We start from the raw sequence: 121,506 nt of genomic DNA, 5'->3' as shown, positions 1-121,506 counted from the left end.
TACAGAGAGGATTTACTTTCCCAAATTTAAGGGTTTAAAAAAAGTTCTTAATCAAATTGTACTTTAAAAAAGTAACCCTATTCTTGTAATAATAAATAAATTGAAGAAAAAAATTGCAATTGTTAGAATTTATTGCAATGAACAAGCATATTCTGTATTCTTGTCATTTCAATTATTATTTTGAAAGGAACACATCATAAAAACAATCTAACTTTATTGTTAACAAATTGGATAAATTAATTTGCTTTGGGACAACCCTAGATGACCAAAGTAAGAGAACCAAGTGAATGGACAAATCCAAACTTTGACCACGAAGCTTTCAAAGGAAAATAATCCAAACCTCTCAATTAAACTGAGAGCAAGTTGGCCGAAAAAAAATTCTTCCCACTTCTCAACCATTGCAATTAGAGCACAAAATATTAAATGAATTGAATAAATCAATAACAGATAGTGAAATCATAATTATACAACGTTCCCAATTATTTCTAATTTTGAATATAGTATTGCTCGAGCCTCCTGAACTTCTGCTTCTTTGTTCGCCATCAATTATTTTTTCTCCTCGGTGTTTTCAATCTTTTCACTTGCATCCTCATCTGCCTATTTATATGGAAAAGAACCAGAAAACCCACAAAATCAAACCACAAAAAAGGGCCATTTTTTAAAGAGAAAAATCATCAAGCAAAGAACTCTTCTACATTCAGTTCTGAAAAACATCAAGTTCAAACATAATGAATTAAACTTGAAAAACACTTGCCTATTCAATGAATTATATAGAAATCATCAAGAGCCTCTCTAAGCTCCGTATCCTTAACTTGAGTTTTTGGATAAATGGACAAGCGCCCACCCGTTACAGTTAGTATTAAAGACAGACCCAATCTTTGATCCAGTGTCACACCAAGCACCTTGCTAGGAGGGCATCTGGTTTTGCAGCTCGGATAGGCAGGGTGGCTCGAGCTGCAATGAGGGCGTTGCGAGTTTGGGTGAGGGAGAATGTAAAAAAGGTCATTTGTCACACATCGGATCCGGATGAAAAAGTGACTGGGCATAAATGAGTAGGTATGCATATTCCCCAACAATTTAAATTTTTAAATAAATAGACAAGTGCCACTCGTTACACTTAGTCAATTACACAAACATCATTTGTGATAATAAATTAAGAAATTAATAAATAGAATTTTATTTTTATTAATATTATTTTTTTAAAACCAGTCCACCTCCCTAGTTTCTTTATTTATTACTTTTAAAATTTTATAAATAAAGACAATGTATACATGAGTGATTGGACCACACCAATAATCAATATGATTGAAAAAAATATATATATATCAATATGGATTACCTACTTATCCGCGAGTTGGTAAATATTATCCTTCAAAAAATGCAAAAAACATTAAGTTAAATTAAATCCATGCTTTTAAATTTGTAATCTGTTATGATATACATAACCTTAAATAAGCATGTCAACGAAGAAATAAACATATGTTACTTTGGAGGGATGTGAAAAAAAAGAACATTCCATTTTTTTCATGCTATCTGAACTGATAAAGTTTGGCCATTATGCCCGAGATTTGTTAGCAAATCAAACACGGATCTAAATGTATTAGCAAATCAAATTTAGACTTCATTATTTAATTTCAATCAAGTTCTAAGTACATATTTGCGAATTCCCACTTGTGCCCTTTTGACTGACATATTTACTTATTCAAATATCCAATTTTTTTGGAGAGAATTTTACAAGTGATATAGACTTGAGTTGATCCTCCCCGTTTCTTTTTGCTTCTTCTTGTAACTGCCTTTACCATTTATTGTTTATATTAATATACCTTTTTCCCAAAACCAAAAAAAAATTAAAATAATAATAATAAATTGTCTTATTCCTGAATTAACTGCCAGCCCTGAGAACAAGTTTCTAAAATCAAATTTGCTGCCTGGAAAAAACAAACAAATATATATATATATATATATATATATATTAATCCTCAGATGAGGCGGGCCAAAATGAGGAAAATCCTTAGAAAATTCCATTGAGCTTTCGCTAGCCTAAGCTAGGGTGGCCAACTTCTTCAGTGAAGTGTGGTCCTTTCGGCCATTTAAATTGGATTCTGAGACATAAAATGTCCCAAAAGTTTGCAATGAACTAGAGGAGGGTCAATCCAAAAGAAAGAACACTCCAAACTCAGCTGGGACTAGAATCGGTCCAGAGGAAGAGCATTCTGGGTAAAGAGGAAGCTAACCCAATAGACAACTTGTTTCCTGACCTCTAACAAACAGAAACCTGATTCACAGAATGCATCCAATCCGGATTCATTAATAATCCATGTTTGCAGCCAGCGTCTGTTTATGATACATTGATACCGATATTTTGAGCACCACATATTAATCATAATTTACATAATATCATTAATCAACAATAGAAGGAAAAATGAAATTTGAGCTAATGTTCAGTATACAAAACTGTAGTATCCCAGCAAAGGACAGGATCGCATGAGGAGATTGGTTTCATACCTTTGTGGAGAACACGACGTGAGAATCTTCTCAGTTACTTATGCACAAGTTCTTGAAGAGTTGAAGGACACACTAGAAAAGACTAAAGTCGGGATCAGGCTCTACACATGCATGGAGTCAGAGGGTTCTCCCAGATGTCGTAGTTAGGAAATGTTGCTTCAGGCAATCCGGTCCGTGTCTGGTGGGTGACAACCACGTCTTCCACAAAGGTGGCCCAACCCATGTACGGGTCCCCTAAGGATTTTGACATGAGCCCCTTGTCTGGTTTTATGGATTTTTGGCGGTGACCCATGTACCTGCGAGCCCCAATTATCAGTTTCGCAAAGTTGCCTCCATGAGTCATCACAAACACGTCAGACTTCAAGCAGACCAAGAAGTCGAGGGCTGCCAAGCTCGTCACATGCTTCCTGAACCCATCCAACTCCTCCTTGCTTGCTAACTCCTCCTTTGTAACCTGTTAAAAACCTTAAAATGATTAAATATAATCAGAGATGACTGAGCAGGCAATGTCCTACTTGCAGTTTCATCACAACAGATTGCAAATAGTTGGACACCAAGTTAAAAATGCCTTAAATCATGAGAAAACTTCAATACAACTCTTTTGACAGTCATACTGACCACTCTAGCACATTCTGCATGTCACATACAAAAACATACGCAAAAAAATGCAAAAATGTGCGCTTGCATTTAATTCCATGTAATCATATACTTTATTAAGTGGACTCCATGTGTTTGCATGACAAGATTTTATTGGTAGGTGATACTTTGCACTGAAGATGTAATCATCAACGGAAAAATAAACAACTAAAAAGGAATCTACGATTCAGACTTGATCTGGTTAATAAGGCCTTCTCCGAACTAATTTCAGACCTTATTTGATTTGAACAAAACCGAATTACTTTACACCAACAGCTGGTAAAACTATGTAAGATTAAAATGCATAGTATTTTAAAAATCATCAAGTCATTTAAGCTGACATTTTGAAATAGGGAACACGATTTTATTTAACAAGATCCTTTAGCATATATAAATTTGACACCAACAGCCAAACTTTCTTATACTCAGCTGGCAAAAGGAATTTGAGAAGCATTTAGCAAATAGCCTTACTAGATTTGGGAACATGTTCCTGAGAGGGGCCATGCGGTTCTGTCCACCATAAACCTGCCCAGAAGCAACATAAATTTGAGTTTCTTTAGGATAACCCATTGCCCGAAGCATCACTGCAACTTCCCCAGGCTCAAGAGGACACCGTCCTTCCTTCCGCTTCTGCAGAGCCAGTGGCCATAAATGGGAACCATCCTGCCAGCCAAACACCACAGAGGAAAACCATGTAAGACTCCCATGCTTATTTTTCAGTTTTAATCCCAGAAAAGCCAATTAAAGTCTAGGTCACCTTGTAGCGTCGAGGCCATTCTTTCAATCTGTATGCAGCCATCAGTGCTTTCTCCACCCTTGTTCCCACAAAATCACAGAATGATAAGCCTACCATCCCTTTCTCAAACCTAAGATGAAGGGCCCTGTTTAAGAAGAACTTTTAAGACCATGATAACAAATCAAAGAAGAGAGTTAAGCTAAATTTCACAAAATAACATACCCAGATCACTTACATGTATGGATTTGAAAGGCCTGTACGGTTTCTCATTCTTGATGCCAGTTGATCAGCCATCTGCTCAATTTTAGGAAGAAATTTCAGAGCGTGATAGTTTACTTTGCACCGTAGCCTGTTGATTTCTGGAGGAACATTATCATACCTGAAGAAAACACTCTCGATTACAAATCAAGGTTACTTTTTATTGATGAAAGGAAAATTTGTGACAGATCTGAATAAAATGCAAAATTTACCCTAGTCGGTCAACAAAAGGTTTTAAGGCCATTATCCTCTTCTCTTTAATCCGAGGCAAAACATTGTCGATGTAGAATTGTGCTGGAGCATACTTTGGGATGTTTTTCACTGTCCGTCTATCATACAAAACACAAGAGTTTTAAGAGAAATACATGTCATTTGCTATACATACATATTCATAAGAATAATAATACAATATGCAATCAAAAGTTCCCATATCAGATAAACTGTTCAGAGTTTGAACAGGTCTATAACAGACATCACCAACTAAGTAAAAATTTTGCCACAGGTTCTAGAAGTTCCATGAAAGACTTTATAAAGTAGTAAAACATATAGTTTAAAGAAGAGACTCAGCTTGGGATCATCAGAACTCAAAGATAGGAGCCTATCTATCCTCCGATCTGTGTTCGTGTGCACCCCTTACATCATCCACAATCTTTCACAAACATTTATATATAATAATAAGCCTAACCCCCATCAGTCAAGTATGTCTGTTGCATAACCGCTTATTCCACTTCTTTTTTCTATTTTGACATTAGAATTTTTGCAAGTAACCCATTCCTTCTGTTAATTCAGTTCATAATTGGGCCTCGACAACAAGAAGTTACCTTTTCCTATTTTTTAACATATGCAGATCAGTACTCAGTTGTGGAATGTAAAGGTATCGGTGTTATCAAAGGCCCAAGGCGCACGAAAGCGCTAGAGGTCCTTTGGAGCCTAGGCGCAAGGCAAGGCACGTGCCTGAGTGAAGCGAGGTGCACAATTGAAAAATTAAATTACCATTAAAACATATTCAAATTCCATATTAAAGGCGCAGATGTTTTCAAAGTAACACCTGGGCACACAACAGGCGCAAGTGTTGCCCCTGTATGAGCCTGGAGCCTTGGCGCGCCTTAACAACACTAAAAGGTATAATTCAGGTCTGGCCTCTTCAGTGTGGATTTCATATCTAAAGATGATTATACCAGTAAACAATACTAAAGGAGAGGAAAACAAAGCCATCAAACCTTATACTTGTGAACAGTTCTGATTTATCAGTAAACCACTCCGGGATATCACGAACAATTTGCACATCATCCTTCAAGTAGTCAATAAAATGATCCACATCAAATATGTCTTCAAATTTCCTGCATACATTCTTATAAAGTAAGTGTATGTAAAAGCAGGCATTAAAATTCCTAAAATAATTCCTACAGCAGGTCCCTTCTTCTACATAGATCCAAAATATTTCTATTTGTCCCTTCCATCTTTTTTTTTCTCTTGTTTTGATTTTTTTTTTTACACTTCCATCATATTTTGTAATTTACCCTAACCCTAAGGTAACATCAGCCATATATTTGATCACAAGAAATTCATACAAAATTTCAGTAAAACAAGGAATACATAAACAACACATTAGAAGATATTAAATGGACAGAAAAGTGACAAAAAGGACAAAACATACAGCTTCTCTCTCTCCCACATAAATAATTACGGCCGTTCCAGGGCCTTGAATTTTGGGGTTGTCATGACTCATGAAGACACTCCATGTCGACACTCAATTTTGTGTCTGTGTCCTATTTCCCAGGCCAAAAGCCAAAAAATCAATTCGATATGGGGAACAAATATACCAAGTTCACTCACAATTCTTATATTTAACAATTAATATCTCAAAAGAATAAATGGAAGTGGAACCTGTCACCATCAACATGACACACTCTATTCATATTTACTCATGCATGTGTGTGATTGTTTGTTAACTAACCAAAATAGTGCGTATTAAAATAAATAAATAAATAAAAAACCATGTGTGATTGTTTGTTAACTAACTAAAACAGTGCTGCTTTATTTATTTATTTATTTTTTTTGAGAAGCAGTGCTTTAAAAAGTACATCAAGACAACTCACGTTTGGTCTTTCCAGATCTGATCTTGCTTCAACACTGGCAAAATAAGAGTGGCATTCATTATTTTGGCCACAGCAACAGCATTGCATATCTGCATGCAAACACATCCAATATGGTAATTATTTCAACGTTTGTTGTTAGCCAATTAAAATATGATGATTAAGCAAAAGTTCCATAGATATTTCGGTGGAATTGCAATTTCATACAAAATAAGAAACTGCAAGGAACCGAATATGGAATTAGCACTGTGACTAATGTTGGAGAAAGTCGGGGCATACATTCAAGCACAGAAAATAAAAAATTGCTTCAGGGGCAATAAATTAGCTTAAACCACCAAGCTTCTAGCCTGGATGGTATGATATCTCCTCCCCAAAGGGGAGGTTCAGAGTTCAAGCCCCAATAGGGCCATGTTGTGGGTAATGGGTGTTAGAGTTTGCTTTAACGTTCATTGAAAAAAAAAAAAAAAAAAAAAGGAACCTTGAAGGATCTATTTTTATGTGGCAGCACTTGACACACAAATATTGGATGGTTCATCATTGATCATTCGGGAAGGAATTTTATGTTTTCACCACCATATGAGAGGCATATGCATATTCAGTATGTCTCCGTACGCAACATTGCATTCAAAATATAATAATAACTTTAATAAGCCCACCTTACTAAAGGTTTGGCAGAATTCAATTAACTACTTCATGGATGGGATAACACATGCTCATCACTCCTACTGAAAGATCTTTTTTCCCTCTAGACATTCTTGTTCTCCTTTCTCACCCTCTCTCCATTCATTCCTTCTCCTTTCTATTTCTCTCTTCTTACTTTGAAGGAAACTAATGAAGATTCCACTAATTTGGGTATAGGAAAACTCGTTCATAGAGGTTCAAATACCCGCCAAAGCTAGTTCAGATCTTTGGGAAAGAACTTGACACCATGTTGGCTAAGTGGAGGAGCAATTCTCAAGCAGAAGAAATGAAGAAGTTTAAATTTTAGTTGAAGTTCAAGAACGTGAAGAAGAACAAATTGTTAACTGGGAATATACACAGATTTTTTATAAATACGCGTTTGATGTATATTTAATCATACTAACTGATACTCCGTATTTAATTAGGTATAAAGACAGGGAGAATATAGTTGTATACATTTAAATTTGCTAAACTAAATAAGGGGAAATCTAATAAATTTCAAACTTAAAAAGTGATAAATGGTGAGAGCCAAGTGTCGTGATGAAGGATCACAAAACCATCACACCTGTTGTTTGGATTAATAAACCACAGATGAAACTTTTGAAAAAAATTGGTCAGCCTCCCTACCGTTAACGCTATCCTTATAGGACCATTAACTCTGTTAATAATTTTTTACAGAATATTGTGCCCTTCATTTTGATAAAAAGACGTTAATAATCCTATTTGTGCTTGTGAAATTGTCCTTTATACCAAAATGTAAGACTACAAATTACCCCCAATTTACATGTCTTCTCTCCCTCTCAACCACCATCATCCCTCCACCACAATGTGGTGTCAATTATTTGTCACAAATATTTGCAGATGGGAGCACCTTATACTTAGAAATTGAAGTGATGACTAGCATTTCAAAACCGATACAATTGAAGGTGTTAGGTGGTGGACTAGTAGTGCAAGAAGGATTGTTGCTTGAAAAGAGTTTACACAGAGAGAGATATGTTGTTGATAGTGGTGGAGTGATAGAGGCACAGATTGAATTTCATCTAATGTGATTAGGTTGATGCGGGTAAAATTGTCAATCACGTGGCAATTTAACACCATTTCCCTGACAAACTCTGCCAAGGAGTGTTATAGTTATTTACACAAATGTTTCATTTATTTGCTTAAATCTCAAGGGAGGTTAGCATAATTTACCCAGGAAAAAAAAATGAAAACGTTACTTTAAAATTTGTTGAATGAAAATCATGTAGGAAGCTTAGGTTTAGAGCAAATCGGTAACTTAGGCTGAACAGGGAAAATAAAACTTTAGCAGCATTAAGGTGACTGGTAAAAAATAAGAAAAAGAAAAACTGAAACAAAGAATTCTAAGACTAGATGGTATTCATTGTTGAGGCTTGAAAATGTTTAGGAACGACTGAATAGCTTGACTAACAAGTAACAAAATTGTTTTAAAAGATCATAACAAAACAACCATATTTTCCTGACTTAAAAACTTATTCCAGAATAAACAAATAATTGGATCTAGTTAAACTATCAAAACAAGAAAAGCAAAGGGAGTACCTTTTTAGTTCAGAAGAAAAAGAGAAAAAAAATGGATCTAGTAGTTATACTATCAAAACAAGAAAATCAAAGGGATCTCTAATTCAGTGCAATTTAAAAGAACAGAAACATACAGCAATTCTTTGTTGGTTTAGACCACCCTCTGCGTGTATAAATATATATCCATTTGTTTCATTCTCAGGTGGAAGATCTGCAGAGAGTCAATAAGAATTACTGGGCCGTAATGAAGCAATAACTTAAAGATAAATATCAATCTAACATTCTTTTTATCAGAAGAAAACAGGTTGATTGACAGATGAATCTTTACAGACATTTACAGCCTACAGTTACAAATGACTGACTGTTTCATTCTCAGGTGGAAGATCTGCAGAGAGTCAATAAGAATTACTGGGCTGTAAGGAAGCAATAACTTAAAGATAACTATCAACCTAACATTCTTTTTATCAGAAGAAGACAGGTTGGTTGACAGATGAATCTTTACAGACATATACAGCCTACAGTTACAAAGCCAGACTGCTTCAAAAATATACACATGTACAAAACCATGAGACAGTTAATTTAATAACAGAACTTGAACTACATCATTTCAACCAATAATCCAACATGTGTAGAGAACAAGCCCGTGTTAAAATTTACGTCTTCATCAAACCTTCTTAAAATCCATGCAAGTTCACAGCACAAATCAAGATATGAATTTATAGCGTTTTGACAATAATTTAGTATACCAAATACTATTATATATATATATATATTCAACTATGAGGAAATAAAACCTTTGCCTTCAGGTCCCAATCAAAAACCTCTTGGAGGCATATAGCATATTGAGAAGGAGAAAACCAACTTTTTCATTTCATAGATTAAGAGAGGAAGGTGATGAAAATATTGAGTTGGATGTTAAAGGTCATTACAAAAAATAAATATAAACAGATGGGATCTATCCATTCACCCCAAAAACACAATATATGCATACAGCGTGTCAGTACATGAATCACTCCCAGCGTTTCCACCTAAAATTCAAAGACATTATCTTGAGAGCAATCTAATTGTGATTGAGAAAAATCCGACACGGAACTGTGTTGCAATGTGATATTAATAGCTCGTGTATTTCACTAAAGCATTCTACACAACAAAAGGTATGGAAATTTTGCTTAACATTAAGGTTTACTTTTCTTTGGCTTCTCTTTGGACTTTCATTATCATACGTGATATAACTTACCTTTTTTCTCCTACTCAATGAAATTATTCTCACCCATGAGGCTAACACCCTCAAATTATTTATCATACGCCAAGTGTTACCTGAAATTGCACCAATTTGTCGCTCAGCACAAGGTTTCCATGAAGTGGTGGCCGAATAAGGATTCTCCCAGAGTGAGTTACGCTCCTTGACCTAATAATATTACAGATGAAACGTGAAAATGAGTTGCAAAAAGGGTAAGACCAAACAGATTAGAATAACCAAAAGAATTATCTTAAGAGCTTACTCGTGGGCAGTGAAGAACGATGCCATCTTTTCTGCACACGTATGGGGCATTCTGCATTAATTGAAAGAAATAAGAACCACTTTTTTATTTTTTATTTTTGGTAAGTAAGGTTAATGTTAAAAGAACAACCATTGTAGTGGTGACATACATTGAAAGAACAAGCATATTTCCACATATATCAAAAGAAAAAAACATTGTAGGTTAATATTGAAAGAAATAAGTACTACTATTGTAGTGCTGAATCTGGTGACGATACATATGAGGGTGTAAAAACTAAATAATTCAGAAGCTAGTAATCTCATAATTCTCAAATTTGCAAGCATAAATTTATTTACAATCATGCCTATATCAAGAAATAAACTGAGAATATTAATGTATAATGACAAGAAGAATAAGCTTGGCAATTTCCAAAAATATATATATACTGTGTGTGTGTGCGCGCGCGCGCGAAATGTGCGGGGCAAATGAACTGGATCTGCAACAAACCAGAACAGTCAATCGCATTAGACAATTCCCCTCGTGGTGCAAAGATGCACTTAAAAAGAAAAAAACTATGTAACCAAATAACCTAGTATTGCCCATTTGCATCATAGAGAAGCCTACTCTATTGCTCAGATATATCATGTAAAAAAAGTAAATAAACAAATAAACTCAAGATAACTCAACCAGACCAAGTAATTGTGGTAGGCTCAGTCAAGCTACAATCCTGTTCTCTAAGGTTGCAAATCGGAAACCAGACGTAGAGCAGGAATCCACACATCAACACAAAAACTAAATTTTGATATATCAAACTCACTTATTTGACCAAGATCGTCAAAATTTCCACATTTTTGCAGCCAACACTGCAATTGTTTGATCCGGATCACAAAACACAATCTTTAAAAATAGAAAATAATACAAAGAAACATGCACCCTTGTATGAAAAACATAAATATAAATACAGGCAAAAGTTGCAACATCTCCCGAAAATCATTCACCACTAAATAGCATTACAAAGTATATGTAGCTGATAAGAACCAATGTGTGGAACTATGTTTCAATATTCAATAAATCTAATAGAAAGCTCCAAAAAAAAAAAAAAAAAGGTCATACACAACCATATATAACGGATCAAAAGAACAAATATACACTTATATACGCACAACATTTCAATGTTAAAATGACAACTGAAAGGACTCACCAATCGATTCAGGATTGAAGAAATTGAAATCAATACGACGAGGAGGACGATAACCATCAAGAGAACCGAGATCTTGGAATTGTGTGGGAAAACCCTAGTTTCGTCGCCGAAGTAAGGGCGCAACGGTTGGAAATTGGACAAGAACGAGCGGACTCGATCTCTGGAGTGGCGAAAGCGGCCGCCGTCGTCGGGGTGGTTCTCGGGTACAAATGGTGAGGCGACGTCGTCTCGGTTCATCGGAGACGACGTGGATCGGCTGCCGGTGGAGCTAGAGTGGCGGAGCTCCGCCATTGCTCGTTTCGGACTGTACGCCGCCAGCTTTGGTTGCAGCGTCTCTCTCACTCCTCTCCTGTGTGTGCGCGCTTTTTCACTGGTACGGTTGTTTTCAGTCCACTTGACTACCGATCAACTTTGCATTTGTGTTCAAAGTTTCTGAAAGGTATAAATATGCTTACAAAGAAAGAAACAAACAAAAAAAAAAACCGACAGTGGCTTCGCTAATTGGTTTGACAGGGGAAGACAGATGGAGGAAATAAAAGAAGGAAAATGATTTACTGTTTTTAATTGATTATTTATTTAAAAAGTTAAATTAAATTTGAGTTTTTTAAAATAATACAGTAAACGGACTTTGGTCAAGAATCCAGTCATATCAAGCGGGGATGGGAGAATTAAATTTTTAAATTATAAATAGTAAGAATTTAAAACACGAAAATAATAAAAACGTACTTGTAACGTGGGAATGATATTTATTAAAAAAAATTGTGTAAGTCAAAAATAAAAAAACATAATAACAAACATAAGCTAGCTTTTTGAGTTCATATTTTCAAAAAGGAAATGAAGCTGAACTCATGAAATGAGTGGGTCTAAACATAATAAACTCATATCGGCTGAGTTCAATTACAATTATGTTATGCACTTTTTGAGTGGCATGGGCACGAGGATACCATGTGTAATTTTGTGAATAAACGGAGACTTGTTTGTAATTATCTACTATTATATTTTAAACCGAATGTTTTGGTTCTCACGACATTTTTTAGAAAGAAAAAAAAAAAAAAGATTTCAATGAACAAAATAAAATATAATAGTTTTAAAGTGATAGTAAAGTTTAAAAAAGACAATAGGCTCCCGTGTAATTTTTTTTTGTCTTTTTATTGTCATAAAATATTTACGAAAAAAATATATATTAAAATTTAATTAAAATAACTTATTCATTCATTTTTGACAAGTTATTTTACGTGTTTCACCCAATGAACTCAACCTCAATTTCGACTTAAATTTTTACCAAATACCAACAAAATAAAAATAAAAAAAAATATTTTATCCGAAAAAAAAAAAATCCGAAAATAATATTTTAAATTGAAACAAATAGAACCTTAGTCATAGTGACCATTTGGGACTAAATTCCATTAATACCCTTTTATAATCGAACACCATGTGGTAGCTATATCCTCTTATTTAGGGAGGGAGTCATAGAGGGCAGAATGCAATAAAAAAAAAAAAAAATTCTTCTATATTCAATGACAGTGTTTGAATTTCCTATTTCAATTTCTTCTTCACCATTTTCAACTTAGAAGAACAAAAATAATTATATAGTATTTTCTCAGTCTAAAAAAGATATTTTATCTTTAAAAATGTGACACTTTCTAAAAAAGAGACATTATATTTTGAATGGAGGAAGTGTAAAATTATTTGAATAAATAACCTCAAATAATCCTAAAGAGCAATATAATTTAGAATTGGCAAGTATTTATTTATATTTTGGTAATTTTATGATCACTTTATAGGTTATTATATTTGATTTTGGTCGCTAAACAATAATTTTCCTTTTTATTAATATATCCATTCATCCCCATACTGTCACTGTATCAGTTTCGTCTGCAAAACCACTTAGATAAAACCCTAACCGAAAAAGGGGAAGGGAAAAACCCCAGAAATGAACCCAATTGCGAGGCAAATGTGGACGGTCTTCCGACGCCCAAGCGTCGGGTTCAACTCACTGAGTTCGGAGCTTCAACAATGGCGGGGGATTCGAGTGCAGGTTCGAAACAACAACCTGGAGCAAGCCCTAGCGTTCATGCAGAGGAAGATGCAATCGAGCGGGATCGAATGGATGATCAAGCGCCATCAGTCTCATCACCTCAAGAACTCGGAGAAGCGCGTCTTGGCTCGCAAGAACCTCGAGCGCAGGATTCGATCCCAAGAAATTGCTCGGAAACTCAAGTCCGTACTCATCCGGAAAGTCAAGTAAATATCGACCTTTGTCTAAATTCTCTAATTGAATTAAACCCTTTTTTTTTTATTCTTTAATTTTCGAAATTCCTCAAAATTTATTCCTCACAAATGCAAGTAAAACAGTTTCTGTGATTAATTATTCAGTTGCTTTAGATGGAGAAGCACATACATAATCTAAATTGTCTATTTTTTTAAACCCAATTTATTATTCTTTTATTTTTAAAAACCTCAAAATTTGTTGTTGACAAATGCAATTAGGGCACTTTCTGTGATGAGTTTTTCAGTTGCTTTAGATGGAAAAGCATAACATATATTTTTTTTGATAAGTATAAAAAGCATAACATATATGATCTAAATTGTCTATTTGAACTCAACCCTCCTTTTTTTAAATTCCTCAAAATTTATTATTGTTGACAAATGAAATTAAGGCATTTTGTGTGATGAACCAATTCAGTTGCTTTAGATGGAAAATCAGAACATACATGATCTAAGTTGTCTATTTGAATTAGACCATGTTTATTATTTTTAAAATTCCTCAAAATTTATTGTTGACAAATGAAATTAAGACATTTTCTGTGATGAACTTTTCAGTTGCTTTAGATGGAAGAGCAGAACATACATGATCTAAATTGTCTATTTGAATTAAACTCATTTTAAATTTTTTATTTTATTTTTAAAATCCATCAAAATTTATTGTTGACAAATGCAATTAAGGCACTTTCTCTGATGAAATTTTCAGTTGGTTTAGATGAAAAGGCAGAACATGGGTGATAGAGAAACTTTCAATGATTTATTTTCATTTACAATAATCAAAGAAAATAAATATTTTTGAAAAAACAAATATAAATAAGCTTTGAAATTAACCAAATATGTTGTAAGCTATGAAATATTGTAAGCTAATTCATGATATTTAATTGTGAACTAATCTCATTACGCTGTGATAGTCTTTTGCATATATACCACGACATGCACACAGACACACATATATATTCTGGCATGAATGGCAGTAGTTCAGTCTTGCCTAAGTGAAAAAAATTATCATAGTGACTAGTGAGAAATCGCATTCTGAAATTGGGGCAGAAAATTCTGCAATTTTACAAAGAGCATTTCAGGAAACATGAAAGTACTTAGATTTGTTCTGGAAATTTTTTTTAAAAAAAAAAAAAAAAAAAAAAAACTATTATCAATTCCAAAATTCATGCAGTATGCTTTTCCTCAAGTGGCTAATTCTTACACTGATGCTTTTATTGTTTCACATAATAATTCACGAACATCTCTTACAAGTTTTTTCAAATACATGGTGAAAGTTCCATTTTGGGTTTACATAGGTATGTTCATGTTCTTACTATTGTTTTGCTATACTTCTCGTCAATTCTCCTATTCATTGAATATGAAACCATTTCCTGCTCTTGTGACCTTTGTATTCTTTTGGACTGTGTTTCTAACCTCAGTTTCCTTTTTTTTTTTTCCCCATTCCCGGATTATTTGTAACTGCATCCATTGGTTTTCAGTCCTGCTGTTTTGTTGATACTCGTGAAAGATCTAAAATGCATCACTGTCTAGAATTCATTATATAGCCAACAGAAGTGTAATAACTGCTAGTGGCCCTGAGAGTTAGAACTTAAGACACTCTTTGTAGTCGTCTCACAAATCTCTCAAACAAAATTGGTAAAAATAAATGTATATTACAAAGTAAAGCAAAGATGTGACTGCAATGAAGTTTTTTGCTGGACTTGCAAAATAATAACTTCTACATGTGCCATTGCAGGAACTATCCTATGTAATTGTTTATGCTTCATTAAGAATCACCTTGGACAACTGATATTTGAACTTGATTTTAGGTTGGAAATCAGAGGCAACATGTAAAGCTAACTCTTATCACGTCTTTTAGCAGGCGGAAAAGAGCCTAGCTTATTGCCCCTCTAAGGTTCAATTTCCTCCTAGTTCACAGGAATTTACCTTCCACATATTACTTATAGGTTTCTTTTCCTTGGGGCTTATGGAATTATGGATACCTAGGATTCTTGCTAGTTGCTACTTAGACTCTTTATCTGGAGTTGAACTTTTTTGGGTTTTCCTTTAAATACGAGTCACTTATCAAAAAAAAAAATACGAGTCACATAGGGCTTACCAAAAAAAAATATGCTATATGGGTATTAATAAAATTTGTAGAGTTTATGATGTGATTAATTTGTCTCTTTTGAATTGACCACACAAAGCAACTCCTCTCATGCTGTCTTGCGTATATGAGGATGGGTCTCAAGGACTATGATCATATTCACTCTTGTTGTGTTTCTTTATAGGATTACATTGGGACTTGTGTGGTCCCTTGGGTGGTATGTTTTATGTACGTTTCATTTTCTTTTTCTCTTTCCTTTCTTCTGGTTTCTTTTTTTCTGTTTGGCTCTCAGGTGTTGTTGGTTTTAGACCTTTCAATAAATTCCTTTAAAATCTAATTTTACTGGGATTTTGAAAATTGATTTCTTGTGTGTGCTGATGCACTTGACTGTTATATGTGCAGGGGTATGTGAGAGTAGTTCTGGAGGAGGTATTTTCTTGATTGTTGCTGCATGCAAAGGGGCTCTGTATGTTGCTGTTGATTTGCCAGTTTGTTTTTTAGAACTTCCATTCAGTACTTCCTTATTTGTAATAGTTGAACCAAATACAATTCCGCTGGTTTCCCAAAGAATATGAGTCATTTTGGCATTGGCATGCTAACACTGTGGACCCGTCCACTTGGGAAGAGTATGTATTATGTACTTGCTTGCATGTTCCGTATTTAGCAAGGAATTGCGCCAATGTTAATAAAGTTTTTTTCATTTGTACTAGGCTTTTTTATGAGTAAATCAACATTTTGCACAAAACCTGGTCTGTATACATTGTGATTGAAGGAAATTTTTCATTTATTTAACATTTTCTTGTTGCTGTTCAATGATAGTGACTAGGGAGTCGAATTTGCTTATGGTCCTCTGCTTGAAACAGGTTTCCTGTGCCATATAGAAGTGTGTATCTGAAACAAGCATTTGTCCAATATTTTGTTTTTCTAGTGGTATTAATATTACAAGTGACTTGTTTCTCTGGAATAGCACCTAACTTCTTCCTAAGCACATTCAACTTTTGTGGAGAACCAAGAAGCATGTGTAGGCAATTGTGGATGGATATATGATTTCATAGTTGCGTTGCAGAGCATTGAATTGGCATTTTTCATTTGTCTGATAAATAAGTTTATGGGAAAATAAACTTATTAGTTGTTGATATTAATTCTTGTGAGAATATTTTTTCATCACTTCTATGACCTGATCTTGAGATGATTATGCTTGGCAGTCATTCAATACTAATTATGCAATTCTTTTTTTCTTTTTTTCGTTTTTTTTTCTTTCTTGTGCTCGATATTATAACTTGAATGTGCTGCTTTGACTTGTGGGACTATATTGCATTTGGGATCAGGATCTTGATCATTAGTTCTGGCCTTTTTTCCTCATGATATGAGAAGAAAATAAGTATGGAGAGCATAGCTGAAACTTTTTGAGAATATTGCTGAGATTGGTTTTCCTCAATTTAGATGGAAATGTCGAGAAAACCCATGATCCACTTGATTTTTATCACAAGATTGGAGTTTTTTTTTTATGTAATTTTTGGTCTGGTTAATTGTTATATCTTCTTGGATTCCTCTGTTCAATTGTCAAGGGTTTGCTTAGCTATAAGGTTATATGATTAAAGTCTGAGTTTTCTTTGTTGAAGATAATTGGGGGAAGATAAAGTACCCAAAACATTGTTGTGTCACAAAGTCTTACCCTGCGGAGGTCACATGAGATCATATGTGATGATTCAATTGAAGATGATGAAAAGCTCGAGGCCTGATCTGTCAACAATGGTGGAAGAAATGCATATGCCTACTAGGGTATTAAAGACAATCAGATTATTATTTTCTTAATAGGCATATTATTATGCCTGAGCAAACTCTGTTTCTTCATTTTGGTTTATGAACCTTTTTGTCATGAGGACTATTGTTAGAGGTGTCCCACGGCGGAGTCGGATCGGGATGGGAAATGAAATGAGTATATATGGGTGAGTATGTAGCACTTTTCAATAATTTAAGTTTGGACCAGGATAGAAAGTGAAATATGCATATATGGGTAGATATGCAATACACAAAATTGGGATCTTGTATTTAAAATTAGGGAAATTTTAGAGTTATTCTATTACATTCTAGTTGAAATGAAAAGTTAAAAAGATAAAAGAATCAATATGATATTTTGTGAATTTGTGTTTGTCAATATAAATAAAATCGTCCCCTTTGTTGAGCATTAGAGAAAATTTATTTCACTAAATTAGCATTTTGTATTTAAAATTTAGAAAAACTAGTTAATCAATTCAGTACTTCACACAGCAGTCGATCACTAAGTGTAATTTTTCGAATTACTATTTGACACATAAATAAAATAATAATAATAAAAAAAACATAAAATCTACTGATTTATAAGGAATAGCCCATGCAGCTCAATTAGCCAGTTGGTGCTGTGTGAGGTTACCCACACTTGGGCCTCGCACGCCTGCCGGCCACACGGTTAGCTACATATAGCAATCATTCGGTTCGGCTAGTCACATGTAAAAAAAAAGGTTGTACAATTAATATATAAAAAATTAATAAAATTAATAAAATTAAAAGTGACTAATTCAGCCAATTATATATTGCAGGTGACCTGATAGGCCACAATTTGATATAACCATTGCTATTTTGGTTATTCTTACACATTTTTTTACCTGTCAAATCATAAAATAAAAAATAAAAAATAAAAAAAAATCATAATTGATTTAGGAACAATGAAAATGATGGGGACTATGTAATATTGTAATTTATAGGAAAAATAGAAAAATAAAGCATACTCCGTAGTGCGTACAACCTCCTGTAAGGTTTATGTTCGGGACTCGGGGTTTAAGAGGCCGAGACTGAGCCCTTTGTTGCCAAGCACCTCTCTCTCTCTCTCTCTCTCTCTGCATGTGTAATGGATTCCGTAAGGCTTCGTTTGGCATTCGAAGATCGTCACATTCTGAGCAAGTCGCAGAAATCAAATGGACTCAAGCGAAGCTGGCTTCTTCTCAAACCCCAACTCGAGACTATCTCTGACCTCTCCTCCCATCTAATCGACGTTTTCGACCTCGATCGCTCTTGTCCTAATGGCATTCTCCTCTCTGTAAGTTTCCATCTCTGTAGCCCTAATTTTCAACTCGATCAACTTAACATTCAATCGGTTCAATATAGCATATCACAGCAACAACTTTGGTTTTTAGACTCTTGTTGATGTATTTTCTTTCACATTCTATTATTGATTTGGGATTAATGGATGGGTTCGTACTGATACTGTTGTATGGTGAAGGACATGCAAATATGACTATATTGGTGTTTTGGGAATTTTTGTTACACAAGTGCTCAATAAGCTTAAAACAACCCGCTAGGGTTGTGATCAAGCTGTCACTACTCTGTTCAGATTTCTACTCGTTTAATTTTATGATTTATCTGTATTTATTAAACCAATTGGTCCTTGAGATATATAACAACTGGAATGCTTTTGGGTTTTAGCAATTAAGTCAATTTGTGCATTGTTATTTTTTATTTTCTCTTGCATCTACGTTGTTGAATACAGGACCAAACACATTTTTGTTATATTCTTGCAGATGGATGGCTTTGTGTTGCCACTTTTTGAGTCGACTTCTATTTTGAAGGATAAAGATATAATCAGGTCAGTTAAAACTCGAATTTTGTAATTTTTATACTGGTTACACTTTTTTGACAACTTTTGTTGAAAGTAGAGTATGTTGTTGTATTTTATGTGTTGCGTCAGTGTGAAAAAGAAAGGAGCTCTGTTGTTGTCGGATATTACAAAGTTAGATGATGAGGTGAAATTGATCGAGGAAGAAGAAATTGTGGAAAAGCAACCTGTACATACTGGTTTGCTACTTTTAGCAAATGAAGAGTTTGAACAGGAGTCTGGTGGCTACCAGAGTGAAACAGAAGAGGATGAAGACAACCAATCAAAGGATATATTGCTTGAGGAAAATTCATCGGGCAGAAACGTAGCTTCCAAGAAAAGAAAAGCATCACCAAAACTTGAGAGCTCAACGTATGTCTTGCATTCCATATATGGACCTTATTCTCTTGATATATATGATATTTGCACTGTTATATCTATCTCATTATCTGCAGATTCTCTTATTTATGTTTGCAAACAAACATGCGCACACACACACATACATCCTTGATTGCTGCATGCATCATTTAAATAGTTCTATTAGGTAGTAGAGCTGAGTTGGATGAGTAATGTAATATCATTATCCTATTTATAAAATTTACAGAAGAGTAATGAAAAGAAATATTTGTGGTGCAAAATATCAAGCCATTTGGTTCCATTATGAAGTCAACCTCAAGAGGTAGTTTATTCAAAATTTTCTTATCTGGTTCTAGGATTGGGAAGGAAGAAAAATCCATATGAGTAAAGCTCCTTTTGGAATAATTTGATGGAAAATTTCAATTAGAGATAATTACTAAAATCCCTATGGTTCCTTCAATAATGTGTATTGTTTTGAAGTGACAATGTGTGATGGACGCGTTACCCAAAACAAACTAGAGATCCCAGGTGGACTGGGTTTGGTGGAACTTGGAAGCTAAGGTTGGCTTGTTAGAGAGAATGAAGCTAGTAGTGAAAAGGTCACCACTTACTCTGTGAGGCCGAAATCCCATCCATTGTTTTCATTTGAATATCGAGAACTATTATTTAAGTACCATGGACACATACATGCTTGACACAGATATGTTTGACTGCAGAATCCTAAAAAATAGTACACAAATACGTTGCCGTGGACACGGCTATATATAAATATGAATTTTTATTCATATTCATTTATTAATTAAGAGTATTATAGAACTTTAATTTCGATACTAAGAGTTACTTTGACATAATTTAGAAATGAAGTTATGCAAATATTGTAATGATTGTTATATCATATGTGCTACTATTCCACTACTTGTAATCATAATAATGTTATAGTCTTATATGAAAATGTTCACGGTCTGCTTGATTTGTGACCATGTCTATAATGACAGTTTCTCTTAAATAAAAAATAAGTTGGATACTTTGAAACATGTTCATATAATTTTCAAGGTTACTGAGCATGACTACTTTAGATATGTTTCTATTATACACGACTTGTGTTATAGATTTTCTGGGAAGTGTAGGCCAAGTATTTGAGAAGAAAGACAAGGAGCAGTAGTAGAGGGGTTGTTAGACATCCCATAAATGGGGGTCTTGTGCCCTTTGTATAGTGTTAGAAGAGTCCATAACTTTTGGGTAATAACCAAGGTATAATACTAAGGACCAAATACATGTGGGACCATTGATTGCGATTGGACAATTTCTAGATAGTTAAACTCTGGAGAGGAGTATGTCTGTTGGGAGTCAAAGTGGTCTATCTCTCTCTTTAAGTTAGGTTGAGGAGGACCACCCTGTGGAGGACCTCAAGAGTAACCTCAAGGAGAGGCCATCCCATGGAGAACCTTGAGGAGGACCTTAAAGGGCCACCTCACTGTGTACCTCAAGGAGCCACCTTGCACAAGACCTCGAAAGGGATTTCAAGGAAGGATCACCCTGCCGAGGATCCCCTGTGAGAGGCAGCAAGGAGTACCTTAAGGAGGGATCATCTCAACAAACCCTGTACTTCAGCCACCAGGCCAATTACCTCTAGGATCCCAGAAATTTCCGAGTTCTACTCCTAGCTCAAGTCTTCAAGTAGTTGATGTTCTTTTTGAGGTTTATCTGTGAGGAAGAAACTCCTCGAGAATTTTCAAGTGAGCCTTCTATGATAAGAGGTCCTCGAGAAGAGGTCCCTAGAGCAAGGCTTATTTGGTGAGAAGAGGTCCTTGTTATGTGTTTATATCCACAATGAGGCTTATTTGAGGGACTGAGGTCCTTATAATGGTAATTGGTAAGTGCCTAAAGAAGGCTGGGGCTCCATTGGAGTTCATAAAAGTCAGCTTGATGAGGGGTAACATGGAGATCTAAGTCAACATGACGACTAAATAGTTCTCTCTCTTTCAAGACGCATATGTGGCAATGCGTGAATACTAGATACCTACAGTCTGAACAGTATGTTCATCGAGGATTACTAAATCTCGTTTTAGGGTTGGAGTGTTGGAAAGTAAAATGATGCATTTGAATAAAGCTCCTTTCAGAATGATGTGATGGAAAATTTCAACTACAGATATTAATACAATCTTGCCGAGTCACTCATGAACTAACTGATCTTTCTTTCCCCTCCAAAAGAAAACCTTAATTGCCTAACCTTTTATTATTTGTTAAAATTACATGTCACACCTTACTGAAAAATGAAAGTACTCAAACACATGTATCATTTTAAGTCACTCATAACTCGTCACCAACGTGAAGCATTTGGTTTTAAGATGGTTGATTGTTTAAACTTTCTGTCATGCTCAAAAAATTATGGGGTGGTAGCAAAAGTGCAATGCATAGTATATTTTGCACAAATTGACCAGAGACAGAACTATGAGGTGATAAAATTAGCTGTCATGCTCGTTAGTATATTGTGCGTGATATTATGGGGTGATAAAAAGACCAGAGAGAGAATTAATCTTAGGCAAAATTTACCTGTGTCATATTTTGCACCAATTGGCTACTCAGTGAACTTTATTTTCCAATTTCCAGATCTACATCGTAAGCTGAATAATTTCTTACTGTATAAATTTACTGGAAATGAAGGAAAAAATGTACATTTATTTCGAATCATAATATGTATCTAATACCCATTACCTTTATTAATCCAATATAAAATTTTATATTCATCGGGTTCATAGATGTCTCTTATTTTGGAAGTTCTTGGTGTATCCCCAATCAAATTGTTTTGACAATTCTTAGAATTCTATTTCCACTTTCTAAGTATGTCATTCTTTTTTATTTTCCAAATCATTGTTTTTTTTTTTTTTTTTCTGTTGTTGTTTATCAAATCTAAAATTAGCATAATTATGCCTCCTCTCGGTCCTTTAAGAATTTTCTATGAGCATTGATGGGCCTTCTAATCACTTGTTCATTTTTATAAATTACAGGAGGAAGAAAAAACGTCCTAAGGTTCCTGAAGCTGTTGAAAGTGATGTTCAGACAGAGGAGATTGAAAACTTTCACCATCACACAGTACGCCCTGGGAAGATTCATCACAAGAAGAAGAAAGAATCTGATGCAAACAGTAAACCTGACATAGCAAGTACCCCTAAAATTATTGAAAGAAGCGATAGCGACTGTATGCTCAGTGCAAAGAGGTAGTTTGTAGCTTCATTGGCCTCCCTGCATGCAGTACTTCGTTATTTATATACTTTTATTATTTATGAATTTATATATTTATCTATTGTTTTCATGTGGTAGATTTGGACAATGCTGGGCTATGGTTGGACAGTAATTGACTCTGTCAATTCAATGTACTCTTATTTGCTATTCCTGTACGTTCTTTGTGCATAGTTAGTGGGATCTACACTGCGGAGTTAGCCAAGAGTTGTATGAAATTCTTTTATGTAGCCAATGGGCTTCCCTATTTATTCATGTATTTTTCTAGTTATATTACATCTCAATTCATATTAGAAACACGTATATGCACACATTGTCTTGTGAGTGGAAGAGAAAGGGAGATGGAGCTTGTCTACATTGGTTTCTATATTTTCCGTAAGAACAGTTGAGATTTACTCTCAGAAAGTGTAATCCCTAGTTCATATTGGAAACACGTACCTGCACACACATTATCTTGGGGGTGGGTTATAGAGGGAGAGGGGAAGAGAGCTTGTTTACAATGATTTTTTTTTCCCCCCCTGAATTTGTTTACAATGATTTGTTTTTGTGTATGAATGATGCACGTATGTAGAAGATACAATTGTCGTGCATTCTTCTTCTCCTCCTCTTTTTATCCTCTTCCCCGCTTTCCCTCTAGCATAATAATATTCTTATGCATCTCTTGTTTGCAGGTGTGGTCAGCTTCAAGAAAATGGCACAGGGAATGTGGAAGTCCCCCACAAGCCTGATGCAAGTAAAAAGGTTTGTAAGACCGATATAATTAGATTTAATATTTTTCCATCAATATGATTTTTTACATATGAAAATGGGATATTCTTTCATAAAGCATATCATTATTTGAACATAAGGATTTTCTAATGGCTAAAGCAGTGGTAAAGTAAGTTGTTCAATATGCAGTATATGGTATTCGCGAATAGGTTTACAATATGCAGTATGGTGTAAGTGGTTTAGTATTGATTGTGTATGTATACTGTATACTGTAACTTGATACTAGATTACTTGTTCTCCTGCAACTATACCTTCATACCTTGTGTTGGGAGATCCATTTTCTTCATAGCCATCTTGTCCCAATCTTGATTCACTAATCTTTGCTCTTGTCTCATATTTCATTCCATTGAAGGTTTATAGATGTCTCTACAGGTCTGATTTTCATGTCTTATATTACCTCGGGGTTTTATCTGAGATTGTATGTTGATGGACCATCCTAAAGCCAAAGGTGGCTGCTTCTATGTTACATGGACTTGGGTACATGTGTCGGGTGCGAATATGTATCAAAATATCAGACGTATCAACTCACACTGCTAAATATTCATATTATTTATTAGATATTTTTTATTCTAGAGTTACATAATGCCTTTTGATAACAGTGCTCAATATAGACATTTCACTGATTTTTAAGCAATAATATAATAAAATTAAATTATAGGATATGATTTTTAGGTGCATGTCCAACCAACAGTGTCGGACACATATCCTGTACCCACGTTCGAGTATTGTGTGTTTGACACTGGTACTTCACCTACTTTGAAGAGTCCATGTATCATAGGCTGCTTCCTACTCTGCAGTGTGAATGTGGGATATTTCCTGTAAACTTTAACCACATCATGGTAGCACTATTTTCTAAAAGGCTTGTTTCAATTGAACAAGAAAAATAATTTTATTTTTTTCCTTCTAGCAGTAGGGATGTCCTGTAATTATTTCCTGAGGTTAGGCAGTTTGAGCCGGGTGACAAATTTAAATTCTCAATGTCAGTTTGAGCAGTTTTATATTGCCTAAAGGATTTGCATAATCAATTTCTCCTTTCTCAAATAATTTTCATTGCAATCTCACTTGATGAATCATTTTTCTGGTTCGTTTTTGCAATGGTCAACTTACAGATAATTACTGCATACCTCATCCTTTATGTCAGGCCTCTAGTAGAAGTGCTCGGCGGAAAAAGGCCAAGAGGCAATGGCTGCGGGAATTAACTAAAGCTGAAAAGGAAGAGGTAGTTTGTTGTTTAGAAATTGTGATAGTTTTTCCTCCATTATATGAAGATTTGTCTTACACAGCATGACAGAACCAACACACCGCCCCACCCCCCCCCCCCCCCCCCCCCCCCCCCCAAAACCAACACAAAAAAAAAAAAAAAAAAAAAAAGGAAGAGATAAAATGATATATATATTTATGGACTTGTACTCTCAATTTCACAGCTAAGGCGGAAGAAGCCTGCTAAGAAAGACATGCATAAAAGTTCTACGGGAGGAAAAGGTCTGAGGACGTTGTTCCCAAATCAAAATAGTGATGTGGAGGATGAGATTGTTCCTGCTAAGAAAGAAATGCATAAAAGTTCTACAGGAGGAAAAGGTCTGAGGACGTTGTTCCCAAATCAAAATAGTGATGTGGAGGATGAGATTGTTCCTGCTAAGATAGAAATGCATAAAAGTTCTACAGGAGGAAAAGGTCTGAGGACGTTGTTCCCAAATCAAAATAGTGATGTGGAGGATGAGATTGTTCCCGTCGTGATTAGGCCTGGACATATACGCTTCGAGCCTCTGGGAGAAGGTCTGATACCCCCCACCCCCTTATATATATATGTTTGTAAATATGCATATCTATCTATCCCTTTATGTTTTCATGTATATGTCTGATTAACCAAGTTTTATCTGATTGATGAGAAAATGAGGAATCAGGAAGGATTGGCTATCTTGATTTATTTGGTGCAATCTGCAGTAGTGTAAGGCGTTTTATTGCTGCTTTGACACTGCTTCATTAGCCTGTCTTGTAACTCCACTCCATTATGCTTTTCTGGAAGCTTTATCTACTAACAGACCCGTTATTGTGAGTTGAAGCCTTCACTACAGGCATGGAGAGAGTTAAGTTGCACTAGAACTTACTGGGTTGAGTTACTTCAGAGAAAGCTAACCCTCAGATTTTCTCTTCATTATACCATGTCATTTTCTTTTGCTTTATTAATGTACTTTGAAGTCTAAACTAGAGTAGACAAGAAACTATTTTCCCCGTGTATGCATTAAGCCATTAGATCAGAATTGCATTTCAAATGATACTTTCTTTATCTTCTTGCTTTCTTGAGGAATTCTCTTAAAAGATGTACGAGTAGGGTAGCTGATATTAGAAACTTGGTAATTGGTTTTCTAGTGCATAATAGAAAGTGCTCTGCTTGGGAAGCCTAAAACTGATTTCAAGTGAGGACAAGGTTGATTAATTTTATTTTGGCTTAAGGTTGACGAAGTCACTAATTTCTGGATTGGTTCAAGTTTGCAATAGAAATGAGGTAGAAAACAAGCATTTATTTGTAACCGAGTGTTGATTTTCATTGGAACCAGATAAGAAAATAAGTTTGGGATCTGGCTTGAATCACTTCTAGATATTCCCAAACATCCCCTACATATGATTTGTATATACAAAGACAATGATGCACGCAAGGTGGTTCGAATACAGAATGCATAAATGAAATAAATGTGATTGAAAAAAAAGGCATATTTCAGAACTGCAGTCCTAAGGCAGTATAGTTATGCTTCACGACATTAATCTTCTCAAAGTTTTGGCTGCCTTCCTTTTGATTGTTTTTTCTGTCTCTTTCTTTCTTTCCTTTTTTTTATCTTTGGTGGGTTGTTGGGTTTTAGTTGTGAAATTTGTGCAATTATATGCATGGCAAATTACTGTGAAGTTTGTGATATGTCGAAATTGTTGTAGTGGATGCAGAGAAGACAGTCCAGCAAAATCAACAAAATCAAGTATCAGTGGTATGTTTCATATTTGTTTTATCTTTTAAATTGACCACCTCTGTGGATGCTGTGTTCTCTGTGCACTTATCTTGAATCATAACTTTTTCCTTTTTACGATACTGTTGTTGGTTCTCCAGCATGCTTGTTTGTTCTTTAGAGCTGCCTTGTTCTCTACCTCCTATCCCCCTTCAACCAAAAGTTTATCCAAGTTATTAACAGCTCCATTATGAAAGTAGTTCACCAAATGGCTATATGTGGCTACTATTTTTTCTCTCTTTCAATTTCTTGTATTTTTTCATTGTCATTGATATATATATTTATAAGAAAGAACAATGATGTAATAATAGACAGTGTCATTGATATTGATTGAAGAATCTGAAAAAGAAAACTATTGGATGATGTTTTGGCTTAAGTAGACTGATTCAATCAGATGGTTCATGGCTTGTATTTTTCTCGGTGTTTGTGCAAACTGTTGAATTGTAAGAAGTTAACTTACTAAAAGAGTTTTTAATTATTTACTTAATGTTTGTTTTAGGGTTTCTCATTGTTACTAACTTTTTCGCATACTCTAAAGACGTATGTGCACTCAATAAGACAATTTATTGTACTCCCTCCCGCGCAAAAGAAAAAATAAAAATAAAATGATGATCCTTCTATGAGGGTCAGCCACCTTCATGGGGTACTTCTGGTGTTAGCCAATGCAAAAAGGGCAGAGGCCCTACCTGTATTGTGGGATTTGTCGGACCAGTGGTCCAGATACCTTATCAGGAAAAACGGACATTAGATCTTCAAAATCATGCCTATTTTGACTTGTTTAAGCTGTGTATTGTCAATCGATTGTCTAAATGAATAGATCTGTCCATCAGTTGGCATATAAAGAACCCGGACCCCATCAACACTGATGATGTCCGATTTTTTGTTAGCTGTTATAATAATCTGATTCATTTATCTTAATGTTATATCGTTTTTATTCTGAATATGTTATATTTTGAAATTGATTGAATATCTATGGAAGTGTAACAATTCCTCTTCTTGAGTCTTGCTTAGGGAACATCTCAGTGGAATGGAATCACCAGTAAGAAAAAGGGTCAAAAATGGGGTAAAGAAAAAAATTCTTCCTCTTGGAGTGACTACAAAGATTTCAACAAAGAATGTTCTGAACCGCAGACTATTGTGAAGGAGGTGGCTGTAAATGGTCCCACAGACTTTGATAAGCTTCCTCCCTTTTCTGGCTTACCTAAGGTTTGTTGTTTCATGTCTTCAATGTTTTTCCTTCTCTTAGTTAAGACTCGTGCAGGCAAATGTTTTAGAAGATTGACTTGTTTGGTTTGAATAAAATTTTATTGCTCCAGATAGCAGTCGAGTTCTCCTCTCCTTTATGTTTTGTTTTATTTGCAGGAAGGTGATGTGATTGCATATCGATTGCTGGAGTTATCATCAACCTGGACCCCTGAACTTTCCTCCTTCCGAGTACGAATTCTATCATCCCTTTGGTGATCTACTCAAAATTTAGGCACATACAGTATCAGTGTGTTGTTTTAACATGTTCTTTCTGCTGTAGGTTGGGAAAACATCGTTGTATGATTCTGAATCCAATAGGATTGTACTAACACCAGTCCCAGAATATCCAGTTGTTCTTGAAAAGCAGGTGGATGAGGAAGCATCTGCACAACAACCAGATGTCTCTCCTTATAAGGAAGATGGATCTTTAGAGGTACTTCAGCTATCTTCATGAACTCTTCCTTCCCTCTCTCTCTCTCTCTCTCTCACACACACACACACACACACACTCACGGTTGGAAAGTGTAATAACTTTGATCTTCCTAGCAAAGCCAAGCTTCTGCTTTAATTTGCTTACAATTGAGCCTCATTCACAGATAGATTTTTCATCACTTGTTGATGTCCGTATCGTGGAGCATGGGAACTCAGATCCTGCAAAAGCAGTCACTAGCAGAGTTGATAAAGTTCCTATGTGCAATACAGATTCTGTATCGAGCACGGTACCTAAAAATAATGATAAACAAACAGTTGCCCCAACCCCAGGTATTTATCAATCAATGTTCTCCTCAATGCTCGAATGTTAGGTTGTTCATGAGGTGAAAAGTATGCAAGTTCACTTGTATGACGGGTTTTGACTATTTTCTCTGTAGAAAAAGAAGTAAATACGTGGGACGAAATCAGCGAGGCTCTGAACAAGAAGAAGGCACAACTATCTCAGGAGAACGGCTGGAACAAGGAGACTTCTGGCAGGAGCCCGTGGTCATACAGAGCCTTGAGAAAAAGTGCGCTTGGCCCAACCATGGCTCTTCTAAGATCGCGAAAGGACATTTAAGAATGTTCACCACTGTGAGGATGTATGAATGTGTGTTTAAGTGAAATTATGTCAATAGTATGTTTATGGACCTTTTAACAAAAGAGTAGGATTTGAGCTTGTGATGGCTGATCTTTGGAACCCTTCCCCTCTCGTAGAAGGTTTTTTAAGCTCAAACTAGGTCTCTGGAAATGTTGCTTCTGTTTGTCAATTTCCTGAGAAAACTTATCGAGCTTATCACCTGGTAAATGCATTTAAATTCAATTTGTTTGTTGTGTTGGTCCAAGTCTGATTTCTTCTTAATATGCATTCAAATTGGATAGCCACTTCCATTTAAAATTGAGTTAAAAAGTAAATTTATTTATAGCCCATTCTCTTAGAATTCCCTCAAATTTTTTGCCTCCGGTGTTTTTGAAAATTATTTTGGTGTTGTAACTTTACGAAAACATAAACATCGCATTAAAATATAAGGCGGAATGTTGTATGCTTTTTGGGTACATAATTCGTATGGATAAAATATAATTTTCTTTTCAAAAATATTATTGAACAAGCAAATGCCCATAGACCTAATTTTTTAATTAGTCAATTATGTAACAAATAAGAAAGTAAAACTGTCCACTTAATTATATTTAATATAAATAACCAATTAAAAATCATTCCGTTAAACAATTATTCGGAACGAGTATCACTGCTCAAAAATTAATTAACAATATTGAAAAATTCCCTGAAAATTCATTTCATGTTAACTTTCAAACAAATTAATAATTTACTACTCAAGCGTCATGCACATGTCCTGCACTCACGGCTTACTTGGTCGTTTTTTTTAACCCACCACTTTCATTTTTTTCGGTTGATTTATTCATTCGTGTGTGTGTGTGTGTATAAATACACACACACACACATATATACACACTAAAATAATCTTTCAAGCCAAAAAGAATTTATTCACATCAGCTTGCAAATCCTGAGCCCGGTTAAAATTCTTACCAACATCGATCCATTACAAGTCGTAACACATTTTAATAGTTTTCTGCTGAGTATAGGTCACCCGTACTCGTAATTCCAGCTCATTACCATAAACTTGTCTTTACACACCACCATTCTCTTTACCTTTTTTCCAATCAGTCCACCTAAAAAAAAACAAAAGAAGTGAATAATTTCTTTCAATACCAAAAATTCTGCCACCTATGATCAGAAAAGGAATATAGAAGTCCATAAAAAACAATAAGAATAAACAAGTGGCAAAAGCTAAAACCATCATCTATAAAGCAACACAGCATATCAATTACAAGAAGGGCACAGTACATCTTCATTTATATCAGATTCAAGTACATCTCTCTCTCTATCTGTCACACACACACACACAACACATAATAATAGGGGGGAAATTATGACTTGTCTATATAGTGTTTCCTAAAAAGAAAAAGAAAAAGGTTGATCTTGAAAAGATTGTAAATGGGTTGAAGCTGCTCTGAAAGTAAATGGGTTGGTTTCTCCAGCATCTAGAGGATGAGAAAAATGCAGAATTCTCGTTTATGGCTTATCTCGCCATACATGCTGCCGGGCCATGTTTGAGGCCACCAGGGATACTTGTGGTAATTATAAGAGGAAAATGAGGAGGTTGATGTTGAAAAGATTTGTCTTTAACATGCATCTAGGAAGAAAGATTCCGGTGTACATCTTGGTTAAATATAACCGCGTTTGTTAAAAGGCGGCCATAATGGAGGAACAAGTACTGAAACTTGTCCCAACAACTAGATCTCTCGCTGGAAAGGATGAATGGTGGAAGTAAGGACATGGAAACAGCTATCGAGATGAACTAGGAGTTTCGACCAGAGTTTCAGAAGGGTGGGAAGCACCAAGAGGCAGGTGAAGGCAGGGAGGGGATGCACTCGTTTCAGACCCGAGAAGGAAGAGTAAAGATTGTACGCCCCCAATATCCACCAGAGAACAAACAGTAAAATGAGATGGAGGACAGCTAATGAGGATCGTGGCAAACAAGGATTGGATTGGCCCAAAATTGCGGTAGAAAACGTACTAGTTCTCTCTTTTCATTTTTCTTTTTAATAAGATTTCAGTAAAGGCTTTCAGGAGGGGAGCGTTCCCAAGAGAGAGCACCAAAAAGCCCAGTACGGCCGACAATAATTTCAAATCATCAACAAATGCGCAAAATCCAGTACAGATTTACAATTCCTCCCATTTACCAAAAAGAATAAAGAACTCAAAATAATGTATTTGAGAGACTGAAGAGGACACTCCTCACTGTCAAAGGATCTTCCGTTTGTCTCTTGCCACAAGCCCCATCATAAACCTATGGGAGTCGATTTCCAAGCATATATTTGGCTCTAGTATCCAATGTACACCCGTACATCCGGAAACACCCAATGCATACCAAAAACTGTCACATAGGTCAAATATCCCTCGCCACAAAACAATTCCCTCCTGATGATATAATCTTCCTTAGTGCTGCTTAATATTCGATAAAAACCAACTTCGTGTGGCCCGCCACCCGGGGGAGGGGGGTTGTGAAAGAGCTTTTTAATCTCTAAATTGCCTTAAAAGTGAAGGAACGACCTGTAATCTGCATGACACTATCAAAATGATCAACTCCGAAAACCCCCATGGGAAGGCATTGCGTACCATCTCATCGTTCCTTTCCCCTCCACCACCTGACTGTACAACAAGACCATAAACTTTGCCAGTTTTGTAAGCTCCTAATCGTGAAAATCCCTCGAAACTGCACATCCCAAAGTCGTCCTCCCGCTATCAAGATGATGACAGTCTACAACCAATATCAATGGGCATGGTTCGACCGATCCAATTGTAGATAAAATGATTGGGGTTGATCAACTTGATGTTGGGATCGGCCGTGACAATTTAATTGGCAATGGGCTTGGTTAGGCTGAGCCATCTGAAGGGGGCTAACCAACACGACGTTGGGTGTGGTGGTGTAGATGGGCATCACAGCCAGTGTCTGATTTTCAACCACCAAGCAAATTTTAATCTGCCACTCGGGAGCCACAGCATGCTTGGGCCTCTTCAGGGAAATCTAGACAAATACCAACATGACTGTGTTGGCAAGGTTAAGCCACGCCCAATTCCAGCATCATACTTCTAAAAGGAATCTGAGAAGGTGGACTTGGGCCGAGAAAGATAAGTTGTACCTCAAAGGCAATCCAAGAGATGCTGGAAAAAAAATCTCAAAATTTCCAATTAGCCCAATCCACTGGTACAACACATTCAATCCAATAGAACTAATCTTCGTACTTGTTCTTCTTCGGGGATTTTTGGTTAGCTGGGTGTGATAGGGTTGCCAGAGTAATCACTACAGAGAGACCAGGCAAGGCCAACACATGGTGATAGGTTGGGTGATGACAAGTATCCCTGTCCAAAAGCCAAGAAAGAGTGGGGATCAATCTGAAAGCATGTTTGTAGCTTCTATAGAGATTAGTAAGGAGGAAAGGGGGATCATCCTTTGGGTTGGGAAAGGAATTCAGTTGGGTTGTGTGATGATTCAAAAGCTTCTTTGTTGCATGTACAAAAATTGAACATACTTTCGTCTTTGAAGGTTGAAGAAGACTTTGTGTTTGTGCATATAAGCTGTCTTTGTGCAGTTTTATGTGCCTAACTAAACGTGGTTTCTCATGTTTGCTCAACTTTTGACCACGCTTTTAATACACCACCTTTAATGGTCAAGATGATCCCACCTGTCTGTTGTGATGTGAAAAGCATTTGGCCACTTAACAAAAGTGAAAACTCTAATGGATTACAATTGTAAACCATTATCTACAACTGTATAAATGCTTTCAGTTGTACCGTTCTTTGCTTTTGGTAATATATATCATCTGTATATACAATATTGAGCTGTTGGTTGTTTGTTCTCCTTCTCTAACTTAACAAATGAGACAAACAAAGCCCGTAATAAAATAGAATTCCGCATCAAAAAGTAAAGCTCATATATCTACTTATCTACTTTTTACTAGAAAACTGATGTCTCAAAACTAAACAAACTTATAAATTTTCTTTTCTTTAAAGTGTACAACCACCCATGTCGAAATATTGGAGACTTTTTAGCTGAGTCCCCATACCTACACGGGTTGCATACAAGCCCAAGCAACCAATCCAAGCAGAAAATGGGAGGACTTGCACAAGTCCATCGGGTTGGGGCAGCTAGGACACAAAGGCCCAAAAGGGGTGAGTGTGACGTCCCACATTGCTTCGGGGGAGAAGTTGAACTGGCATTTATATGTGTGGACACCCCTTAACCATGTTTGCAAACGAGTTTTCAGCAAAACCGCGAGCGCTAAGAAGAGTGTGTGCAAAGTGAACAATATGTACACAAGCTGGCGGGTCGTGACGACAAATATGTAGGCCTATTCAGCTTTGTGGCTTAGGTGTTTGGAGGTTGAAGGACTTCAACAAAGCATTGTTAGACAAGTCCCATTGGAGATGTGTAGAGGAGCACAACTTGAGACGGAGGGTGACTTCATGCAAATATGGTGATTCTAGGTGCATATGGTACTCCATAGAGTTGAGAAGGTTTGGCTGGCGTGGGCATTTGGATACTCATGGAAAAAGTTCCGGATAGATTTCCAAAGCATATTTCATTCAAGATGTGCAATGGGAGACGGTAGATTGTAGCTGGATATCTGGTGTTTGGATAGACCACTCGCCTGTGCGTTCCAAAAGGCTATTCAGAATCGCAATGGCAATATTACTTCTAGAGAGTGCCACCAACCTAACTGGCTTATTTGCATAGTGAAATTTGGGTCCTGGTGTTGATTTCATGCAAGGGGGGACACATGAACCAAAATGGTCGAGTAGGCACATGTATAATAGATTCAAAATATTAAAATGACTAATAAATTCAAACTATCATGCAAAAAAGTATAAAGCTTAAATTACATACTTGAATCACCAAGGGCCAAAATAGAATGAAAAGCAAAGAAAACTATAACTCAAGTTTCAAGTCAACACTAACCTCTTTTCGATCCTTTCCTCAATCCTATCCTGTAGTCGAGACAACCTGTTATGAAAACAATTTAAGGACTTAAAGATATATTCTACTAAATTTTATATTGTTCAAAATTCATGCTAAGATACGTTAATATAGAGATTAATAGTGTCCAAATAACAGAAACTCTCAATAACAAAGATAAAAATTTCACATGCAAATCAAAAAGGCATAAACATTGCACGAGAACACCAAATGTCTCGAGCGTGTACTTATAGATGTACTGAAATATTTAAACATCTAGGCATTAAATGGACCCAAAGGGAGTTCGCTAAGCATTTTTCAACGGAATTAATAACGTCAATCAAATTTCAGGCACTAGTCATAATTGTGCTTTCTAAATGTATTTTAATTCATACAAATAATATTATAAAATTGATTGGTTGTTAAACCATATTTCTAAACAATGAAGTCACGGATTGTGCTAGTTCTTCAACATTATCATCCTTGCATTTATCCCATATGAATAAGGTCGGCCACATTTATTGTTTTTTCCATTCTTTTCTATCACAAGCCAACTACCCTAGGTTTTTTTACGGATCCTTATGATATCTAACCATTGAAGTCTTTTCTAATTATTACATATGTTAATTCTGGTTGCTCACCTTGTCTCATACCTTCATTGCAAAATGCAAATTAAACTCCCTCTTCGTACCCGTCCCTCTATGGGTCGCCTTTGCACATCTTCATGCCACCCAAGTTAACTCTCTCAAATCTTCTCACTAGAAGGCGCCAAACATAACTTTCCCTCACCTTATCATTTGTAATCCTATTGCTTCTGTAAGAATATATTTATTTATGTGTTTGGGCTAGTATTGTAATTCTTTATAATCTGTAGGCCATTGTGTAAATAGGCCATTCTTCTTATGTATATAGGCTTATGTTTGCTAGGGTTAATATATACATATATAACAGAGGGAATAGCACATTACGACACCCCATTATTTTTCCTCAATCTCTTTCTCCTCTCTCCTCACAACTTCTATTGACCCCTATCATCCACGTTAACATCCTTATTCCCCTACATCAATTCATTGTTCCTATTTCATTTTTTAGCGCCTTGGCCTTGAAACTGTCTCATGAAGATTTTCTTTTAGTTTTCAAGGCATTCGTTCATCACACACAATGCAACTAGCTTGTCACAATTTAGTATACCCTGCACCAATTTTACTAATTATGTCACCATCCGTCTAAGCATCCTTTTTTATATGACCCTAACTATAACAAATAGTCAGCTTGGACAATCCTTTGGTTTTGAAGTGCGATCTTACGTCATTACTATCCTCATTTTTTAAAAACTAAATTTAAATTCCATACATTCAAGTCTAATCAGACCAACTCTTAACCCATTGATTCTAAAGTATTTCTCCACCTTTCTGGTTTTACAGAAAAACTTTCTTTAAAAGTGTTCAGATTGCTTTTCAACCACTTAAACGCACTTTCATTTTGTGAAAAAAAAATGGTTTAGAAGTGTTTGGTAACCATTAAAAGTTTCAAATTTTAGCCCACTAGAGCTTTCTAAATTATAAACTGTGTTTCGAGTATAACTTTTATATTTTAGGTAATTGATTTTCATTAGACAATTTTACCCCTTCATATTTTTTATAAATAAAATTCAATCCCATTTTTTTATAAAGTCCAACTTTTATCAAATATTATAAAGCTCTATAGAAGGTCATTATTGTAAAATTAGTAATAGAAGTGCTTAAAACAATATTGTTACCAAACAAGCTCAAAAGTACTTTAACTGTGAAAAGTACTTTTATATAATGTATAACCAAAAACATAACATGCTTTTTACCAGCAGAAATTTTATGTCAGCTCTATTAATTAAGGCGTTTTTAATTCTAACAGCAACATCAAACGAGCCCCATGTCGCTGGCAAACAGCATGCACCATGGAATGTCCAATTGCAAGTCTTTTGTAACCTCATCTAGAATTATTGTGAATAAATATGTACCTTAGTATCTTACATTTATAGAAAAATCCCTAGTAGTGCGAACTCTAATATTCAGTTTAGATACATTTCTTTAAGAACTATATCATTTCTAAAGAAATTTGTTTTCCTTGTATAGCCCACTAAATTATCTTTCGCCACTCTTATCATATTCATTTTAAAGATATAAATAAAAACCAAAAGTGAATCTTTTTGCTTACCCCAACATTCTTCAACTAATTGTCTTCTTAATGGATATGGTACATTGCGGATTCCAACCTTATGTGCTTGTGATGTTTGGATAGCTGTCCTTTTGTGCTTGTGATCGGCCCTTTCGAGGAAAGGGAATAGGAAATCCTTCAAGGGAAGGAGACTTCTATAGAGGAGTTGAAATTCAATGTGCTTAGTTCCTTATTTTTATGTGCTCGAGGGAGGAATTGTAAATCTATGGAACTCCTATTGTCTTCTGTGGATAGCTTGATCCTTATTTTTATGGGCTCGAGGGAGGAATTGTAATTCTGCAGAACTCCTATTGTCTATTGTGGATAGTTTGTGGATAGTTTGCATATGTGATGCACTCCCCTTTCGAGTGGCTTTTCATTTAAACTTTACTTATAAAAATAATACTGAGATTTAGCAAAACTATTTTATGACAAGTAAACATAATCAATAGATACACAGAAACTTGTATAAGAAAGCATGCTAAAAAAAATAGAAAATATAAACTAAATAAATTAGGGTTAAGGAGTGCAAGTTTATAACGCTAGACGAAATCATGAAGGGCTTTAGGACTAGATGACATCCTTATTGAGGTTTGGAAGTATTTAGAGGATGATGGTATGTGTTAGCTAACAAAGTTGTTTAATAACACAATAACTAAGAGAGAGCCAAAGTAACCCAAAAATATTTTTATATTAGGCAATAACATATTCTATCTACCGATTAGCAAAACCCTAGTCACGAGATTATGAAGCCAGAACATTTGAGCTAAAATTTAAGCTCATTCTTATAAACAAGCTCTAAATAAGCAAAAATGAACAAATATGCTTCAACTCAACCCCAAACTTTTCATTACTTTGCAACCCACCCTCAAGATAAGAACAAATATGCTTCAACTCCTTGAGAAATTAAACTAAGAATATCTCCACATGGCAATTTAGCTCTGCAGTCAAGCTCTCCATTCCTCTCAGTATACTTCCCAACCTCCAAGCCGCTTTGCTTGCTTTAATGAAATTTGTTAATTGAGTAGGAACAGTAGAGGGCCTAGAGGCAGATTCTTTTAACTGATATTGTAGGGTCAATTGCAACAAACCTAGTCGAACTATTGATAATTAACAAAAAAAAAAAAAAAAAAAAAAAAAAAAAAAACCTAAACAAGAACATATCTACTTATGGCCAAAAATTATATGACGCCATGTAGTTTGTGATCCACTTAAGTTTATGGAGTCAAATTAACAATGGAAAAGGTGGGAACAACAAGGGCTAGAAGGTTTGAAACAAACAGCAGCCAAAAGGTTGACAAGGCCAAAACATGCAGCAAGAGCTTCAACAGATGAAAGGGTTTCAAGCTCCTAAGCTGCCCCAAATTCATAATAAGTGTTGTTTTGGCAGGTTTAAATCTTTTCTTTTTTTTTATTATTATTTTTTTTTTTGGATATAATCCAGGCAGGCAAGGGGGAATAAATATCACATCATTCCCGAGTGTTGTTTGACCCCGATTAAGACCATAAATCAGAGAAGAACAAAACTAATATGCACAAGAAGCAGGAAATCAAAAGAAACAAGTGCACAAAAAAAAATATATATATATATATATATGAATATTTGAAAGAGCTAACAGAAGCTGTGCAGCATTAACATGCTAGTAATTGAACTTTGAAAACAGAATCTTTAGTGCATAGAGAAACCGTGTAAAACATACCCGAGACCAAGTTTTTCACCAACAACACATCCAATCGCAATGTAATCCCTGCAAAAACTGTTGAGGAACATGGAGGCAAGAACGCATATGATACTAAATTTAAAATGAATTTAATAAAATATGAGGCACTACAAAGACACAAGCTTCTTACCGTAACCCAGTCTTTACTGCTACAGTCTCACACATCTTGTTGGTACTCTGCAAGCAATCAATTTTTTTCCCGGGAATTAAAAGTAAAATCAATCATTGCATAAATCATTTTTTTCGGGTCAAGCAATCATTCCATAAAAAGAAATTTTCAAACAAAGAAAAAAGCATCTAAATATGAAATTATTCACAAAATGGAGCTATGAAGCTCATATTGGATTCCGAAAAAAATTAAAGAACAAAATACTTAATTGTATGACATATGAAGGAATAAAATTAGGGTTTCCTCAAATAAACAAGAAACCTAAATACATAAGTAGCGAATAATCTTCTTCTCTTAGCAAAGCAATCAATCATTGCATAAATCATTTTTTTCGGGTCAAGCAATCATTCCATAATAAGAAATTTTCAAACAAAGAAAAAAGCATCTAAATATGAAATTATTCACAAAATGGAGCTATGAAGCTCATATTGGATTCCGAAAAAAATTAAAGAACAAAATACTTAATTGTATGACATATGAAGGAATAAAATTAGGGTTTCCTCAAATAAACAAGAAACCTAAATACATAAGTAGCGAATAATCTTCTTCTCTTAGCAAAGCAATCAATCATTGCATAAATCATTTTTTTCGGGTCAAGCAATCATTCCATAATAAGAAATTTTCAAACAAAGAAAAAAGCATCTAAATATGAAATTATTCACAAAATGGAGCTATGAAGCTCCTGATGGATTCCGAAAAAAATTAAAGGACAAAATACTTAATTGTATGACATATGAATTAATAAAATTAGGGTTTCCTCAAATAAACAAGAAACCTAAATACATAATTAGCGAACAATCTTCTTCTCTTAGCAAAGCAGGTATGAAAGAAGATGATGCAAGAACGAAGGAACACAAACACACACAAAAAAGGCAACGTACTTTGAGGACTGCCTTTCAGTTCTGCATTGCAAATCGGTAAAACCCTCAAACAGCGCAGTAGGCAGAGTTAGAAAATCCTAAACCATCCACAAATATGTAAAATTGATGCTATCAGAGAGTGAGTTTCTGTATCATTACCTTACACGAACGAAACCCACCGCTGCTTCTCTTGCGCTTTTGAGCTGACCGCGGGAAATGTATATATAATTACATTTAGGGTGAATTGCAAAAAATCCCCCTTGACTATTAGCTAATTGCGAAAAACTCTCCTCAACTATGATGTTTACCTTATTGTTTGAGAAAGAATTTCGGACGAAATTATTCCTTAACAGATTATTTTTCAGACAATTTATTTATTTATTTATTTTTTCTCTCTAGTCAAGCAAGGTATGTGAAGCGGTAAAGAAAAATTTCCAAAATAAAAAATGGAAAGCCAATAAAATCATATTTAAGTTATGTCTAACTATTATTAAAATAAAATTGAGTACAACCGCGCACAGGAGAGAGAAGATCCACCATGACATTGGAATAGAAGATTGAAAAATTAAACAGCTCAAGAACTCCTTCAGTGCACTTGATCTTTAACGGTCATTATAACAGTTAATTATTTTAAGGAAAATAATTAATAATTTGTCATGTTTCCTTAGTTCAATTTCTTTTTTTTTTCTTAATTAAATTATGCTATGCAGGTAAGTTGAACTAAAATTGGTAATTAAAAAGTAACATAATTTCTTTTTCAAATCTATATATATATATATATTTTTTAAAAATTTACTTACTTCGATAAAATGAAATACCCCAAGGTAACTTTTTGATAAGAAATTGATGTACTCAAAAGACCTAAAAATATGAAAGTTTTTTAATATGAAATGATATCATTGCCCTCTATTCAATTCACAATAATCTAATTATAAAGAATATTTAAGTAATTTAGTTTGAGATAAATGCATTTACCATCTCATCATATATTATTTTGATCCCACCACCTACTACTCGAAAATTATTTTGATTTCACAATTGGGTTTCTCGATCTACTGTTAGCTTGTGTTTGAAAGAATAAGAAGGCTTGCTTGAGGCGGAGAGAGAAAAGAGAAAAAATAAATAAATTGTCTGAAGAATAATTTGTTAAAAGGTAATTTCATCCAAAAAATTCCATCAGACAACCCATTGGAATAGTCCCCATTGGAATAGTTGACTAATTTTTTGCCAAAAATATTCGTAAGAGGGGTTTTTCACAATTGGGTAATAGTAAAAGGGTTTTTTTGCAATTCGCCCTTACATTTATATATATACACACACTATATATATATGGATTCATAATGGACAGAGGTTGGATTAGCAAAATTTTGATAATATATAAAGGAAAGTATATACAAAAAGGAAAATATTTGTTTGTATATATAGATACTAACATAGGTGTATCAATGTGAGGGAAGAGAAAAAATAAAAAATAAAAAATAAAAAAAAGGAAAAAAATAAAAGAAAAGAAATTACTAAGTAGGTGATTATATATATATATACACACACCATCCAAGTGAAGGAAGAGAAAAAAAAGTGTTAAAATGGTACTAATGGTACTTTTATCCTATAAATTTATTTTTTTAATGCACTATAATAGTAGACAACATTTAATTAATTTGCGTATAATTTTATGAATCCTAACCGATTAAAAAATGTAACTGTGCAATATTAGTATGCTACTGCTTTGGAATGGTGGACCCCACCACCACTCATTCATTTGAAATCCTTTAAATTCGAAAGATATATAATTTTTTTTAATGTAAAAATAAGATGCAAGGGTGATACAATAGAATGTAATGTCTTGAGTAATGTGATCAGTTTTTTTTTTTTTTTTGTCTCACACGTTTTATTTTATTTTTTGTTGGAAACTCGAAACCTTTGTCAATCACTTTAGAAGGCCACAGCACCCTTAATCGTTATGTATTCAGTTTGTCGATTAGAATTAACATGAATATTAAATACTTTATTTTAGGGTAGGACACAACAATGATATGTTTACTTTATTTTGGGTAGGACACGCAATGATAATCATTTTACAAATAAAAAAAAATTAAAACAATTTAAAATATGTTATTGTAGGTGCAAAATTTCGCCCAATCAATAATGATTAAGAAAAATAAAATAACTCACTCAAAAACAATAAAAATAAATAAGAACAGTGTGCAGAGAAGCGTAGAATTGCTTGATCCTTTATTGGAGGTCTTAGCCTCTATTTATATACAAAAGATTGCAAAATTATGGTAGGACTCGCGTTGCTTGCCCTCCAATTCTTTCTATATAACCATTCTTTTCTAATAGAGTTCTTTCCATTGTCGAATTTTCCATACATAGAAATTGCCTTGTACAGAACTTCCTATCCGAATTTTCCTTCTACAGTAAATCCTTCAAATGGTAGGACTTATGCATTCTTGGGCTAAATATATTTTGATCCGGCTGGGCTTGGGTAACAGGCCGGATGTTAAATACTCATACGCTGGGCTGACGACAAGCTAGGCTGATGACTTCTTGATTCGGCCTTGATGGAAGTTGGAGGACAAATAACAATGGTCTTGGGCTGTAAATACCCTCAACTTGGGCTTGAGCATGATGGGCCTTATATGTCCTTGGAATGTAGATATGGGTAGTGGTGACGTGTGCGCTTTTTATTGGAGGGAGTTTTTTCCCTCCACACTTTGCCCCAAATTCCATTTTTAATTGAGTGACGGCTCCTATTAAAGAGGGAATTGAAACCGGTTTTTACTTTGCTTCAGAAACGGTTCGTGGTCTTTCATTATTACTCCGTCACACAAGATTTTGCAAGAGTTACATTTGCCCTTACTGCAATTCTGCGTCCTTCATTCCATCGCTTCCTTCGCTTTATCAGGTTAGTTTCGCATCTTTCTCTTCAATCTTTCATTATGAGTACTTCATCTACTCCCGAACGTGTAGACCTTGGGGATTCTGAATCCACACCTTCATCTTCCCCCGTTCGTATTAGGGCTCCCCCTCCTAGGGTTTCTACAGATCGCCCTTCGTTGAATCCATTAGGTACTTCCCCTCTTCCAACCGAAACATCCACCTCAGGCTCTGATTATGTTCTTACCCATGAAGAGAAGAAAGCAATCATCTCTATTCGCCGCATCAAGTTCTCTATTGCTTCGGTAATGGAAGAATTTGATATTCCTGAGGGAGTAGAACTTGCAGAATATCCCGAGGGTGTCGATTTCACCTCCGGCGAGGGAATTGAGGAGGATGAGTTGCTTCTTTCGGTAGGGCACCTTAACGCCCTCCGATTCCCTCTTCATCCCTTCTATCATTTAGTTTTCAATAAGCTAGGTCTTGCCCCCCCCTTCAGGTAAATCCTAATTTCTTTCGCATCCTTTCGGCACTGTTGGTGCGCCGGAAATTAGAGGCTCTGGATTTGACCCTTGCCGACCTTCTGCTTACTTACAATATATCTAAGCATGGGACCGAACCTGGTCGCTTCTTTTTTACTTCTCCCCTTCATTAGAGGATATGCACGAACCTCCCTTCATCCGAAAAGAAATGGAAAGAAATGATGGTTGTAGTTAAAGGAAAATGGTTCGTGTCCCAATCAATTGCGCTCCCTATCCCGCGCAAATTCGGGAAATTAGGTATAGAATATTTAACCTCCCTTCATACCAAGTGTTCTGGCTGTTTTCCTTGCCAAGTCTTAATATTTCGCCGTATTTATGAGTTTCTTGGTGTTTTTTCAGCTACATTTCCATCCTCCGCAGCAAGGAACAGACTTTCTTTTCTTGAGGAACGAGTCTGGAGTGACCCCTCGCCTATCGAGGACCTGCTAACTTCTTCAAACCTCAAGGACATTGCCTCCAGTGCCGTTGCTGCAGACCTCATGGATCTGTCTCTACCATCTTTTGACAGTTTCCCCATGACTGAGGAGGAGATACAGAGGGCTGAGGCTTTAAAAAAGAAAGCCGAAGATGCCCAACCCTTGATCGTCATTGGATCAACTGAGGATGAAGTGGAGGTTGAGGAACCACCATTGAAGAAATCTCGCCTCAACCCCTCATCCTCTGGCAAGGGCAAGGTCCCTTCTAAAAGCAAAGGGAAAAAGGCTGGAGAGGCCGAACCTGAAGATGAAGTCAGGGCCTTTGTTCTAGCTGAGACTGGGGCTCCTTGGACTCCTTCCTTCACCAGGGCTGACAGGTCAGTCCTGCACTCAGGGGATTCTGTGATTACAGACCCTTCAGCTGCACTGGCGGTGGCTCGAGGAATGTGGCTCCCAAAGGACGAGGAAGCCATCAACCAAATGGGGTTGGAGCAACTACTCCCCTCTGCCCCAGTCCGGGCCATAGAGGTTCGCATTGCTCCTTCAGTATTATGTTACTCTTGTTTGCTTATGTTTCTACTTATGCTTATATTTGCTTCCCTGTTAAACAGAGTTTATACCACACCATGGCCCTCTGCGCCACTGCTGAAGCTCAATCCCTCTCCATCAAGAAGTTGGAAAAGGATCTTGACAATGCAGAGAAGAGAGCCACTACTGCCTCTACCAATCTGAAGATAGCTTCTGAAGCCAAGGATGCGTATAAGAGGCAGTTGTCAGCCTCTGAGGCTAAGGTGGATTCTCTTCAGGCCGAGGTTCAACGCCTGACCGAGGCTCTTACTACTTGCTTCAAGGCGGGGAAGCAAATGCAGGCGCGCTACTCTTGTCTGGCGCACCTGGCTAGTGCTAAAGCGTTCCGGTCTGGCTATAATCAGGGCTCAGGTCCTAAGACGATGGATTCGGACGCCTTTGACAAGAAAGTGGGGGTGCACTTCCCATACGATGAAGGGCCAAAGGCTTTGGAAGCTGAAATCCGCTTTGCCGAGATGGTGAAGGCACACCTGAAGGATACTCCTAGCTCCCCTGCTCCTGCGGCTTCAACTCCTCCTACCTCAAGTCCTAATGTAGTGGATGCTTTTGAATCTACTCCCTTCGATCCGAAGAGGAAGTAGAGCCATGTATTTTGTTTTTATGAACAACCTGTTTTGGGATAATGAATATAATTTTTTCGTTTTAGGCTTGCCTGACTTGTTTTTGCTGTATGCTCTTGATACTGTTCATATTTCTCTGTCTGGTAATGTGTTTAAACACTAAACATTGTCTTTATGCTTCGGATTTATGCTATCCGTGAAAATGCAAGGATTGTGGGAAAAAGGAGATCCTTTTAACAGTTTAGTTGATATCGCAGGATGATTCACATGGACAATGATTTAACTGTTAAATGAACCCTCCTTGCCTTTTACTTGCCTGTAGTAGACGTCTACATACTCTTTCTTTCTCATGTGTTCCTGATGTGGGGTGGAGTATGATGAACTTATGATATATCCGCATCCACTGGGTATTAAACACTTGGAGTCCGGAGGAAAGAGTTCTGATCCGGGTATCAGAGGTCTAAATCGAATTACTCCCCAGCGCTGAGTCATGGAGGACAAGTGCTGAATAGGACACTTAGGGTCGAAGCTGTCTCGGGTACTTAGGATCCGAGGCAAATTATACATTCCCTGGCGTGGAGCCGGAGGGGGGTTTAAATGAATCACTCCCCGGCGCTGAGCCAGCGGGGAGGTTTTGCCGAGCCGAACACTTAGGGTCCGAGGCGAGATTTTCGCCGAGCCGAACACTTAGGGTCCAAGGTGAGATTTTCGCCGAGCCAGACACCTAGGGTCTGAGGCGAATGACCTACTCCCCGGCGCTGAGCCTGAGGGGAGGTTTAAATGAATCACTTCCCGGCGCTGAGCCAGAGGGGAAGTTGTGCCGAACCGGACACTTAGGGTCCGAGGCGAGAGAACTACTCCCCGGCGCTGAGCCTGAGGGGAGGTTTAAATGAATTACTCCCCGGCGCTGAGCCTGAGGGGAGGTTGTGCCGAACCGGACACCTAAGGTCTGAGGTGAGAGAACTACTCCCCGGCACTGAGCCCGAGGGGAGGTTGTGGCGAACCAGACACCTAAGGTCCGAGGCGAATGAATTACTCCCCGGCGCTGAGCTTGAGGGGAGGTTTGTTTTATATTTTTCCTCAAACAACTTATCATGAGGCCGAGGACTCAAAATGATAGGAGGCCAAGAAAGCGAGTAACAGTGGCTGTGAAGTTTTCCAAGTGTTGACTTTAGAGACCTGCCTCCACTGATACTCCCTTCTTGGCAACCAAATGTTGTGGACCACGCATATATGAACCGCATTTCTTTTCTATTTCTATCCGATGTGGGACATAGACTAAATTTTGTCAAAAAGGTCGGTGTAAGGAATGCCTCTGGTATTGAGCTTGACAGCCTTAAATACCAGTGGGCCCTCCTTACACAGTGATTAACTATGTGAATATTTCCATATATAACAGAACGTGGCACATACTTTTTTGTCGATGTGGGATAGAAAGGTTTAAGCACAGGCCATAACTCATGTTTTGTTGCTTTGTGCTTTTTTTTTGTTTTGGTCAAAAAATCAGACGAATGCTATGCATAGTATGGCTCCCCATTTTTATAAAAAGAAACAAAAATAGAGGAAAGTGTTACTGAATATAGAAGCAAAATAAAGAAAAGCTTGGTTGACTGTGGACATACACAGCTTTATTTGTGAAGAAGTTGTAGCAAAATGGACAAACTTAACTAATGGAAATACCTTTTTCAGGTGTATTGCGTTCCAAGGACGCGCAATGGGACGTCCGCCAGCTTCGGCCAAACGATATGCTCCTTTCCCCACTACTTCGGTAACCCTGTAGGGTCCGGTCCAATTAGGTTCCAGTTTCTTTACATGAGCTGTCTCCTGCTTCAAAACCCAATCGCCTACCACAAAGCTCCTGAATCTGACGCGTTTGTTATAACTGTTACACACCTGCTGTTGGTATGCCGCGAGACGAATTGCTGCTGCATCTCTCCTTTCGTCCACCAAATCAAGGCTATGTTCGAGTTGTTGCTCATTGTTCCCCTCCAGTACCAAGGATGTCCGAAGGGTTGGGATTATGGACTCGGTAGGAATGACAGCTTCGGATCCATATGCCATAGCAAATGGGCTTTCTCCCGTGGGTCGTCTTGGAGTTGTTCGATAGGCCCAAAGCACTTGAGGGAGATTCTCGTACCACTTTGTCTTCAATTTCTCCAACTTTTTCTTTAAGCACCCGAATATCGTGCGATTAGTTATTTCAGCTTGCCCATTGCCTTGTGGATGACTAACTGCAGCCAATTTTTGCAGGATTCCATGTTCGCTAAAGAATTTCCTTGTACTTCTGTTATCGAGGTTCTTACCATTGTCCATTACAATAACTTTTGGTACCCCAAACCGGCAAATAATGTTGCTCCAAATGAAATGTTTTACTTCTTCGTGGGTGACGCTAGAGAAGGCTTCAGCTTCCACCCACTTGGTGAAGTAATCCGTAGCCAGAAGCACATGTTCTTTTTTTTCCATGGTTTTGGGTAATGGTCCTACTATATCAATCCCCCATTGGGCGAACAGCCATGGATTAGCCATGGCGTGCAAACCTTCGGCAGGTTGGTGCTTTATTGGACCATGGCGCTGACACTTGTCACATCGTCTTGAGTATTCCTCGGCATTCCGAGCCAAGTATGGCCAGAAATAACCTTGGGTTAGAATTTTATGTGCAAGGGATCTTCCTCCGGAGTGGTTTCCACAGTCTCCTTCATGAACTTGTTTTAGAATTGTGAGAGCCTCAGTAGGGGTTAAACACTTGAGATAGGGACCGGAGAATGACCTTCGGTACAACTGGTTATTGATGATTGCGTACTTAGCCGCAGTGAGCCTAAGCTTCCTTGCCTCAGCTTTCTGATTCGGGAGAACCCCTTCCTTGAGGTAGGCCTCGATTGGATCAATCCAGCAGGGCTCGCGTGGTACTTCAGGGATCACCATCACCTCTTGCCGGGGATTAATGCTGGGTTCTTCGAGAACATCGATTGGAACAAGCCGAATCAACTCTTCATCTGAAGATGATGCGGCTGCGGCCAATCGATCCGTTTCGGCATTTTCATCTCGTGGTACCTGATGGAACTCGATTTGATCGATCTCCCGGATATCACTCTCTACAGCATCTTTGTACGACTTCATACGTTCCTCCTTGGGAGAATATTGCCCTGTCACTTGATTGATCACAAGCTGTGAGTCACTAAAAACTTTTAAACATCGTACCTGTAGCTGTTTAGCTAGCCGAAGTCCGGCAAGCATCGCCTCGTACTCGGCCTCGTTATTAGTAGATGGGAAATCTAGCAAAATTGACTGCTGCAGCTTGGTACCCTCGGGTGTTGTGATGTCAATCCCGGCCCCTGTTGTTTTCCGGTTGGAAGAGCCATCAACCCGTAACTCCCAGTATGGCTCTTGAAGTGTCGGTTCCTCAGGTTGATCTTCGTACTCGAGTAGGAAATCCGCTACCGACTGCCCCTTGTGAGACACCTTCAGTGCATAGGTGATGTCAAAAGAGCTAAGTTCAATAGCCCATTTTGTAATTCGACCAGACAGGTCTGGTTTAGCTAGGATAGCCCGTATAGGGTGATTTGTAAGTACCACTATGCTGTGAGACTCAAAGTAATGTCGAAGTTTCCTCTTGGCATAAATTAACGCCAGGATTACCTTTTCTGTCTTGCTGTACCGTGTCTCGGCATCCGTCATCGTTTTGCTTATGTAAAAGATTGGGTGCTGAACCTTGCCTCCTTCTTTGATCAACACTGCGCTTGTTGCTACAGCTGATACTGCCAGGTACAGGATGAGAGTGTCTCCGGGCGTTGGAGCAGAAAGGATTGGGGGTTTTGTCACGTAGCTTTTCAATTGATTGAGAGCTTCCTGCTGCTGAGGTCCCCACATATCTTTGTTTTTGGATCGAATAGCATCGAAGAAAGGTTTATACTTATCAGATAATCGGGATATGAACCGGCTGAGAGCCGCAATTCAGCCGGTTAGAACTTGCACTTCCCTGCGGGTTTTCGGCTCCTGGTTCTGTATTAGTGCCTTTGCCTGAGCTGGGCTTACTTCTATTCCTCTTTTATTTACGACGTGCCCAAGGAACTGTCCTGACGAGACGGCGAAAGAGCACTTGGTGGGGTTCAGCTTCATATTGTATCTCTTGAGAGTATCAAAGACCTCCTGGAGGTGCTTCGGGTGGTCCTCTTTCCGTATACTTTTGACCACCATATCATCGATATAGGCTTCAACCGTATTTCCCAGCAGATTATTGAAAATTTTATTGACAAGTCGCTGGTAGGTGGCTCCGACATTCTTTAGACCGAAGGGCATCACTCTGTAGCAGTAAGTGCCCGTTTCTGTGATGAAAGTGGTTTTCTCCTCATCTTCAGGATTCATGGGAATCTGATTATAGCCGGAGTATGCATCGAGGAATGTGAGCCTTTCATAACCCGTCGTAGCATCCACCATTTGATCAATCTTGGGCAGAGGAAAGCTATCTTTTGGGCAAGCTTTGTTAAGGTTGGTATAATCTACGCATACCCTCCATTTCCCATTCTTCTTTTGAACGACTACTACATTTGAGAGCCATTGCGGGTATTGCACTTCTCGAATGAATCCTGCTTGTAATAGTTTATTTACTTCCTCGGCTATTATGCGATCCCGTTCAGGTGCGAATCGTCTGTGCCTCTGCTTGACTGGCCTGAACTCCGGGTTAACCCTCAGACTATGGCATGAGACTGTAGGATCGATCTCCACCATGTCCGAGTGATCCCAGGCAAAGACATCCGAATTGCACCGAATGACCCTGATCAATGCTTCCTTCTCTTCGGCTGTGCAAGATGAGCCAATGTAGGTGATCTTCTGGGGGTCTCCGAGGACTACCTCTATAGCTTCGAGGGACTCCCCGGTAGGTGCTTCAGCTTCGGCTTCTTCCTCTGCCTTGAGATACTTGGGCAGAGGATACTGTAACTGCTATTTGATCGCGTCTTTGGGATCCGCCTCTGACTGAGGTGAATTCGACGCTTTCTTTGCTTCATGTAGCGTTAGCATGTAACATTCTTTTGCAGCAACCTGGTCTCCCCAGAGGTCGATGACCTCACTGTCATCCGGGGATAAACACCTCATTACTTGGTGAAGTGTAGAGGGGACTCCGTTCATACGATGGATCCAACCTCTCCCCATAATGAGGTTATAAGATGGATGAATTTCTGTTACGATGAAGTTTTCCTTCAGAGTCCTTTTTGCTGCAGTAACGGATAGATCGATCACCTCGAGCGGATTCACCTTAGTACCATCAAATCCCATTAGGGGGCTGGAAGTTGGCCTGATGGACGATGGTGAAACCCCCAACTGATCAAAACCTGTTTTTGTAATGATGTTGGCGCTACTTCCAGGATCTATCAGCACTCTCCTGATCATATAATTCGCTACCAGGAGGCTGATGACCAAGGGGTCCTCATGCGGGCGCTGGACTCTAGAAAGATCATTGTTACCGAATCCAATATTGACGCTGCCTGGTGCAACCGTGTTTACCGAAGACACTCTTCGTAACTTATGAGCCTCTCTCAGCCTGGATCTGTACAACACTTCAGACTCTTCATCATCCTCTGACCTTCTGTGTATAGCATGGATAACCTTTACCTGACCGCCCTCTACCCGTCGAGGGTTAACCTCCCGAGGTTTTACGTGCTCCTTCGTGGCGAGATACTCCACCAATTCTCCTCTCGCTATCATGCTTTCTACTTGTCGCTGTAGGGACCTGCAGTCATTGGTGGTATGCCCATAATCTCTATGGTAGGCACAATGTTTGCTTTTGTCCCTCTGCTCCAAGGGTTGCTTCATGGGCTGAGGAGTCGCGAACCTCGTCTTATTCTCTTGGAATAGGCGCGCCAAGGTAGTACGGAGAGGGGTAAGCCTGTCCTCTGTCCTTCGCCTTTTCTCAGACGCTTGGGTGACTTGTGTGGCGGTATGAGGAACCTTCTGCATCCTTGTGCTCGCAGCTTTCTTTCGAGACTTGTTTTCCACCGTGATGAGGGTAGCGTGCTGTGCACGGTGGGCTACGTTTTCCTCCAACCGAATGTAGATTTGTGCCTTAGCGTTCAAAGTCTGCATATCCGGGGGGGAATATTTGACCAAGGATGTGTGAAACTTGGTTCCCTGGATCATTGCCAACTTAAATGTTTCGATTGCCGTGGCAGGATGGCAATCTGCTATCTCCGAGGCCTCCATGTTAAACCTGGATAAAAAATCTTGCAGAGTTTCCCCCTTTCTTTGCCTTATGGTGAAAAGGCTGGCGATACTTTTCTTCTGCTTCTTATTTCCGCAATACTGGGGCTAAGAACATAGTGCACAAGGTCTCATAGTCAGGGATAGACTTGTGTGGCCTATTCCTGAACCATTCTAACGCTGCTCCGGTTAAACTGGTAGGAAAAACCTTACACATCCACGGATCGTTATGATCGTCCAGTGCCATCTTTTGTGCATAATGATCGAGATGCCGAGAGGGGTCTCCTGCCCCATCGAACTGGGTGAAGGATGGCATAGTGAACTTCTTCGGCCTTTCCACAAGGTACACTTCGTCAGTAAAGGGGGTCTTGACCAAGGAGTTCTTGTGCTCTCTAGCCATCTCGGCTGGTGTCTGGACTCTCAAGAGCTTCTTTTCATCGAAGGCATCTTGTACCCGTGCGCCATCTGGAACGCCATTGGACCATACCGTAAGCTTATGGCTGGACTCGGCCTGTTCGTCCTGTGTGCGATGCGGGAGATTATCCGAAGCAACCGCCTCGGACCTCGTCCTTTGCTTTTGCTGAACCTCACTAGGTCGAGCCCCGTTGGGTTGTGTCTCGTTGGCCGGAGGCTCGTGAACCGGAGGTAAATTCCGGGTGGGGGGTGGTGCCGCAGCATCGCCTGGTGGTGGTTATGGCGTTAGCCTGGCCATGGCCGTGTGCAGCATATGAGTCTGCTGCTGAAGCGCAGCTATCTGGACGACACTCGTATCGTTTGCTTGCCGGAGTGTCTCAAATTGGTGCAAGAACTCTTCTCGCATCTTTTGCATCAATTCTATCTGTTGATTCATTGTTGACTCTCCGTTTGACATTCCAGATACGACTAAATGATTGAATTTGAAGAACAAGTGGGAGTATATTTTTATACGGTTCCCACAGACGGCGCCAAAGTGTAGGTGCAAAATTTCACCCAACCAATAATGATTAAGAAAAATAAAACAACTCACTCAAAAACAATAAAAATAAATAAGAACAGTGTGTAGAGAAGCGTAGAATTGCTTGATCCTTTATTGGAGGTCTTAGCCTCTATTTATATACAAAAGATTGCAAAATTATGGTAGGACTCGCGTTGCTTGCCCTCCAATTCTTTCTATATAACCATTCTTTTCTAATAGAGTTCTTTCCATTGTCGAATTTTCCATACATAGAAATTGCCTTGTACAGAACTTCCTATCCGAATTTTCCTTCTACAGTAAATCCTTCAAGTGGTAGGACTTGTGCATTCTTGGGCTGAATATATTTTGATCCGGCTGGGCTTGGGTAACAGGCCAGATGTTAAATACTCATACGCTGGGCTGACGACAAGCTGGACTGATGACTTCTTGATTCGGCCTTGATGGAAGTTGGAGGACAAATAACAATGGTCTTGGGCTGTAAATACCCTCAACTTGGGCTTGAGCATGATGGGCCTTATATGTCCTTGGAATGTAGATATGGGTAGTGGTGACGTGTGCGCTTTTTATTGGAGGGAGTTTTTTCCCTCCACACTTATGAAACAACGAGTCCTAAATTCAAATTATAAATTTTTTTTTTTTTTAATGAGGGACAAAATAGCAAAAATAAATATATATTTATATATACATATATATTATATTAAGTTTTTTAAAATATCTAACCTCTACTTAAACACAGTTTTAATAGACTAATGAAAAAAATAAAAGCAATTTAAAAGTTTCATATTTTAACTTCATTCAAACACTCTACTAAGTTAAATTTGATAACCATTAAAAACAAGGAGTTGGATTCTCTAAATTAAATATTCTCTAAGTTGAATTAATTGCAGATTGACACATACTTAAAGAAAGTTTAAAAACCATGCCAACTAGCACCATTTTGAAATAAGAAAAATTTATATACTTTGACGACATTAACGTCGTTCTCTCTCTCTCATATTTTTCGGAAAAAAATCTCTCTCTCTCTCTCTCCTCTTTCTCATTCTCCCGATGGGGGGGGGGGGATATTTTGCACAAAAAATAGATCGGGAAATATTTGGCACAATTTATATCTGTGTGTATAATGTATGGATAAGAGTCATAAGAAATTTAGGTACAACAAGCCTCTGGGTCAAGTTTGAACTCTCAACAATCTTTCTTTTTAGGAGGTCATACCAACCAAGCTAGTGATAAAAGGCTAGTATCCATGAAATCTATCAGAGAATTATGAAAAATATGACTACGTATTAAACATCTTCTTTAGAAGTTGAAGCAAATGCATATGCTACCAAGTTCGAGCTCCCAACATCCTTTCTTTACAGGAGGTTGTACCAATTGAGTTAGTGATAAAATGCTAGAATGTATGACATTTAAGAGAGAATTTTGAAATTTTTATTACATAATTTTGGGTTAATCATCATTTAACAAGTAAACAAATGTATGCTCCGGGAGCTTGACCGAGTTGGTAAGGTAACGACTTGAGAATGCTCATATCCCAGGTTCGAACCCGTCCATCACCATTATAACCCTCGACTGAAATTGTTGCTAAGGTGTGGGTCCCGCTGCCCAGGTGAGTTCGTGTGCCAGCAAAAAAAAAAGTATAAAAAATGTGTAAATTTTATTTAACTTTTTATTTAAATGTCAAATACTGATTGATCGGACGAATGGTCCAGACCATGTAATAATTTCTCATCCGTTAAGGATCATTCAAAATAATTGACACTAAATAAAACTATGAATAATGATTTTTTTATTTAAATGTCAAATAGTGATTGATCGGACGAATGGTTCAGACCATGTAATAATTTCTCATCCGTTAAGGATCATTCGAAATAATTGACACTAAATAAAACTATGAATAATGATTTAAGTACGCAGTTACCAAATTCAATTTCATGACATCAAATGGCGAGGCACCTTCACTTCACTCACATAAATTGAATTCGATAACTGCCGCAATTGATGCCTAAATCACTAATCTAAAACTATACCTACAAAGTCAGAAATTTGATGAGTTTTACCATCCCAAAACCAATAATATTGGGCCAGAAATCACATAAGGCCCAATTGGAAGCCCGCCACACTGAAACTTATCCATAATATTACAAATTTGAAAAAAAAGCTGCACTTGCATTTGGAGAAGCGGACTTGGATTTGGGCCCCAAGTCCATCAACCACTCTTCTCCTCCGCCGATACCTCCATCGCCGAAGCCAGGTCCGCATCTCTCTCTCTCTACATAGCTAGGGTTACTCTTATGAACTGTATTTTTATTTATGTAATTCACATTCTTCACAGCTAACCATATCGATCAACAATTCACTTCGACAATTTTTTTTTTTTTTTTGAGTCTCGTTCAGGCTTGGAGCTGAGAAATTGATGATATGCAGTCTACTTTGAGGGTGCCACTTTGATATGTATAAAAATCTTGGTAAACATCGGCTGTTATATCGTGCTCGCATTTCAAACTACGTGAAAACTGGTCTATTTGATAAAGCCCTCCAAACGTTCGACGAAATGGCCCAGTCAAGTTGCAGGGTGTTTAGTATAGATTACAACAGATTGATTGGGGTATTGGTTCGCCAATCCCGCTTCGATTTAGCGGAACACTATTACAATGCAATGGTCCCACAAGGGTTTTCTTTAAGCTCATTCACATATTCAAGATTCATTTCCGGTTTGTGTAAAATTAGGAACTTTGAGCTTATTCAGAAGCTTTTACAAGACATGGATAGAATTGGGGTGGTCCCTGATATGTGGGCTTGTAATATATATTTGAATCTTTTGTGTTCTGAGAATTTAGTGGACATCGCTATTGAGGTACTGCAAATTATGGTTGAGAAGGGAAGAGAGCCTGATGTGGTGAGCTACACAATAGTTATAAGTGGGTTGTGTAGAATCAGACGATATGACGCTGCTGTTGAACTTTGGCATACTATGATTAGGAAAGGTTTCAGTCCAGATGATAAAGCCTGCAGGGCACTTGTTCTGGGTCTGTGTGATGGTGGGAAGGTTGATTTGGCGTATGAGCTTACACTGGGTGCAATGAAGGACCAAATTAAGTTTAGCACAACAATTTATAATGTTCTCATTAGTGGGTTTTGTCGAGCCGGTCGAATTGACAAGGCTCAAGCAATTAAGATGTTTATGAGGAGGAATGGGTGTGAGCCTGATTTAGTTACGTACAATGTGTTGTTGAATTATTGTTGCAATGAGCTTATGTTGGAGGAGACAGAAAAGTTAATGCGGAAGATGGAGCGGAGTGGAATGGAACCTGATGGTTATAGCTACAACCAACTTCTTAAGGGTCTTTGTAAAGCTAACAGGGTAGATAAGGCTTACATGTTGATGATGAACAAGATGCAGGCCAAAGGGCTGGTCGATGTTGTATCATATAACAGTATTCTTAGAGCACTTTGCAAGGCTTGCCACACCAGAAGGGCTTATAAGCTATTTGAGGAGATGGGCCGAAAGGGAATTGTCCCTGATGTGGTCACTTTCACGATTCTTATAAAAGCTTTTCTTAGAGAAGGCAATTCCAATTTAGCCAAAAACCTTCTCAACCAGATGACAGGGATGGGTATATTTCCAGACCGTGTAATGTATACTATGATTGTCGATCACCTGTGTAAGACTGGGAAGATCGAGATGGCTCATGGTGTTTTTCTTGATATGGTCAAGCAGGGAATCACCCCTGATGTAGTGTCATATAATGCTCTTATTAATGGATTTTGCAAGGCTTCTAGTGTAAGTGAAGCCATGCATATGTATGAGGATATGTGCTCTAAAGGATCGTATCCTGATGAGGTAACATTTAGATTGATCATCGGGGGGCTTGTTCGGGAAAATAAGCTTCAAATGGCTTGTACAGTTTGGGATCAGATGATGGAGAAGGGCTTTACTCTTGATAGAGATGTTTCTGAGACTATTATCAATGCCATCCATTCAAAAGGTGCAGCAATGAATGTCAGAAATGTTCTTTAATTTATGCAATGGCCTAACCAGTAGATGAGGTATTCCATCTCTACATGCAACTGTGTGTTTGAATCATGTCATTAATCAATTAGCTATCTATTGGATATCCTGCGGACAGAGTTTGCCAGTTTTGTGATAGTAGCAAGTCCTTGTGCGTTGGATTTAAGTTTATTGTTAATATCAACTTTTTTGGCCCAAAAAACAACAGTAAACCAGTTGCTGCGCATGTACTGCTCTGTACCTGCTGCTGCAAATCCATCAATTGCAAGTAGAGATGGGGGTGCTGATGCCTTATATAAACGATATATGACTGTTGCTGTGTGGGACAGTGGGATAAAATTTACTCTCTTTGTTAACAGTAAATCACTCCATGCATATTTCAGGTTGAAACTTAGTTCCACTGATATTGCTTGGTTTTCTATATCCTACGGCAAAGTCCAATCAGGATGTGTTCATTGACTACAAGCACATACCATTTGGAAGTTTACCTTGTTGAGCTGCCTGGAAAATTGCAGAAAAAGGCAACCAGGTTAGAGCCGCTTGCTTTCCTAAATTTTTTTTATACATTTTACAGATGAATATTCTCCCATGGATCCATGTATTCTGGTGTGTATTGACAAAAATGATTAATTTGTCATAAAAAAGAAATATAAGGACAGCTATGTGGATTTTCTCTCACTCAAAATTGTATAGTATAGGGATTTAATATTTGTGTCTGAACTGTGAAAACTAAGATACATGCGGTTGGTGACATAGAACATTCAGAACTTCAAAGAATAGAAGGCAAGGCCTGAAAGGTAGCACATTTGACCAAGATCCAATTTAACGGATTTGGATATTAATTTTTGATCTGAAACGGGTCAGATACGGATCTTGTCTGAAAGGTTTGTCACAGATCTGGGCCGGATATGGATCTGGTTAGTTCTTGGATGGAGCGGATTTCACATGCCTTCTGACTCAATTCAAGTATATTTTACTTTGTTTGGATCCTGTTTTTTATCCCCCTAGTTGGATCCTGTTTAAATTATATGGATATGAATCATGCCATAGTATACGATCCAGATATGGATCTTGATATTAAAATATGTATCCAGATTTAGATTTTTGAATCCACTCCATTGTAATTGATGATAATTTTTCACTTGTGACCCTTTTGAAATCCGTTTAATGTGTCCAAATTGCACCAATTCTGCCTTTCTTCTCAATGGTTTTTTCTGGCGTCGACCTTTTTAAGTCACCTTCATAAAATTTCTCCTATAAATGTTCTCTATAATTTTTTGAATTATGCTTCTGCGCAACCAAAGGTCACACTGCAGTGGTGGAATTCATGTTGTCCATGATGAAGATTTTCTAAAACATTTTACTTTGAAACAAATCTTTAATTAAGTTTTTACTTGAGTTAGTAAGGGGCTATTGCTTGGTGCATGATAAAAGTACAGGTTGTCTGAGAGGAGATGAACATAGTATATTTACTTGATCAAAACCGTTTGGTGAATGAAAAACTAGATCCAAAGTAGCTCGTTTGATCATGGGTGGAAGTGGGTTATGTAACAACCCATTCTACCACATGGTATGATATTGTCCGCTTTAGGCCTGAACCCGCACGGTTTTGTTATTGAGCTTTACTCCAAAAGGCTTCATACCATTTGGGTATAGCACTAGCACATATAAGCACTTCACTTTAACCTTACCCAAGCAATGTGGGATTGTGGAACCTATAGCTCACCCAGTGTCTCACACCCGTCCACATAGGTTGCCATAGGTTATCACACATTGGAAGATTGGGAAAAAGATGTTGTCCTTATATATGCTAAGATTGGATATGGGTTTGGACCCCAAGTGGCACCACTGTTTTGTGGGAGGGGGAGGACCTAACCAAGTTGGATCCAATCCATTTAACATGTGCGTGTGCGCCCTACCCCCCAACCAGTATTGGTCTTGGGCTTCTCAAGCTTCTTTTGAATTAGTTCCCGTCTATACACTTTTATCCATGTGGGGAGGAAAAAGCGTCTATACTCAATATTCTACTTATATCAATTGTATCCTATGGTATTGGAAATAATATTCTATATTCGACTTTTTTATTGCTTTTGCTATCAAATCACCGATTATACCCAAGGACGGGTCAGTCTTGGGCTTCTCAAGCCAATATTCTTTTCGGGTACTTGTATGTGGAGACTTAGGATACAATGACATACTTGTTACATCTCATATTATATTATAATTGCTAATTTAATTACCCTGTGAAGGTATTCTTGTAGAATTTGAGATGCTTTTGAAGGATACATGAGCATAATAAATGCTTTTAAAATGAAAAGAAAATTGTGGAGGAATATGGAAGACTAGAAGGTTTTATAAGACTAAAAGAAAATATTAATAAAGTATTAGTCTGAAAATAGTCAAATACAAAACAACGTGGGAGGAATATAAAATTTTAAGATAATTTCTTATATTATAACACTGACAAAGCTCCATGTGTGGTTGTGTATCACTTTCCTTATCTTTATGCGAGACAACAGCACGATCTTCATCTTGTGCCTCTTTCTCCAACCAAATATTACTCTTGTCAAAATTGAAGAGAGACATAGAAAATGAAGAACATAAGGATATATGTGGTTCAGCCCCTAAGGCTTACATACGGCACACAAAGTCCAAAGGGCTATATATCTTTATTATACTCTCTTGATTTTTGTATACAATGATCACCTCTATTATAGGTGAAATGAGAAGACTGAAAGAAGGAATAATTGTTGTATAAATATGAAATTTCACTTTTACCTTTCAATAATCTACCAAATTAGTATGTTGAAATGGCATAGAGGGCTGAATTGGTAAAATATGTTCAAGACAATCTTTCCATCCCTTTCTCAAACAGAGGAAGGAGTTTCCCTTCCACTCAACCAAAAAAAGGATGGACAAGCACCCTCCATTCAGACCATTCCTAGGGATGTCCTCTTCCATCCTTCCTTTTTATCCATTCCCTTCATTTTTCCATCCCTCCTACCAAAAGAAGCATAAAGGGTTGATGCTGGACAACCTAGATCTGTTGTATACTATGGCTGAAGTACAAGGGAAAGCTGATGGGTTAAAGTTATCAAAATAGAGGAATAGGGTTAGGGTTTGTAGAACAATGGATTTCAAGCCTTAGGACCACATTTTGAGAACTTCATCCTATACTAAAAACTAATGACATCTGTATTTGGGTCCTGCTTTCCGCTTTTGATACTCCTGCAACAATGACATTGTTTTGAGCGGACAAATCACAACTGACAGTGTAATGTTTGTGCCTTTATATATATATATATGTCTGTGTGTGTGATGTACATTGAGTAAAAAAAAAAAAAAAAAAAAAAAAAAAGAGAAAGCAAATTAAAATTTTGGTGGGACCCACCACCACACCCAAAAAGGGTTTGAGACCACAATTGGTCTCCATTTTTCTTCTCTCCCGCTGGCCCTTCCTTCTGTCTCTGTTTCTTGTTTTTTTTCTTTTTCTTTTTGAACTCAAACTTCATTCTTAGATTACTCCTCCACCTTTTGTCGGATTGAGGTGCCGTTTAAGGCAAAACGAAGCTTGTGTCGAGCTCTACGCATACATACCAACAATTCCAGATTTGGTGCACCCTTTGAACTTCGAATCTTAGGACCCATTTCTAGGGTTTGTGAAGAAAATTGGGGTTTTTGCTCAATTAGAGGTAAAGGTGTCTAATTCACACTTTTCTTGTACCTTAGTGAGTTATTCCTCTAGAATTTTGGCCAAACATGCTTGATTTAAGGTTGATTGCTTTAAAAATGATTTAATGGTGCATATAAAGATTTTATATATGTGTGTTTGTTGACTTATGTGATAAGCATGCTTAGTTTAGATGGATTACTCCTTAAATGATTTAATTGTGTATGTGAAACATGTATCTATGTGTATTTGTTGGATTGTATGGAAATTGTGATAAGTGGTTGATTTATCATGCTTATTATAATGCTAAATATCTAATTGATTGTTGTGAGCATATGTTGTAAATTGTGGTATTAAATTCCCCATTTTATGATATTGTCACGGCATGACAAATGTTAGAAATCCCTTATATTACAACATTGAAAGTATGTGGCATTCATGAATTCATCATTGGGGATTGCACGTATGGAAATGACTTTTGAAAAATGAAAGAATGGGGATTTTCGGGAAAGCTTTGTTGAAAAAGTTTTTTTTTTTGGAAACCCGGTCGCCGCGGGGGTACCAAAGGGCCGGAGGTTAATATAGCCTAGAGGGGACTAGGGAGTCGCCCTAGCGTGATTGAGCTAGCTGGGCCCCATAATGACGCCGCGGGGTTACCAAGGGTCAGGGACACTAGCCAATCCTCCTCTCGTGTCGCTGCGGGGTCACCAAAGGGCGGGTTATATTAACAGTTTGAAAAGTATGGTTGTTTTCTGAGAAATGGGGAGTGACACGCATATCATAGCATTCATGGCATTTTACATATGATTGTTTGGAATTGGAATTTAATATGTGTTTCCCTCATTTTGCATGACCCCTCTTCCTATTGGCCTATGCTTTGTTTGGATTCACGGGGCTACAAGAGGTGCGTCTTAGGCACTCTCTACTGAGCTTTATGCTCACCCCATTTTATTTAACATTTTCCCGGAACCGGTAAGGAGGTAGTGGATGCCGATCTTCCACAAGCTTAAGGATGACTTGGAGCTCATTTTGTATCTTTTGTATATCTCCCATTTTTGTAAGGCCCCAAAAGTGTAGTAATGTGTATTTATTTTTCAAAACCATGGTTAGGTAATATAATTATGTTATTAGATGATATTTTGGATGTGAATTTGATAACATGTAAACCTTATTGATGAATGGGGAGAGTAATACTAGTTTGAAGTATTATTGAGGTCATTTGATTGTGTATTATCATCTACTATTGCCGTGAATTCGGAATTTGAGCCATGATAGGTTAAAAATGAATTTAAACAGGTTGTGATAGGCCTATTTTTAGGGGAGGTCATGCCGAATTTTTTTTTTGTTTAAAAAAATATCAGTTTTGGGATCGTTACAGACAGAACCAAACACTATGCAATTACACATGAACCTTAGATTTTCTTCTGACTTCTACAAAATAATAATACATGTTCTTGTAGAGTAAGGAATGGTCTGGTAGCCCTTACCACATCTACAACTGCTTATACAAACACAGTTATTTGAATGAATTTTCAGCAGCGGATCATTTCCAAACTTCAACATACACCTAGCTGGACTTAATTGCATATGACTGCAAAACTGCATGCTCAACCCCTAGGGATTCGACCTGGGCTGAAATTTATGGCTGGCTATGTGCCTCCTATTCTCAGCTCATTGACCAATATCAGCTGTTGCATCTGGACCCGCATGGTTTATTGGATTTATATCCTCTTTTCTGAGATGCTAGTGAATGATTATTCTTGTTACAAATTTTTCTGTCCACACTGTCAACTTCTTGTGCATGGGTCCTACTTCATGATCATTTTGAATGGTTCTTTCTTCTTTTCATTTTTCTTAGTAGTAAGATTATTACTCTTTGGTTTATAATCATCATGGTCTTCATTTGTGTATGGTGTGAATTTGTCGAATGCTTTGTCGTATTCTTGAATTAGGACCTTACATCCATATTGATCTTTTTATCAGTGCTTCCCTCTCTCTCTCCATGTGCCTGATTAATCTTCTCTCTTCTCTACTGTTATTCTTAGGCATGCATTACAGTCTCCTCAGCTTGTTTCAGACAAATCCAGGACACATGTTGGTCTTACTTAGATGGAAGTTGGGAGGAGAACAACTCATGATGAATCCAAGCTTAAGATCCACATGCAGTGGTATGGCATTATGATCCAAATGCATGAACTTGTTTATTTATTTTTTCCTTTATATGTTCTCCAATTCCTTCTTTTGCGATCCAAAACAAAGTTAATGACTAAAAAGAATGAAAGAAAAAACAGACATCTTTTAAAAAGTGTGACTCATGAAAGATTATTCTTAATGATTTTGGCCAGAGCTTGCAGAAGAAAGAAACAGAAAAGGAAATGGAGTAGGACTGCAACTTGATCAGCTGTCGTCGATATTAACATTGGAGATAATTCCAAGTACTGATGAGTTTTGAGGACTGAATATATATATATATATACACAACAATAGTGACTATTTCCTAAAGCAGAAGCTACAACTATTCTGGAATAACATGAAGACTAATGAGTTGGTTGCAGAGCAAACTCTTGGTAGGAACCTTTATCATAATCATTTTCTATTAGTACACGGGTGACTTCAAGGAGTTAAAGCTACATATAGCTGATGATTCTGATTTGCAGATTTGATTGTCTGTCAGTGAATTGAAACTGCTAGTATAAGCTCAAATCAATAAAGCATTCTACACATTAGTCCCCTTTGCTTCCTTTTTCTTCCTTACAATTTTGTTAGCCAAATTGTGGAAATGGGTTCTTTTAGTGTTGGTAAATCTGTTGTGGTGCCTGTGGGCTCTTTTTTTTTTGTACGTGAGAGGTCTGCCTCTCTTGTTTTGGCTTTGTTTGCTAGTTAATAAAATGTTGCTTTGGAAAAACAAAATTAATGGAGTGTTTTTCTTACCGCTCTTGTTTCAGAACTGACCTTTCTTTATTTCTTTCTGTGAGATGGTAATCTAATAGCTGAACTCTTTTCATTACATGCCTTAGTTAAGTAATGGTCAGTTAATTTTGGTTATAGGCTTCATTTACGATTACATAGATTTTTAGACTGTTTAGTTTATGTCATTTGGAAGTAAAATCAACGAACAGAGAAATACCATAAACCTGCTTCTTTGCTATGCAAAAGCAATATTTTGCTGTAGTAAATGACGTGCGTGCAGGAAAGTTGTTGTGCCCAGTAGCAACAGTGTGCTGGTTGTCATGGGTAGAGCTAAGTTGGTGTGATATTTTGAAAAGGAATTAGCTTGGGGTCTTAGGTTGAAATTTACTCCAGACTTCGGAGTTTGTGGGTCATGTGGTGCATACGAGACGATTCACTTCATTCCCAAAGGGGACGATAATACCGGCATTAGAAAAGAAAATAGGAAATTGATGGTTGTATGGAAAGAGTGACAATTGAGCAGTAAGGTAATCATAATCAATGGAGTTGGTGTTGGCTCTTTTATGTGTAATTGTTTATGGTTGTGCTGTAAGCTTAACAGTTCACTGTTCTACCTATTTTGTATCCCCCCATGTTTTACAATTAGCACTATTAGGCAGCCTTGGTTTTTGCTGATTACTAAATGGGAGAAGATATGATTTAAATGTGTTTTTAATTATCAGAAATAATACAGAGAGGAGGAAGTCTTCTACAGATTTTTACTTCTTTTTTATTTTATGCTGAGATTTTTCCTTAGTTGACTGATTAAATGTTATTGTTTATAGCTGCTTTTTACAATATGATCTTGCCATATCAGCATCAACACACACACACACACACCTAGAAAAATACTTGGTACACTTGGACTGTGTTTCCTTGTTAAAAAATGCAAGTTTATGCTGCTCTATCTGTCTTATCAATCACAGAATCACAATATACCAGTAAAAAGTGTGTGGTAACAGTCCTGAACCCCTGGTTCACCTTACTCGGTTTGGTTTAACTTTTTTTGGTCCATAACTTGAAAAGGAATCACTAAGATTACTTGCCTCCAATGCTCAACTAATGTCTGATTCTTTGCTCTTTCTTTAATCCTCCTACTTGAACTTCTCATGAAGTCATTCTCTTTCTGCTCAGCCCATACAAAACAATTATTCTCATTCATCATCTTCTCATTCATCATTTTCCAGATCTCTCTCCATACACACCAATGTCGCGCGACACCAACCCTCACTTTTACCCACAACAACCACCGCTGCATCAAAGCCAACATCCTCAGCCACAACACAGTCCCAACCTGCAATTGCCTACACGTCAACCACCACAGCATCAAAGCCAACCTTGGTCGGAACATGATCCAAACATTCATTTTCCTATGCATCAACACCCACAACACCACCATGAACATCCCCGGTCGGGACATGATCCCAACCTTCAGTTGCCTACACGCCAACAGCCACAGCAGCAAACCCGTCCTTGGTCGGAACATGATCCCAACCTTCAGTTGCCTACACGCCAACAGCCACAGCAGCAAACCCGTCCTTGGTCGGAACATGATCCAAACATTCATTTTCCTCTGCATCATCACCCAGAGTACCAACACGAACAACCTCGGTCGAAACAGCCAAAGCTTAAAAAAAAACCCTCCCGGTCGTCACAAGATCCCAGGCTTCTTGTTCCTGCATCTCAACTGCCACAGCGTCAGAAACATCCCCGGTCGCCACAAGATCCCAACCTTCGTGTTCCCGCGCATGAACAACCACCACAGCGCCAAGATGAGCATCCCCAGGCACACCTAGTGCCTATTGTTCAGAGTCCTCAGCCACATCGTTCAAATGATCAGCGCACACCGTCACAGAATCAACCCCTCAGGGTTCCACGGCAACACAAAACCAAGCCCATAGCATGGTTCATCGCAGTCTTCTGCGCGCTCTTATGGATCATCATAATCGTGGGAGGCCTAGTAATCCTCATAGTCTATATCCTCTTTCGCCCAAAAAGCCCAAAGTTTGACGTGTCAAGTGCCACCCTCAATGCAGCCTACCTTGACATGGGTTACCTCCTGAATGCTGATCTCACCTTGCTCGCCAACTTCTCGAATCCAAACAAGAAAGTGAGGGTGGATTTCGGCCAAATGACTATCAATCTCTACTACGAAAGCGTCCTTATTGCAACGAGGTCCGTCGAGCCTTTCACAGTAAGGGACAAACGGTCCAAATTTGCAACTGTTCATATGGTCACCAGCCAGGTTCCACTTTCTCTGCAACGTAGCCAACACCTTAGGATGAACATGGAAAGCAATAGGGTAATGTTTGAAATAAGGGGTCTGTTTCGGACTCGATCAAGTCTGGGAAATTTCCTTCGATATTCGTATTGGTTGTATGGTCATTGCACCATTGTGATGACTGGTCCTCCCGGTGGAGTCCTGGTAGCAAAGAAGTGCAGAACAAAACGTTAAAAGAACAGACTTTATTGGAGTGTCATTTTGTGGAGTCTCTCCGCATTGTATTTCAGTATGTTGTTTCTGTTTTGGATTGATATTGAGATCTTATTCATTGATCACAACAATATTGTCACACAATTCGATCACTTGTTTTATTTTACCATTATTGCACGCAATAAAACCTACTTTAATACTTTTGTTATTAGACAAGCCAACTAAGATACGGAGCTCAAACCGGGTCTGAACAAATATCAGGCAGAACAACAGAATAAAAACTTGTCCGCATTCAAATCCGCAATGTTTACACAAAATGCAAAGCTGGAAAATTTTTGTAGTACAAAACTTAGAAAAAGATAGCTTCAACCCCATAACGTTGGTCATTTTACACGAGCTCCACGAGAATTGAAGAAAAAGGTTGACAATTTTTTTCACTCTTCTTCAAGAAGCCATATAAGAAAACCATCCGAAAACAAGAAGAATCTCCAATACAAATAATAAGCCGTGCCAGGATCCACACTCAAGACCTCCTGTGAGGTTCTCTGGTGAAGAAGGGGTGCCTAAGCGCTTCCCAAGCTGTTATTCTGATGGAAGGATCGAACCTAAGGAGACCTTGCAGGAGGTCTATTAGATCTCCAGCTGAATGATCTACGTGCTGCATTACTAGGTTCTGCCAATTGGGAATCAACAAAATTAGCACTGAAAAAAGACCCAAAAATAAACAAATATGCATGCAACAATACCAAATGTTGAAGCCACCTGAAGACGGGGAAGTTTCAAAACAGCTTTGATGCTTTCCCTGGAGGTTGCACCTTCAGGCCAGTCCAGTCTTCCCCTTCTAATGTACTTTTCAGAATGTCGGCTGAACAAAAATCAAGAAGAAAAAGAAATTAGTTAACCCACTAAATATATAACAAGAACAACATGAAACTTCTCAACAGCTTACGCACTCTACTCTTTTCAACATGTGCTGAGGCAAAGGGCCTAAAACCCTTTCCATCATGGCCATGTGCTCTAAGTTCTCGTGGGTCTGGAACAAAGCTTCTCCCTGAAAACAACCACATATTTAGCATAAGGATTCATTCCCAGCATGTTACAATGCCCAGCCATCTGACCCGCAGGACAATGTACTATTGCCGGATAAAACATACCGAGCATAGTTCCACTAAAATACAACCAACACTCCATATATCACATGGATAGCTCCATCCAAGTCCTGGCAAAACAGAAACACGATTATTCACTTCTACACTTCTACACTTCTACAAATACAACGATCTACAAATACAACGATAACAATGATGCATGCAAAAGTTTTCTCCTGCACAAATGAACACATTTTGACCTACCAAGAATAACCTCAGGTGCACGGTAATGCCTAGTTGAAACAATATAGTTGTGATCATGATGCCCATAAGCTGTGCTACCAAAATCAATAACCTTAATAGCACTTGATTTTGGCAACCTCTTGTACGAAGCTCCATCTCTTGGTAACCATGACGCAAACCCAGCCTGCAATTGCAGGATAAGGAGTAATCAAACTTCTTGAATGGTTGATGAAAAGGAAATTGGGCATCAAATGAAACGCAAGGGAAAAGATTTAAGAAAAAGGGGAGATAAAATGCAAAATCAGAAGATGAAACTGCATTAAGCTTGACTTGAAAGAACTAGATAGGGTGCATCAATGAAACTATTACAAAAAGATTACTAACCTTGTAATCAGGTATCTTTACATAGTCTGGAGAAACAAAAAGGATGTTCTCAGGCTTCAAATCCGTATGGATGAGACGCATGTCATGCACGACTGCAAAAGTGTGAACCGAAGCCAGCATAAGCATTCACGGTTTTGTTGAATTGAGAAAAAAATCCAGCTCCAATTTCAATAATATTGTAACATGCAACAAATCCAGTGTGACAAATAATATATCATTAGTAGGAAAAAAAAAAAAAAAAAAAAGGAAAATTAAGATTAAGACAAAAACAATCAGTGTATTCCTAGAGTGATAAAAAGTAAAGGATTCAAAATATTTCCTACTAGAACTGTTGCCATCAAGTTTGAAAAAAATAGGAGAAACAGCAGAAGTATTGACTACACACATGCAACACATTCCAATAGTTGTCTGCCAATCTCACGGACTAGATCAACCGGAAATGAGCGATAATTGTTTTTCCGAAGAAAATCGAATAAGCTTGGTCCAAGCATCTCAAATACCTGTTAAGACCATTTAAATTCATCGGCAAGTCTTAACTCCCCAAAAAATTGTAAAGTTGGGGAAATCATGTTACCAAAAATCAATTATATACTTACTATACAAATATGGTTACGATAGTCAAACCAGTTCCGTATTTGAACACAACTGCAAAGAATAAACCCACTTAACCACCCACAAAAGGCTGACCTTTAAAAGAATTAAAACCGAAAAGCAACTTCATAACACATCACAAGAAAATAAAGTAAACTATGTAGAGATATATACATACCGACTGCCATTTCTATCATGCCTTCCAAGCAACTGGAGCACATCAACTTCTATCATTGCTGCTTCACGATATTTCTTAATACTTCGTACAACTTTTATGGCGACCATTTCCTTAGCTTCCCTATCCCAGCATTCCAAAACCTGACCAAAGGTGCCTGTAGAATAAAAAGAAAATATACAAAAGCATGATCTGAGAGATTACAACTTTAAATTAAATTTAAAAAGAGTAAGTGTAATGGAGTAATGAACATGCTAACCTTCACCAATTTTTCTGAGGATCTTATCTGCAAGTACAGAAACCGGAAGCCAAAGAGAGTGAGGAGATCACAGAAATGAACAATTATAACAAACCTACATAGACAATTCTTTTATTCTTTTTGTTTTTTTGGTTGTGTGCATCAAGAACAAGTCACTGCATTAATTGGGATTATGATACTAAATATTGTTTCTGTTATTATTATTATTATTTTTACTTAAGGGCAAACCAAAAGAACTCTCATCTGCTAACTGAAAATTAACCTCAATCCAAATAACTACAAAATTCAAAAAAAAATAAGCATAAAGAAAAAAAAAAAACAAAAAGGTGCAAAAAAAAATTGAAAATAAAATAAAAGTGCAAACAGTGTACCAAATTATATTGAGTAACCAGGAAGCCATTTGATCGTAGAACTTGAAAGAATCAGTTAAAAGAGGAACAGATGTACAATTTACCATTTAACGGGAAAAATAGCTTAACAAATATAAGAGGTTTTCAAAAAAGAAAAGTATAATTACAGCGTGAAGTTAAATTCTCTCCAAGCTCAAACAGGTAATGCCCATCTTTGTCATCGTCTCGCCACGGGGGAGAACCTTTTTGAGCCAATCCCTTTCCAAATAGACTAGCATGGTCCGACAGTACCCTCGATTGTCCAAAACTTGTCACATTTCCAACATCTTGCCCAAAATATAGTCCTGACTGGGCCTACACACAGTCATTCATTCATACTCCACTAAACAAATATCAAAACAAAATTCTGCTCGCTCCATTAATAATTGTATTCCCTTCCTATATATTACCAATAATTATCACAGATAAAATTTCCATATACCCATTAAAAACATCGAATTAACAGATATACATCCAAAACCAAGTCAAATTTCATGCATATTTCTAAGTAAAATCAATAAACAACAACAAATCACATGTTATCCGTAACACAGTCCAACTCAAATAACCCCCAAAAAAGTTCCATTCAGCTTTGCGTTCGGCCTCTTTTTGTAAAGATTAATTATCTTATACAGCTCAATTAAAGTTTCATTGATTAAAAAAGTTCAACTCATTTTTGTAAAGATTAATTAATTATTTTATACAGCTCAATTTATATCAATGAAAATTATACATTTTATATTGTAGGTTGATTAACATTTACCAAAATTCGATTGACTTTATCGAAATAAAGGGGGAAAAATGTATACTTTGCACCTGAAATTACTCCATTTATACAACAAAACACAAGTTACTCAATACAAGCAAATTCTCTTCAAAAAAAAGTTTCTGTTTCCTGGATCTAAACAATTCAAACCAAAACGCCTAATCTCTAGCCCATTCGATAATAGAAAAAGAGATCATTTTTAGATCTGAAAGATAAAAAAAAAAAAAAAAAATCCGGGAAAGGATTTTCTTTCAAAACAATCAGTGATCAAAACAACAGAACACTAAATTATATATATATATATTAGATTTGAAAATTGTGAAGACTCATTTTTACCTTTGAAGGCTGAGAGATGTCCCAAGCAAACCTAGGTCGCTTCCTGGGACGCCGATCCATATGAGTGTGAGGAAACTCCGTCACACGCTCCATCTCCATCTATCGATGAAAGCGATGAAGAAGAGAAAGATCCAAACCCTAACCCTAATCCTAGCTAGCTCTCTGCTCGTTACAACCCTATGAAGCTCTCGAAACTGTTGACACGGTCGTGTCATGCGACTGGTCTGATGTTACGCGATTCGTTCGTTTCGCATCTGCACAATTCGACACCGTCCATTGAGTTTATATACAACTTGATTTAGCTTAACCACGGTTAGATGTAGTTGGACTCTAACCGTGGTTGAGTTAACCTGTTATTACTACTAATATTTATGGAGGAAATTTTTGACTCACAAGAAAGTTTTTTTTTTTTTTTTTTTGCTGTAATTCTTACCAAGAAATTTAATTAGGCCATGTTTGGATGTACAGAAAATGCTCGCGGGAATGAAAAATAAATAAAAATCCCAGCTTTTCTAGATGTTGGTAGAGAAAGAACGGAAAATTTTCAGGAAAAATAAAATAAAATAAAAAAATAAAGGGAGAGAGGGAGCATGATTCGTGCTATTTTGGTTTATGACTTTATGTTTCCATTGCATGATGCATCTAACTTGATCACAATTTTGGGTCAATATGTCTCTACCTTTTTACAATTTTGGCAAGTGCATACAGTTCCGTCCTAATAAAGAATGTGTCCGTCTGTAGAGATTCACACCCCACCCCACCCACGATGAACCATTCGAATTAAATTTATTACATATGATATTAATGAAACTATGATCCGACTACAAATCATTTTCCTTTTAGATAACAAAGAAAGAGAAAGAAGTATTCCCAAAAAAAAATTGACAATATTTTAGAAGTGTGCTCAAATCATGCTGCAATTTTTTATCTTCAATATTGCAGAATCATTTAAATTTACCTCTTTCTCAAGAAACCTTTTTTCACACAATGTGGTGACAGTTTTATATTGTTTCCAAGGAAAATTGTCCATAAGAAAGGAGTCCCCATCTATAGAAACAGTAAATTACTCACATTCAAATATGACTAGAAAATACAATCATATTTCATAGTGAGAAAAAACAGAAAATTTGTCATAAGACTCTGAGGCTCTAAAACATGCTTGTGTTTGTACAATTAGCTAATAAGATTAATGGACTTTGCCTTGAAGAATGAATGTGCTACAAGCTACAATAAATACACAAAGGTTGGAAAGAAGAAACTAAAGAGAGTATATTTCAGAGAAGGGGTTCAGAAAGCTCCATTTCATTCCTTGGTTCTTGCTGCGTGTCGGACCGGGGTACACCTACAAAGTTCAACCCGAGCCATTGCCATGGCCAGCAGACATATCTAGGGCCATTTTGGCTATTTCTTGAGTTTTGTCGAGTATCGAGCTCCTCGAGCTGATGCGTCAGCTCCTCAACCCTCTCCCTCAGCCTGGACGCCCTCGAGTCTGCCAATCTCAATGATTTCTCAGCAGCATCTCTTGCTGCCATTGCAGCAGCTGCTGTTTCTTCTTTAAACTTGAGCTTTTTCTCCGACTCCATCGCAGATTGCTTTGCCTCGTCAAGTTCCTGGCGTATGGTTGACAACTGCAAGTGCCATTAAGAAGAGCAAATGTTTCAATCAAGATTGAAATTCAGGAAACCAATAGAAAGAGGAAGTGGGAAAATTTATGTACCATATACATGTATATCTATCATAATTCTTGTACATTAAGTTCCAACATACTACAATCAAGCCAAATAAATGTTGTTACATGATTTTTCATATTTATTTCTGAGAATTCTACATTTTCCCTCTAATTTTCATCAAACAAACAAAACCTGGAGGTATACCTTGTAAAGGGATAATCTAAATTGTCAACACAAAAACCCCAAATTTGATAAATTATTCCCAGGTAACTTACAACATTCCCAAAATGGTCAAAATAGTTCTAGGAGGAAAACAAACATTTCCTTCTGTACTCTATATTCAGTTCTTCGACTTCCTCCACACTCTTTCCAACAAGAATGCAAACTACCAAATTTTATAATTCCAATGCTCAAAAGTCCCCAAACCAAACTGGGTAATGGGATCAAATGGGAAAAGGCTTCACTTCATAAGCCAAGGATGGCACGGTCTTGACTTCATACGTAGTTCAGGGGTTTTAGGAGCTTAACCAGAGGCAATGTTACCTCGGGGTGTTGGAAAAAAGCCTACTCCAAATACGGGGGTTTACAAGTCTGGTCCTCTGCTTTTTGGCTACAGTGTTGTAGTGGACGGAGCTGGACCCTACACTCGGATCCACCTATTCAACTATGCCACCTTGCCAATCAGCAGGAGACCTACGCTGTCACATATTACATGCTTTGACCACTTCTCTTCTTCTGGTTCTTGAATTTACAAGTATTCGAGCTTATGGGCTATACTTCCCTTACTTCTATTTTTGCCTATCTATAGTGAGGTCCTCCAACCCCCTTATTCCAACACAAGGTGAGCAACTGCATCTCATCATGCAAATCGTTCAAAGGGGCAACCAGACGACGTACTCGTGAAGGATATGGCCAGAGGAGTAACGTTCAATAAAGGAGAAGCGCCTCTAATCATCCTTGAAGAGGAAGAAGACGAGGCATGCCCTGAGGCTGGATCCACGGACCTAAGATCCTTTCCTACTTAGGAAGAAAGTGAGACTTCCAGGTTTTTTTACATTTACTTGATGCTGGGCATATGAGGCAAATAATTTATATTCTTTCATGACAGCGGATATCTATATGCTTCATTCCTTATATCAACCAGGAACTTCTCCAGAATAACCAATTCACCAATAGCAAGCAACAGAGGTCAGAAAATATGCGTAAAAAGGGTAGGATTTGGGATGAGTGCAAATTAATGCTTATGGTTTTAGGGTTCATATTTTCACTCCATCAGTGCTTCATGAAGCCATTAATGAGGCAGTAGCACAATGAGAAACCAATTATAGTTGATGCTGCCTTCAATCTCCATTAGTGTTCAAATACTAGGATGAAATTGACTTTGCTTTCAGGAAATCAAAACAAGTATTATTGCACGTGGTGAAAAGTGCTGTTGATTTTGACATTCTGTAATAAACATAGCACAGTTGCATGTCAGCCAATACATGCCATGACCTTGTCATTGTCCCTAACACAACCAGGAGATTCATCTCATTTAAATTGAACCACATGAATACTTGCGTGAGCCCTTCAAACCAAAAAAGACCAAATATAGTAAAATTTTCAGCCTTATCAAAAGCAAAACGCAGATTAAACAGTTGGTGAAAAACTGTGACAGAGACCATAAGTAAGGGATGCTGTTAAGTTTTGTTTTACAAATTTAGATTACAAAGAAATATTTTACCTAAAGTACAGTAAAAGAGATTTTTAATCTTGTAGATGTAATCAAGTAAAAGTTGCGAGTTTCAAAAGGTGGATTACTAAATAACCTAAATTATCATGTGTTTTTCATGATTTTGAGAGTACCATATAGATAAATGTATTAAGAAGAAAAAAATTCCTCAATTACATAAAAATCAATTCTATTAATTTTTCTTTTTAGAGAAGTATATATATACTACACAATGTACTTGATTGGTGGCTATAATACTCAGAGAAAGTATCTTTCTTTGATTATTTGCACTTTTTCCATTTGTACATCATAACAAACTCATTTGTCAAGTCCAATTAGCATAACTTTCATGTTTCTTTAAGTGCATTTTTAGCTTTAAAAGTAATAAAAAGTAAATTTATTGAACTTTTCTTACTTATCAGACTTAAATTTCAACATAAAATTCAGCATTCATACAAATAATTTTTTGTGGTAAATTCAATAAAATATATTAAAGCATTAAATATCCAATTCCTTAAATTCTGAGATTAAGACATGAGTATCAATAAATTTTGGAAGAGTTCATCGTGAAAAAATCAAGGCTCTGGAAACCAAGTCCAACAATACAAATTCAAAAAGCAGATTAACAAGTACAGAAGACAAAGAAACTGATTGCACAGAAGAAAAACCACTCATATTTGAGCATACCTGTGCTAGAAAATCTTGTTCAACAGCTTTGCCAGCATCAGCTTCTTGCTGTGCTGCCACTTTCCATCTTGTAATTTCTTCTTCAGCAGAAGCAATGTCCATCATAAGTCCTTCAACCTAGTAAATGAGGTAAATAACCAATGAGAAAAAATGAAGTATGCCCTATGCCAAGTCTACCTGGATTAAATTTGCATTCATGTTATATTATGTAATTAAAAATCAGCCTAGAAACCTTCAGATGTCACTGAAAACCAACTTAATAGAAGAGGAATTATAAAGTACCAAATGTCAAAGCTGAAAGATAGGTTTTAGTAATTTACATTTTCATTTGCCACTCTCTCCTTCTCTTCGAGTTCCTCTATTTGTTGCTTCCTATGGCTGAGCTCCTTGGCTTGAGCTTCGACATTCTCTTTAAGTAAACTTGCCTCTGCCCTTAATCCAGTACAGTAGTATGTAAATCAGAGTGATTGCTAGTTAGCACATTATATGCTACTATAAAGTAAAGCTCCAAACAACCGAATAACATGCAGATTCATGCCTGGAAGCCCCATTTTATAATGGATGCTTAAAGCAACATCATAACATGATCAAGCTACTACATTATCAAAGCATATAATATTGAAATCATATAATATTGAAATTTTGAGGTTTCCAATTAAAACTCTCTTTAAAATAATTTCTTAAATGAGGGGTCAATTTTTTTTATTAAATGACAATCTTAACCATTCTATAGTATAACTTCACAGTAAGATATAAGCAACACACATACTAGGTCATAAAACCAAACAATGTTTAAGAAAAAATATGGTGTAAAAGAAGTACCTTAGCTCCTCTACAGAATGCTGCAGCTCAATAATCTCAAGTTGGGATTGTTTAATAATATTCTCCAAAGCACCAGCCTGCATAAGTTGTACTGATTCTAAGACAAGGAAGATAAAATGAGAGTTCGAAACACAATTTCACACTTTGAAACACTTACCAAGGTATATATTTCATCTTCCTCTGTCTCCAGAGCACCTGCTTTATCAATCGAAGCTGGACCTTTTTCATCCCCAAGATGATTGCTAAATGTAAAATCTATCCCAGCCTCTCTTAATCCATTTTCTGCAACTTTAAACAATTCATTTGTTTTGGAAGACAGATCGGCTGATATCCTTTTTGACAAAGCACTTCTGAGTAACGACCCAACATGTTCTTTCTCCTTCACCAATCGAGAGACCATATCATTTAAGCTTTTAACTTCATGATTCCTCTCCTCTACTAAATCCTGGCTCTTTTCAACAACAATTCTGGTCAATTCATATATAGATTCCATCCCAGCCAAAGATGCACGCATATTCTCCTCCATGTCTGTTTCTCGAGGGAGAAATAAGGACTCTGACAACTCCGACTGGTCTAGTTTATTAGCATCAATTATTTTAATAACATTATCAATCTGGTCATGAATTTTCGATACATAATTCAACTGATCAACAAGTAACGGCCTTTGCAAGTCCATTTTCGATTCCAAGTCCCTCAACTTATCATCATACTCTCTGATTAACCGCCTCAGCTCAGTCAACTCACTCTCAGCCGTATTTAATTTATCTGACATCCCTCTTTCCATCTCAGACACCTTATCATCCTTTTCAGCTATAGATTTCTCTAAACTCTCTACAACAGAAGTTTTCTTCACAACCTCTTCTCTCAGCCCACTAATCGTGGCTTCAAGCTGAGAAACTTCAATAGCAATCTCATAATTCCTCTGCTCCATCTGATCCCGTGCTTCGTTCCTCGACTTTGCAGTAGAATCAATCTGCCTTAGAAGCTCCTCAACAATCTCATTTGTTCTCTTAATAACTCCATAAGCGATTGCTGGCAATCCAGTGTACTTCTGTGACCTCGGCAATCCACCAGCGTTGAAATTCTTGAAGTTAATCACCTTCCCAGAGATCTTCTCAATTCCGGTAACTAACATCTGAGCCGCAGTTTCAATCTCCGATCTCGACGAGTCCTTTGCCTTCACTGCTTCATCGAATTGCCTCGCCAACTCGTCCCTCTGCTTCAAAACATCGTCTTTCACTCGAACGGCTTCGGCTAATTCGGCCGATAACGCCTCGTTCGATCTCGAAGCTTCTTCTTTCTCGCGCAACGCTTCCTCACGCTTCTTGATCGCTTCGTGAGCGAGAGCCTTCAACCGATTGAACGTCGTTTGCAATTCCGATCTCGAATTCTCGGCCGCCTCGCGAGCTTGCCTCTCCCGATCGAGCTCCGCGAGAGCCTCTCGAAATCTCTCCACGGTAACATCTTCCAGCGGAGGGAGACTCTTGATCACAACCGGCACCGGATCGTCGGCTTCCACGTCGCTCAATACGGCGTCGTTGTCTTCGTCGCCGGCGCTCGCCATTACATATATATATTATATTATATATATATATACCCAAACACAACAACTAAAACTCACTATTATGTAGAGATTATAATCAAAGGAAAAATCAAACTGATAAGAGATTTGTGAAATTGATTTGTGAATGAGGCAATATAAACCCTAGGTATGGATGGAAAGGAAGCGAAGCAGTGATTAGTTGTAATCGGAAAACTTCAAAGGATTATGATCGGAGAATCGAAATTCAGTAATCGAATAATAATTAATTGAGATTGCTTTTTAGGTATTGGATTTTGGGATATTGATTGTTAACTTGGGCAAGCAAAAATGGCGATACGAAATCGTACCTCTGAGAAGTCCGAGCACGAAAAGAAAGAGAGAGAGAGAGAGAGAGAGAGAGAGAGAGAGCAGAGGGAAAGAACAAAAGCTACCAACCAGTCTATCTAAAATATACAAGTAACTTAATTCCCCTCTAATTAGGAATTATTATGCTTACATTCCTTATATTTAAAATAATTACAGTCACCTCCCTTCTAGTTACATGTGTTTAACAAATTAACTCTTAATATCCAGAGCTTTTTTAGCCAATGGTTCAGTTATGGATTCAGTTAAAAAAATTAGGGCCTGAAAATATTAAATCAATCAGTATAACTGATCGGATCCTATTAGTTAAAATTTAATATATACAAATAATATATATATATTTCTTTAATTCTTTGAAGTTGTAATTGTAAAGGACTTAAGTCTCCGTAAAGAAAAATTAAGTATGTAAAGAAAAATTAATAATACAGTAATTTCTAGTGGCTTTTAATATATATATATATATAATTTATATTATTTTTTTTGCCTAAATAATCTAACTTTGGAATTGAATAATCTAAATAATCAAATTAGTAGAAATTTTTTATATAATAATTTTTTTTTTTTTTTTTTTTGAATTATGAAAACATAAGAAGAAGATAGGTTGCATTGTTAGTCTTTGCAAAGCCAAATACGTATAACGGATTGAATCCAATCCAATGTGATCCGATCACCCTGGCCATAAGTTTTACTAAAGGTCAAAAGATGGCAGTGATAACGTTTTTTAGCTTAAAAATGCCCTTTCAATTATTGTAAAAACACATTTATCTAATATATGTTGTGTGAAAAGATAATTATACCCATCACTAGAGAAAATTAGATTTACAGAAGTGTCGTGGGTTAAAAATATAATTATCTTTTCACACCATAAGTATTGAACAAAAGTATCTTCACAATAATTTAAAAGACATATTTATCATATTAAGCTAAAAAAAACATTTAAAAGACATATTTATCATATAAAGCTAAAAAAAAAACTTGTTACATCAACGTTAATCATGAAACTAGGTATGTGTAGGGATGGCAACGGGGGCGGGGATCTCATTCCCCATCCCCGGTAATTTTTTTCATCCCTATCCCCGTCCCATCCACATTTAAAATTTCACTTCAATCCCTTTACCCGCCCCCGCTCTCCATTCCCCATCCCCGCCCCACAATCCCCGTCCTTGTTTAATATACACTATAATTTTTTTTAGAAATAATTTTACTTATTTTTAGAAGTATGTTTTTATATACTTACTATAATTTAGTAATATATCATAATTATATAAGGGTATTTTAGTAAATATACATCCTAAATTGGCAGATTTACCCTATTCTTGTCCCCGTCCCTGTCGGGTTTAAAAAATTACCCCCATCCCTTATCGGTTTCTAAACACACCCTAAACGGGGTGGAACCCGCCAAGAATGGGGAATTTGTCATTCCTAAGTCGATTTGTTACAGGTATAACTAATGTTTCGAAAGGGATGTAATTGTAATTATTCAGAAATAGGGGAGATAAGTGTATTAAACCCTATGTGTGTATATATATATATATAATAAAAACACAAATTTTTTATGGAACGGCATGATTGAAGTTTTTGGTGGGGCCGACTATCCCATAAAAGTGCTCTCTTTTGTTTTGTGGTCTATTTTTTTTAGATGGATTTAGTCGGAGTAAGGGAAACGCATTTGTGAAGCAATCACATCCCTTGAAGTTTCTCACAAAAAGACATCAATGTCTAACACCCACCACCACACTGACACTTCATCTTTCAAGATAAGATGTCCAAAGTTTCAATCTTTACAGGATCAACGTAAATATATGTGCGTTTTTTTTTACCACAAGAGATCAAGACTCAGCGACTCACTTATGTAGATAACAAAAACTAATCGATAAATTTATTTATTTTTATAAGGTATTACACTTTGTTTTTCTCAATAAATATTAAAAAAATGATAGAATTACAATCAATATGACACTTTCTATTATTCGTCCATAAAATTACATGGATGCATCTGTCCCATTAATATTGGGGTTTCAAAATGAAAAATGCATAAGCATATTCCATTAACGAGTTAGCACTTTTTAGATTCTTGAATATACTGAAACAATAATTTGACATTTTGAAAAAAAGGAATGAGTTTTTTATATGATAAATAAAATTAACAAAGCAACATCCATAGAAAAAGGAAAGCTCGTTGTTTAATTCAATTTTCCGAAAACTCAATTTCAAAGAGGGCTATTTTACCTTCTTTTTTTTTAGAAAAAAAAAAAAAAAAAAGTGACTATTTTCAGATAATTACCTTTTATAATTCTCTGTTTTATGAGTTATTAAGAACTGTTTTCAGAGTTATAAACCAAGCAAACCCTTTATTACATTGATAACCCAAACCTAGATCAACTTGAGCCTTGGTACCAAAAATAAATAAATTTACTTACTGTACTTATTTTATTTTCCATCTGTAAATTATGTTTTGAAATTAATAATATACCCACATAGGTGCAAAAGCCAATTTACTTCTATATATATATATATAGATATTGCTTGAGTACACTTTTTGCTTCAAAGAAGTAGACATCTTTTGGCTTCAGGTGTAGGGTTGTTTCTCAAAGTTGAAAGACCCCAACTTTCCAGCAATGCCATTTTGATTGCTTAGTTTTGTCAAGATCCAAGAGGCGAAACTTCTAGTCATAAAAAAAAAAGGAAAAAAAAAAAAGAAAAAAAAACACACACACACAAAACAGATTGAACTTACAAAACTGCCCAGGCAATTCTGGGACTAATTCCAAACCATACATCCTTTACATTCTCCATATAAGAACCAGAATCAAGAAACAACTCAGTTCAACTTAAACAATGAATTCTATTAGGCAGAAATCGGAATGTTATATCCCGTGGACATGCCTTTTTCTTTGATTATATGCAGCGTACATAAAGATGAATACAATAATCTAACCCGCAAAGATTTCATATGGCGATAATACTGCTCCTGATACTCTAGTAATGCCGATTCCCCTGGCGATAATACTGCTCTTGGTACTCTAGTAACGCCGATTCCCCTGGTGATAATACTGCTCCTGATACTCTGGTTAGGGAGCAATAGACTTCGATAACAAAGAGCTCTCCAGGCGCCATCCTTCTGGTTCCTCCCGGCACTGGTTTGATTCTATGTAATTCTGAATATTTGTGATGACTTTATTAATCTTTGTGTCTTCTCCACCACGTTCTTTTAGTGCGTTTAAGAAGTCACGCGAAATGATGTTCAGTAACTTCTTGAACTGAGATTTGTACTTTCTGTAGAGAGCAAACCCTGCCATCTGGGAAGAAAAATAACTCCTAGGCATAATATTGTACTGAGTTTAAAAGTGTACAAAGACAATTTTAAGTATCAACTTACTTCGAGGAACGTATGCAGTGCGATTCCAGTGTATAGATTTGCAGGGAGAGCATTCAAGAATCTTGCAAGCCATGCCCAACCTTCTTCCAGACCATGCAAATTTTGGACGCCCCCAGCTTGTGTCTGCCATAACAAGTGTTTTTTAGGAACTAGAAAAAACTGAAGATTGGCAATTGTTTATTTAATTTATTTCTTTTTTTCAAGTACGGAGTAAGAAAATTGGCAAAATTAACTGTTTTGCCTTTTTCGTAATTGATAGGGAAAAATAAACCTAACCTACCTTGACCTAACGATAGAGGCAACTAAGTGTTGACCAGCCACCAGACCTCTTCGACTTTCGAAAGATGATATTTCCATTGGATAAGAATGATAATATTTCATTATTAAGAATAATGAAAGATGACGTGTTTCAACAGGGTAAGGACAACCTTGGCACAATTTGAGGAAGTCAAAGGAGTAAATCACATCCCCGACAAATCTGGCAACAAACGGATCTCCTCTGATCTCGCACAAGCGGATGATAAGGGAGACCTCAACCATCAACATTGGCTGAACCAATTTGATTCCAATCAACAGCCATAAATAGGGCACCAAGCCGTTAAAGAAGGTACGAGAAAAAACCCTAAACAAAAATTATATAATTATTATGTGATACGATTACAAGTACTAACTTGATCGTCGGAGGGTCCTCAGCTGGCACCCCACCGGTGCCATTCGAGGTAACGTCCCTTTATTTTGCAGGTAAATGTCGTCGGTCCGAGTCGCGAGAATTTTCGCATCAACAACTGGCGCCGTCTGTGGGAACGATTAGTTCTCTGAAGAAATAATAATCCTGACGCGACTTGGCTCGGACGGCAAGACGAAAGTTTCCGATCATGGAAACCATCCCAAAGTCATTAGTTGACAACAGGTTTCCATGTTCTTATATAAGGACGGGTCTCTACGTCATGATTACCTGTCCATCATATTGGGGGCAAAACGGTGGGTTGCGTGATGCCACCCAGTGTACGATGACAATAATCAAAATTTGGCACGTCGACCCAGGCAATCCAATGTGGTGTTTTCCATCTAGCGATGCTTGGTCCCCTCACTACTAAGGTTTGGTCGTCTAAGACCAAACTCTATCTCATATCTGGTAGCAGCCAACTACTAAGGCCTGATCGTTGAAGACTAAGACATGGTCCTTTTGCGCCTACATAAATGAGTAGGTCTCCACCCATCAAGAAGATCACTACTAACAGGGGGGTCTCTACCTACTAGTAAAGCCTCTACCACTGAGGATGTCTCTAGCAACGGAGTCTCATTACTCCGTCCCTTCGTGCAATCAGGGTGGCCTTCTACACCCAAGAATGTATCGAGGCCTTCAGGTCCAAGGAGGTCCAATGTCCCTCAAGATCCCATGTCCAATGAGGTCTGTATTCCCAATGAAGTTCCTAAGTTAAGGGCGATCATTGAACCCAATGAGGTACTGGCCACCAGACCATCATCTGTCAGCCGTTGGGTACCACGCCCCCATCCACTAGGCATCAAGCCAATCGCTGGACACCAAGCCTCCACTTACCAAACGACAATCGTCATCTCTTTTCCCTTGCAGGAATTGCCTATCGACTTCAGATTATGCAGAATTTTGGATTGATAATTCATTACAAGTTAATTTTCAGTAATCATTTCTAACACAATCTAATATTTTTAGACAACTGTAAATTGTTGCAGCACCAGGCACCCCGTCCGCTGTATAAACGTCTATAGAATGGGTCATCACCCAAGATTCCACCATCGGGGGTAGAATAGTGGATCACACGATATCAATCGTCGATCTACATATGATGACAAGGTTTAGAAGATTAACGTACCAACCTTGGTACATTGAGCTAGTCGGGTTTCTAGTCTCTCTCCTTTAGCGACCCCTCGGGGGCACTAGTCGTCCAAGACCGGTGCCCGATCCTCTGAAACCATAACCTGGTAAGTCTTTACACACCGGGAAGGACTCTAAGTCCAGTGAAGTTTCTACAATCAATGAGTCCACCGTGTCCAAGGTAGTCCTATGAGGTTTTTAACCATCAAGCACCAATGATGGTCTTTTCTACCAGGAACCAAGCTTAGTCACATGCACTTCAAATTTGATGGGTCACTACCACCAAAGCCATAAAGCAAGGCAAGCATAAAAGATAAGTCCACAAAAGTGAAAAACTTTGACTCCCTTATTAAAGGGCAGGCATATAAAGCTTGGGCAAAACATCCCCTTATTAAAGGGGCGAGCTAGGTGAAGCTTGTAAAAAATAACCCTTTATTAAAAGGACGGGCTGAGTGAAGCTTGAAATTATTATTTCCCTTATCAATAGGGCATGCTGAGTGAAGCTTGAACATATTACAAACCCCTTACCAAAGGAGTAAGAACGACTACTTCCCTTATTAAAGGGTCGAGACATCAATGGTCAAACAGATCTAAATATGACTCTAGAAAGAGAAAATAGTTCCAACACCAAAAGTTAGATCATAAGGGTACAACCCTTGGTTATCATAAATCAAGGTTTGGTTATCCGAAACCAAGGCCTAGTCAACCAAGATTAAGAATTGATTGCCCAAAGTCTATAAAGGCTCGGTCATCCAAGATCAGTGCCTAGTCATCCCAGGTCTGGTCATCAGAGACCAAGACCAGGGCCTTACTGACAAAAGTATGGTCATCAAAGATCAGGACTTAACCTACAAAGCTCAGGTCAAAAAACGATCCTCCTCACAAGTTCCTGAGAAGTTCATCTTTAAAGGGACGATGTTTATTGATTGGTAATTTATTGTTTTAAATGGAGGGTAACTCCCTCACATGTTATACCTATGTGGTAATTAGGGCTTTACAAAAAGCTAACAAAAAACCTAATTCCCTTACTAAAGGGACGAGCTGAGTGAAGCTCGTAAAACCTACTTCCCTTACTAAAGGGACGAGTTGAGAGAAACTCGTAAAACATAATTCCCTTACTAAAGGGACGAGCTAAGTGAAGCTCGTAAAACCTACTTCCCTTACTAAAGGAACGAGCTAAGTGAAGCTCGTAAAATTTAATTCCCTTATTAAAGGTGTGACGAGTTGAGTGAAACTCATAAAATTTATTCCCTTGCCAAAGGGATGGGCTGACTGAAACCCATAAAGTTTACAACTAGTATATTGGATTTTCAAAAGAAAAATCCAGTTTTACATCACTAAGAGTCATTGATCATGGGTATGAATACGTGCCCTTCCAAAACAGAACCTTGATTTGGTATCTGTATTAATTACCCAAGGGAAGCGTACCCAAGGGAATAGTACCCAAAGGAAGATTACCCAAAAGAACAGTACCCAAGGGAATATTACCCAGGGCAAAAAAAAAAAATTTATTTACTATTCAAGTGAACAGTACCCGCGGGCACTCTTCCCGATGGAACATTGCCCAGGGTAAAAAATAATAATAATAATAAAATAAAAATACTGTTCAACTGAATAGTACCCGCGGGAACAGTGCCCAGGGCAAAAAAAAAAAAAAAACTACTGTTCAAGTGAGCAGTGCCGAGGACCCAAAAAAAAAAAAATTCACATTCCCAAAGCTAGACGAGCAAGCTTGGGAATGGGGGGCAACTAATAAGGAAAAATAAACCTAACCTACCTTGACCTAACGATAGAGGCAACTAAGTGTTGACCAGTCGCCAGACCTCTTCGACTTTTGAATGATGATATTTCCATTGGATAAGAATGAGAATATTTCATTATCAATGTTAATGAAAGATGACGTGGTTCAACAGGGTAAGAATAACCTTGGCACAATTTGAGGAAGTCAAAGAAGTAAATCATATACCCGACAAATCTGGCAACAAACAGATCTCCTCTGATCTCGCACAAGCGGATGATAAGGGAGACCTCAACCATGGACATCGGCTGAACCAATTTAATTCCAATCGACAGCCATAAATAGGGCACCAAGCCGTTAAAGAAGGTACAAGAAAAAACCCCTAAACAGAAATTACATAATTATTATGTGATACGATTACAAGTACTAACTTGATCGTTGGAGGGTCCTCAGTTGGCACCCCACCGGTGCCATTCGAGGTGGCGTCCCTTTGTTTTGCAGGTAAACGCCGTCGTTCCGAGTCGCAAGGATTTTCGCATCAACAATAATCAATAAAATGCTTGCTATACCAGCATATAATGATATGTTCTCCTTAACTTCAATTTAGAGAACTAATGAAAATCAGAATGCAGGTATGAGAGAGACAAACCTGAACAAGAGCTCCATATAATTTCATATATGATACCATCCGCTCTAAGTATCTGTCTTTGCTTTCAATCTTTCCATCTTCCTCTTGAAAACCAATGGCTTTCTTGTAAGTTTCTTCTGTATCAAATACTGACTGAAGTAGCCAGAACAGTTTAAAATCCAGACAACAACAACGAACACCATCAGTAACAATCAATATGAACATAGTGGTTCTTACTCTGATGAGCAGAAAAGTGAAGAGAATTCTAACAGCAAAGAAGGTCTTCCAATGACTAAGAATGTCAATGAGGGGTTCATTACAGTTCTCTTATAAAACAAAGCGAAATGGAGCTGCTAAACAGAATTCTACTTCCTCCCCAAATAAGATGAAGGGAAGGGGAGTAGTATGTTCTTCGGATAGAGTTACCAGGACAATGTCCAGTGGGAATCTCCCACAAAAAAAAAAAAAATCCATGATAGGTTGCTGGAACATGAGGGGCCTGAATAAGCCCCAAATGCAAAAGGAAGTCAAATAGTTTAAATATGGTGTGTTTGCTTGAAACTAGATTGAAATCTCATAAATTCAGCTCTACCACAAGGAGAATAAATCCTAGATGGGCATGGATCAATAACTAACATCTCATCAAATGGGGAGAATCATAGTGGGGTGGAATCCTTGTATATATGATGTTCAAACAATCAGTGAAGGGGATCAGTTTATGCTGCTTAAAGTAACTCAGCTTGAAGATTTAAAAAGAAAAAAAAAAAAAAACCTTTCTTTGCTTCCCCAGTTTGTGCAGCTAATAATACTGAGGGTCAAAGAAGAAATTTATGGAGAGGCCTCCTTCAAAGTCAGGATATGATTGACAGACCTTGGATTCTGTTGGGGGACTGGAATACTGTCATATCATGAAGAAAAGAAAGGGGGATGGCTATACCTCAGAGAAATAAGAATGAATTCAATAATACCATAATTACCTTGGGCCTATCTGATATGGCTGTTGACAATGGTACTTGGACTTGGTGCAACAAACAACAAATTGGTAGAAGAATACATGATGAAAAGAAAGGGGGGATGGCTATACCTCAGAGAATTATGAATGAATTCAATAATACCATCATTACCTTGGGGCTATCCGATATGGCTGTTGACAATGGTACTTGGACTTGGTGCAACAAACAACAAATTGGTAGAAGAATACATGATGGGCTTGACAAGGTGTTAAAATCTCCTGACTGGGGTATTGAATTTCCAAATTCTAAGCTTGCATTGTCTACTGCTAGCCTCTCAGACCACCATGCACTGATCATACACTCCACAGATGAAATTGCTTCAAAGCCTAAACCCTTCAAATTTTTAAAGGTTTAGTGTATGCAGGAAGGAATTGGAGATGCGGTTCAAAAGGCTTGGGAGATTAATGTGGTAGGAAATCCTCTGCATGTCCTTTCAAAAAAGCTTCAGAATGTGAAGCAAGCTGTAAAAATCTGAGAATGCAGCTAAATTGGATCTGGATCGTGCCCTTTTCAATGAGGACGTCTTAATGGCCCAGAAATCTAGAATTAGCTAAAAGAGAATGATACATGTTCTAAACTATTATATCAGGAGATTGCTCAACACAGGGCTGTGAATGCTATTACCACTCTTCAGAGTGATCAAGGTGATTGGGCTACTGATCTAGATCCAGTTAGGGACTGGTTAGTTGAATATTTTTAAAAAATTTACAGTAAACATCAGTACCTATCAAAAAAAAAACAAAAAAAATCAGTGGAATCAGTCTTCTCAAATCCCTCTCTAGAAGATGTCTCTCTAAAATGGAAGCTCAAGCTCTTGAGGAGATGGTCAGAATAGAAAATATTAAAGATGTTATTTTTCAGCTTGGGGCTGATAAAAGCCCAGGTCCTGATGGATTTCCTCCCAGATTTTTCCAACAATTCTGGAATATAGTTGGCAAAGAGGTAATTAGTGTTGTTCAATACTTTTTCTCCGAGTCTAGAATGAACAAGGCATTTAATCCATCTTTTATATGCCTTTTTCCTAAAAAGCAGAACTGTTGCAAGGCAGTAGACTTCAAGCCAATTTCTTAATGTACTACAATCTACAAAGTGAATACTAAGGCCCTGTTTGGTTTGTGTTTTGTAGTGTTTGGTTTTGTTCCCAAAGTGCTACAGTAGCACTATTGAGGCCCAAAACATGTTTGGCACAGGCCTGTGTTGCTTTCAACAGTGTCAGAACACTTTCAAAATATGGGCCAAAAGTTGGAACAAAAAAATTGTGTTCTGGCTTGTTCCACAAATTGACCGGCCCAGTTTGCGCTGTAGCGGGGGTAACATATTTTACACTGTAGGGCAAATCATTTCAGCCTCCCAATCGCCTCCATCTCTATTCTCGTTCTCAACTCTGAACTTGCCCTAATTTCCGAAAAAAAACTCTGAACTTGCCCTCTCTCTCTCTCTGCAACTGCAAACTACAAAATCTACAAGAATAAGAAGTTCAAAACCCGCCTCCATCTCTATTCTCATTCTCAACTCTGAACTTGCCCTCTCTCCCTCTCTCTCTGCAACTGCAAACTACAAAATCTACAAGAATCAGAAGTTCAAAACCCGCCTCCATCTCTATTCTAGTTATCAATTCTGAAGTTGCCCCCTCTCTCTCTGCAACTGCAAACTACAAAATCTACAAGAATCAGAAGTTCAAAACCCATATATTTCAGATCTGTGAAGTTGAAAACCCATATCGGCATATCATTTCAGATTGTTCAAAAAATCAAAACCCGTATCTTTCAGTTTCCATCGCCCGCTGTTCCAGTTCTGGTTCGCCGTTCGCAAGCTTCAGCCGCTGTCTCTCAACTCTCAAGCTTGCCCCCCTCTCTCTCTGCAACTGCTAACTTGTGTGTATGGGTTTTGTTTTATTTTTTTTTTCTAAATCAACTAGTCAAGCTCTGTAATTCTTGTTTTGCAAACTAAATCGTATTTGGTGACACTTTTTTATGATCTTTTTATAATCAAGCTCTACTCTCGTTCTCAACTCTGAAGTTGCCCTCTCTCTCTCTCTCTCTGCAACTGCAAACTACAAAATCTACAAGAATCAGAAGTTCAAAACCCATATATTTCAGTTTATCTATCTGTCTGCAAGAATCAAAAGTTCAAAACCTATTACCTATATCAAACCCATATGGGCATATCATTTCAGATTGTTCAAAAAATCAAAACCCGTATCTTTAAATTTAGGGATATTTTCAGAAGGTAAAAAATGCTACCAAACATGTTCTACCATGTTTCTATTCTAAAATTCTCACCGCAAATTTTCATCGCCAAACATGTTTTGTACTCATTTCAGAACACCACATTACAAAACACTTGTTCTGTTCTAGGCTAAAACAAAACACTACAAAACACAACGCATACCAAACGGGCCCTAAGCTATTAGCAAACAAACTGGGTAGTATTTTGAACTTGCTGGTGGGGAAAGAGCAGAGTGCCTTTATTAAAGGAAGTAATATACATCATGTCATCATCATAACGTCATTAGTCATTATAGTCAATGAAATGGTTAGAGGGTTAGAAGAGTTAAATCAGCTATGGCTCTGAAAATAGATTTGCAGAAGGCCTGTGATTTCAGTAGATTGGTCCTTCTGTTTAAGTTGTTGCAAGATTATGGTTTTGGCTCGAGATGGATTGGATGGATAAAAGAATGCCTGAATTCTGCTTGGTTCTCTGTGCTTGTTAATGGCCCTCCTGCTGGCTTTTTCCAACCTCAAAAAGGTTTAAGACGGGTGCCCTCTCTCACCCTTGCTATTTACCTTAATCACTGCATTATTTTCAGCTTTGGTGCAAAAGGAGGTTTCTGTGGGGAGGTTTCTGTTGTGTCATACTGCCAAAAAAACAACCAATTTTGAATTATCTCACTCATTTTATGCTGATGATCTGATCTTGGTAGCTATGATACAGCCAATTGCATTGCTTCTCTGCTCAAAAAGTTTCAAAATCTATCTGGTTTGTCAGCAAATTTTGAGAAAAGTCATTATCTTTTTCTCCAAGTCAATTCAGAAGAAAGAAGTTTAATGAGAATTCTAAACATGAAATTGGGAACAATTCCTATGAATTATTTGGGGCTACCTCTGGTGGATAGGGAGTTGAAGCATGCTGATTTGTAAACCATTATTAGACAAAGTTGTTGCTAAAATTCACAGTTGGTCATCTGTCAGCTTAACTTTGCCTGGTAGAATAGAGTTGGTTAAAACAGTTATTTCATCTTTTTTCTACTATTGGTGCAAGGTGGTTAAAATCCCTGCTTTCACAAGCTCCTCAATTGATAGTTAAAATCTTTTGTTTGGGGTAGTAGAGAATCTTTACTCTTGTTGAAATGGAGCTCTGTGACTTGCCTAAAGAGGAGGTGGCTTTGGTATTCGGGGAGATTGATTCAAATGCTAAACGAACTTATTCTGGGAATTTGTTCAGAAAAGGACTAGGAGGTGGGTTGAGTGGTTTATGGCTCTGAATGCTGCTTTTACTTCTATTTGTTGTTGTACAAAGCAAACTAAATTCTCTCAATTCAGTAATCATTTACTGGAAGCTAGAGAAACCATTATTGGTGGATCTAATTTCAAAATTGGTAACGGCCAAAATGTGAGGCTCTTCATTGATCTGTTGTGGAATGGGAAATCCTTGCTGCAAACTTTTGGGAGCAGACTCAACAGAGATTTGGATTTGCATAAATCTGCTTGGTTGAGTGCTGTGATACAGAATGGTAATTGGTGTAGAACTACTCATATGTCTTCTGAGGTTAATCATATTTGGAATAGTGTTGCAAATACCCCTCTCTATTCAGATGGAGATCAGGTGGTGGGAAACATGGGCAATTCAGCTTTAAATCTTTATGGCAGAACAGTAGACATGCCAATGAGAAGATGAAATGGTATAAACTGATGTGGAATAGAGAGAGACCAGCAGCTTGCTTCACTGCTTGTTTGATTGTTGTTAACAAAATTCCTCCCCTGCTGAATCTTCAAGAGAGAGATATTACTTTAACTGCTATCTGTCATAACTGTATGAATGATGAAGACTTTATCAATCATTTATTTTTCAAGTGTGGTTTTGCTCAAGAACTGTGGGGTTGGATCTTTGAAGCCTTTAACTGGAGATAGGGGCAATTTAGTTCTTTTGATCAATTATTCCAATGGTTTATAAATCAATTCAAGAATGACGATCAGAAAAATACTTTGTACAGGCAAATTTTCACTACTTCGTTATGAACCATTTGGAGAATTACAAAACAGAATATGAATATTCCAGCTCCTTGTAATGCTGCTCATTGTGCTAGAGTGATTATATGGGAGGTATTGGACCAGAGGGCCCTGAATATTTTTGACATTCAAAACTTATCCCATGACTGATATGTTTTGCTTTGAGTTTTTGTTCTTGCTCTACTTGTGGGAGTAGAATCAATTGTCTGCTAATGAGGGAGCCTTCTGCTATTTGGTTTATGCTTTGATTCCTTGCAAGTGCAGTTTGAGTAATAATCATGTGATAAAAGCTGTGAGTTTGGTTGTATGGTTTAGGGAGGCGGAGTGGGATTGGTATGTCTTTTCTCTGTTATCTGTTTTTAGACAATTTGTCTTGGCTAGTTGGTGGTAAATGGTGTTTCTTGAGGCTGGTTTTTGGAAATGGGGTTATGGGAGGTATTGGACCAGAGGGCCCTGAATTATTTTGAAATTCAGAACTTATCCCATGACTGATATGTTTTGCTTTGAGTTTTTGTTCTTGCTGTACTGGTGGGAGTTGGAAGATATTTGGAAGAATCAATTGGCTGCAAATCAGGGAGCCTTCAGTTATTTGGTTTATGCTTTGATTCCTTGCAAGTGCAGTTTGAGTAATACTCATGTGATAAAAGCTGTGAGTTTGGTTGTATGGTTTAGGGAGGCGGAGTGGGATTGGTACGTCTTTTCTCTGTTATCTGTTTTTAGACAAATTGTCTTGCTAGTTGGTGGTTAATGTGGGGTTGGTCTATACCTTGGTATTTTGGGGGTATGCCCCCTATATTTTTTGTATAGTTTTTCTTTTTTAATAAAACTCATTTGTAAGTCGGTGTGTGTGTGGGAGGGGGGAAAGGGACATCAATAACAATAAAAATTAACTACAGCAGCAGCATCAATTAACAAAAGTAACATAGAAAACAGAAGAGCCACTGAAGAGACAGAGAAAAAAAAAGAGTTAAACTTTTGACACTTCCAATCTTTAATGCTCCATAGCTAATTCATACTTAAAACAGCGAAAAGGGAAATAGGGCAGCAACGTTTTACTAATTTGGATGACATCCCTTACTAAAAGCTACAATAAATAATAGGTTGACCTGAAATTGAGTACCTCTGAGTTATTTATGTACTTTGGAACGGTAAAGATGCAAACTCTATTCAACTCAGCAAGCAAAAGATCCATAGCAATCGGGACCTAGGTTCATAAAAGTAATTGTAAGAAATCAGCCCTTTTCAAATAATCAGCAGTCTAATACACATTTAATTTGATATATGCAGAATGACGGAAACTTGGGAAGGCTTAGCCTCACCGAATTAATGATAAGGGTTAAGTGCACAAAACACCCCTCTAGCATCAAAATATAGCACATATACCCCCTGATGTTCCCTAAACAAACCAATCCCCCGTCCAAAGTTTATAAAGTATTTAAATAGGGGCCCCTCCTGACACCTTAACCTCGTACAAAGACTTAAATATCCTTACAGTTTATCTTACATTATTTTTAAAAATATTCACATAGGAAATGACAAAAATGGACATTGCCGGCAAAATGACCCTCCTCATTGGCGACTCTGCCAACGAAGTTTATGCCAAAACAAGAGCTAAAAAAGCCTGAAAAGACCCAAAATATGGTTCTGAGAAGAGAGCGAGTGTGAGGAAACAAACTATACACCACAAAAGCGAACTTTGGAGGCAAAACAAGATATAAATCTATAGACTGCAGAGTAAATGATGATCCAAGACTCAGTTTCAGCGTTGATCACAAAAGGGTTCGCAGATTAAGCATTTGAAGGGGAAATTCAGATGGCAATGAGAGGATTGAAGTTGATGGGGTTCACATACAGGTCCCATGGGATGTATATAACTGGCTGCTTGAGGATGAGGACCAAGATGGGTATGCTCTGTTCATGTTCAGGTTTCAGTAAACAGGGTTTTATGAAGATTTTGAAGATGATTATGAGTTGACCCATTTGAAAGAGAAGAATGGGTGGCTTTGTAGTTTGTAGTCACACTAATCGTGTGGGTTTGGGTTTTTGAGAAGAAGAAGATGAAGAAGGGGTTGTTGAGGAATTAAGGAGCTCGGCATCGTTGTTGTCAGCGGCTTCCGCAGGGTGAAGCACTGTCATGGAAAGGGCAAGTATGGAAGAGAATGAGCTCAAGGGCCCTTCTGGTTTTTCTTTGCTGGTTTATGCTTGGAAAAGATGAAGATGATGTATACACGTAAATATGTTTATTAGTGTATCTTCATGAACATATGCATATCAAAATTTGATAGAGGCATATGCATATGTTCATGAACATACAGTAATAAACATATTTGTGAATATATATGCAAGTCAAAATTTGACTGAAAATAAAGGCAGATTAGTTGCATAGGGCAAAATTTGGAAATTAATATAACAATTGCAAGAGGGACATTTTTTGGCATGTTAAAAGGGTAAAAACGGAATAATAAAAATACTTTATGTCACATGTCACTGAAAAGCAGTTTGAGGGGGGGTGGGTGGGGGTTTGTTACCTTTTTGCAAAAGTAGGGTCTGACACCGCACAAATTTAAAAGTAGGGAACAAGTAATGAACATGGTACCGGGATGCTGGCACCAGAGACTGAGCTCTTTAGGAAGAATAGTAAAAATAGATTGCTCCAAGTGTTAAATAATTTATCTTTGTTTCGAACTTGATAAATCGGATGATTAGTTCTATAATTGTCCTGCGACCTTCTACATTGAGGATTTTTTCAGATAAACTTGTGTGCCTGTTTTTTGTGGTGTAGCCATATGATTGCTGGAATATTTACTTGATTGATTGGTTGATATCGGATTAATCTTTCAGTTCATGTGATTAATAATTATTTGGGAATATCAAACCAATCCAAAATCAATTCACTGAGATTCAATAATGCATATCATCTGAGAGACGCTGTCTAACACAAAAATGTATGCTGCTACTGCCCTGGTTAAGATCAGGGTGAGGCCCATTAACAGGTAAAAAAACTGAGTGTTTTATTCTTTGATTCTTTTATATTGTTATTATAATTTTTAATCTGCATAAGCTATTAAACAACTAAAAGTAGGGGCAAGCAATAGCAAGAAACAAAACATGCATTACCTGTGCAGTAACAAGAGCAATGACATGACCATAAGCAAAAATGCTTTTGGTGGGGTTTATGCAAAGTGCGACAACCTGTAATATCAAAACTGGAACACCATCAGTACATTGATTTATTTACTTTTTAAACTCTTTCTTCCTTTATTTTCTTTTCTTTGTTTTCTTGATAAACAAGCAAGAAACTAGAATTTTACATACGCACAACAGAAGCAACAACAGTCTATGACTTCTAAAGGGAGAGTTAAAATTGTGATGTATACAGCTTCACAGTAGAGACTCCATATAGTTACAGAAAAAAATGGAGGAAAACAAAAGAAAATATATACCAATGTAATTATTGATGGTTTGACTTGTATATACATTAAACAAAATGTGGGCATCCAAGATCCAAAAGTTGAATAACCCAAGATTTCAAAAGGAGGAAAAAGAAAACAAGAGAGATAGAGAGAGACGCCCACCATTTTCCACCTACAGAATATCTAAGCATGGCACTTAAAACATATTGAATAATTCAAAATATTGTTCTCTTTTCTTTTCATCATATTTCCAGCAAACAAATCAAGCCAAGTAAAGGAACTAGGGAAGGAACAAAAAACTATCAACCATAAACAATGGATATTACCTTCTCCGCGAACATTGCAACACTGATAGTCTGAGGCCAAGGTGAATCTATGAAGATCTTAATTAATTCATCTGTTTTTGCTCTGCAAAAAATGAATTGATAAGTAACAACCAATTTGTTGATCAAATAACAGCGTTGAAGTATTCCAACCCAAGTTGGAAAATATTGATGAGGAAAACTTTAAGAGATGCAACAAAAAAAAAATTGCAAATTCACATCAAACACCAACCAACTTTGAATTAACCAGCTGAGAAATTTTGTTTCTTTCAATTCCAATTCATCCCGCGAATGACTCTCTTGTTGGAACCATGGCACTTTCTCCTTTAAAGTGCCCGGGAGCAATGTCAAATTAAGCTGGCTATTGTCAACTGGTTCAAGGTGTGTTGGAGTGGATGCAGGCCGGGCTTCTATAACTTGCTGCCTTGCTATTCAAAATAGATTGCTCTCTTTAAAGAATTTGAGGATTAGAGGTATACAGAATATGTCACAATTGTTGGGCTGCCTATGATGATTTGGATCAGTTGTTGTGATGTGCCCATTTGCAGTGGCTATTTGGACCTGGTTCTCTGATTTACTGGACTGGAACTTGCAGCAGTATTCTTCAATTCACCACCTGCTTCAATGGTCTGTGGATAGGAGAATTACTCACAGAAAGGCAAATTTGGTATGAGAGGAACTCAAACTGCACCAACATAAATCTAGAGATCCTGTGGAGGTTGCTAGATTCATTTGGTGGGAGGTTTTAGAATCAGCTAACACGTCCTTGCTTGATGCAGTATAATATGCTGGTATCTGTTTCATTGACTCTGTTTCGGTCCTTTACTGTGGTTTAGGATCTATCTTTAGTTTGTTCGTTCTTCGAGGTCTTGGCCTTGTTTGTTTTTCCTTGCTGGATCTGTGATCTATTTGTTCTCCTTTGAGGGTATGCCCTTGTTTATCCTCACGTACAATATTGTCTATATTTATAAATTTTCCACTTTACCCAGGGAAAAAAAAAAAACATTGAAATGGAGCCTATAGTAATATTTCTGGACAGCATGATCACATAAACTGGTCTCAGATATAGTAGCAAACTATGTAGCGCAAACAGAACAAGCATTCGAGCAGAATTACAATGCTTCTCAAATTAAGTAAAACGTTAGATAAGGTTGCAGGAGTGGGAAGTCCCATAATCAAAGATACTTGAACAGGCTATAATTTAAATGAAGTTATATGCCTCACCTAACATTTTCCTTTGACCCACTTATTGTTCTGATCTGTCTAGCTACTTGCATCCCACGACTGCGATAATCCTGACAGAAATGACAACTTGTGACTAATTGATCGACATACATAATTCAGCTTACTGAAAAAAGCTTCAGGTTGAATATGGTTACTGGGTTTAAATAATATAAATAAGATTAAAATGTGAAACTGACACTAAAATTCTATGACATAAATATAACTAGTACATAGATAGGACATAAGTTCATAGCCACCACCCCCATCTAACTAACACGCCAGTTTAGTACTTTCAGAGAAGATGTGCTACTCAAAATTAAAGATAGTTGAAAAAAAAAATTTCTTTTTTTTTTTTTTGATAAGTAAGATTTTATAAAAACGCTCTAAAAAGGGGAGCGAAGCCCAACGGAACAAAAGGAACAGAAGGGCCAAAGGGCTCCTTAGACCTTCAGAGAGGCCAAAAAAACAATAATTTCCTCCATAGATCTATAATCTCTTCCTGAAACCCAACAAAAAAGAATATAAATAACAAAGAACTTGAGCATAGCAACAGGCTTCTTTTACCCGTCAAAATATCTCCTATTTCTCTCAAGCCAAATACACCACCAGATACAAAGCGGCGTAACCCTCCAAGCATCCCTAATGCCAGCCCCAACAGAGACGCCTCTCCAAGCCTCAATCAACCCTCTAGAGGAAAAAGGCATGGCCCAGTGAACCCCAAATAAACGAAGCATCAGATCCCAACAATCTCTGGCCATGCTGCAATGTAAAAGGAGGTGATCAACAGTCTCCTCATTACACAAACACATGTAACAGTGATTAACCACCACCTGATTCCTCCTCCTCAGATTATCCTGGGTTAAAATCTTACCTAGAACAGAGGTCCAAGCAAAAAAGGCGACCTTGCGGGGAGCCTTGGATTGCCAAATAGACTTCCAAGGGAAGGGATCTCCATGACCAACCGAAAGGCATCTGAAAAAGGACCTAACCTCAAAACAGCCATGCGAGGTAGGAATCCAGAACCACCAATCCGATCCCCCAAAAGAAATCACCTGACTGTATAGCAGCTCCAGAAAACGAGAAGCATCCTCGTTCTCCCAATCCTGAAAATGCCTCCTGAACTGAACATCCCAAGACAGTCTCCCGTTATCAAGATGATAACAGTCAACAACCATGGCCTGTCGATGAGAAGCAATCCTATAAAGCCGAGGGAACGCGAGAGCAAGAGGGAGATCCCCACACCAGAGATCCATCCAGAAACTGATCCTCCTTCCATCTTTAAAACGAAAACGGACATGCTTGCGGAAATCATCCCAACCCCTCCGAATGAAATGCCAGACTCCCACCCCCCTTGGACCACGCAACTCCAGGGAGCACCACCCGCCACGACTTTCCCCAAATTTGCTAGCAATAACTTTCCTCCATAACCAATGCCTCTCGATCCCAAACCTCCAAAACCTCCAAAGCCATTTACCAAGACGACCCCCCCCCCCCCCCCCCCCCCAAAAGGAAGTTGCACTGCAATCTTTCAATTCTCTCAACCACTGAAGAAGGAATCTGAAACAGAGACATGAAGTATGCAGGAAGGCTAGAAAGGGTGCTCTTAATCAGGGTTACCCGACCCCCCTTAGACAGGTACTGCTTTTTCCAACCCGCCAACCTCCTCTCGACTCTGTCCACAACCGAATCCCAGCTCCCCACACATCTCAAGGGGGCACCCAAAGGCAATCCTAAATAAGAAATGGGAAAGAAGCCAGTGCAACAACCAAGGATGTGAGCAAATAACTCAATCTCCGGAACATCCCCAACAGGAACAAGAATACTCTTACCAACATTAACCTTAAGGCCGGAAACAACTTGAAACCAAATCAGAACGCATCTCAAATACCTCAGCTGGGACGCATCCGCATCACAAAACACGATAGTGTCATCTGCAAACATCAAATGAGAAACCTCCAACAGACAAGCTCCATCCCTGCCCACCCGAAAGCCTCTCAAAAAACCCAGCTCCACAGCCTTCTTTAGCAATCTACTAAAAGCCTCCATCACAAAAAGGAACAGGAAAGGGGAAAGCGGATCCCCTTGTCTCAAACCCCTCAAGCTAGAGAAGAAACCCGTCGGCGCTCCATTCACAAGGACAGAGAAACGAGCGCTAGAGATGCAAAAAAGAATCCATCTCCTCCACCGCCCACCGAATCCCATCCTCTCTAACAAGTAGAGAAGGAAACTCCAGCTCACATGATCGTATGCCTTTTCAATATCTAGCTTACATAGAACACCCGGAACACCGCTACTCAAACGGGAATCAACACATTCACTAGCAATGAGAACAGAATCCAAGATCTGCCGACCTCCCACAAAAGCATTCTGAGAGTCAGAAATGACACCATCCATCACCTTCTTCAACCTAGAAGCCAATACTTTCGCAATCAACTTGTAAAAGCATCCCACCAAACTAATAGGACGGAAGTCTCTGACATCCAATGCCTCTCCCTTCTTCGGAATAAGAACAATAAAAGTTGCATTCAAACTTTTCTCAAAAGAGCCCTGAGCATGGAAGGCATGAAAAGAGCCCAACACCTCCTCCCGAACCACCTCCCAACACTCCAAAAGGAACCTCATAGTAAAACCATCCGGCCCAGGAGCTTTATCCCCATTGCAGCTCTTCAGAGCAGAGAGAACTTCCTCTTCTGAAAAAGGCTCTTCCAATACAGAGACCTCCTCTCCCAAAATAGAATCAAAATGAAGTCCATCAAGCAAAGGACGCCAATCAGCTGACTCAATGAACAAAGTCGAAAAGTACTCAGAAAAGCTCTTACTAATCTCCTCCTCTTTAATAGACAACACCCCATCCACCCTAATCCTCCCAATGTGGTTGCCCCTTCTGTGCGCATTAGCAAGTCTATGAAAGAATTTAGTGTTATTGTCACCTTCTTTAAGCCACAAAGCTCTAGATTTCTGTCTCCATGAAATCTCCTCCAAAACAGCAATCTCAGCAAACTCTGCTTGACACTCCACCCTCCTAAGTTTCAAAGGACCCGTCAAAAGACCCTGACTCTCCATCTTATCAATTGCAACAATCTCAGAGAGAACCCGAATCTTTCTCCAGACCAAGTTACCAAACACCTCTTTGTTCCAGACTTTGATATCATTCTTCAAAAAACGCAACTTACCTGCTAAAGAATGACTCGGAGTGCCAACCACTCCATACCTCGCCCACCAGGAACGAACTCGATCCAAGAAACCTTCAGCCCGGAGCCACATATTCTCAAATCTAAATGGGGATCTTTTGCTACGCAGCCCGCCACAATCCAACAACAACGGAACATGATCAGACAAAGGACGAGCCAAGATGGTCTGAACAACATCAGAAAACTTCTCCTCCCAATCACTCGACACCAAGAATCTATCAAGACGTGAAAGTGTAGGAGGAGAACGTCCACTGGACCAAGTGAAAGGCCACCCACCAAAGGCAAATCAAGCAAACAGCAAGCGTCAATAAACTCTGAGAAAGCCATCATATTAGCTGACCATCTACCCCCTGTCGATCTCTCAAAAGGGGAACGAACAACATTGAAATCCCCCCCGATACACCAAGGCATAGACCATCGCCTAAGAATCTCCCCAAGCTCCTCCAAAAACAAATGGCATTCTTTATCCTCCGTAGGCCCATAGACACCAGAAAAAACCCACCGAAAGCCATCCTCCACCATGGATAGAATACAGGAAGCCGAGAAACGCCCAACCTGAGAATCCAACAAAGCGATCCAACGGACATCCCACATAATCAGGATACCACCCGAAGAGCCAATTGCATCCAAGGCACACCACTCCACAAATCTCCCTCCCCACAGACTTCGAACAATCACATCCGTCATGGAAGCAATCTTTGTTTCTTGAAGACAAACAAGATGACCACCCGCTTTCCAAATCACCGATTTCACCACTTTCCTTCTAGCCGGGTCGTTAAGACCCCGGACATTCCATGAGAGAATTTGAAGCTTCATAAGGAAACAGTAGAATTGACCATCTCACCCCTCCTCCCACTGGCCCTCTCCCTAGCCCCCCTCCTCCTCCTTTCATAAGTAACAACGGTCGAGGGACTTAGAGCCCCTCTCTCCTCACTCACCACCGGAGCACTTCCCTTGCAATCCATTCTATCAGCTAACTGAGCATTAAGAACATCAAGGAAAAGATTAGTCGCCTCCTCCATCCGACCCTCAAATGACACACCCAAAAGAGAACCTATCTCGACACCATTTTCTTTCATCCAATCATTCTCCAAATCAGCCAACCCTGCATCAAATCCCCTTCCTTCCGCAGAATTATCTTCTGGTCTAACGACTGCCAAAGGAGTATGCAAATCAAAATCAGACTCACATCCGTTCCACAAAACCATACCCGCATCCCCCTGAGCTGAGGAGCATGACTCATCCTCCCCATACTCAACAGATGACAAAGATGGAGAGCAGCAAGAAAGAGGAGTTCTAAACACCTCATCGGCCAACCGATCATTCCATTCAGTGACAGAGCCCCTCGACACAAGATGAGCTCTCAACTCGTTCAAGAGCACAGTAGCTGAAACATCATCAATCCGTATCTTCACATCCCGACCCACACACATAGTAAATCCGTCACTGTTAACATCACACACCCTAGTAGGACCAATCTCCAAATCACCATCGTCAACAGGTCTTTTCTCAAGATCAAGCACCGGCTCCCGTTCAAAAACCGGAGACAAGCATTTAGACACAGAGGGCACAACACCCTTTTTCGGCACCAAGCTCCTTCAAGACACCCCACAAGGTAAAAAAGTGGAAGCAGAAGGGAGAGAAGGAGAGTTAATAGGCGAAGCACCAGACATACCCAATCCAGAGGCGAGCTGCGAAATCGGAATCCACTTCTGCTTTTCCTTTCTAGACCATTTTTTGCGCACAGGGGGAAAATTACTTTCTTCTTCATACAGAGACCCTGCACCTGCTCCTTAGCACGTCGACTTTTTCTAGAGCCTTCAGGAAAATCTCTGTTTGGCTGAAAGTCGATGTTATCAACACCATCACATAGAGGCCCAAACTAGTTGCCCAACACTGGCCCAGAAGAAGCATTAAAAGAGCCCGGTCCATTCTTCAATTCGCAACCCACAACAACGGGTCCATGTCCACAGCCTACAACATCCAATGATTGGGCCGCACCACCTCTATCCGGCCCACCAGATGACATTTTAGCATCATAAATCAGGCCAGGCTTACCAACCATAAGCCCACAAGAGGGAGGGAGAGAGTGAGTTGGATCCAGCAGCCTTAACCCTCAGCCCAATAATAGGCCCAGCCACCGAATTAACCCCAAAATCGGCCTTGCTTTTAATCGAAGCCCCATGTTTTGAAATAAAAGTGGATGCAGCTGTCATCCACTTTGAACGGCCAAATCTCCTGCGCCAACCACGTGTATGGCTGTCAACGCTCTCCCTCCCACGTGCTTGACTGACGTGAGAAGCACCATGACGACGCGCCTTTCTCCACATCTGCATAAACGCCGGCCGTCCAAGACCAATAAGACCACCCTCCTTATGCCTTTCCCGAGATCTCTCTCGCCGTCGAACACCATAACCATCCGATAAGCCTTCTTTCCGTCTCAGAGTGAATAATCTCCTAAAACATTCCGAGTTGCGTTTCCATTAATCATCCCTCCATTCCTCCCATCTCTGAAACTCAGCCAAACCTTTCTTCCCCAACGAGTCCCACCTTAACCATTCTGTCTCCTTCAGCAGGTGTGACCCATCACCTCCTTCCAAACTATCCGTTGTCGGTACAAGCTCAGGGGGCTTCTCTTCCCACACTTTCACTTTGTAGCAGAGACGGTCATCATGGATGAAAACAAAAGGAGGACACACCTTGCCGTCGGACACTGTTATGCGTACCCTTTCAGCGTCAATTGTTTCATCGGCATCCACCCATATGAAACCACCGCAAAGATTGCCGACCATAACAAACAAGGCATGGCTCCAAAGATGGAGCGGGAGACCCAACAACGTTACAATCTTCAGGCCCTTACCCTTCATCACCTCGGAACACCCCACCCTAAAACTCCAAGATTTCATTCGTAGTGTGGCCGTCCCCCAAACACGACAACCTTCTTTAAGCACACGAGACGCCTCCTTCGCCGAAGGGAAACAGAAAAGCAACAAAGAATCCGGTGGAGGTGAGATCACAACACCGGGGGAAACCTTCCAAACACGAGAAGCCCAAGCCGCGATTTGAGCCCGATCACCCACATCCTTGTCAAACTTACCCACCAAACACGATCGAAGGTCCTCTCTTCTTCTTTCCACCGAATCATTATCCAGGAAAAACGAATGCCCTCGATAAGTGTTTGCAGATCTAACAGTTCCGCCTTGAAACAGACGGGGCAACCTCGCAACATCCACAAACGACCTCATCTCTTTAATAACTTCTTCAATAGTTGAGTTGATCTACAGAATGTTACTGTGCATTGGAGCGTAAATCTTATCTCATGCTAGCATGTAAACTTCCTCTTCTTACTAATGCATCTATAGATTTTTGTAGTGTTCTTCACTAAATATTCAGAAGAAGTCTTTAGAAATCATGCTGTAGAAGTTGATTAGATCATTTGCTTCATCCATTACTCTAATGTGAAAGAGAGATTACAAATACTCAGATTTTCAGACGCGCCCTTGATTGGTTCCACTGATCTTTGGCATAAAAAAGAATATATAAATATATGCAATTGTATTTAAATTAATAAGCCACCCTAGATCTCATTCTAGTATCAGCTTCCACACTCATTTTATTCGTAATGGAAACCATATAGTGCTTGAAAAAAAAAAAAAAAAAAAAATGAACAAAATAACATTAACATTTATATTATGCATCAAATCAAAACAACCTAAACAATCTGAAGCTACAAAGTACAAAGCATGTGTCTTTCATGCAGTCAGTTACCTTATTAGAATCCAATCCCAGTGCCTTCTTATGTGCAGCTACTTCATTGTAGATCTGTAGTCTTCTTTCCTCTAACTCTAAAGCACGTGCAGCACCCTTGAATACATTTCCTGTCATTAAATTGGCCAGTTGATGATGATAAAGTCAAGAAACCAGAATTGTACACAGTTCTCTTATGGTTCTCCAATCTATCTGAGTAACACTAATGCGTTTGACAATCCATTAAGATGCCAGTATTTAATGAAATATAGCTAACATAAATAATATAGTGAACTCTTTTTAGTTGACATTTTGCATTACTTCAGCTGTTTTATTTGAATTGAGCCCTGTTTTGTGCTGCAGTAGCCTCTAATGAAGCGAATATTCCTCTAGAACTGTCAATAAAAGAGTGTGGTTGTTGGAAGGTAAAATAGTGTTTGCAAATGCAAATATGTAAAGCATATTTAATAAATATACTATTATACTCCTTCAGAAATACATATTTTTCCCACAAATTTTACCTTTACTAGCAAATGTAATTTAGACACCAAATTTGAGCTTAGCCAAAAACTTCGAGGTGCCAAAAATCTCAACTTCCCAAAAAGTTCTTTTTTATATCACCAAACACAAGTAAAAATGTTTTTCCAAAATAGTAGCAATTCTAGGCTACCAAACTGTAATGCTGAACAGGCATCTAGTCTACAATGACAAGAGGAAGGCCAAAAAGGCAAAGCACCGTGGCAAACAGAGAAATCGTGATGACTTAAGCTTAACAGCCTAAACCAGTTAATGTAAGTGAGGGAAGGTAATCATAGCTGATCATATTCAGGAATTTGACCACGTAAAGAGATAATCATCAATTGATTCCAATAAGATTTTATAAATGCTAAGAGACCATAAAATTTCTTGGCTTCAGTTGCAAGTAGCAATTTATTGATTTCCTTAAAAATTGGAAATAGGGGAGGAAAAAAGGATATTTTCCTTCAATTTTTGGAAACATAAATACCTGCTGATGTTGCTTTCTGCATTATATTGGATCCAGATCCCGTTTGGAGCCCATCAGCTTCTTTTAGAGGCACTACAGCAGCACTAGCCCTTCTTAAATTTTCAGTAGCAACCCTTTCTGCAGCTTCTTTTGCTGCTCTCCTTTCAGCTTCCAAAGCTGCTGCTTTGGCTTCTTCAGCTCTCTTCTTTTCAGCCTCAAGTCTTGCCTGCATCCAACAAACAAGAACTTAAAAAAAGCATACTAGTGTATCATCATAGTAGTTTTCTTGAAATTCCAGCAAGTATATATGCCAGGACTAGAATAAAGTGGCCAAAAGAAGGTATTAAGTTCCAGCAAGCCAATTATAGGTGGGTACAGTGGAATCGATCTAATAACTGACATATCAATCAATATCACAAAGCAACGTAGAAGCATGAGCACATATAGTATGAATGCATGACAGCTAGCAAAGGCAAGAAAATTTTGATATGCCCATGATACGTAGAGCAAAATTTTCTTCCACCCTATCTCATGAATATAAAGTGATTATGATATTGTCTGTTCTCACACATCCTTGCAAAACCCTAGTATTCAATTGAGGAAAATTATCTGCTTGAAATATTTTTGGCAGATGTGAAGAAGAAATTCTTGGCAATAGCTTCCCGTTCTCAACTAATCCATGATGCTGTCTGATATAAAAATGCTGTTTTCCGATGCCATGGAGGAAACAGAAATCATTGGATCGCTGTTTCGAAGTTCAGAAGTTCGGATGGTGGAAAATATTGTAAACCTGTTGCTAAACAAAGCAATTAATGCTACAGATGTCATGGGATGCACTTAGCATATTACATCCCAAACAAAAAAAAAATTCACTGAAATTGAACCCAAGTTAACAAACCTCTGCTTCTGCTCTGATTTTTTCTTGTCGCAGTTTCTCTTCCTGAAGAGCCTTTTCCTTCCTTTTTGACTCTTCGAAAGCTGCATCATCTCTTATTCTCCTTTCTTCGATCTGGGATCTGTGTTCATGGACCCTCTGAATAGCAGTCAAGTGATTATCAAGTGCTTCTGCACTACAGTAATTCAAGGAGTGTCAATAAGTCATTTTTAGAATTCCAGTGAGAACAAAATACTGAATTATAGTACCAAATAGCATCATAGTTTAACTTTTATATTTTTATATACAGAAAAATAAAATGAAATTTATCCATCAAAATCATATATAAATTAATCAAATGACATAATTTTCAAGAATATTAAATGAATTATTAATAACTGATTTTTGGGCATGATTCCCTAATTCTGTCCAACTCACCCAGCACAAAGATTATGATTTGGATCTTTCCTAGGGCTGGGTTCCGAAGTATGAGCCAGAAAATTCAATATCGTATTGTCCCCATGAAAAGGCAGAGCAGATTAGTGAGGGGAAAGAAGACGAGACAGTTGTTCTGCAGGAGCTCCAGCAGATTTGTGATGAATAAAACAGATCCAGAAGCAGCGGGAAGCTGAGGAACCACAACGGCTGATGTTGTGGGTGCAAGAGAATCTGCAATTATTGGAGGGGAAAGCTGATTTGTTGTATCAATTGGAATTAAGGATAGGGAGGAAAAGCTTCTGCCATTGCACACCAAGCTTGGGCACAGACGGCAAAGACAAGGGAAGCCAACTGCCATTAGTGTTGCACCAGCAAACTCTAATGCAACAACACCCTCACTCACTCTTGAGCTAAAGCCTATTAAAAAGCTTGCCAAACCCATCTTGCCTAACGAGGGGGAAGGCACTGAAATGGAAAGGAAGGTTGCATCTGTTTTAGTTTGGACTGTTGCTCAATCTGCAAGTATGAAGATCAAGAAGTGTGAAGCTACGAGAAGGACAACAAAAATCGAGACCAAACCGGTCGAGTGAGACGCATCAGAGCAAGATTTAAGCTCAGCCATTGCAGAAATCATTCTGATTGTGAGGGCAATAAAATGAAACTAGACTGAAAAGGTGTGTGGAGCAGAGAGAACTCCTGCGCAGTCAATAATCTACCAGATGGATTGCTGGATCAGGTGGATGATGTGCCACGAGGTTCCCAATTGTGCTTCAAACCAGCCTGCCATGTGGAGAAGCTAATGCTGTTATACTCTACTGAGCCAACCAATTCCGAATGCAATCTCTCAGGAGACGCTATTTATTGAGAAAAAAAGTTGGAATATCAATATTCCCTTGGTAAACCTGCCTCCTTTGATAAATTCGAATTCAACAATTTATAGAAATAACAGTATTGCCAACATATTAATTGACAACTAAAGCAGCCCACTTGAGCTAAGCAAAAATAACAGGTTTATTCTGGATCCGGATGTCAGCAGTCATCTCCATTTGAGCTCCAATGGACGGGACAAAGGTAATTAGAGTGGTCTATTCCACAATAAGCTCACAGATATTTTAAAGATTTGAGAATGGAAATCTCAAGCATACAACCCTCTTCTAAGAATGACACTCACCCGGTTTCTTTTTTCTTTCAAAGATCATAGAGAAAGGGATGAATTATAAAAGGAATGGATTATTGAGCACTTACCAAAGGGAAAGTACTACACACATGCTTATCAAGAATTGTGCCAAGAGAATGTTAGGACAAATATCTAGGATTTTTTTTTTTTTCCTTTTCAAGTTAAAGTGCCCAATATAAAGAAATGGTCCTTGAGAATGGTTCCTGGCATGTAGCTGGGAAACTAATCGTTTTGAGGCCTTGACCTAGGCTTAAGCTCGTGAAGGAAAAGTTAAAGTTTCAACGTTCCTTTGAAGTATTGGACAGGAAAAGGTTTTGCCCACATTTCTAGTACAGTAGTACTACTTGGAAGGGGTGACAGAAACTACTGAATCAATGTGTTCAAGTTCAATATATAATGATATCTACTAAATTACAGACAAGTGCCTTTAGAAAAGCATACATTTCCCTATTCTATTATTTCTGTAACATCAGGCATAAAGTTCAGAGTTTCAATCCTTTTCCTCACCTCCCGTCGGGAAAAAGGTGAATCTGTTTTGGATTTGCATGGTTATTGATCGGCCTGCTCTCAAAAATCCTAAACAAGCTGATTTTTTTAGTTTTAGGGTCTCTCTCAACTAGTTAAAATAACCAACATAAAAGGTCTTCAAGCAGGCAAGCAACCTACACAAAGAAGAATTGAGACACGCAATATTGTATTTTACAATAACCTTTGAAATTGCAACTCTTCTCAAAAACAAAAACAACATTCAGGCAGACCAGCTAATCAGTATCACAGACACTATGACGTAACTCGAAAACATTTAAACACGACAACTAACTAGCAAAGATGACACTGAAACAACCAAACAGAATGAACGGGCAATAAAAACGTTGGTGACAAAACTAAAAGTTCCCACTTGTTTCAACTATCTATGATGTTTTATGAAGAACCAGAATACAAAATCTTACATCTTGCGTTGATAATGCATATCAAGTTTCCTGTCTATGTCGCGCTTTGCTTCAGTATGTCTCTCAACTCGAGCAAGTGCAGAGGTAAACTTCTCGTTTTCACTCATCAGATCTGTCTCCAATGCTACAATTTGGTTTCTAATTTCCTCCTGTAATCAAGACAATCATGACAGATTAAATATATGCACTTATCAGAGAAGATTGAATTGAACATATAAATGCATCTTTTTCCGTGTGGAGGGGAGTGAGAGAGAGAGAGGGAGAGAGTTATGGATGCATATTAATTCCAAGTATGGCAAAGCTAGATGAAATTCATTTCTAGGCACTACATGAAAAAGTTTTAAAATAGTACATACCAAAGGAGACAAGTTGAAAGGGCCATGCTATCAGCATGTAAAGTAACATATACTGTATACAAGTTCAAGTTTCAATTTTCATGCAACAATATGAAGTATGGTTGCCACATACAACTCTGAGGATAGGGTAACAACTTTGCCAAAAAGTAAATATGATATAGATCTGTGTTTAAGAAAAAATAGAGCTGGCCCATAAATTTTAGAACTGGTTAGAGGGATATGGGGAAAAGAACATGGTTAATCTAGGCTATTATAAGCATACCTCTATACAACAGAGGGCTCTTCACCTCATGAACATGCTAATCACGTGTTAGGTTTCACAAGTTTAAAGAAGAAACAAATTTTCTGTCAATTTCATTCATGAGAAACAATGTGGTGTCCTGCTCAGGCTATGCTGTTTCAGCACAAAGAAACAGGGTAATATTCACAATAAAAGTGCAGTGACCAATTCTGAAGTCCAAAACCGAATCATGCAAGTGTCGATGAGTTAGCAACGCAATAACACTGGATTTTAAAAATAAATAAATAAAAAATAAATAAAAATAGCACTATTATTGCACTAATGACCAAGGGCATGAAATTTCAAAATTCTGTGTGAACAGATAATGCTAAAGAGATCTTCATATTAATCACGAAAAGGTTCACTGAAGCCCTCTCCTAAACTCATCAGAATTTGTAGAAATGTGTTTATTAATGTATGTCAAATAGGTATTGTATCCATCTTAAACCAAGAGTGATCACACAGACACCTTCTTATGTATCATGCTCCCATCAAAGCTTGAGGTTTTGCATCATTATTTGATACACAAAGTTTGTTTTTGTTCAGATTATGAAGCTCTCCAATTTCCTAATGGCTAATGCCCAAAAGATTATCATATCTTGGCACGCCAAGTGCCCAAAAGATTATCATATCTTGGCACGCCAAGTGCCCAAAAGATTATCATAGAGCGGAGAACTTCCATGGGAGAGTCAGGTCCTGGTGGGAGGAGGCTTCGGTGTTTAGCACTTCGAGTTTTGTTTTCGCTGGGAAGCTTCGGTTGTTGAAGACTGAGCTTCAGAGATGGAACAAGGAGGATTTTGGGAATTTGGAATGGACGCAAAACAGGGCTCTTTCTGAGATTGCAGAGATTGATTGTGGCTGGAAGGGCTGGGTGGTATTGATGAGGCTCAGAGTGTTCGGAGAGCAAAGTGTCAGGCGAATATTGCTGAGATTGCTACTCTGGAGGAGATTTTGTGGCATCAGAAATCTAGGGTTTTATGGCTTAAGGAGGGTGATTGAAATACGAGGTTTTGTCATAGGCTTGCCAATGCCCACAGGAGGGAAAATCCGTATTGATGGGGTGGGGTTGTGTAGGGAGGAGGAAGTGTGCAGGGGGATTGCCTCCTACTACTAGGATTGTACTCTGAGAAATTCAAATGGAGACCCCGATTTGGAGGCCTTGCCTTTAACTCAATTTCTGAGATGGAGAGGATGGACTTGAGATTATTTTTTCTAAGGAGGAAGTCTTTAAGGCGCTGAAGAGATGTAATGGTGATTAAGCTCCCGGCCCGGATGGTTTCACTATGAGGTTCGTGTTGGAGAGTTGGGATGTGGTTAGGGGTGAGGTGATGGGCACTTTTCATGAGTTTCAATCGCATGGCCGGTTTGAGAAGTTGTTGAATGCTTCTTTTATTGCCCTTATCCCTAAGAAGGGTGGAGTGTCTGATGTCAAGGACTTTAGACCTATTAATTTAGTAGGGTGCATTTATAAGCTTATAGCTAAAGTCCTCGCCCTGAGATTGAGGGATGTCTTGGACGGAGTTATTTCATAGTCCTAGAACGCGTTTATTGGCGGCCGGCAGATTCTGGATTCTACTCTCATCGCTAGTGAGTGTGTGGACTCTAGGTTGAGTAGTGGTGTCCCCGATGTTCTCTGTAAGCTGGCTATTGAAAAAGCTTATGACCATATTAGCTAGAGCTTCTTACTTTTATTTGTTGAAGAGATTAGGTTTCGGGGTGAGACGGAGGATGTGGATCGAGGCATGCATTTCATCGGTGAGATTTTCGGTTTTGGTTAATGGGGTTCCAACTGGTTTTTTTCATAGCTCTCGGGGTCTAAGACGGGGGGATCCTCTTTCTCCTTTTCCGTTCATCATTGTTATAAAAGCGCTCAGTATACTGTTGAGGAGGGTGAGATTTTCGGTTTTGGTTAATGGGGTTCCGACTGGTTTTTTTCGCAGCTCTCGGGATCTAAGACAGGGGGATCCTCTTTCTCCTTTTCTGTTCATCTTTGTTATGGAAGCGCTAAGTAGACTGTTGAGGAGGGCCGTGAATTTGGGGTTTTATTAGCGGATTCAGGGTGGGCAGAGATGTGGATCATCAACTTGAGATTACTCATTTACTGTTTGCAGATGACACTCTGGTCTTCTGTGACCCCAATATGTTGCAGCTACGATACTTGAGGTGTGTTCTGATTTGCTTTCAGATAGTCTCTAGCCTGAAAGTAAATGTGAAAAAGAGCACTTTAGTTCCTGTGGGGGAGGTTCGTGATGTTACTTCTATTGCATCGGTGCTTGTATGTGGGGTTAGCTATTTTCTTATTTCTTATTTAGGGCTGCCGTTGGGTTTTCCGTCAAGGACGGTGGGGGGTTGGGATCCTGTGATTGAGAGGTTTGAGAGAAAATTGGCCGGGTGGAAGAAGCAGTATCTTTCGAAGGGTGGGAAGGTCACCCTTATGAAGAGCACATTATCGAGTCTTCCTACGTACTTTCTTTCTCTTTTTCAGGTCCCGTTCTATGTGGCTGAGAGGATTCAGCGAAATTTTCTATGGGGCGGCTTGGGGAAGGAGTTTAAGTACCATCTTGTCCGTTAAGAGTAGGTGTGCAGACCGTTTCAGCTGTGGGTGGTTTGGGCATTAGGAGGCTGCCCCCATTCAATAGGGCCCTCCTTAGCAAGTGGTTATGGAGATTTGGAGGCGAGCGTCATCGATTGTGGAGGGTTATTTCGTGTCACTATGGGGAGGAGAGAGGAGGATGGTGTTCTCGTGTGTCTAGATCTGTCGGAGGAGTTAGTGTTTGAAAATTAATTCGGAAAGGTTGGGATGAATTTTCAAAACACATCAGATTTAAAGTTCGGTATGGTCCGGATACTCAATTTTGGGAGCACTTATGGTGTAGTAATCGTTCTTTGGCTTGTCTTTTTCCTAGGCTTTTCAAGATTGCCTTTGATAGACATGTTTTGTTTGTCGACTGTTATCGGCTTGATGGCGGCAGGTTTTCTTGAGATGTGCGCTTTCATCGAAATTTCCAAGACTGGGAACTAGATGACATTTCTTGGTTATTGGATCTATTGTATAGACAAGAGGTGGATTGTGGAGGTTTTGACTCCCTTTTCTAAATGCCCTCTGCCCAGGGTAGATTTGATGTACGTTCCGCGTTTTGTTGCCTTTCCGAATTCTCAGGGGTTGATTTTCCTTGGAAGACGGTTTGGCGCTCAAAGGCTCCCGTTAAAGTGGCCTTTTTCGTTTGGACCACAGTTTGGGGTAAGATTTTAACGCTTGAGAAAGAGAAGACAGGCTACTATCAATTGGTGTTGCATGTGTAAGAAGGATGGTGAGTTGGTGGATCATCTCCTTTTGCATTGCCCTGTAGCTTATAACTGTTGGAGTCTTATTTTTGGCTTGTTTGGTGTTCAGTGAGTTATGCCACGGTCTTCGAGAGGATTGATTGACGCTTTGAGAGGTTGTTCTGTGGGATCCCATGATGGTCGGAGGGTGGCACCTTTTTGCGTTTGGTGGTGTGTTTAGAAGGAGCGAAATAGAAGATCTTTTGATGGGGAGGAATCTTCCATTGGGGTTTTGAAATTTAGTATTATTAGTTTCTTTTTTGTTGGGCGAAGGGGACATATTGTAATTCAATAGAGGAGTTAGTTGACTTTTTGGGTTCCTTTGGTCCGTAGGACCTTTTCTTTTGGGCTCCGGCCTTTGTGTTGTCTACGAGATGTGTTCCCCTTTTGAACACTCTCTAATACATCTTTACTTATCAAAAAAATAAATAAATTTAATAAATAAATGCACATACACTCTCAAATTTAGTCAATTTCAAAACTTTCAATAGTGATATTATTATAACAAAATAATCAACAAGCTACGCACCGTAATACTAATCTGATACTCATGAGTTAGCTCTAATAATGGTCCTTCTACTAATCCCACTTTGTCCATCAAATGATATTGGGTTTCAAGAGCTGACTCATCTCCAGAATCATCGCTGTCACTGAAGAACAAACACAGTCATCCATCATCAGACAAACAGTTTGCATATCTTAAAATCATTATATTGTTATCATGAACAATATAACGAGGAAAAAAATCACATGCTCAAATGATAAGAGTAAACTCAAAAGTCGCGATACAAAATTGATTCCCTCAAACAGCTCACATTATATATTTTTAGTGCCGCTGTGAGATTCATACACAATATCTATATTCATAAATTAGAAACTAGCAAGGGCTCCCTAATCGGACTCTGTAATTTTTCAAAATTATCCAAAATATTGATGAGGCTCCTTTGAAGCTCTAAACCTCCTATCTAAGCCCGCAGCCTTAAGCCCTCAACTTGTTTTCAAACTCATAAAACTTTGATCCCCTATTTCAATGTAAATCCTATACCATTACCCTCTAAATTCTAATGGAACTTCCTGCTACTACAGTGTTACCTTCCCCATGTATAGTTAATGTTACTGCTAGTTTCTTTTAATTGTTAATTTGCTATTTTAATTATACACGAAGTTTGACGATAGGAATGTAATATGAATGTGCACCTTATGTAAAGTTCATCACAAGCAAATCGTCTACCCCGAACCAGAAATTGCTCACGAGCCTCCCCATCACCATCACTTCCCACATCCTCAATCTCATCGTCTGATATATGCATTGCGAAAGTCCTCGGACTTCTTCTGATATCCTTCATAATTGAAAGTTCTCTGAAAGGAGGTGACCAAAATGTTAAATACACATTAACCAACATAAAAGTACTTGCAGATTTTTATTGAGCAAAAATTTCGGGGATCCCATTTTGCGAGATAAGTAAAAATGATTATACAATCACAATACCGCGATCTGATTTTGGTAAATGGCACAGGAAATATCGGAGATGTATCGAGCTTCTTTTCAATTGAACTGAGCTCTATGAAAAGACTATCAAAAGTCCAGTCAGGCTGTGGATCAACAGTGAGTCCATCAATACTTTGGGGCAATCCAAGTTCCAATTTTAAAGCTCCCCTGGATCAACCCATAACTCAACAAATCAGAACAACATAAGAAACTAAAAAAGAAAGAGAGAGAGATTCAGACACCTAAATTAGAGTGATGCAACAATGTTTAGGCTATGTTTGCTTCCATAGAAAACTTTTTCCACTTTCTTTAACGTAAACTATAAATTTCATGCGTAAAAAAACAGATTACCCAGAGTAAATCATCCAAAAAAAATTCAAATTTAAGTTTGGATTCCAATTTTTTATTTTCCATGAACTATTTTCCGTTGAAACAAGCAGAAAAAAAGGCAGTAAGAGAAAATCTGAACTTACATTATTAACACTCTAAGCAACTCTTCAATGTAGATGCTTCCTCTTCAGACTGTTTTCACCAGGTACTTTCGGTTGCAGATGCTATCCTTTCAATTGAATAGATATAATTTCTGTACAACGCTGAGAACTTTGTATTAGAATAAAAAACCTATCGCTATAAATTTTGTAAACTAAAATCAATACAAAACCCTAACCTTACATAAATTTGAAACCCTAAATTTGATAATTACAGAGAATGTTGAAGGCCGGAACTGTTCATTTTATACTCTGTATGGTAACGGTCCTCGAATCCAAACATCTGTTCAGGAATTAAACCTACAGTTAACCAGATTAGGATTGGATGTGAATTAGCGTTTGGAATAAACCGAAATTTAATTATTAAAGGGTCAAGGTATATAAAACATCTTTTATAGCAACTAAAGGGCCTTTCGTCAGACTGTGCTAGGAGAGGTCGGTTAAAAATCATGCGCCATGACAACATTTTTAAGATCTGAAATTCCAAAAATACCCTTCACCGTATTCTATAAAATTTATACTCTGCCCCCACAAGAGGAAGTTGCTAGCAAGGGAGAATCAAACCCACCCATGTACTTACAGAGACACGTGTCGGTACTTAAAGAATCCTATGTTAGCGTAAGATTCCAATCTTAGATCAAAATTCATAATGCCCCAAATAGAAACAAATCAAATTTCGTACTGCCTAGTACATAAATAGGGTTCCAAAATTACAAATAAATGTAGCAACTCCATATCATATTACAGTCTTTACACATTAATTAACCAACAAAATTTCCCTTATTAATCCAGAAAGAGTTCAAAGCAGAAACAAATCAATTACATGTTTTTTTACTTTTCACGAGAAGCAAACAACAACATACTGCATTAGCATAATATTGAAACAGATCAATTCAAAAAAGAGGGCGAGAGATAGGTCATAGGTCATAGGTGAGACCTTGAGTTGAGCTTCGGCAACCTCCATCCTTCGAGATCTCTGAAGAAGAAGAAAGGAAATTTCTACTTGTGTAGACTTTTATTGTGCAATGCTCCTTATTTCCAGCTCAAGCCTGACCCTCCCTCCTCCAACTTCTCTCTCCTTTTTTATATTAGAGGAGAAATTATTAGATAGTCCTGATCCATTAATATTTGGTTGATCAATTAAATACACACTCTCGGATTAAGAAAATGGCTTCATAAGAGTCTATTAATAAATTATAAAGTTTCATGAAAGGAGGGGGTCTTCATTGAATTAATCCACCAATGTTAAATAGATCAGGACCATCTAATAATTTTTAATATTAGGAAGCTAATATATTAATTTATTAATGATTTATATATATATATATACACACACACACATACTAATATATTATTTTTTATTTTTTTTTTGGGGGGGGGGGGGCAGGGGTGACATTGCCCGTGCTGGCCTACCCCTCCCTCCGCCCCTCACACATATACAATGACTACTCATATTAACAATTTTTATTAGTTAAATTTAGGAGTGAATTTGAAAGAGATTTTAAAACTTCTCAAGCTCTGAACCCACTCAATGATAATATATAATTAAATACTTTTTATTAGCTATAACTTTTGCCTTTTTATTTTTATTTTTATTATAATCTAAAATTTTAACAATATTTTTGCTATTACAATTGTTGAGGAGTTGTCTAAAATTTATTTTCACAAAAGTTATCTTAGATTTGAATTGATTTTCTTTTTAAAAAAATATGTCTATCAAGAACCTCTAACCCGCCGTGACTCCAATGTGCGGCAAGACGGATTTGGGGAGAGCTTCTAATTTGTGAGAAGGTTTTCAGATAGGGTTCATTTCCCGTTATATTCTTATTGTTAATTAAAATTAGGGCGAATGGCAAAAAATATCTATCGACTTTTACCTATTTGTAAAAAACACCCTTTATGAATATTTTTTTAAAAAAAATCCCCCTCAACTATCTTGAGGAGGTGACTTTAACTGATGTCTATTTAAATAATTTGCTGAGCCATTTTTTTTTGAACGAAATTGGCCCTTAACAGTAAAGGACTTTTTTTTTTATTCTTATTTACTTTCTCACCACGTCAACAAATCCTTCGTACTATTTTATTCAAACAATAGTGTTTTAATATTACACTTGAATCATATATTTTTATGTAGGTGGCCCTGTTGAATGTAAAGACTATTTTAATATTATAATTGAATCATATATACTATAATACTATACACGTGTGTGAAAATTAAACCAAATTTATTTTATTTACTTTTATCCTATGAAATATGAAACCATATTATAAGTCAAGTTTATTTTATTTTATTTTTTATCCTATCATATCTATATGATAATTTTTCCCTAATATCATCTTAAATTAATATAAAACCATATTATATGTTTATGTATAAAAGAGTATTTTATACGAGCTTGCATAAAAATTAAATAATTATAGTAATCCCACTAAAAGTAATAATTGTGTTGTCTTCTTATCAAAAGGGACAACCACCACCACCCAAAAAAAAAAAAAAAAAATCGAATTTCAGCCCAAACCTGCATGATCTTCGTATAGCTATTAATGCGAGTGAGTGAATTGCATGAGAAAGACGAATGATACTGAGAGTTGGTGGATGATTCACCTGGTGTAAACGAACATATTCAATGACAATCTTGGTTGATTCGCTTGGTGTAAATCAGCGAGTCGATTCTAAAACTTCTGCAAAGATTGAGTCCAAACGAGAACAAATGGAAATAAAATTCGTTTCAGGCAGTTACCAAAAAAATTAAAGTCACCCCCTCGGGATAGTTGAGGGGGATAATTTGCTATAAATATTTACAAGGGGGGATTTTTTGCAAACGAGTGAAAGTCGAGGGGATTTTTTTGCAATTCGCCTTTAAAATTACAATCTTATATTTTACTAAAAGAAAGGCAAAATCATTCATTTACAAATTTTATCACTAAACTAGTTTACAAAGTGTTGTGCAAATCACAATTACTTTAAGTTGAAGTGGATAAAAAAATAGAGATTTTATTTTTAAATTTTTATTATTTTTTAATCGATGTTTTGTATGTCAATAGTTTAATTTTTAATTTCTTTTGGAAAATTTCGATTAGTGGTTAGATGTGATTTCGAGAGGTGAAAAGATTTCTATTTTTATTTTTTTAGTACTTACCTTTTATTATTATAATTAATGGTATCGGTAAATATTAAATTTAAAAATTAAAAATAATGATAGTAGTTTTGTGTTAAAAGAAAAATATATAGGTGAGTTTAGATCTAATGATTATTATAAAAAGTACTTAAGAATTTTCTTATTCCATGGAGAATTGATCACTACCATTCGAATATATATGGAAAAAATTATAGTATAAAAATACCCTCACTAAAATCTGCCACTTCATAAAAACTATGGGCGTTTGTGTAATTTTCGGAACCTAACGAATCTCTCTTTCCTTCACGTTGTCTGTCTGCAAACTAGAGAAACTTGCCACCGCCGTGCCCAGACCACGCCGTCGGTGGAGGCCATGAGAACTGCGGCTAAAGGAGAGGTTGAATATGAATATCTCAGTCAATCTTAACTGTTTATTTCTTTTTGAACCAGAATAATGTGACAAGGACGAGACCAAGCAACAAAAGTAAGCCATTGCATTTCAAGGACTCAAACCCTAAATCGTCGAATCGTCTAACCCAGTAGGTCCCTGATGGTTACGATTTCAAACACTGACTCGTTGTGATGGAAAAACCCGATCATCGATAGTTACATCAAAACATAGCAAGGTTTGGATTAACGTTCTATTTATTTATTTATTTTTTTAATTTTAGGCCTATTTTCCCCCCGTTTTTGATTGATGAGAAATGTAAAGGAAGTAAAACTTTGGATCATATATATGTGTATGTATACATATACCGTTTTGATCTTCAAAAAGAAGAAATTTGGGGGAATATTTTGTTGTTTTGATGTTGAATCTGACCTAATATATTTTTAAAATCATTTTTATTATCTTAAAACTTGGGATTTGTGTAATTTATGTTGGATGTGCTTTGTTTGATTGTAGATAAGTTACAGAAAATTGAAATTTGTAAATGGAATTAGTTTTTATTTTCTCTTAATTGGGTGAATATATGTTACAGATTTTAATGTATTGTCCTCTAAAATGTTAGAAAGCAACGGAACAGGAATGACTCATCTGCTTAGCTGCATGGATTGCGGTTTTCTTGGTTTCCAAATAACGAATTTCATATAACATGTTGCTGAATTTTGTTGAGAATTGAAGCTTTTGGTAATAATATATTCAGGAACATCCCTGTAATCGTTGTTGATCTTCGTCATCTCTGGAGTCGTCACTGGTTGCCGGAGTAATAAACTCGTCGCTGGAGTCGGCTGCTCGTTACCGTTATGATATAGGTATATATTAGAGAGATAAACTATATATATATCATATTAGAGAGAGAAACTAACGGGGTAACTTGTCTTTTTAAATTACTGATATTTTGGCTTAAAATGTATTTAAAAAATGAGGATAATATTGTATTTTTGCATATTTTTAACGGTGTTACGAACTGAAATTTAGCTGAATTTGAGAAGGTACCAGTGAAATTAATCCTTGGAGTCATCAAAATGGGAATTATTGAAATTATGTGAACTTCATTTGAAACGATTACACATACTATTTATTTATACATTTAAAACAGTTTTTTAATTTTAATGGGAGAAATAAACGTAACTTTTTTTTTTTAATTAAATTTTTTTTTTTTTACAAAAGTATATAGTTAAAATTCCACACCGATAATTTCTATAATGCATCAGTGATTAAGATTTCTATGGTCAATGGTCCTTTCTGTAAATGCCTAAAGAGTCCCAAAATATATATAGACTCCTTCTGTTCTTCTCTTTGAAAGTATATTATTCGTTTTTTCAAGTTTTATATGGACACAATACTTCTTTTTATAATATATACACATATATTTTAAAGTGGATAAAAGTTGTTATTAAATTATTGGAATGATCATATTTTGGAGTGTTGCCAATTTTTAGTTTTAATTTGCTGGAGTCATTAAGTTTTCTTCTTTTTTATATCTATAAATCTCCTTATTAAAGTCAAGTAGGATTTATAATATTTAAATATACTTTTAAATTAGTTATTTTAATTTTAAATAAACAAATTACATGACTTATAAAATAAAAATTAAACTACTTAATAGTTACATTAATCTTAACGACAAACACCCATTTTAAAAGACATCTTCTTAATACAAACACTTCTCATACTTTAATAGTTAGACAAAAAGATGATTAAGAATTAATGAGCGGGGTCGGTGGCTTAACGGTATCAGATCCTTACTTTCCAAAGAGAGATCAAGGGTTCAAGCTTTAGTACGCTCCTAAAATTAATTTGTATTAACATCTATTCCGTTAATTCTAATTAAATTATTTTTTATTTTTAAATTACATTAGTGTTATTAATAAGTTTATGGGTAAAGTGCAGTAAACCCCCCTAAACTATATCCCAATGAGCAAAAAACCCTCCCTGAACTTTAAAATGAGCAAAAAAACCCCTTAAACTATTCAATTTGTTGCACTTTACCCAATCCGGTAACCGGCCTATTAATTTCTAGGGCAAATTTATGTAAATGACCATTCAACCCTCATTAAAAAAAATCAAAAAATCAAAAAATCAAAACCCAATTACAGAATAAGAAGCCTTTCACCTGCTGAGCCGGCATTCTCTCTCTACCCTATGGGATTCTTATTCTCTGCAAATCTTTCAACAATCATAGATAGAACCATAAGTTTCGTTCAGAAAATGAAAACGAAGATGAAGTTGAAGCTGCAAAATGAATCTATGACAATTTAAGGGTTGACAGATGATGGATATATATCATATATGTATACGTTATTGAGGAGGCCCCGGATGACATGGGCCAGGTCCGACTCGCAAAACACAACCTTCAGTCCGAACAGCTGGGTCAGCCCATAGAAAGACACTGCCATATGGGCCGAGCGGGAGTAAGCCCATCAAGGGTGACTAGGGCTTACAGAGGAATAGGCCCAGGTCCAGCAATCAGAAAATATCTTGCAAATATCTTGTAAATATCTTGTAAGTATCTATAAATAGGAGTTGGAATGAAGAGGAGAGGGATCTTTTTCGGGTTGAGGTGTAAGAATTCTAGAGAGAGAAAGAATAGTAGGAATTTCTTGCATCTTCAATTGGCGCCGTCTGTGGGAATCGCATGAAAGTTTGGTTGATCAATGAGGAGTATCGAATGGATTCAAACCAATTCGGTTGATCGAGACTCGATCTTGGGGATTTGAATCCAGATCTGAGCGATTGTGACCTACTCTGGAGGAATTACAATTCTTGAAGCTTTGGCAGGAGTGACTTCGGATCTACGCAACCACGAGTTGTTCGATTGTGGCAGGATCTGACGGATTTAGAGTTCAGACAATTCAGATCTCGTAAACAGTGAGCATAATTCGGAGAATTAGAAGCCAGATCTAAAAATTCCTACTCACGAAGCTCAGATCTACTCGCGAACTTGAGATTAATGCCTTTACTCCGTTCGGGAATAATGATAGGTGAAAGCTCCAATCCGATGGAGGCTGTCCAGCAAACAAAGCTTGAAGAGTTGATGAACTTGATTGAAGCTCTCAGAAAAGAAAATGCAGAATTGAAAGCTGGACTGCAGCATCGGCAGATACCTGCGGTTTCGCATCCACTTCCGGTCGGAGAAGGAGGTGTTCCATCTAATATCGCGCATCAAGGCGATCAGGACGAGAACAATCAGTCAGCTCACCACCGTGATGAAAGGATGATGGACAATTTGCCGCCAAATGTTCGTCGAGTTGAAGATCACGAAGGATCGACTCACGTTGATCCGCAGCGGGAAAGGTTTGACCGAGAGGAAGTGATGGAGGTTGATCGCCGTCGAGTAGCGTCGCCTTGGCAAAGAGAGTTCATAGAGGAACGGTCGTTCGATCCGTCTTACCGGCCCTCCATGGTTACTGTCACTCATCACGGTTCGGAGGGCAGAACCGTAACTCACAGAGCTACCGCTGGACTCCAGAGAGAGAATGAAGCTCTCCGATCCGCAGCTCGGACGGTGGATTCACCATTCACCGACGCGATCTTGAATGCGCCGCATCCAAGGAAGTTTGCTATGCCAGTCTTTATTCTGTTTGACGGAACGACCGATCCGATCGATCATGTGTATCATATCCAGTTGAAAATGGCCCTGAATACGGAAAACGACTCTTTAATGTGCAAATGTTTCCCTACAAGCCTGGCCGGACCGGCGCTCAGCTGGTTCAAAAACTTGCCTAGGAGCTCCATTGGCAGTTTCAGAGACCTGTGCGATCGGTTCATAAGCCAGTATTATGGGAACAAACGCCCGCCGAAGGACATCTCGAGCCTATTCACGATGCGGCAGCACAAGGATGAACGTCTCCAGGCCTTTCTTACCAGGTTTAATCTCACTAAGAGTATGGTGATCGAATGCCACCCTTCTACGGCAGTTCAAGCCTTCAAGTTAGTCATGACACGCGGAACTCCCTTTCACACCAGTCTGGTAGTGAACACGCCGGCTACCATGGATGAACTCAATGAGAGAGCCGATGGCTTTGTGCGCCTAGAAGAAGAGGAGGCAGCTAATGCTCGGACAACGTCGCTTGTGTCAACCGAGGAAAAGTCCAAGGCAAAGATCAGGCAGAAGCAGGCTCAGCCGCAGCGTCAGACCACCTGGAAGGCCGAAAAAAGGTCCAGGGAGGAAGAGTTGATTACTCCGCTGAAGGTCACTCTGGCGAGGCTGTATCAGGAGAACAAAGACAAGTTTCATCCACCACTGCCAATTGGACAACCCCTCGAACAGAGGGATCAAACTAAACATTGTGCTTTTCATTCTGATTTCGGACATCAAACTAACGAATGCAGGAACTTGAGGAGGCAAGTGGAGATGTTGATAGCTAGAGGGGAGTTTGCGAGTTATGTTCAAGGCTCGGCGATGGAGCAGAATCGACCAGTGGAACAAATAAAAAGGAGTCATAAACAAAGCTCCCACAATTCGCAGCCAGTTCGTATAATCAATGCTATCCATGGTCGACCCGAGCCTAGTGAAGAGTCAGATGAGCTGCTACGGGTGCGCCTGCGGCAGGCGCAGATGAAGAAAAGGGTCGGCAATGTGACCACTCTCCACCAGCAGAGCCCATCAATGCAGATAAAGTTCGACTGGACAGACCTGCAGCGTGTTCAACTGCCTCATGACGACCCGTTGGTAGTCAGTTTGACAGTGGCAGATTGCTTGGTGCGCAGAGTTCTGATCGATCCTGGGAGCAGTGCGAATGTTATGCCGAGGGACACATTTGACAGGCTCGACATTAAACCAGAGAGGCTCAAGCCCACCGGAAATCCCTTATTAGGGTTCGATGGGAAGAGGGTGGAACCCGTCGGGATGGTGGAAGTAGAGGTTCAAGCTGCAGAACGAGCTCTTATGGAAACTTTTGTGGTTGTGGAAATTCACCCCTCGTATAATCTCCTGATGGGAAGAGGGTGGATTCACAGAGTCCGAGGTGTACCCTCAACTCTGCATCAGGTCATGAGGTGCCTCGGGCCCGATGGAGATAAAGTAATAGACATTCGGGGGGATCAGGTCGCAGCCAAAGAGTGTTATTCCGTCACACTAAAGCATGCTGGGAAAGGAAAGGCGCCCGTCCGGTCGACAAGCCCCAGATAGCAATTACAGGAACCTCCACTCGAGCAGAATAGGGTGGAGGAGTCAGCCGACTTGACCGAGGAGCCCCTTCTGGATGTGCAGATCGATCAGTCCAGGCCAGAACGAACTACCAGAGTGGGTATAAGACTGACCAGAGAAGAGCAGCAAGAGCTAGTGGATTTCTTGTCCCACAATGTCGACGTATTTGCATGGAGTCACCTCGACATGCCTGGAATTAGTCCTTCCGTATCCTGTCATTCCCTGAATGTCAATCCTAATTTCAAACCAGTGAAACAGAAGCAGCGAAGATTTGCTCCAGAACGTAATCAGATCATAGCGGAAGAAGTCGATAGGCTGCTTGATGCGGGATTTATCAGAGAGGTGCACTACCCTGAGTGGTTGTCCAACGTCGTTATGGTGCAGAAGAAAAATGGGAAATGGCGAGTATGCATTGATTTCACCAATTTGAACAAAGCCTGTCCGAAGGACAGCTTCCCGTTGCCTAAGATTGATCAAATGGTGGATGCCACCACTGGGTATGAGCGTTTAACCTTTCTGGACGCATATTCAGGTTATAATCAGATTCCTATGGACCCCGCAGATGAAGAAAAAACTTCTTTTGTCACCGAGCGAGGAACATACTGCTACAAAGTTATGCCTTTTGGATTAAAGAATGCGGGAGCAACTTATCAACGACTTGTTAGCAAAGTTTTTAAGAATCAAATGGGTAAGACTGTCGAAGCCTATATTGATGATATGGTGGCTGAAGAAGAAGCCGACGCTGGAGAGGAGGTCGCCCCAGCAGCAGGAGTGGCTGGGGGAGTATTTTTCCTCCTGCCAAAAGAGGGAATCTGCAGTCTGCTCATGTTGTAGCCGAGTGATGAGAGCGCAAAGAGGTTGTCTGAAGTGAGGAGATCTGAGCAGGAAGGAATATCGTTCAGAACGTATCTCTTCAAGTAGTTACTCCTATCCCTGCAAACACTATAGCTCAAGTCATCACAAGGTATTCCCAAGGAGCGGCATAAGTAAGTGCAAAAACGAGGAACGCATGTTTCACAGGGGCAGTCATGTTTATGGGATTTGAATTTTTTATAGGAGGAGACAGAGCAGACACCAAAGGCGCTCGGGATTGGGTAATCCTCTGCAGCCAGCGAAGACCAAGCCCCACTAATGCCCACTATGCTATCCCTCCAACCCTTTTCAGATTTTATTGTGTCAGTGCATATGGACATCTTCTCGAACGGGTAGAGGTGGTAGAAGGGCTCGTTAGTACGGATCTTACTGACCTTGTAGCACAGAAGGAGGTCTATGAGGTCGAGATCCAGATTTCTGTCACGCATCAATAAGAGCATAACAGATATGATCCTAAAGAAGTTGGGGTTGACCTGCAGAGGGGATATCCCCAATCTATTGAAGACATAACTAAAGAAAGGGTGCAGAGGGAACCTAACAACATTCAATTGAAGGTTCGTGAATAAGACTTCGCCGGGCAGGAGGCCGGCGCCGGTCGTAATATTAACGTCTTGGGGGCAAACCCTAACTTCGATGTTGTCAGGAAGTCTAAGTCTTATACGAAGAACATCTAGATCTACAACCATGGTGGAAATGCTAGAAGAATCTAAAAGAGGGAAAATGGAAGCCTGCCGAAAGTAAAAAGAACGAAACTAACCTCGGAGGACTGCAAGATCGCTGGAAGAATGACTCTCGAAGGATTTCACCGGAAAAGGCTTAGCACTGTTCTAGAAAGAGAGAGACTTGGCTGATGATGGAGACGGTAAAGGGAAGTGAAGTGGAATTCTAGAGCATTATAAAGGCGAGGGGGCCCGAGGGCCGAAGCGTCGGGAAGGCAAGAAATCCCTCGAGCCCCGGAACATTGATTCTGGATCTGACCGTCCGCTCCCCCACGTGGTTATCTCGAGCCGTCAGCGTCATGATGAGACGCCATCAATAATTACCCCTTATTAAATAAGGGGCAATTATGGGGGCAGTTGAGGAGGCCCCGGATGACATGGGCCAGGTCCGACTCGCAAAACACAACCTTCAGTCCGAACAGCTGGGTCAGCCCATAGAAAGACACTGCCATATGGGCCGAGCGGGAGTAAGCCCATCAAGGGTGACTAGGGCTTACAGAGGAATAGGCCCAGGTCCAGCAATCAGAAAATATCTTGCAAATATCTTGTAAATATCTTGTAAGTATCTATAAATAGGAGTTGGAATGAAGAGGAGAGGGATCTTTTTCGGGTTGAGGTGTAAGAATTCTAGAGAGAGAAAGAATAGTAGGAATTTCTTGCATCTTCAGTTATATGGTCATAAAGTAAAACCCTTAAATTTGCCGATGGATATATATATATATATAACAACACGTAATACATTTCTTTTAAAAACTGAAGCCGATGGATAGATATTAACAAACAATAGAATTTCTTTCAATTGTTCCTTTACTCATTTTTTAGAAGATGATAATGGTTGAATCGCTGATTATTGGAGGAAAAAAAAATAAAAATAAAAATAAAAAACTTAAACAATTTTAGTCTACATGTAAAGAAATATGCTCGTCTCTGCCGTTGGATTCCTCCTTGTCGGCCGCTCCTCTCTACCGCCGCATTTCTTCCTCACAGCCGAGCCCTCGTCGGTCCGTCACCACCGCTACACCACCCGCTGTCCATCACAGCTAACATCATCCAAAGCCAAAATCGCTGAGGCCGTCTTCTTCTTCTCCACCGTCCGAAGCGTCCTTGCTCGCCGTGAGTTCGGCCGCCGTTAAATCCCGCCAAGCTCGTCGCCGCGAGTCATTCACGGCCGAGTCTGCCGAGCCCTCCACCGGCTGAGCCGCCACCGTATCT

The 121,506-nt window shown here is 38.2% G+C and overlaps 8 protein-coding genes and 1 long non-coding RNA gene across 19 annotated transcripts; 4 read left to right on the top strand and 5 right to left on the bottom strand.

Moving 5' to 3' along the window:
• Positions 1–2,279: 2,279 nt before the first annotated feature.
• LOC132304250 (protein PECTIC ARABINOGALACTAN SYNTHESIS-RELATED) lies at positions 2,280–11,617 on the bottom strand. Its single transcript, XM_059801842.1, has 11 exons — positions 11,131–11,617; positions 9,951–10,001; positions 9,766–9,856; positions 8,583–8,659; positions 6,235–6,323; positions 5,356–5,475; positions 4,348–4,464; positions 4,113–4,256; positions 3,899–4,022; positions 3,613–3,804; positions 2,280–2,959 (listed from the first exon to the last, which is right to left on the bottom strand). The coding sequence occupies exons 1-11, from the start codon at positions 11,419–11,421 to the stop codon at positions 2,600–2,602; spliced, it is 1,656 nt and encodes a 551-aa protein (XP_059657825.1). The 5' UTR covers positions 11,422–11,617; the 3' UTR covers positions 2,280–2,599.
• Positions 11,618–12,972: 1,355 nt separating this feature from the next.
• Positions 12,973–16,190, top strand: LOC132304249 (uncharacterized). The gene is made up of 2 exons (XM_059801841.1): positions 12,973–13,374; positions 15,884–16,190. Exons 1-2 carry the CDS (start codon positions 13,064–13,066, stop codon positions 15,891–15,893), a joined length of 321 nt encoding a protein of 106 aa, XP_059657824.1. The 5' UTR covers positions 12,973–13,063; the 3' UTR covers positions 15,894–16,190.
• Positions 16,191–18,091: 1,901 nt separating this feature from the next.
• LOC132304248 (coilin) lies at positions 18,092–29,021 on the top strand. Of its 2 annotated transcripts, none has more exons than XM_059801840.1 (13): positions 18,092–18,557; positions 19,039–19,103; positions 19,206–19,484; positions 22,478–22,687; positions 23,381–23,450; positions 24,619–24,696; positions 24,902–25,253; positions 26,415–26,455; positions 27,485–27,679; positions 27,836–27,907; positions 27,999–28,151; positions 28,315–28,480; positions 28,588–29,021. In XM_059801840.1, the coding sequence occupies exons 1-13, from the start codon at positions 18,369–18,371 to the stop codon at positions 28,767–28,769; spliced, it is 2,052 nt and encodes a 683-aa protein (XP_059657823.1). In that variant the 5' UTR covers positions 18,092–18,368; the 3' UTR covers positions 28,770–29,021. The 2 variants fall into 2 exon arrangements, with proteins under 2 accessions (XP_059657823.1, XP_059657822.1); XM_059801839.1 differs by having other exon boundaries at positions 18,094–18,557; positions 26,406–26,455.
• Positions 29,022–29,648: 627 nt separating this feature from the next.
• Positions 29,649–38,904, bottom strand: LOC132304247 (uncharacterized). 4 transcript variants are annotated; one of them, XR_009481553.1, is made up of 6 exons: positions 38,829–38,877; positions 38,691–38,711; positions 37,771–37,817; positions 37,620–37,676; positions 33,730–33,774; positions 29,649–29,878 (listed from the first exon to the last, which is right to left on the bottom strand). It is a non-coding gene; the product is annotated as an uncharacterized LOC132304247 (long non-coding RNA). The 4 variants fall into 4 exon arrangements; XR_009481554.1 differs by having other exon boundaries at positions 38,691–38,734; positions 38,829–38,852; XR_009481551.1 differs by lacking the exon at positions 38,691–38,711 and having other exon boundaries at positions 38,829–38,904.
• A 14,076-nt stretch (positions 38,905–52,980) lies between these two features.
• LOC132304246 (pentatricopeptide repeat-containing protein At1g13040, mitochondrial) lies at positions 52,981–61,421 on the top strand. 2 transcript variants are annotated; one of them, XM_059801837.1, is made up of 5 exons: positions 52,981–53,050; positions 53,194–54,785; positions 55,192–55,337; positions 60,524–60,646; positions 60,824–61,421. In XM_059801837.1, the coding sequence occupies exons 2-3, from the start codon at positions 53,249–53,251 to the stop codon at positions 55,194–55,196; spliced, it is 1,542 nt and encodes a 513-aa protein (XP_059657820.1). In that variant the 5' UTR covers positions 52,981–53,050; positions 53,194–53,248; the 3' UTR covers positions 55,197–55,337; positions 60,524–60,646; positions 60,824–61,421. The 2 variants fall into 2 exon arrangements, with proteins under 2 accessions (XP_059657820.1, XP_059657819.1); XM_059801836.1 differs by having other exon boundaries at positions 53,194–54,846.
• A 916-nt stretch (positions 61,422–62,337) lies between these two features.
• Positions 62,338–64,011, top strand: LOC132304245 (early nodule-specific protein 2-like). Its single transcript, XM_059801835.1, has one exon. The coding sequence runs from the start codon at positions 62,635–62,637 to the stop codon at positions 63,880–63,882; it is 1,248 nt and encodes a 415-aa protein (XP_059657818.1). The 5' UTR covers positions 62,338–62,634; the 3' UTR covers positions 63,883–64,011.
• A 107-nt stretch (positions 64,012–64,118) lies between these two features.
• Positions 64,119–68,367, bottom strand: LOC132304244 (serine/threonine-protein kinase AFC2-like). Of its 4 annotated transcripts, none has more exons than XM_059801832.1 (12): positions 68,093–68,367; positions 67,119–67,389; positions 66,602–66,628; positions 66,346–66,499; positions 66,173–66,221; positions 65,962–66,076; positions 65,577–65,668; positions 65,214–65,376; positions 65,016–65,080; positions 64,815–64,912; positions 64,624–64,726; positions 64,119–64,534 (listed from the first exon to the last, which is right to left on the bottom strand). In XM_059801832.1, exons 4-12 carry the CDS (start codon positions 66,450–66,452, stop codon positions 64,385–64,387), a joined length of 942 nt encoding a protein of 313 aa, XP_059657815.1. In that variant the 5' UTR covers positions 66,453–66,499; positions 66,602–66,628; positions 67,119–67,389; positions 68,093–68,367; the 3' UTR covers positions 64,119–64,384. The 4 variants fall into 4 exon arrangements, with proteins under 4 accessions (XP_059657815.1, XP_059657814.1, XP_059657816.1 ...); XM_059801831.1 differs by having other exon boundaries at positions 67,119–67,305; XM_059801833.1 differs by lacking the exon at positions 67,119–67,389.
• Positions 68,368–69,172: 805 nt separating this feature from the next.
• On the bottom strand, positions 69,173–74,933 carry LOC132304243 (uncharacterized). Its single transcript, XM_059801830.1, has 5 exons — positions 73,140–74,933; positions 72,983–73,059; positions 72,481–72,592; positions 72,161–72,277; positions 69,173–69,720 (listed from the first exon to the last, which is right to left on the bottom strand). Exons 1-5 carry the CDS (start codon positions 74,544–74,546, stop codon positions 69,367–69,369), a joined length of 2,067 nt encoding a protein of 688 aa, XP_059657813.1. The 5' UTR covers positions 74,547–74,933; the 3' UTR covers positions 69,173–69,366.
• Positions 74,934–77,604: 2,671 nt separating this feature from the next.
• On the bottom strand, positions 77,605–110,399 carry LOC132304242 (mRNA export factor GLE1). 3 transcript variants are annotated; one of them, XM_059801826.1, is made up of 16 exons: positions 110,169–110,399; positions 109,975–110,084; positions 109,502–109,669; positions 109,210–109,371; positions 108,542–108,662; positions 104,053–104,201; positions 101,512–101,683; positions 100,635–100,839; positions 99,650–99,759; positions 92,691–92,761; positions 91,470–91,551; positions 90,848–90,922; positions 88,851–88,934; positions 82,510–82,641; positions 78,268–78,390; positions 77,605–78,187 (listed from the first exon to the last, which is right to left on the bottom strand). In XM_059801826.1, coding segments are annotated over exons 2-16 (1,884 nt in total). In that variant the 5' UTR covers positions 109,977–110,084; positions 110,169–110,399; the 3' UTR covers positions 77,605–77,959. The 3 variants fall into 3 exon arrangements, with proteins under 3 accessions (XP_059657809.1, XP_059657811.1, XP_059657810.1); XM_059801828.1 differs by lacking the exon at positions 82,510–82,641; XM_059801827.1 differs by lacking the exon at positions 88,851–88,934.
• Between the last annotated feature and the right edge of the window lie 11,107 nt (positions 110,400–121,506).

Source organism: Cornus florida, unplaced genomic scaffold, assembly GCF_030987335.1.
Source record: "Cornus florida cultivar Cherokee Brave unplaced genomic scaffold, ASM3098733v1 CherokeeBrave_3.0.0_Hap2_Chr04, whole genome shotgun sequence".
Taxonomy (NCBI): Eukaryota; Viridiplantae; Streptophyta; class Magnoliopsida; order Cornales; family Cornaceae; genus Cornus; species Cornus florida.
This window is presented reverse-complemented; position numbering and strand designations above follow the sequence as displayed.

What these genes read in the sequence shown, in the direction of transcription:
- LOC132304242 (XM_059801826.1), bottom strand. An exon ending in ATGCATTATCAACGCAAGAT is followed by an intron (nt 101,684 to 104,052) that starts GTAAGATTTTGT and finishes GAATTACTGTAG; the next exon opens with TGCAGAAGCACTTGATAATC. An exon ending in GGGTCAAAGGAAAATGTTAG is followed by an intron (nt 91,552 to 92,690) that starts GTGAGGCATATA and finishes CATTTTTTGCAG; the next exon opens with AGCAAAAACAGATGAATTAA.
- LOC132304243 (XM_059801830.1), bottom strand. Translation starts at nt 74,546, where the DNA reads ATGGCGAGCGCCGGCGACGAAGACAACGACGCCGTATTGAGCGACGTG. An exon ending in AGAGAGTGGCAAATGAAAAT is followed by an intron (nt 72,278 to 72,480) that starts GTAAATTACTAA and finishes CTCATTTACTAG; the next exon opens with GTTGAAGGACTTATGATGGA. An exon ending in AACAAGATTTTCTAGCACAG is followed by an intron (nt 69,721 to 72,160) that starts GTATGCTCAAAT and finishes TGGCACTTGCAG; the next exon opens with TTGTCAACCATACGCCAGGA.
- LOC132304246 (XM_059801836.1), top strand. Translation starts at nt 53,249, where the DNA reads ATGTATAAAAATCTTGGTAAACATCGGCTGTTATATCGTGCTCGCATT.
- LOC132304250 (XM_059801842.1), bottom strand. Translation starts at nt 11,421, where the DNA reads ATGGCGGAGCTCCGCCACTCTAGCTCCACCGGCAGCCGATCCACGTCG. An exon ending in TCGTTCTTCACTGCCCACGA is followed by an intron (nt 9,857 to 9,950) that starts GTAAGCTCTTAA and finishes TAATATTATTAG; the next exon opens with GTCAAGGAGCGTAACTCACT. An exon ending in CAGATCTGGAAAGACCAAAC is followed by an intron (nt 5,476 to 6,234) that starts GTGAGTTGTCTT and finishes GAATGTATGCAG; the next exon opens with GAAATTTGAAGACATATTTG.
- LOC132304248 (XM_059801839.1), top strand. Translation starts at nt 18,369, where the DNA reads ATGGATTCCGTAAGGCTTCGTTTGGCATTCGAAGATCGTCACATTCTG. An exon ending in CTAAAGCTGAAAAGGAAGAG is followed by an intron (nt 24,697 to 24,901) that starts GTAGTTTGTTGT and finishes TCAATTTCACAG; the next exon opens with CTAAGGCGGAAGAAGCCTGC. An exon ending in CTTCGAGCCTCTGGGAGAAG is followed by an intron (nt 25,254 to 26,405) that starts GTCTGATACCCC and finishes AAATTGTTGTAG; the next exon opens with TGGATGCAGAGAAGACAGTC.
- LOC132304244 (XM_059801831.1), bottom strand. Translation starts at nt 68,191, where the DNA reads ATGGAGATGGAGCGTGTGACGGAGTTTCCTCACACTCATATGGATCGG. An exon ending in ATCGTAACCATATTTGTATA is followed by an intron (nt 66,077 to 66,172) that starts GTAAGTATATAA and finishes TGGTCTTAACAG; the next exon opens with GTATTTGAGATGCTTGGACC. An exon ending in TAAAGATACCTGATTACAAG is followed by an intron (nt 65,377 to 65,576) that starts GTTAGTAATCTT and finishes CTGCAATTGCAG; the next exon opens with GCTGGGTTTGCGTCATGGTT.
- LOC132304245 (XM_059801835.1), top strand. Translation starts at nt 62,635, where the DNA reads ATGTCGCGCGACACCAACCCTCACTTTTACCCACAACAACCACCGCTG.
- LOC132304249 (XM_059801841.1), top strand. Translation starts at nt 13,064, where the DNA reads ATGAACCCAATTGCGAGGCAAATGTGGACGGTCTTCCGACGCCCAAGC.